General features: G+C 41.9%; 2 protein-coding genes across 5 annotated transcripts; both read left to right on the top strand.

Moving 5' to 3' along the window:
• Positions 1 to 40,232: 40,232 nt before the first annotated feature.
• Positions 40,233 to 71,190, top strand: csrnp1b (cysteine-serine-rich nuclear protein 1b). Of its 4 annotated transcripts, none has more exons than XM_063057513.1 (5): positions 40,233 to 40,389; positions 57,752 to 57,990; positions 60,321 to 60,580; positions 61,165 to 61,461; positions 65,840 to 71,190. In XM_063057513.1, the coding sequence occupies exons 2-5, from the start codon at positions 57,777 to 57,779 to the stop codon at positions 66,869 to 66,871; spliced, it is 1,803 nt and encodes a 600-aa protein (XP_062913583.1). In that variant the 5' UTR covers positions 40,233 to 40,389; positions 57,752 to 57,776; the 3' UTR covers positions 66,872 to 71,190. The 4 variants fall into 4 exon arrangements, with proteins under 4 accessions (XP_062913583.1, XP_062913576.1, XP_062913589.1 ...); XM_063057506.1 differs by lacking the exon at positions 40,233 to 40,389 and adding an exon at positions 40,779 to 41,232; XM_063057519.1 differs by lacking the exon at positions 40,233 to 40,389 and adding an exon at positions 40,779 to 41,232 and having other exon boundaries at positions 57,749 to 57,990.
• A 9,469-nt stretch (positions 71,191 to 80,659) lies between these two features.
• LOC134346134 (chymotrypsin-like elastase family member 2A) lies at positions 80,660 to 142,834 on the top strand. The gene is made up of 10 exons (XM_063047472.1): positions 80,660 to 80,725; positions 83,479 to 83,568; positions 85,058 to 85,187; positions 115,739 to 115,815; positions 116,550 to 116,659; positions 119,928 to 120,053; positions 125,357 to 125,493; positions 133,577 to 133,722; positions 137,938 to 138,087; positions 142,713 to 142,834. Exons 1-10 carry the CDS (start codon positions 80,660 to 80,662, stop codon positions 142,737 to 142,739), a joined length of 1,059 nt encoding a protein of 352 aa, XP_062903542.1. The 3' UTR covers positions 142,740 to 142,834.
• Positions 142,835 to 144,179: the final 1,345 nt, after the last annotated feature.

Below are 144,179 nucleotides of genomic sequence, written 5' to 3'. Positions count from 1 at the left end.
CGACTGCCTTCCACTACGCAGACAACTATACCTGGTATACCATATCAGAGATAGGGTCAGGCACCTTTCCCAGCCCTTTCCAGCAGCTTCCAATCTTGGGGGGTAGTCCCATCTTCCGGGAGGGGCAGTAGATCCTTACTGGTGCCCCCGCCAGGTACTGCTGCATTGGTGCCCTCAACTGGTGGCCCAGTTCCTTCTGGGACAAGCGTCATAGCAGTGCACGAACAGCTCCACGTCCTGCCAGTACCCAGGCTAATAGAAGCCTTCAACGTCTTTGTGAACCCAAAATGGCTGGCCCCCACCAGCCCTTGCACCGACCGCAGCACCGTGGAGTGGAGCCCCCGGGGGGACCACCAGCTGCAGCAGATGTCTGTCATTGCCAGAAAACAGCCAGCACAAGAACAGCAACCTGCCTCGTATCTCCAGTGTGCCCCACTGAGAGTATAGGCCTTTGGTGTATGGATCCAGGGCGGAGACCTCTGCCCACTCCAGTCGCTATCTCACGCTACCTCACCTGGGCCAGCACTGGATCGCTCACCTGCTCACTCGATAGCTGCTGCTCATTGGTGGGGGAGTCTGCCCTGCCGCCGATCGCCTCCGATACCCCTCGCCCCTGGTTCTGCTGTGTTGCATTGGGCCACTGCGGGGTGTGCCACACTGCAGCAGCCTGCTGTGACCCCAGTAGTCATTGTCACTGCCCCCACCGGATCCACTTTCTGGAGCTGTCCTGCCGGAGAGCCACAGCCTCAGTTGCCCCCAGCACATCCCACAGGCCCCCAAGCGGGATAGCAGGTCCAGGCCAAGGATGCAGCCGTCCCAGATGTCGGCTAGCCACAGCCGTGTTTATCCCCAATGCCATGCACGGCCACGTCTTTGCTCTCATTCACACATGGTCGCCAGTGACCATAGCCAGTGCCAGAGCATGGTGCACCGCCATCTCACTGTGCTGTACAGCAAGTTTAACTTGAGCAACGTAAGGCTGCAAGCAGCAGGTACCAGTGTATCTGGGGAGCTTCAGGGTGAACCCTGTGCCGTTAACTGCTGAGGCCTGTTGTTATTCCTCTCGCTCTGGTGGTGTCGGTGGTGCCTGCCATGTTAACTGTACTCCCATGGCTGCTGTATCTTGGGTTCCCCAGAACAGTCCATGAGGGAGGTGGGTGATGCGCTCCACCATGTCCCCCGGGTTGGGGAGCCTGGGTATGCCCATCCCATCGAGGTTCCCTGGGAAGGCATGATGCTCGGCTCGGTTCCCAGGTTCTCCCTTTGGGTCAGCTTCCCATAGTTGGGATCCCAGCCCTGGGATGCAGGGGAGGCACACTGCTCAGTCCCTTGACTTATTCTGCGGGTTTTCAGGCGCTCCATCTGACGTCGTAGCTCTTCAATCTCACCGTCAATTCCTAATCCTGCTCCTGACACCAATGTGAGGAGCATTCGGTCCATGATGACAGACAAGAAAAGCACGTTTATCTCAACTGACGTCTTTATTAAGACAAGCACAAAAACAGACCGTGTGCAATGGTCCGGGGAGAGAACCCACTCAGTCACATACAGACGGGGTAAGTGATTATTACACACCCCAGTTGCAGTGAGAGTGACCTACAAACACACAAGCAGGTGACTGTATAACCCAAGCTAAAATGTATCAATAAATGAACTTGAACAACCTACCATAATCCCACGAATGCATTTTAAAATAAGAACAATAAATAGCGCTGGCTACTAGGAATGCTGGATGGGCTGTCGACCACGCCCCTACTACCCCTCCCCAGAGCACCGCAGTATATTTGGATGGAACAAACGAGGGAAAATCTGCCAATGCTGGAATCCAAGCAACACACACAAAATGCTGGAGAACTCAGCAGGCCAGGAGGCATCTATGGAAAAGAGTAAGCACTCGATGTTTCAGGCTGAGACCCTTCATCAGGACTCACGAAGGGTCTCAGCCCAAAATATCGACAGTCCTGATGAAGGGTCTCGGCCCGAAACGCCAACTGTTTACTCTTTTCCATAGTTGCTGCCTGGCCTGCTGAGTCCCTCAAGCATTTTGTGTGTGATACATGGAACAGGCAGCTTTAGAACTATCAACACCAATGATGTTTACAAGTGAAGAATTTGCTTGTCCAGTTCCTCGATGAATTGCTAGAAAGAGATTAGCATGATTGATCAACACTCTATGAACTGAAAATCAACAACAAACAGGATTGCCAATTTAAACTATTGGCATGTTGGTCTCTTATCCAACAATGTCTGCCTCAAAGTGAAACAGCTAAAAAAACATTGCAGAAGCTGGAGATGTGAATCATAAATTAAGAAAGTGAGAACTAGCACATTGAGCAGAATCATTGGAGACAAGAATAGAACAAATTTTTCTGGTCAAATATTTGATATTGTAACTGAGAAAAATGAAAATTGAACATGTTTTAAGTTGTAGTGGAAGGGGTGGGGGGGGGGGGGAAGAACTTGTCCAAAAGGTTAGAGCCCCTGGGTTGCATGGCAAGTTGGCAAATCATATCCACTGTCGGCATGGCAATAAGAGGCAGGCGATGATGGTGGAGGGTTTTCAGTGGCCAGCGGTGTTGTTTATTTACTTTAATGATTTGCATGTCACTATAGAAGGCAAGGTTGGTAAATTCTTAAATGATATAAAGATTGGTCGCGTGGTTGAACATGAGGAGAGTATTCTTAAGCTGCAGTACTTAAATTTCCAAGGATACATTGAATCTCCAAACCATAGAAGGGTGGGTTGGCAAGTTTGCAGACAACACAAGGGTTGGTGGTGTTGTAGATAGTGCAGAGGATTGTCAAAGATTGCAGAGAGACATTGATAGGATGCAGAAGTGGGCTGAGAAGTGGCAGATGGATTTCAACCCGGAGAAGTGTGAGGTGGTACACTTTGGAAGGACAAACTCCAAGGCAGAGTACAAAGTAAATGGCAGGATACTTGGTAGTGTGGAGGAGCAGAGGGATCTTGGGGTACATGTCCACAGATCCCTGAAAGTTGCCTCACAGGTGGATAGGGTAGTTAAGAAAGCTTATGGGGTGTTAGCTTTCATAAGTTGAGGGATAGAGTAAGAGTCGCAATGTAATGATGCATCTCTATAAAACTCTGGTTAGGCCACACTTGGAGCACTGTGTCCAGTTCTGGTCGCCTCACTATAGGAAGGATATGGAAGCATTGGAAAGGGTACAGAGGAGATTTACCAGGATGCTGCCTGGTTTAGAGAGTATGCATTATGATCAGAGATTAAGGGAGCTAGGGCTTTACTCTTTGGAGAGAAGGAGGATGAGAGGAGACATGATAGAGGTGTACAAGATAATAAGAGGAACAGATAGAGTGGATAGCCAGCGCCTCTTCCCCAGGGCACCACTGCTCAATTCAAGAGGACATGGCTTTAAGGTAAGGGGTGGGAAGTTCAAGGGGGATATTAGAGGAAGGTTTTTTACTCAGAGAGTGGTTCATGCGTGGAATGCACTGCCTGAGTCAGTGGTGGAGGCAGATACACTAGTGAAGTTTAAGAGACTACTAGACAGGTATACGGAGGAATTTAAGGTGGGGGCTTATATGGGAGGCAGGGTTTGAGGGTCGGCACAACATTGTGGGCCGAAGGGCCTGTACTGTGTCTATGTCTATAGAAGTCAATGTACCAGGTGCTGTTAAATAGGATGTTATGTAGAGAGGTATTGATTGATCAATAATTAATTAATAGATGACACAGTGGGCCAAAACGTCTGTACTGCACAGCTTTATTACTCTATGACAGGGGTTCCAACCCTTTTTATGTCATGAACCCCGATCATTAACCGAGAGGTCTATGGACCCCTGTTTGGGAACCCCTGCTCTGAGATGATATCAATGATTTGCTAGAATAGGCAGATTAATGGCAGGCAAAATTTAAACCTGATAACTGTGAGAGAGGACTAATAAGTAAGGCCAGGTAGGATCTTACTATTGCTGTTTCCTCTAGGACCCTTCTATGATGAATAGCATAGACGGAAGAAGCTGCAGAAGATCGTGAACACGGCGCAGCACATCACACAAACCAATCTTTCGTCCTTGGACTCACTTTACACTGCACATTGTCAGAGCAGTGCTGCCAGGATAATCAAGGACACGACCCACCCAGCCAACACACTTTTCGTCCCTCTTCCCTCCTGGAGAAGGCACAGGAGCTTGAAGACTCATACGGCCAGATTTGGGAACAGCTTCTTTCCAACTGTGATAAGACTGCTGAACGGATCCTGACCCGGATCTGGGCCGTACCCTCCAAATATCCGGACCTGCCTTTCGGGGTTTTTTTGCACTACCTTATTTTCCATTTTTCTATTTTCTATTTATGATTTATAATTTAAATTTTTAATATTTACTATTGATTTGTAATACAGGGAGCAGGAAGCATAGAGTCAAATATCGCTGTGATGATTGTAGGTTCTAGTATCAATTGTTTGGCGACAATAAAGTATAAAGTATATTGTGGATATAATAGATTGAGGAGCAGATGGACCACTGTCAAAGGATGCCTCAAGGTGACAACACAATTGGATAATGTGGTTCAGAATATACATAGGACACCTGCCTTGATTAATCAAAGCACAGAATAAAAGACTAGGGAGATCATGCTCGAATTTTAGAAAATGCTGTATAAACCACAGCTGGAAATCTGTGTGCAGTTTTGTTCACTACAGCTTAGGAAAAAAACATAACTGCACTCAAGAGAGTGCAGAGGAGATTCCATCAGGATATTCCCTGGAATAAAGCATTTCAATAGGGAGAAGAGACTGGACAGGTTGGATTTGTTTTCCTTTGAGCAATGGAGGCTGAGTGAGCACCTGACTGAATACGTAAAATCATAAAAGGAATAAATTAGATTATGAAGACACGTAGTCCTCTTTTATTGTCATTTAGTAATGCATACATTAAGAAATGATATAATATTTCCTCCGGTGTGATATCACAAAACACAGGACAGACCAAGACTGAAAAACTAAACGACATAATTGTAACATATAGTTACAACAGTGCAACAATACCATAACTTGATGAAGAAGTCCATGAGCACAATAAAAGGTTCAAAGTCTCTCAAATGTCCCACATCTCATGCAGACATGAGAAGGAAGAAAAACTCTCCCTGCCATACCGACCACAATCCGACTCTGAGTCATCCGAAAACTTTGAGCCTCCGATCAGCTCTCCGACACCGAGTACTGAGCGCCATCTCTGTCCAAACGATTCGACCTCAATCTCGGTCGCCAACAGCAGGCAAAGCCGGGGATTTTGAGGCTTACCCTCCGAAAGATTCCTGACCACGCAGTAACGACAGCAGTGAATGAGCGTTTCAGAAATTTCTCCAGATGTTTCTCTGTGCTTTCACGTCCGTCTCCATCAAATCAGAGTTGTCCGTGGCCCCTATTTAACGGATACGATATCATTTTTCACCAGAGGGCTGCGCACGCGTGGCACGCTGCTCTCTCTCCTCCCGCCATTTGCATTTTGGATCAATAGGAAGAAATTTTCCCCCTGGCAGAGCTATATAAACCGATTGGATATGGGTTTAATAATATAGGACTAAAATATTTAGAGGGAACCTTAGAAAGAACATTCTCACCAAAGGATAATTGAAATCTGCAACACAATGCCTAAGTAGATGATGGAAGGAGCTACACACATTTAAAAAGTATGCAGGTAAAATTTTGAATTGCAAAGCATGGAAGTCTACAGGTTGAGTAATGGAAAATGGAATTAGCATCAATAAGTTCTCAAAGATCAGCATGGACATGGTGAGCTGAAAGATCTGTTTCTCCACTGCATGGCTCGATGAGCCGATGATTCTGTGAGTGGTGAAAGTAATGGGAATGTTTCTAATAAAGTGAACACCAAAATAAATTTCATGACACAAGTCATGGCAGAATGCCCGAGAGCGAGTGCTGAAGGCTTATTTATCTCAAAAGTTCTGATGGAAAATAATTAGAAAAACACTGAGCTCAAAATGTCGACTATACTCTTTTCCATAGATACTGTCTGGCCTGCTGAGTTCCTCCAGCTTTTTGTGAATGTTGCTTAGAAAGTACTGCTTGTGTTCTTCAACTTACAACTTACCTAGGGAAATTGTATGTGAGAGACAGAGGTGCTTCCATGATCCACTGTCTGCTACAATCAACATTGCTTACGTCAGTCACACTTCCTTGATTTTCATTCTGTTACAAACATTCCTGTTTTCTTTCCACGCCCTCCCACTTCTTTCCACCTTAATATATGCTTGATTTCTAGTTTTCCTAAATTTAGAGCACAGGTCATTTACCTGGAATTTTAACTCTGTGTCTGCCTCCACAGATGTAGCCTGACATGCTGAGTATTTCATGCAGTTTCTGGTTTTAGTCCTCAGATTTTGGGTTGAGAGTGGAGAAATTTCTATTGCCTTGATCATTTGCTCTCATAACTCTGCCCTCTCTCTACCCTTCTCTTCTTTATCATTTCGATGTTTCTGCTGTCACTCCCACCCTATTCCATTTCTCTCTTTTCTGTCATTCTAATTGTTTCCCAATCTCTCTATCCCTCTCCCTCCCTCACTCTCTTTCTCTCCCTCTCTCCCTCCCCTCACTCCCTCCCTCCCTCCCTCCCTCTTGCACCCTTTCTGGGGCTGCTCAGTTTCCAAAAATATCCTCGTTAAACAGCAAGTTCTGTTGATCTCATCAAATTGGCACGGGGAGAAATCCTGAGCCTGACAGTGTGAGTGCAAGAACTGAATGATTACATACAGATGGAATGATGAGATCAGCTTGGCTAATGACTTCAACTGTGGTGATATTAAGTTAATTCCATCATTGCATGTTTCAGTAAATCTTCCTAACCAGGTGTCAGGAATGCATACAATGTAGACAGAATTCATTGTCAGTACATAGAAAATATCAAACTACTAATTATCAGCCTAATAATTTTGTGAATAACCTATTCTTCTTCTCCTTGACCTAAGGCCAACAATAGTGGATCAATTAGTAATATAGCTGGAAGTGACCACGTCAAGATCAATTAGGATTAAAAGAGCAGAATATTGCACCAATATACTATTATCCTAAAGCCTTCATAGTTTATTCAATATTCCTGAAATGCACTTGCTCCTGTACAGGAAGATGCAGTTAATACATACCTGGACCTCACAAACAACAATTGATATAATTACTTAAAAACAAACTGCTGGAAGAATACAACAGGTCAGGCAGCATCTGTGCAGGTGAAATGACGGTCAATGTCTCAAATCAAGACCCTTCGTCAGGAGTGAGTGTGTGGGGGTTAGATATCCATGATATGGAAGTGAAGGGGAGTTAGTAATAGGCTCAAAAGTTCAAGATTCAGAGAAAATTTATTATTGAAATACATTTATGTTCTACATACCACTTCGAGCTTCATTTTCTCACAGGTATTTACTGGGAAAAATGAGAGCTACAATAGAGTTAAAATATACATAAACACACAAAGGCTGACAAACAACCAATGTACAAAAGAAGACAAACTATGCAAATAAAAATACACTGAGAACATGAATCCTAAAGAGTCTTTGAAGGCGAGCCTGTAGGTCATAGAATTAGTTCAGAACAATGGTCATTGAAGTTATCAATGCCTGTTCAGGAACCTGATGGTTTCGGGCAACAACTGCTGCTGAACCGGTGGTGTGGGCCGTAAAGCTTTTGTACCTCTTTCCCAACTGAGAAGAGAACATAGTGATGATAGGGTCCTTGATGATGGATGCTGCACGCCAGGTAAATGTACTCAAAGGCAGGGAGATCTTTGCCTGTGATGGACTGGGCATAGCCATCGCTTTCCTGTAGCCTTTTCCATTCTTGGGCATTGGCATTTCCATACCAGGCCATGATGTAACCAGTTAGGATACTCTTCATGTACATCTACAAAACTTTGTCAAAACTGGAAACAGATGTGGGAAAGACATTAGGCAGGTGGAGCTCGGAGGGGGAACGGTAGATGCAGAGACTGCTAGATGATGTGGAACCAGGTAAGGAGAGATGATAGACATATTAAATCAGGTGTGGGACGGGATAAGAAAGGTGAACCAAGGAAGGTGAAACCTACATAGATACACATGTGGATGGAGAATACACAGGTGGAAGTGTGATATTGCCATTGTATTGGGGCAGTGGGGAGTGGGGGTTGGTCTGGGAGTCCTGGGAGATGGAAAATGCCACCAGAATGATAGAGAACCTGGGTGATTGGTGAGAGTAATAAAGGACCACAGGAGGTGTGGGTTACGGCAAACTGGAAAATTCGATGCTCATATCATTGAGCTGTTGCCGGCCCAAACAGAATATGATGTGTTACTCTTCTAGTTGCAATACAATGGTGGAGAAGGTTGAGGACACATCACTGTGGAAATGGGAATGTGGGTTTTCAGTTTAGGTTCTTTGAAGCTAGAAGACCAGAGAGAATTCTTTGGCAACACACGCAAAATGCTGGACCAACTCCGCAGGCCAGGCAGCATCTATGGAAAAGAGTGAACAATCGATGTTTCGGGCCACGACCCTTCATCAGGACTGGAGGGGGGGTGGAGGAGTCAGACTAAGAAGGTGAGAGGACGGGAAGAAGAAGTACAAGGTGACAGGGGATAGGTGAAAGTGGGGGAGGGAGAGGGGGGTTGAAGTAAAGAGCTGGGAAGTTGATTGGGGAAAGAGATAAAGAGCCAGAGAAGCAGGAATCTGACAGGAGAGGACAGAAGACCATAAAAGAAAAGGAAGGGGAGGGAGCACCAGGTGATGGCTGCAAGAAGAGAAGGTATGAGAGGGAAACAAGAATGGGGATTGGCAAAGGGGGGGGGGGCGGTGCATTACCGGAAGTTTGAGAAATTGATGTTTATGCCATCGGGTTGGAGGCTACCTAGACAGGATATAAGGTGCTGCTCCTCCAGCCTGAGTGTGGCCTCATCGTGACTGTAGAGGAGGCCACGGACTGACATGTTGGAATGGAAATGGGAAGTGGAATTGAAATGGGTGGGCACTGGGAAATCCCACTTTTTCCGGCGGATGGATGAAGATGTTTGACAAAGCAGTGCCCCAATCTACATTGGGTCTCACCGATATACAGGAGGCCATACTGGGACCACAGTGTAGATGACCCCAATAGACTCAGAGGTGAAGTGTCGTCTCACCTGGAAGGACCCTGAATGGTAGTGAGGGAGGAAGTATAGGTGCAGCTGTGGAATTTGTTAAGTACAGGATGGAGATCAGTGGGGAGGGATGAGTGGACAAGGGAGTCGCATAGGGAGCAATCCCTGAGGAAAGCGGAAAGTTGGGGGGGGGAGAGGAAGATGTGCTTGGTGGTGGGATCCCATTGGAGATGCGGAAGTTATGGAGTATTATGTAGAGGCATGTGGGGTGGTAGGTGAAGACAAGAGGAATCCTATCCCTGGTGGGATTACAGGAGGATGGGGTGAGAGCAGATGTGAGCAAAATGGAAAAAATGAGGGTGAGGGCAGCATTGATAGTGGAGGAATGGAAACCCTTTTCTTTGAACAAAGAGAACATCTCAGTTGTTTTGGAATACAAAGTTTCATCCTGAGAGCATATGCGCCAGAGACAGAGGATCTGGGAGAAGGAATAGCATTTTAACAAGTAACAGGGTGGGAAGAGGTGTAGCCCAGATACCTGTGAGAGTCAATGGGTTTATAAATGATACCAGGATATAGACTGTCTCCAGACTTAGAGACAGAAAGATAAAGAAAGGGGAGAGAGTTGTCCGAAATGGACCTATTAAATTTAAGGGCAGAGTGGAAGAGAAAATGATTTTTAAAATGCAAACACTTTGATGTGTGTTGAGAGATTGATTTTGCTCTTTTGTTTTAAATGGTGCATTTGGGTTTTTATACTCATTTGTCAAGATCAACAGTCACCGAAAAGATGGCACCTTAGATACCATGGTCCATTTACAGCATGGATTCCATCTCAAGTCTCTGGAATGACATACAGATTCAGAAACATAAAACTCACTAGTGAATCCCAGCTGAAACTTTCCTGATCTGTGAGCATTACTTCCTAGCCAGGCGTCCTTCTAAAGTTCAATGTTATATCTGTATTAATGCAGTTGAAATATATCACACTAAAACAGTCTTGCTTTACTCTGGATTCTGAATGGCTTACCATCTTGTCATTAGGCATTTATGCTCATAAATCCAGGCTGCTTACTGTGAGCACCTGACAATGCACCCAACTTTATTGTGGTCTCACAATCAGGATAAGGCAGCTGAAGTTTATAACATAAACATCTGGAATCCAAATTAAAACAGTACCAACATAAAAGCAGCATAACTAAACACAGCTCAGGGGTTGAACCCGGCACCTGTTGCTCTGTACAAAGCTATCCTTTAATAAAGCACAATTCAGGTCTGCATCCATAGATTTGACTGGTGGTGTTTGCCCAGAGTCATTAAAAAATAATTTGGTTGCTTGAAAGTCTGTTCACTAAGAGCCTTCCTGGAATTATGCTGACATGTGCTGACCCGATTAGATTAAATTATTTGTTCACGCTTTGCAAGCAAAAGCTGCAAGAAGAAAGGAGGCTTTATCAAAAACTGAGCCAGTTTACAGAAGGCGATCAAACAGGAACAAGCCACATTATGTCAATGCCCTGAATAGTTTAAGGTAGTGTTGCTCGATATACAGATCACCAGCCACTTGTAGCTAATTGGAATTCCAGGTGAAGCTAATTGCATTTTTGATTTTGATGTAGTCAGTAGCTATGTGATCTAAATACCTATTTTTTGCACAGGTGACACATGTAAACTTTAACAAGAAGCAAGTGTAAGAATGCTTTTCAAATTGTGAGTGCTTTATTTCCTTAGTTATTGAAGGGTTTTAGATGTTAAATGAATATACAAATGTGAAATATATATATATACTTGAATAGTATAAATGTGGTAAAACGTTTTTCTAGTAAAATTGGAATGTGAAAGAAAGAGAAAAAAAAATCCTGTTTCTTGTTCCTTATATCATCACAATGATTCAGCCTGAAGTACGTAGAAATGAAATCAAACCTGAATAGCTTTTTCCCTTATTTTTCCTTTCTAGTTTAATTGGAGTATGCAATATTGGAGTCTTATTTGGCTGTATTCACGGGTACTCATGTATGGTTGAATGACAATTAAACTTGAATATGAACCTTGAAGCTTGCCACAGCCCACTCAATAACAGCATTAACCTGCTTAATAAAATTCATCATTGAGCTCACAGAATAACCATGCATTTTGGCACATTCAACCAAAGTGTGGTTGGCACCTAAGAAAACGAGTGACACAAGGAGACACTAAATAGAGCTGCTGCCTCATACCAATCTCCAGTGTTGTCTCTGTGGAATTTGCACAATCTCTTTGTTACCACTTGGGTTTCCTCTGGTTGCTCCAATTTTTTTTCCACATGCCAAAAGATAGCAGGTTGATTGTAAATTGCTCCTTACTTGAAGATAAATGGTGGAATCTGAGGGAGGGGGACACTCACGGGAATGTGGAGAGAATAAAAGAAGTTAGGTTGGAATTAGTGTAAATGCGTGCTTGGTGGTCAGTGTGTACTCACTGGACAATATGCATCAAATCCACGCTATATCTCTGTTTGACTCTGACTTTGGCAGGATCTGGTGTCATCAGTAGGAGCAAGGAGGAAAAGAACAGCCTCTCCCTTACATATAGACAGCCTAAACTATGTACAGAATTTCACAAATGGCTGTGATAACAGGAGTAACTCCCCTGTACAGATGAAACTCCTCACTTTTAACATCCTTTTTGAAAGACTTTCCACCCAACAGTACCTCAGGTTAAGAGATGTTAACCAGAAATCATAAAGTATTAGAGTCATAGAAAAGTACAGCACAGAAGTGGGCTCTTTGGCCCATCTAGTCCATGCCGACCTATTTAAAATGCCTACTCCCATCAACCTGCACCCAGACCATAGTGCTCCATACTACTACCGTCCATGTACCTATCCAAGCTTCTCTTAAACGTTGAAATCAAGCTCACATGCACCACTTGCACAGGCAGCTCATTCCACACTCTGCAACCTTCTGAGCGAAGAAGTTTCCCTCCATGATCTCCTTAAACTTTTCACATTTCATCCTTAACCCATGACTTCCAGTCACAGTCACACCCAACCTCAGTGGAAAAAGCCTGCTTGCATTTATCCTGTCTGTGTCCCTCATTATTTTGTATACCTCTATCAAATCTCCTCTCAGTCTTCTATGTTCCAAGGAATAAAGTCCTAATTCATTCAGTCTTTCCATGTAACTTAGGTCCTCCATACTGGCAACATTCTTGTAATTTTTCTCGGTACTCTTTCGATCTTATTTATATCTTTCCTGTATGTAGGTGACCAAAACTGCACATAATACTTCAAATTAAGCTACACCAATATCTTAAACAGGCCAGCTGGTGATGCTGAGGCATCAACACCAGACTTTGAGGTGACTGGTCCCAAGCTCAAATCCAGCTGGCTCCTTGACGCTTTCCATCCGTGCTGAGTTTAGCAGGGAGCTAGCAATTCAGCCTCTTAAGGAACAATCAAATGCTACGGAAACAGCAAAAATCCTGCCCAATGTGACACAAGGCATGAAAAGGAACAACAAAATGTCTTATACATCTTCAACATAATATTGAGATCGTTAAGAGCACCAAATATCTTGGTGTTCACCTGGCGGACAATCTCACCTGGTCCCTCAACACCAGCTCCATAGCCAAGGAAGCCCAGCAGTATCTCTACTCTCTGCAATGGCTGAGAAAAGACCATCTTCCACCCCACTCCCCCATCCTCACCACATTCTACAGAGGATGTATTGAGAGCATCCTGAGCAGCTGCATCACTGCCTGGTTCAGGAATTGCACCATCTCGAATCTCAAGACCCTGCAGCAGATAGTGAGGTCAGCTAAGATTATCGGGGTCTCTCTTCCTGCTATTATAGACATTTACACCACACGCTGCACCCGCAAAGCTAACAGTATTGTGAAGGACCCCACACACCCCTCACACAAACTCTTCTCCCTCCTGCCATCTGGCAAAAGGTACTGAAGTATTCAGGCTCTCACAACCAGACTGTGCAACAGTTTCTTCCCCCAAGCTATCAGATTCCTCAATACTCAGAGTCTAGACTGACATCTACATCATTTATTATTATATTGTAATTTGTCCTCTACTGTGCCTATTGTCTTGTTTATTAATTATTGTACTGCCCTGCACTGTTTTGTGCAGGTCTGTAGTCTAGTGCAGTTTTTATGTTGTTTTACGTAATCTAATGTAACCTTGTGCTGTCTCACATAGTCTAGTGTGGTTTTGTGTTGTTTCATGTAGTACCAGGGTCCTGGAGGAACGTTGTTTCATTTTTACTGTGTACTGTACCAGCAGCTTATGGTCAAAATGACAATAAACTTGACTTAACTTGATCCCATCTCTTATACTTTGATTTATGAAGGGAGACATACCAAAAGCTTTCTTTATGACCCTATCCACCTTTACGTCACTTTCAATGACTTATGGACCAGTATTCCCAGATCCCTTTGTTCTACCACACTCCTCAGTGCCCTACCGTTCACTGTGTTTAAACCTACCCTGCTTGGTCCTACTGAAGTGCAACATCTTGCAATTGTCTGCATTAAATTTCATCTGCCATTTTTTAGCCCATTTTTCCAGCTGGTCCTGATCTGGTTGCAAGCTCTGATAGTCTTCCTCACAGTCCACTACACCCCCACTCTTTGTGTCATCCACAAATTTGCTGATCCAGTTAACCACATTATCACTCAGATCATTGATATAGATAACAAACAACAATGGACCTAGTACCAATCCCTGAAGCTCATGACTAGTCATAGACATTTAGTCAGAGAGGCAACCATCTACTACCATACTTCGGCTTCTCCCATCAAGAAAATGTCTAATTCAAATTAACACCTCAACTTGAATGCCGAGCGACTGAACCTTCTTGACCAACCTCCCATGCAGGATCTTGTCAAAAGCCTTGCTGAAGTCCATGTAAACAACATTCATTGCCTTGCCTTCATCAACTTTCCTGTTAACTTGAAAGCTCAATAAGATTGGTTAGACAAGACTAACCACACACAAAGCCATGCTAACTATTGGTAATCAGTACATGTCTATCCAAATACTCATATATCCGGTCTCTTAGAATACCTTCCAATAACTTTCCCAACTGATGTCAGGCTCACCGGCCTATAGTTTCCTGCTTTTTTTTAAGTGCCCTTCTTAAAGCAGCTGAACAACTTTAGCTATCCTCCAATACTCCAGTATCTCAATGTCACTAAGGATGATTTAAATATCTCTGCTACGGCCCCTGCAATTTTTCCACTTGCCTCCCACAGATCTGAGGGAACACCTTGGCAGGCCCTGGGCTTTTATCCACCTTAATTTGCCTTTATGACAGCAAACACCTCCTCCTCAGTAATCTGTAGAGGGTCCATGACCTCACTGCTGCTTTACCTCACTTCTGTAGACTCTGTGTCCTTCTTGTGAGTAAACACTGATGCAAATAATCCATTTAAGATCTCCCCCTTCTCTTTTGGCTCCACGCATAGATTGCCATTCTGACGTTCCAGAGGTTCAATCCTTCTGCTCTTAACATATCTGCAGAATCCCTTCAGAATCTGCTTCACCTTGTCTGCTAGAGCAGCCTCATGCCTTCCTTTAGTCCTCCTGATTTATTTTTTAGGTGTTCTCTTGCATTTCTTGTACACTTCAGGCACCTCATTTGTTCCTACCTGCTATGCATCTCCTTTTTTTTTCTTAACCAAGGCCGCAATATCTCTTGCAAACCAAGGTTCCCTAAACCTGTTATGTTTACCTTTTATTCTGACAGGCACATACGTACAAGATTTGTCCTCTCAAAATTTCACTTTTGAAGGCCTCGCACTTACCAAGTACACCTTCGCCAGAAAACAGCCTGTCCCAGTCCACCCTTGCCAGATCTTTTCTGATACCATCAACACTGGCATTTTTCCAAATTAGAATTTCAACTCATGGATTTTTTTCCGTATTTACTGTGAAAGTAATGGTGTTATATGTGCTCAAGTCACAGGAACAGGACTCAAACACAGATTCCAACAGTACAGAGGTAGAACAGCTACCACTCTGTCATGGCAGAGAAACGGAGAATAAAGTAGCCAGACATAGCTTGTCAGGAAACAGGAGTTACGCCTGGGAATTTTCCCCTGTTGTGATGTTGTGAGGTTCCATTCTGATGACTTCATGAAATAGGAGTCCAACCCATAATGAGAATTACTTCCTTTTTTTCAGTAGTGGAACACACAGTGATAAAGAATACTGAAGGGCTATTATGCAAATCATTAGGATGAAGGATGTGACTGGGGTGATTTCTCTGATTGCTAAGTGTTAATGGTCTCAGAAACATGAAGGGAAAACACAAAAGATTTCCAGTGCCGACCTTTTCTAGAGAAATAGTGGGTGTAATTTTTTTAAAAGTACCCAAATGGGAATTTTTAAGACTAGCCACTTTCCTTCCTGAATGAAATTCTACTAATGAATTACGTTTAAAAAAATATTCGTACACTATCCCGCAAAGAGCAATGAAATGATGAACAGTTAATTCATTTTAGTGACCAAAAGATAAATATTGGCAGGGTGCTATGAAGAAAGCCTTTTCCTCACAGCAGAGCCTTGGCATATTTTTCCCAGTCATAGTTTGATGCTGCATGTGAAAGTATAGTGGAAGAATAACAGACAAAAATATGGATTTTGAGGAGGTTTTCACCACTGAGCCAAGTAGAAATTGGGAAACTTATGAAAGAAGTTCCCAAAAAAAGCACCCACAACACTGGATTTTCAACATAAGTAAAAATTAGTGGAAAGTAATGAGATCAAATATGGAAACACCTCCACTCTGAGGAGATTTGGCAGGGGATGAGAACCAGAGTACTAGGCCTGAGGATGGGGCAGTTGGTGTACAAGTAGAGGCAGTGAGCTGTGACACTGTGAGGAAGGACAAGTTGATAATGGGACAAAATTGCAGTCAGTGGGAGGAGGTGAAATGTAACATGGGGACAACCCGAAAAGGGTGATGAACACAGGACTGAAGGTGCTATATTTGAATGCACGCAGGACACTGAATAAGATAGATAATCTTATAGCACAGTTAGGGATTGGCAGGTCTGATATGATGGGCATATCTGCCAGCACTTTTCTCCAGTGACTTCATTCACACAATAACAGAGACGCTAGCAGAGATGATGGCAGGACAGCAATGTCTGGGTATCAGCAAGCAATTCAGAAGGTGCAGGATAGATACATCCCAAAGATGAAGAAGTATTCCAAAGGGAGGATGTCATAACCATGGGTACGAAGGGAAGTCAAAAACAACATAAAAGCAAAAGAGAGGGCATATAATATTGCAAAACATTGTGGGAAGTTAGAGAATTGGGAAGCTTTTAAAAAGCAACAGAAGGCAACTAAAAAGCCATGAGGAAAGAAAAGATGAAATATGAAGATAAGCTAACCAATAATATAAAAGAGGATAGAAAAAGTTTTTTCAGATATATAAAGGGTAAAAAAGGAGAGTGTCAATATCAGACCACTGGAAATGATGCTGGAGAGGTAGTAATAGGGGACAAAGAAATGGCAGACGAACTTAATAAGTATTTTGTGTCAGTCTCCTCTGTAGAAGAAACTAGCAGTATCCCAAAAATTTGAGAATATCAGGACAGAAGTGAGTATAGTTGCTATTACTAAGGAGAAGGTGATTGGGAAGTCGAAAGGTCTGAAGGTAGATAAGTCACCTGGACCAGATGGACTGCAGCCCAGGGTTCAGAAGGAGGTAGCTGTGGGTGTTATAGAGGCATCAGTAATAATCATTTATGATTCACTAGATTCTGGAATGGTTCTGGCAGACTGGAAAATTGCAAATGTCACTCCACTCTTTAAAAAGGGAGGGATGCAGAAGAAAGGAAATTATAGAACAGTTAGCCTGACCTCAGTGGCTGGGAAGGTGTTGGAGGCATATGATAAAATAGACCAAAGTCAGCATAGTTTCTTTAGGGGGAAATCTTGCCTGACAGATCTGTTAGAATATTTTGAGGAAATAACAAGCGGGATCAACACAGGAGAATCAGTGGATGTTTTTTACTTGAATTTTCAGAAGACCGTTGACAAGGCGCCACACATGAGGCTGCCTAACAAGAAAAGAGTGTGGTATTACAGGAAAGATTCTAGCATGGATAGACAATTGACTGCCTGACAGGAGACAAAGAAATAAAGGGGACTTTTTCTGTTTGGTTCCTGGTGACTAGTGGTGTTCCACAGGAATCAGTGTTGAGACTGCTTCTACTCACGTTATATGTCAATGACTTGGATGACAGAATTGATGGTTTTGTGGCCAGGTTTGCAGACAATACGAAGACAGATGGAGGAGCAACTGGTGTTGAGGAAGCAGGCAGTACAGATTGGGAGAATGGGCAAAAAGGTGAAAAATACAATATAGTTTAGGGGTGTATGATTATACATTTGGATGGAAGGTATAAAGGTGTGGACCATCTTCTAAATGGGGAGTAAGTTCAAAAATCAGAGGTGCAAAGGGACTTGGAGTGCTCGTGCAGGACTTTCCAAAGGTTAACTTACAGGTTGAGTCAGTGGTAAGGAAGGCAAAAGCATTCATTTCAAGAGGACTGGAATATAAAAGTGAGGATATAATGCTGAGGTTTTATAAGGCACTGGTCAGACTGCACTTTTTACCGTGAACAGTTCTAGACTCCTCATCTAAGAAAAAATGTTCTGGCATTGAGAGGGTCCAGAGGTGAACGACAGGGTGAATATATGAGGGGTGTTTCATGGCTCTGGGCCTGTACTCACTGGAGTTTAGAAGAATGAGGGGGATCTCATTGAAAGCTATCAAATATTGACAGGCCTAGATATAATGGAAGTGGAGAGATTGTTTCCTGTAGTGGGGGATTCTAAAACCAGAGAGCACAGCCTCAGAATAGAGGAAAATCTATTTAGAAAGAGATGAGGAGGAATTTCTTTAGCCAGAAGGAGGTAATCTATGGAATTCATTGCCACAGATGGCAGTGGAGGCTATGTCTTTGGATATACTTAAAGCAGAGGTTGATAAGGTTTTGATTAATCAGGGTGTTAAAGGTTACAGGGAGAAGGCAGGTGAATGGAATTGAGAGGGATAATAAATCAGCCACGACAGAATGGCGGGATAGACTCCATTGGCTGAATGGACTAATTTTGCTCTTTTGTCATATGGTCTTATGGAGATTGAGACAAGCAAGGCTCCCCACCTGCATTCTAGTCCCATTCTACCGGAGCACCATTGAGCATGTTCAGACCAGCTGTATCATTATCTGGTGTGGGAATTGCAAGGCATCTGACCACAACTACCTGCAACAGATTGTGAGGACTGCTGAGAGAATCATTGTGGTCTCTCTTTCCTCCCCAGTCCAGGACATATACCAGAAGTGCAGTGTTCACAGAGCCCTCCGCATTGTCATGGACCTCTCCCATCTGTCCCACAATCTCTTTGACCTCTTAGGTCAGGCAGAAGGCATCATAGTATAAGACAAGGGCTGTTAATCTGGGTAATAGCATCTTCCCTCAGGCTGTGAGACACTGAACACCCTGCTACCATCCAGTACACATTGTTTACGGCAGCACCAGTAGCAGTATACTGTTGTATATTTAACTACACTCAGTGGCTACCACATTAAGTACACCTGCACACCTGCTCATTAATGCAAATATCTAATGAGGCAATCATGTAGCAGTAGCTCAAAAGGTCCAGTTGTTGAACAGACCAAACATCAGAATGGGAAAGAAATGTCATCTAAGTGGCATTGACCGTGGAATAATTGTTGTTGCCAGGCGGATTGGTCTTAGTATCTCAGAAACTGCTGATCTCCTGGGATTTTCAGGCTCAACCGTTTCTAGAGTTTACAGAGAATAGTGCGAAAGACAAAAAGCATCCAGTGAGCAGCAGTTCTGTGGACAAAAACACTTTGTTAATGACAGAGGTCAGAGAAAAATGTCCAGACTGGTTCCAGTTGACAGGAAGGCCACAGTAACTCAAGTAACCACATATTACAACAGTGCTGTGAAGAACAGCACCTCTGAACACACAACTTGTTGAAACTTGAAGTGGATGGGTCACACAGCAGAAAACCACAAACATGCACTCACTGGCCACTTTATTAGGAGATACCTGAGTAAGTTACTACTGAGTGTATATTTTCTGTGCTGTATGTGATATAGATACTGTGGTTTGCACTTTGGCCCTTGAGGAAAGTTGTTTTGTTTAACTGTATATATGTGTACAGAGAATGAGAATAAACTTTAATGTAAACTTGAAAAAAAGTTCATCATGTATCCCAACATTTTATATGACCCTGACTTCCAGAGATTTGGGGATTAAGTATGATTCCAAACATGAGAACAGCTCAGTTTAGTTCCAAGTAATTACCAGACCACTGGCTGGAGAACTGTATGTCATTTGGTATTAATGAAACTTTTCCTCAGGATGAGTTATTGCTTTCAGGATTAGAAGGTAGGGAATTAGAGCTTATTTACTCTACACTGCTTCTGTCACACCACCAAAACTTTTCTAGAAAACACGTGTGATTTGGCCAAGTCATAGCACAGCTCCGAGAAACTGCATTAAGTGATTAAATCCATACAGAAAGTATGAAGTCCAAAAGTAGCGTATGATCCTCAGTGTTACCATTTCAGAGGACCTAGCATGACATCTAAAACTTTGACAAACTTCTACAGATGTGTGGCAGAGAGTATATTGCCTGATTGCATCATGGCCTGGTCTGAAAACACCAATGCTCTTGAATAGAAAATCCCACAAAAAGCAGTGGATACAGCCAGTCCATCATCCTTAAAGCCCTCGCCACCATTAAGCATATCTACATGAAGTGCTGTTGCAGGAAAGCAGCATCTATCATCAGGGACTCCCACCTCCCATCTCTTCTCACTGCTGCCTTCAGGAAGAAAGTACAGGAGCCTCAAGACCAGCACCACCAGGTTCAGGAACAGTTATTACCCCTCAAGTTCTTGAACCGGTGGGACAACTTCACTCAACTTTACCTGCACCATCATTGACTGTTCCCACAAACTATGGACTCACTTTCAAGGACTCTTTATCTCATATTCTCGGTATTTATTGTTTATTTATTTATTGTTATTATTTCTTTTTTCCTTTTGTATTTGCATAGTCTGGTGTCTTTTGCACATTGGTTGCTTGTCTGTCCTTTGTGCGCGGTCTTTCATTGATTCTAATATAGTTCTTGGATTTACTGAGTATGCCCATAAGAAAATGAATCTCGGGGTTATATATGGTGATACATGTATGAGGGGTGATTGATAAGTTTGTGGCCTAAGGTAGAAGGAAATGAGTTATGCAGCTTTCATTACATGCACATGCAGTTCAACTCTGATTATGCAGAAAGTTTGAAGTTAATAACTCATCAGGGATGATTGATAAGTTCGTGGCCTAAGGTAGAAGGAGATGAGTTATTAACTTCAAACTTTCTGCATAATCACTCAAAGAGTTGACCTGCATGTGCATGTAACGAGAGTTGTATAACTCATCTCCTCCTATCTTAGGCCACAAACTTATCAATCATCCCTGCTGAAGGCACTTTCTGGAGGTCCAAGATCCGTATGCTCCATGACTGCTGGACTAACTGTGTAAATGTATGAGGGGACTATGTTGAAAAATAAATGTACTAAGTTTTCTAAAATTGACTCCTTCTACCTTAGGCCACGAACTTATCAATCACCCCTCGTACTTTGATAATAAATTTACTTTGAACATTGAACATTAGATGCTACCACTGCAGACATCATACACAAGGGATTCAGATTTTAAGAACTTCCAAATATGGTAATTTCACTAACTTGCTCCATCAACATGAGCAATCTTTCCACTGGCTATGTAATCCAAGTGCTTGACCCTCATTTGGGGAACATCGTCCTGGCACTTTTCCCTAGGAATGCAAACTTTGTGGCTCTGGAATAAAGACATTAGGGTGCTAAGTATGCAACTTTGAGATAATTCCTAAAATCACTGCCGAATGGCTTAGTTACAGCTTCATTACAAGTTCAAATGTTCTAGATCCATTCCCACCCTCAATTCAGAGATGCATTCTCTTTCTTACCTCATTACACTAACCAACGAGGTAAAAATGATAGACAGGCCCTTATTGATAACAGAAAATAGCCAACATTCCAGGCATAAGGTGCTATTAAAACAGCATATTCTGGTGACCTGAGCAAAAACATCTCCCTCCAGTGAGTCAATGACTCCACGGTGCTGTACTTATGAATACCAGACTGAAAAAGAATCGTACAGCCTCAAGTAACAGAAGGAGGTTATCTAGCCATGCTGCTTCTGTGAAAGAGATAACGAAATCATTTTCATCCTGTGCTATATTCTCCAGTATCCTGCAAATGTTTCTATTTTGAGTGTCTATCCAATTTCCACCCCCTTTTCAGGCAGTCTACTTCACAGCACAGAAATCATTATGAACTCAAGTCCTGAGGTGAACACATAAACCCATAATTTCTAGAAGCAAAAGTGCAAACAGCGCAGCACCCTGCACTAAACAGGCTGTTGAAATTCTGTACATGTAGCAGGAAATATTTGCCAGTGTGAAATGTATTCAGCCAGTAAATGATGTTGCGTTTAAACTCCTGTTATCAGCAAAGACTCTTGTCATCATTTCCTGAGGTTGTTCTTTCTGCTGGTGGCTCCACTTATGGGTATTTCTGAAATGTATGTTACACAGTCAGGGGAGGATGTATTTCAGGAGAGATAAGCAGCATAATGACACTCCCTGAGAAAATGCTTTAAAAAAAAGCTTTTTGTATGTCAGGGTGCATTAATTTATCTTTTACTTTCAGAGTCAAAGGTGCACATGGTGTGTGTGTGTGGGGGGGGGGGTGCAGATGGCTCTTGTAGCAACCAGTCAAACGGCAATCACCCACGCCCAAACTCACATTAGGATACATAAATAAGAGTTGACACAGTAGTGTAACTAGCAGAAATGCTGCCTCACAGCCCCAGTGGTATATGCTTAGCCCACTGCATTACTCCTTCTATACCCACGACTGTGTGGCTAGATACATCTCAAATACCATCTATAAATTTGCTGATGGTGCAGCCATTGTTGGTAGAATCTCAGACGGAGACGAGAGGGCCTACAGGAGCGAGGTAGACCAGCTAGCTGAGTGGTGTTTGCAGCAACAATCTTGCACTCAATGTCAATAAGACAAAAGAACTGATCGTGGACTTCAGGAAGGGTAAGATGAGGGAACATGAACCAATCGTCATAGAGGGATCAGAAGTGGAGAGTGTTGTGTCTGTGCACAACTATGTATCAATTAAATAAAACCATGCACATTGGGAGATGGCCTTAACTGATGCATTCACATTGTAATCAGTGAGAGAGAGAACAATATGCATGTGTAGACAGCAGCATATGCACAGACAACAGATCAATACATAGTGTTGGGGGGGGTGGTCATTGCTCTAAAAGTAATAGATCCATACATTACACTTCCTTCCCCTTTAGATTAATGCAACATAAAACTGTATATGTACAAAACATTCAATATCCCTTTCATGAACCTATAATCCAAATAAACATCCTTTCACAATAACAGTCCATAACTAACTTCACAGTTCTAAAGGTTCAGTCTTTTGGAGGGGGGTGCTCGGTTTCTTTCAAGATAGCACCTCGGGACCTGTAGAGTGGCATCAGGTGTTGCAGTCGGCTTGTCTATGATAACGTTCTCGTCATGCCTCTGGACCTGTAGAGTGACATCATAGTATCTTGTACAAGACAACATTCTCAGTTTCTGGTGAAACGTTGCTGTCAATTACATCATCACTGAGAGGTAAGTCCGGTGACTGTAATGTGTGTGTCTTGTTTGATGCAGTCGACTTTGTTTGAGCATCCGGTATCTGGTCCACACAATGTCTCCATGTCTAATCTCCAACATCCACTGTGTACATCAGTGGTCCAGTTCTTGTAGCTATCCTACTGGGTGTCCACTTGTCTTCTCGGCAATCACAGACTAGAACTTCCTGTCCAATCACGAAGCTCCTTCCTGCTCCACTTGGCAACTGGCTGAACTGTTTATTCTGCACTTCCCTCCGTAGATCTGGTTTCAGGAGGTCTATCCGAGATCTCAGATTCCTGTTCATGAACAGCATTGCAAGTGTCTGATCTGTCATTGCATAAACAGAGTTCTGATACACAAAAAGGAAGTTTTACACCTTATGCTATAGAGAAATATCCTCCTTGTCCATTGCTTTAATGGATTTCTTGAAGGTTTGGATAAACCTTTCAGCTAACCCATTCATTGCTTGGTGGTAAGGAGCTGACTTGAAATGTATGATGCCATTTTTCTTCATGAACAATCGGAATTCTTCTGGTGTGTATTGTGGTCCGTTGTCACTCATAATTTGTTCTGGTAAGCCATTTTTGGTGAGGATAGTCCTCAGGGCAGAGACAGTCTTTGTTGAGGTAGTTGACTTCATTGGTGTAACCTCTAGTCATTTTGAATGAACATCCACAGCAATCAGAAATATGGAGTCCATGAATGACCCAGCAAAGTCAATACGCACACTTTGCCATGGTAACAAGGGCCACTCCCACTGGTGTAACAGTGCCTGTGGGGGTATATTTTGAACTTTTTGCATCCCAAATACCTTTTGGCCAAGTCTTCAATCTGTCAATCTATTCCCGGTCACCACACATAGCTCCAGGCGAGACTCTTCACCTTGACTGCCCTGGTATCCTTCAAGCCGATTTTCTAACACTCTAATGCACAGTTTAGGGGGAACCACAACACAAGATCCACACATCAGCATTCTTTTTTTTATATAATTTTTATTACATTTTCAAAAGAATACATGAAAAGATAAAATCTACCCCCCCTCCCCTTAACCCTCCCCCCCCCATATATAGTCCTACCTAAAAGAAAGAAAGAAAAAAAAAAGAGCCGCCTGGGTATTGGAAGGTTTCCACATGCTCCATGGGATTCAAAATAAATTTGGTATAATTATTCGTTACTTTCCCCAAGTAACCAAATTCTTTGTCGGAGCACTTAAATATGACATCCTATCTTTTGTAAATAAGGGCGCCAAATATTCAAGAATGTTACATAATTATCTCTTAAATTATAAGTAATTTTTTCAAGTGGAATAGAACTAGCCATTTCATTATTCCAATGATCCATACTTAAATATGAATCAGATTTCCACATCAGCATTCTTTAACAAAGCAACAGTTGGTCTCATTTCAACGAGAACTCTGGGAACATAGGGTTGCCATCAGCAAGCCATAATTGCATCGTGATTTCACAGACTTTTGACAATGTTGGGTCATTCCTTGGTCTCCTTTGCATTTTGGAATTTGTTACTGGCAACTGGACCACCAATGCGGTGTGAAAATCTTCTGCTGCATCACAGTATGAAGACTTTTCTTCAGTTATCAATATTGGAAGACATGACAAGCATTCAGCATTGCTGTGTTGCTTGGTACCCTTGAACTCTACGTCCTAAGAGTGGGCTCCTAGAAAAAGTGCTTGACATTGTAATCGGGTAGCAGTCATCAGTGGAATTCCCTTCCTGGGATTGAAAATGGACACAAGGGGTTGGTGATCTGTCACTAGTGTAAACTTTTGTCCATAGAGGCAGTGGTAGAACTTCTTTATTCCCCGTACTAGACTAAGGACCTCTTAGTCAATCTGTGCGTAGTTGCGTTCTGCGCTCCTCAGTGATCTCAAAGCAAGGCAAGACAGTGACTATACTTCATTAGTAGTTTGAAGAGATTTGGTTTGTCACCTAAAATATTCAAAAACTTCTACAGATGTACTGTGGAGAGTATTCTGACAGGCTGCGTCACTGGAGGGAGGGAGGGGGGAGCTACTACATAGGATCGGAAGAAGCTACAGAAAGTTGTAAAATTAATCAGCCCCATCTTTGAGTACTCGCCTCTGTAGTATCAAAGACATCTTCAAGGAGTGATGCCTCAGAAAGCCGGTGTCCATCACTAAGGACCCCCACTGCCCAAGACATGCCCTCTTCTCATTGCTACTGTCAGGAAGGAGATACAGGAGACTGAAGGCACACACTCAGCGATTCAGGAACAGCTTCTTCCCCTCTGCCATACGATTCCTAAATGGACATTGAACCCATAAACACTACCTCACTTTTTTTTAATATATATCATTTCTGTTTTTACACTATTTTTAATCTATTCAAAATACATATATTTACTGTAATTTATTTACTTACTTCTTTTCTTTCTTTATTATCATGTATTGTATTGAACTGCTGCCGCTAAGTTAACAAATTTCACGATGCATTATTAGTGATAATAAACCTGATTCTGATTCTTATTGAGAGATCTGACCTCTGGTACTGTATATGTGGATCTTGTACACTATCTCTTTGAGTGCCTCTGGGTGCTCTGGTTTCCTCCCACATCTCAAACACTTGCAGGTTAGTTGATCCTGCTGTGGGTGTATGAAACAGTAGTGGTAGAATCTGAGAGCAGTATCTAAGAATGTGGGGAGAATACATTATTAGCAGAATGTAGTGTTTGATGGTTCTGCTTCTGCGTAGTATCACTCAAGGACAATAATGCACAATTCCGTTGTTTGCTGTAACCCACCGGCTGCTTGTCTCCTTATTTGTTCTTTAACACCCACCTTTAAAATAAATAAAATTTAATTCCTCTCTATCCCTGTGTGGAGTGAAAATAATCCATCCTTAAAATTATTCAATCTATTTGAAGGTTAGCAGCAAAAGGTCAAGATTATACCAATCTGCTGATTTATTCTAGGTGGAAGTATTCCTACCGCAAGGACTGTAAATTCAATTGCTTTGCCCCTATTGTTCCTTCACAACTTTAACTAACCTACACTTAGAATTCATTGTCATCATGCTGGATGGAGCATTTTCCAGATCAGTCTCAAGATGGTTTATTTCACCTCTAATTGTGCTTAAGAGCCCCAACCCCTTGCCTTCTATAGATTATTGCTACCTAATTGCTTTTTATTCCCAAGGATGTGAGTATCAGCAGGTGGCTCAGTTTCAGGAGCATGAGAAAAAGAGGTGGGACAAGACTAAGCAGCCCCTTAGGCCTGCTCCATCAGTCAACAGGATCACAGCAGACACGATCTCGTTTTCAATACCGCTTTCCCACTTTCTCCTCATGCAGTCTGACTACCTCATTGTTGAAATTATAATCAATCATCTTCATGAATTGCATCAGTGATTCTGCCTCTGTGGAGCAGAGAATTCCAAAAAGTCAAAACCCTTTGACAGAATAAATTCCTGTTCTAAATTGTCAGTTTATTATTCTGAATTGATTCTCTCTTGTATTGCTCAATGAGGAACATCTTCTCAACATCCAGCTTGTAAATCCCCTTCAGAATTTTATACAAGATTACCTCTTTATTCTCATGAATTTCAACAGGTATTGGCTCAGCCTTCTTTCATTATCGAACCCTTTATCGCTGTAGTCAATCCAATAATCACTTTTTTAACACTGCCTCTGATAAACATGTATACTTCTTTAAGAAGTCCAAAATTTTATGTGACCCATCTTATTTGCTGTGTGCCAACATAACAATAGTTCATTATGTTGGCCTTTTCTCCTCAGAGCAACGGAGGATGAAAGGTGGCTGAGAGAGGTGTATAAGATGACGAGAGGCATTGACCATGTGGATAGCCAGTGGCTTTTTACCAGGGCTGAAATGTCTAACACGAGAGGGCACAGTTTTAAGGTGCTTGGAATTAGGTACAGAGGGGTTGTTAGGGGTAGGTTTTTCACACAGAGAGTGGTGGGTGTGTGGAACGTACTGCCAGTGAGAGTGGTAGAGGCAGATACAATATGGTCTTTTAAGACCATAGGTAGGTAGTAGATTTCTATGTTCTATGTTCTATGTTGGGCTTCATCCTGGCACAGACTGGAGGAATATCACTTCATATTCCAATAAAAAAAATTCAAATGAATTTATCACACCTACGTCGAAACAAACAGTGAAATGTGTCCTTTTCATTATCACTAACACACCCGAGAGTGTGCTGGGGACAGCCCGCAGCATTTCAGCATCAACATAGCATGCTCACTGTATTGTATGGATCAATTTCTTTTAGAGCAATGACTCTCCCCCCACCCCCCCTTAGCACTACGTATTGATCCATTGTCTGCGCATGCACTGTTGTCTACACATGCGCATTGTTCTCTCTCTTGCTGCATTGTGAGTACACCAGTTAAAGCCATCTCCCCTGTGTGTGCTTTTATTTAATTAATAGTAGTTGTGCTCCGACACAAAAAATTGGTGACGAGTATGAACCTGAACGTCAGAGAACAGCACCGACAGTTACGGGACGAAACAACGAGAGTTAAACAGTACAGAGAAGGCCATCACGAACACTTGAATAACCGCGAAAGATGTGCTAAATTTAAAGTGAAAATAACGTGGTGATGGCTTCAGTCGGGAAAGTTGATGAATTTGATAGCGCTAATGAGGGCTGGGAGTCATATGTCAAGAGGGTTGAACTGTACTGTAACATGAACAACGTGGAGGAGTGAAAGAAAGTTTAATGGATGCAAGGATATACAGTATCTTACGCAACATAGTAACCCCTGAAAAGCCAGCAAGCAAGACCTTCGATTAAATTGATACTATTTTACAAAATCACTTGAGTCCTAAACCACAGGTAATAGCTGAGAGATTTAGATTTTACAGAAGGAACCAGTCAAAAGACCAAAGCCTTTCTGAATACATTGCAGAACTGCGCAAACTTTCCCAGTACTGTGACTTTAGAGATGGACATTGCGATCCATTAAGGAACAGGTTTGTATGTGGCATGCATGGTCAAACCACTCAAAAGAGGCTACTGTCCAAAAGAGGCCTAACCTTAGAACAGACACTGAGCATTGCAATATCTTAGAGACTGCAGCAAAGGATGCAGCAGAACTGCAGAAAAGGAGGTAAGAATGTGAAATGGGAAAAAATGTCCCTGATTGGTGCAAATATATCATCAATGTGTGAAATTCTCTCATGATGCAAATAACTGTTGGTTCAAAGAAAATGTCTGCAGAAAGTGTCACAAACAAGGTCACATAGAGCAAGTGTGCAATGCAACAAAAAACACAGCCAAGTGAAATGTCTCAAACACAAAACTAAGAAAATGCATAAGATTACTGAATGTAAAACAGAATCAGACATCATGGGGTCTGACAAAGGTGAATTATCATGCCTAGAACCACATAGTGTAACTGAAGCAGATCACGAAGTCATCTGGATCACAATGGATTTACAAGGAGGACATTTCTCTGCTGCACAAGGTGGATATTTTCCTTTTTGTGTATCAGATCTCTGTTCATGCAACAACAAAACAAACACCTGCAATGCTGATCATGAACAGGAGTCTGAGATCTCGCATAGACCTCCTGAAACCAGAAGTGCAGAATAAACAGTTCAGCCAGTTGCCAAGTGAAGCAGCAGGGAGCTTCGAGATTGGACAGGAAGTTCTAGGGCGTGATTATTGTGAAGACAAGTGGACACCTGGTCAGATAGTTTCAAGAACTGGACCACTGATGTACACAGTGGATGTTGGAGATGAGACATGGAGACGTCATGTGGATCAGATACTGGATGCTCAGCCGAAGAACACGCCTAAATCAACCGTATCCAACAAGGCAGACACACTGTAGTCACCGGACTTACCCCTCAGTGAGGATGTCACAGACAGCAAAGTGACACCAGAAACCAAGAATGTTGTCTTAGACAAGACACCCTCCAAACCTGATACCACTCCACAGGTCCAGAGGCGCTATCCCAAAAGAAACAGAGCACCACCCAAAAAAAATGATCCTTTAGAACTGTGAAGTTAGTTATGGATTGTTTTTGTGAAAGCATGTTTATTTGGAATTAAGGTTTATGAAAGGAAAATGTAATGCTTTGTACATGTACAGTTTTATGTTATATTAATCTAAAGGGGGAGGAAGTGTAATGTAAGGATCTTTTTTTTAGAGAAATGACCCCCCCCCCTTAGCACTACATATTGATCTGTTGTCTGCACGTGCGCTGTTGTCTATGCACGCTCATTCTTCACTCTCTTTCTTGCTGCAATGTGAATACACCAGTTAAAGCCATCTCCCGTGTGCGTGCTTTTATTTACTTGATATGTAACCGTGCACAGACTCAACACCCAAAGTGCTCAGCAGAATATAACACAGCAACAAGCAACAAAACAACAACAGCAAAATAAGCCCTGTACGTCCCTCCCACCCAAATAGATACACAGTTATCCAATCCCCAGACAGGGTGCCTTCAGCCTCCAGCCTCCAGCCTCCAGTGGACTCAAGAGTGGGACTAGCAGAAATTGGACTTTCATCCTCACCAGTGGACTTGAAGAGATTTGCAGATTTAGGCTCTAGCCAATGGGCCTCAACTTCTGAACTTCTGATTTGACCTTCAATCCTCAGTCCTTGGCATTGACCCATAGGCTTCAAAGTCTGGACTTGCCAATGACAGGACCCTGTACACTAGGCCTCGAGCTTTGGTCTCACCAATTTGTGAACCCAGGGGGTCATTGGACCTTGTTCCTCCTACCCACATGGATCTTCAACTCCTGAAGCTGCCAATGATTCACTGACCTGTGGGGGGGGGTGTGGGGGGGCACCAGCCCATATCCTTTCTGGGTTGCCAGCCTGACATCCAATCACAGATACACAATATCCACATCACTGGCCCTTAAAAACAGAGTGGAAGCTTAGACTCCAGTCTGACCTGTAATGCCCCACATATTCCTGAACCTAAACGCTAAACTGACCCCTAACTCACCACTCCATTCCCAAAATACAACTAAAAAAACTAAATCTGAGCCACAACCATGATGGAGACTGTAGCATGGCATTACGGGAGAGAAGGTCCAACTTGGAAGTTTACAATCCAATAGCATGAATATTATGTTTTTCAATTTTAGATAATCTCCTTTCTTTCCCACCTTCCATTCACCTTTCCCTCCCTCTCCCTCTCCAGATCCTCCTCCAGTCCTCCCATTTTTGCCCCCTTTCCAACACACCTCCCTGCCCCCATTTGACACCCCTCGCCCTCATGATTCTATCCACCCACTTGACGGGGCTCCATACCCATCCCCATACGGTTCAACTAACATTCCCTTCCACTCATATTGCTCCAATTCTCACCTCCTTTACTTATCAGGATCTAGCACAGGTGGTGCTTTGCATTCCTGTTTATCTCCCTTCAGTAGCTGTCTCCTATCTTCACACACCCCTCCCCACCCCCACCTTGCACCACCTATATTTTCCCTTTGTCCTCCTGTCCTGGGCCCAGCACATAAGTGAAGTTACGAAGAACAGCAACACCTCTACTTCCTTAGAAGTTTGCAAAGATTCGGCATGACATCTAAAACTTTGACAAACTTCTATAGAAACGGTGAAGAGCATATTGACTGCCTGCATCACAGCCTGGTATGGAAACACTAAAGCCTCTTAAGGGAAAATCTGACACAAAATATTGGATATGGCCCGGTCCATAATGGGTGAAGCCCTCCCAAACAACTGCACAAAATGTTGCTGCAGGAAAGTGGCATCCTTCATCAAGGACTCCCACCAACTAGGACATGCCCTCGTCTCTCTGCTGCCGTCAGGCTCTCAAACCAAAGAGGATAACTTCACTCATGTTCATCTGACCCATTGCTGAACTGTTCCCAAAACCAATGGATTCACTTTCAAGGACTCATGCTTTTGATATTTATTGCTTGCTTGTTTGTTTATTTATTTATTTCTGTCATTATTTCTTTTTTTCTCTTTCTTTATGTAATTGCATAGTTTGTTGTTTTTTGCATGTTCATTGTTCACCCTGTTGGTGAGGTCTTGCATTAATTCTATTATGATAATTGGATTTATTGAGGATGCCCACAAGAAAACAAATCTCAGGGTTATATATGGTGATATATATGTACTTTGATAATAAATTTACATTCAACTTTGAACTTTGTCTGCCTCCACCTATCACGTGCTTTGGTCTCTGAGCTGCATCCCTGCTCAATTTCCCTACCTGTCATTGCCTGCCTGTCATGTTACATCCCTCCTCACTCCACTAATTGCCTCAGTCCTTTCTCACCACTCCCCTTTTCCATAAGACTGTAAGATGTAAGACCATTCCATGCCCAGACCGCATTTCAGTAAATCAAATCACGTGACTGTCCTTTTACCCACATACAGGCAGAGACTAAAAGGCAAAGTTCCTGAGACTAGGACAGCAAAGAGGTAGTTGCAGGAGACAGAGAAGCGGCAATGGGAGATCTTCCTCCTCATCTCGGTTTTAAAAAGAAAACCATTTGTTCTGAGGCTATGACCTTGCATCTTAATGGAAACACTCCCTCCATGTCCATTCTATCCAAGCCTTTCAGTATCCATAGGTTTCAGTGAGATACCAGACCCGTCATTCTTCTGAACCCCATCAAGTACAGGCCCAGGGGCTCTTCATATGTTCCTGAGGTCATTCTTGTGAACCTCCTCAGAACCCTCTCCAGTGAGAGTACATCCTTCCTTAGTTACTGAGTCCAAAGTTGTTCACAATATTCCAAATGAGGACTGGCCAAGGCCTTATAAAACCTTTTAGTAGTATACATCTTTGCCTGCATATTCTCATCCTGTTGAACTGAATGCTAACATTGCATTGTCATCTTCTTACTGATGCAACCTGCAAGTTAACCTTGAAGGAATCCTGAATTTGAAGTTACTTTGCGTATCTGATTTCTAAATTTTTCCCCCATTTAGGAAATAGCTTATGCCTTTATTCCTTCACGAAGAGCATGCCACACTTCCCAACGCTGTTTCCCTATGGTGTCACTTTGTTGTCCAAGACCTTCTGCAGACTCCACTAACTTTTCCCCCACCTATCCTGGTATCTGCATATCTTGCCACAATGCCATCAATTTTGTCATCCAATTCATTAATGTGCAAAGTGAAATGTTGCAGTGCCCACACTGACCCCTGCAGAACTCTCCTAGTCACAGGTAACCATCTGGAGGACTCTTTACATCCAGTGAGTCTATTCCTTTAACCTTCCTACTTACTAACTATGTCTGCATTGCAAACTTACATGATTCCTAGATCTCTTTGTACCCAACACTGCACAGCCTTTGATAAGGCTGTTCTCCCTTGATCATCACATATATAGTTTCTGAAGGTACCACTGGCATGCAATCTGTAATCAGTGGGCTATGACCCTGAACCATAGACACACATATATGCAGCAGCCTTGTTGAGATTAACACATTCAACAAAGGTCCTAGATCAAATGTGATAGCTTCATATGTTGCATGCAGTGATATTCACCATTTAAAGCCACAGGATCACCATGTTATTTTTTTTATTTCAAAATATACTTTATTCAAAAATAAATACATATAATAAACCATTCAATAACTTTTCATCCTTTACATACGTTTCCATTATACACAGTACATATCCGTATTTATAGCCACCCACGTGGCACTCCAGTAGTTCAGCTTACCCTATCATTGTTGAGGGGTATACTCCTCGCCCTCCGACCTCTCCCACTCCCACGGGTGGAGAAACCTATACTGTGGTCCTTCCCCACCGGGCCCTTGCGGTGGCTGCACCAAGTTTCAGTGCGTCCCTCAGCACGTACTCCTGCAGCCGAGAATGTGCTAGTCGGCAGCATGCTGCTACGGACATCTCCATGTGCTGGTAGATCATCAAGTTTCGGGCCGACCAAAGAGCGTCTTTCACCGAGTTGATGATCTGCCAGCAGCACCGGATGTTGGTCTCCGTGTGCGTCCCCGGGAACAGCCCGTAGATCAGAGAGTCCTCTGTTACGCAGCTGCTAGGGATAAACCGTGACACTAGCCCGTCCATCCTCCTCCACACCCTCTTTGCAAACTGGCAGTGTGCAAAGAGGTGGGTCACAGACTCCTCACTGCAGTCCTCCCGTGGGCAGTGGGGTGCGGAGACGACGTTCCGGGCGTACAGGAGGGCTCTGACTGGGAGGGCCCCTCTCACCGCCAGCCAGGCGAGGTCTTGGTGCCTGTTGGTTAGATCTGGCGATGAGGCATGTTATAAGAAATGTACACTATAGACCTAGAGGAAAAGGAAAGCAGAAAATCTCCTCGCCAATTTCTCCTGGATCTATGTGGCTCAACTTTTTATTTGTTACAGAAACAATGTCACATTCCAATTAAATTTATATTGCCAATGCATTATAGTGTTTGCCAAATAATGCACTGAAATACAAACTTTTCTTCTTAAGCCAACATTCCTTTGATTATAAACATTGGGCACATCTAAGTTTTCTTTTAGAGTTAATAGTGCCAAGGAGACAAATGTTCTGATGAGTTTAGTGAAAAAGATCTTTTCATAAATGATAACATTCTTTTCCAAACATTGATTAAACATTTTGAAAAAATGTCCTCCTAAAGTTATTGGATTGAACCCAAGTTTGCATAAATAGTTTTTCCCTGCCTCTCCATTGGCCTCTCCTGCTGTGCCTGAGGCATTAGCAATATGACAGACTGGTAATGTGATACTGCCTGGCTGGTAAACTGCAGAGTGCTGTACATTGCAAACACTGAAGAGATTAAAGAAAAAACTTGTAAAATTGGCTTCAAATCCAAAGACAGCCAGAGGGTTCAGTGGGACAGGCCAATAGAACAATAGGGGCAGAGTGAATAGATAGGGGCATATCAAAATGAAAGCAATGCAAGCAGAACTGGAACAGTTATGGCAAGTAAGAAAATAGCAGGCAAGAGTGAGCAGGATGGAGCAGGTTGGGCTGAGAACTAATGTGACACGTCAGTGTGAGCAGGAGAGAAGCAGGTTAGAGCAGCCAGGATGGAGCCTGGCCAATGTGAGTTTGGAAGGAGCAGAACAGAGCAATGAGTTGGGTGGGCAATGAATAGAGGGAGCCTGAGTAAGTGGGATAGGTGAGGGCAAGAGTTAGGACTAGAGTGAAATGGGTGGGTAGGAATTGGGGATAAAACCAGAGGGAGCAGGATAGGTGAGGGCAAAGGGTAAGATCCCTGTGTGAGCAAGATAGGTGAGACATGTGTAAGTTACATGGAGCCAAGCCAGAAAGAGCAAATACCAGTTTGATATCCTCTGGCTCATCATATTTGCTGTGTGAAAACAAAGTAATAGTTATCATCAGTCAATGGGCTTATAAATCTTGGGAACATCAAATGGACTTTATCTTACTATCATAATACACAGAGATATCTGATGTAAAAATAGTTATTTTAATTAATACAGAATTATGATGAGCTAACTTATGAGTTTCACAATCAAAATTTGGATGCCCAGTTGAAAGGCAGTGAATAAGCCTAAAATCAAATACCAGCTCAGATGTGACTATTTTTTTTTGGGTTTAGGACACAGGACACATGACACAGAACATAGAATGGCACAGAACTGGCCCGTAAAACCCATAATGTTTGTGCAGAATATAATCCAAATTAAACTAATCCCTTCACAGTCAAAGTCTAATTTATTGTATGTATACATATGTATATGTTTCCATATACTTCCTTGTAGTTCACTTTCTTTTGGGTATTTACAGGAAAATAAGGAAATACAATAGAATTTATGAAAAACTATACATAAAACAGAAACTGACTAGCTACCAATGTGCAAAAGAAGACAAATTGTGCAAATAAAAAAAATACTGAGAACATGTCACCAAAAACCAATGGGCAAAGATGGAAAGTAATTGGCAGAAGAACTGAAAAGGGAAATGTTCTCACCCAAAGATTGGTAGAGGTCTGGAACTCTCTACCTGAAAGCATGGTAGAGACAGAACAAACATGTTTACAGTGCTTGCAAATGTACTTGAAGGCTGCGTATCCTGCTTTTGCAAGTTGCTGAAGTGCAGACCATAATACAAACCCCATTCTGAGACTGGAGTATGTAACCTTGGCTGACACTTAAAATGACTCTGCAGAACTGAGCGAATGTTGTGCTGTCATTGTCAAATGACAAGACCTAATTTGCCCATTCATGTAGATATGAAAGAGTTCTTGACACTATATAAAATAACAAGAGATTTCCCAATATCTGAACCAATACTCATCCATCATTTACTCAAACAATTTCCATGACACCAAACCTGTATGAAGAGAAGGGTCATTGCTGTGAAGCGACTTGGTACAAACTGATTGCTGCATTCTCTCCAATACAACAAAGGCTACACTTTGATTTTTTTATTGGCTCTGATTAAAAGAACATGCTCTGCAATTCAAGCAACATAGATGGCAAATGACAAATAATTAACATTTCAGGTTAATGCCCTTTTATTGGAGTAATGAGTAGATAGAGATAAAACAAGTTCAAACCGCAGTGATGTTGCAGGGTTTAGAAAGAACTCGCAGGTAAGAAAGTGAAAGTAAGGAAGAATAAATGACAAATGGGAAGAAACAAAGAAGCAAAAAGTCATTGGGGAAAGGTGTAAATGCAAATTGTTAACCTGCAATTGCCAAAGGAACATGAAGTGAGTGTAATAAATTTGAAACAGCATATCAAAAATACAACTTATCAAAGTTATTGAACTCAAGAGTTAAATCTAGAAGTTTGTAATGTTGCTGGGTTGAAAGATGGGGACCTGTTCCTCTGACTGCACTGAGTCATAATCCGTGATAATGGTAGTCCTAAAAGTTTGTTAAAGCATTATATATACACACACATAAGTTTCTTCTTTTTTAGACTGAAATGTACAAATTCTAGGAAAATATGTGACCTTTGCATATAAATCTATGAGATCTACATAATTAAGTGATCTTTGCCTCTGTGTTAGTTAATTTCAACAATGAACAACAGCTGTTCATATCCATATCCAGTTCCCTTCTGCTGTTACATTTCTGCATGGTGCAAGGGATTCTGAAACTGGATAATGAGGAAAACTGAATCATGGAGGAATAAAAGGGCATAATAGATCTTTATCATCAGAAGATGCACTGCCTGATTATGCAACATTACAATAGAAAATATTTGCTTAATATTTCTTACATGCAATCTATTAGCAGCTGTGTATTATGTAATAAGTAGAAGAATTTTACATATAGATTGTACCTATTACAGTTTTAAGACATCTGAAGTTGCTTTACATTCAATTAGATATTTTGCAGCGCAGTTAGTTTAAAAATGTATGAAAGACCGAAATAAATAAAAATGCAAGACAAAATGCCATTAATAGATATGAAACAAATGAGCTAGCCCACTGTTACTTCATTGATATTAGTTGAGGCACAGTATGAGGAAAACTCTTCTTCAAGCAATGTCTTTAGAACTTTTACGTTCATAAAAGAGAGAAGATAAAGCCTCAGTCTCACAAATGATCTAAAACTGGAACATCTAACATTGCACAGCTCCCTCATCACTGCACAAATCAGCCCAGCCTCAATTATGTACCACAATCTACTGAACCAAAAACATTAGTGCTACTAACTAATGTTCTGAACTTCTGAAACAGAACAGAGAATACTGAAAGTTGTAAGTCAGATAGCAGTAGTGCAGAAAGAGAAACAGAGAGCACATTTCAGGTTGAAGAGTTCATCAAAACTGGGAAAAAGTAGACATGCAGACCCTTCAAATGTGGCATTCCTAGAAGCGACAATGAAGTGGTACTAAACTTCCATTCTGCCAATAGTGGACATCATAGAACCAGCAACAGAACAGGACCTCAGAAAGCTCAGCCCTCCCTGATCATAAATTGTGCAGAAGACATAAAGTTTACTTTACCAATGTAATTGGCCATGCATTACCAATTTGCTAAAGGTTAGATCTATAAACCAGTTCTGCAAATATTCCCGAGAACATTAACCTCAAATGGCAAGTCCCTCTATGTTACAAAGTAAAAATACTCATTTAGTTATTTAATATTTATTGAGATACAGCACAGAATAGGCCCTTCCGTCCCTTTGAGCCATGCCATCAAGCAACCCCCCGATTCAATTCAAGCCTAATCACGGGACAGTTAACAATGACTACCAACTGGTATGCCTTTGGACTGTGAGAGGAAAGCCAGATATCTGGAGGAAACCCATGCAGTCACAGGGAGATCATACAAACTCCTCACAGGGAGTGGTGGGAACTAAACCCAAGTTGTCCGTACTGTAAAGTGTTGTGCTAACCACCACACCACCTAGCTGCCCCAAAGGGTTTTCATTATTCTAAATTACATTAGACCATAAACCTTAAAGCCAAGAATCTCGAATGTGCTTTCAAAAAGAACAGTAGCAACAAATTCAGAAAAAACATTCAAAGTTATACAGAGAAGTACAGATTGGGCAGTTATTTCACCGAGCACTTGGCTCAGTCTGCAGTGGTCATCCTGAACTCTTATTTACACAACTCCCCTTCTCATTCCAACACTGCCCTGTCCATCCTTGGCCTTGTCTACTGCCAAGATGAATTCAAACTGGTGGAATGGCATCTTTTATTCCACCTGCAACACACACAAAATGCTGGAAGAACTCAGCAAGTCAGCAGCATCTATGGAAATTAATAGACAGTTGATGTTTCAGGCTGAGTCTTGGCTAGAAACATCGACTATTCATTTCAATAGACAATAGACAATAGGTGCAGGAGTAGGCCATTCAGCCCTTCGAGCCAGCACCGCCATTCACTGAGATCATGGCTGATCATCCACAATCAGTATCCAGTTCCTGCCTTATCCCCATAACCTTTGATTCCGCTATCTTTAAGAGCTCTATCCATCTCTTTCTTGAAAGCACCCAGAGACTTGGCCTCCACAGCCTTCTGGGGCAGAGCATTCCATACATCCACCACTCTCTGGGTGAAAAAGTTTTTCCTCAACTCCATTCTAAATTGCCTACCCCTTATTCTTAAACTGTGGCCTTTGGTTCTGGACTCACCCATCAGCGGGAACATGCTTCCTGCCTCCAACGTGTCCAATCCCTTAATAATCTTATATGTTTTAATAAGATCCCCTCTCAGCCTTCTAAATTCCAGAGTATACAAACCCAGTCGCTCCAATCTTTCGACATATGACAGTCCTGCCATCCCTGGAATTAACCTTGTGAACCTACACTGCACTCCGTCAATAGCAAGAATGTCCTTCCTCAAATTTGGAGACCAAAACTGCACACAGTACTCCAGGTGTGGTCTGACCTGCTGAGTTCCTCCAGCATTTTGTGTGTGTTGTGCTGGATTTCCAGTATCTGCTGACTCTTTTCTGTTTATATTCCACCTGGATAGTTTACAACCCAATTTGCCAGTTTTAGATGACAACCCCTTTCTTCCCTTTACTTTCCTCCCCTACGTTCCTTTGTCTAAACCTCACGTCCTCTTAGTTTTGCCCCATTCCCCTTAGCCTGCCTTCATCCATCTTCCTTCCCTTCCCCCTTCTGGTCCCATTCACACACTTTACGCACAGATCTCCCTCCTCCCCTCCTCCCCTCCTCCCAGCAGAAAACAACTAATGTTCACTTCTCCACTCATAGTTCACACCTCGTTTACTTACAAAGTTACTGCTTACCTCCCTCCATCAGTTATCTCCTAGATTCACAGACCCCTCCCCCCCAAAATGCTCCATCTGGTTTGTTTTCCTTTTAGTCCTCTCTCTCATTGTCTGCCTCCATCTAGTCATTGCCTGTCACTATCTCTCACTCCATCCCTGAAGCCTGCCTTACCTGGCACGACCTGCCTGTCATCATATGCCCCTCTTCAGTGCATCAATTGCCTCAGAACCCTTTCTTGCCACTTTCCTTTGCTTCGTTACCTGTCATCGTGCTTCTCCACTCAGTCCTGATGCAACACTTTGCCCCAAAACATCGACAACTTCTTTCCTTCCACAGATGCTCGACTCACTGAGTTCTTCCAGCAGATTGTTTGTTGCTCCAGATTTCAGCATCTGCAGTCTCCTATGTCTCCAAAGTCCTATAGATGCTTGAAATGGATGAACTTTAAATAAACTGGGGAAGAGTAAATGACTGGAACTCATTTTAATTACTCTTTCAGAGACTAAGAGAGGTGAAGGGATTAGTTTCTCACACATTGTCTTCACTTGGATAAAGATCACTACTCTTTTATTGGCACAATCTCCAGGAAATCTGCAGATGCTGGAAATTCAAGCAACACACGCAAAATGCTGGTGAACGCAGCAGGCCAGGCAGCATCTATAGGAAGTAGCACAGTTGACGTTTAGGACCGAGACCCTTCATCAGGACTAACTGAAAGAAGAGATAGTAAGAGATTTGAAAGTGGGGGGGGGGTAATCCGAAATGATAGGAGATTCAGAAGATCAGAGCGGGGTGTCCATGAAGAGGAGGAGGGTTGAAGACGGGAGAAGGGGTCATCGGTGGGGGTCTTTCTGATCTCCCCCTCCCCCTCCCCCTCCCATCTTTGCCCATGTGATTCATATGCCTGAAGATTTTTTTAGTTGGATGGGCCAAATGACCACTCAGCAGGCTATAAAATTCTGAGTCATTTCCTGCTGTGTAAAAACTCGCGGAATTTGTCATAGGGTTATTGATACATCAAAATTTAACAATGAAAACACTTCAGCTAAATGGTTAGAATAAACGTGATTAATTGTCCATGCAGTAGAGCTGGATAATCTGTACATTAGAAGTACAAGGTTTATATATCAGGCACCGTTTCAGTTCTGTTACCTCAGCAGTGTGTAATTTGACACAAGAGATTAATAGACTCTGCATCATATTTCTTCAATGCGTTAGAGGAAAGAGAAACCTTCTTTTCCCTTGTACATTAGTGACGTCAGAGGAGACACGCATAAGAGTCAGTGTCTTTATTTGTTGGATATGAGCCAAATTCTGACGAACTTTTGGTTGTGTTTGTCAAATAAAAATTGTGGCAAAACGTGACAGGTGGCAGCGAAATTAATCTGAGCTTTTGTGACATGTTTTGTGTGAAGTGGAGGAATAAAGTGCTTTGTATACCCAAAATAATTTGATAATGCTTCTTTATTAATTTATGAGTGGGCTGGAGCATTGAAAAGACATTTATTGTCATTCCCCAATGGGAAATTGTTCCCCAGCCATTCCAGCCTGTATGGTGAAGGCAATTCCACAGATTGCAGCCAAGCAGTTTTGACGTGCGGTGATGAATGGTCGGGAATATAGTTCCAAGGCGGGATAATGTGTGACTTGGAAAGCAACTTGTAGGAGGGGTGACTATAAGATTACTGCTGCTGTCCGTCAAGGCAGTTAAGATCTTGGTCTTGAAAGGTACAGTCAAGGAAGGCTTTTTTTTCCCCTTTTCATCCTTGTGGATGCTACTCGCTGCAGTCAAGTAGTGCGGTACTGGAAGGAGTGTTCTGGCTGTTGGATGGCGTGTAAGTCAAATCTCAAGTTGATAGCTTTGTCGCGAATGGTGTGGGGCTTTTTCAGCGTTTGCCAGCTCCACTCACAGGCTTTAAAACTTCTAGGAAAAATCCTGTTAGGTTTGCCTCGGTTTCATTTTACAATAATTGGTTATTTTTACGCTACAGTTTCCCTGGTGAATTACTTTGAAATGTATAAGTATTGCACAATCATGCATTATTTAAAAATAAAATATGACTTGGTTGGAGACGGAAGAAAAAGGGTTTTACTGGAAACAGGAAGCAGTGGGCTGGAGGTTGTCAGAATGTGCGTCAATTTCGCAGTAAGGCTTTTTTTTCCGCTGGGTGGCGAAAGCAAGGAGTGCGAGCGGCGGGGGGGGGGGGGGAGAGACTGAGGACTGAGTCACTTCAGTCGGAGCCAGTCAGTGGCGAGGCTAGAGCTGTAACTCCATCCCCTCCAGTGTGCTCGTAGCCACAGCGGCAGCTCCTCCTCACTCGGTCCCCAGCAGGAGCAGCAGCGGTAGCGCTACCGCCTCGGCAGCGATTAGAACAACCGGCAGAAACTGCGGCTCCTCGGCGCCGCCAGCAGCTCCAGCCTCTTTCCCCCTCCCCATCTTCCCTTCCCTCTCAATCCCGTTAAGGTTCGGGGACCACCAACTCTCAGTAACCTTCTTCACCCTCCCCCGGTTACCCTTAAACCACAGCCACGGACACATCTACCCAAAATGAGAACATAAAGCCAATATTTATATAAAAAGCCTCAGTCTACCATTTTAAAATTATATTTTCAAAGTCCCTGTCTTCTAGTTCCCTTCAAATTACTGGTGGTTATCGAGCCCTGAAAATTCTCAAGAGGTAAGTTTTTTTTCGCTTATGTTATAAGATTTCATAGAATTTCTGGTATGCAATCTGACTGGCGGAGTTAGATAGTCCACTTGGATGGTATGTATGAGCACTACTTGTCAAATATGGTGTTACAGTTTGCTTTAATGTGAAATAGCTGTGGAATGAATGCATATTTATATCTTTAAATGTCTACATATCTGTTTCTAAAAAATAACATATTTATTTGTGTCTGGAACACAGTGAATGTAATTTTGTTCTTGTTCCAAAAAGTGCTTATTCAGTAGGTTCAGACTGTTCCTGCGAGTTGCTAGACAGAAAAAATATGTTGCCTTAGTAACCTGGAGTAGTAGGATGTCTGAGTTTATGCTGAGTGAAAGTGCTGCACAGTATAGCAGTACATTATATGCCCATACCCTCAATGCTACCAGCATTTCATTTCACACACGTTGGGAGTGGATTTAATTTTACACACATGAACTGTCCTGATTACATTTTACTGGAAAGATCAATGACTAACTGACTACTTTCTGCAATGCACATAATGTGGCCTCCTCAATTGGAAATGCATATTTTGAAGAATATATTGCATAAATTATATTGTTGTTAATATGCTGTATTTCAAGTGTACATTTTCTTGTCAATGAAAATGGGGCCTCTTGCCTCTCAAGTAATTAGTAAACAATAGTGATCATCTGATCTCTAACTCGGTACTCTGATCATTTTTCCAATAGTATCTTCACAGACATGCTTCTGATTGTGTAAGTTGTGTGTTTTTTGCCTGTGTAATGCAGAGGTATTTGAAAGGTTGACTTCAAAGGACGTTAATCAAGCCGCCTCAGTCAACAGTGATGGGAGATAATGATCAGTCTTGAAGAGACTAAGTTCCATGCTGTGTCTGCTCTTATGGCTGAATCAGTTCCACTGTGCAAATTAACAAATCACTGTGATTTTTTTTCTCCCTGTCTCTTGAGTTCTCTGTTGCAGGTTGGCTGGCTTGTTCTTTTTTTACTCTTACAAATTTTTCTTTCCCCAAATACCCTAATCCACATCCAATACCATTTTGTTGTCTCAATCCCACATCCTTTACAGATTTTTTTATATTGAGGTGAGTTTGTTGTTTATTGTTGAAGAGGGAGGTTTGATTGTCACAGCAAAGATGTAAGCTTCTGCACATCTTAAATTCACCTGCACAAAATTTTTTGGTTTTCTTGATTAGCACAGTCACAAGAAATAAAAGTAGGAAATAATTAATGCACTTTTCAGTTATAATTTTTTAAAAGAATAGCCCTTGATGCCTGGCTGAGGAAGTGAGGACTCTGAAATTAGAGGGAAACGAAAAGGAGGTTTACAGAGGCTTCAATAAAAAGGAGATTTTGAAGCAAAATAGAGATTCAGGAAGAGTTCCAGAATTTTGAAACAATTGCAATGGACTTTGTCACTAATGAACTGAGAAGTATGTAGCTGAAGAGTTGGATGTGGTCCATAGATTTCCAAAAAAAATTGGACACCTTTGGAGTTCATTTTGCCAAGTAGTTTTAAAGTTGCCTCTGATACTTTTATTGTGGAAGACTTTTGCTGCACAATTAGAAATCTTCGCTTGAATAGAATTGAAAATTACAGCAAACCTTCCAAGAGTTGAAGATCTCAGGAGGAAAGTTTGTGTTCTGAACTAACCTGACAAATCTTACCAAATCAGTTATCCATCTGATGGAGATTGCCTCAACTGGCCATGTTTAAGCTTATGAAGATGTGAATCTCAGCTGCATTCTTCCATTCCACCACCTCATCCTTCTTGGACTCTTTCCTGGATTGCCTCTTTGGAATCACCCCCACTTCGCTCTTCATTAATACCTAAACCCTGCCCCCACGAAGTGCTCTTGTTGACCCTTTGTAAAATGAAATCCTCCTCAGAATTAGTGGTCAGCCTTACCAATATTTCCTGTGTTGCTGATTCATATGTGTATGTGTCTTTCCTTCTGCCTGTGTGAAACATTTTCATTTTCAGGGTGCTGGACTTGGTGTGGTTTCTGCTAGTGCTCGGTGTCAGTAGCATTTCAGCAGAGTGACGGATGCACATTTATTGAGACTGACTTCAGATGTAGTCTGTTCTAAATATAGTAAAATAAATGAACTGGGAAAGTATTTGCTCTTAAATATAGGGTGGTGGGTAGAACTCATGGTAGTTTCTGAGATGTGTTTGTGGCACCTTCTGAGAAACAGCTGTAATTACAGTTTGGCCTGACTAAATAATTAATCAGCAGTAGAACATGATAGTTATTAATCCCAAGAGCACTGTTCAATCTGTTTCAGTAGAGATACTGTGCATTCCTCAACCACCCTCCCACTTCTTTACTCTCCACCCAGCTCCTCCTTGCTTCTTGAATACCCTCTTACAATCTCCATTGCACTTTTTCTTTTTTTTAGAAAAAGAAGCAATTTGGTTCCCTTCTAAATTTGGCCTTTTTCCTTCTCATTTGGCGCACTTAGCTGGAGCGGGGAGGGTAGAAAGGAACTGAAGTCTCGTGCTGGTTGGTTTGAAGCCAGCTGCCTTAACAAGAGAGTCGTTTTGTTGTGCAGTAGGAACGAAAGTGTGCAGATTTTTGGCAGAGATGGAGGGGAGGAAATCTGCTGACCATAACAATAGGAGGCGTAACATAAAGTTTCCTTTTAATTGCCTTTCACATTCTCTTCTGTGGCTATATGTGTTCATTTTTTTTGAAATTCACTAGAGTTTGGATCAAGCTATTGGCCGCTTATTCTGGAATCTCATCACATTCTCTTTTTCAGAGGTTGTATGACATTGTAGCATAACATTGTGTAACTTGTTACAATTTTCATGTTTAAGCTGTCCTTTTGAGGTAAGATGGTAAAGAAAATAGGAACTTTTTAATAAGTAGTATAGTGGTAATGTTCCAGTGAATGTAATTTATGGACATACTTTATCCATTTTATTTTAAATGCAAGTTATAAAGCCTGGAAATTAAAGTGACTGAGCGGAAGTTATCTGATAGTTTTGAAAACCTAAACATGGCTTAGTTAAAAGACATCTATTGTCCGAGCCCACCTGGACTGCATACAATTCCAGGACCTATACTAATGTTGACTCCAAACAGCTTTAAGAAACTGGCATTATGTGACAAGATTGACGTTGTATGAGAGCAGCCCACTAGTGATTAAAGATTACTTGCCAGTAGAAGAGAGCCATTATGAGCATAGTTTCTGAGGTACAAGAAAGCTTTATATAAAGTAAGCACTTCTGGCTTTGTGAAGCACTGTTTTTAATTTGCTTTATAAATAACATTAGGATGCATTTGGAAGGATCATGTCCCCTGATCCACTGGAATTCATCTGAGAGAGTTTGATTAACTTGAAAGCTGTGAGTCTAAAATATCTGTAGATGTACATTATTGTCGGTATAGCTTTTCAATTACTTTTATTTCAATATTTATTAATGCAATAAACTCAATGCCAGAAAAAACTATCCAAAGTATTTCTGCATTACTTTAAATTCTTAAGGGGCTGAATCCCAGTCCTCCCTACTTTGTGTGGCTCAGCATCTCACAGAAGTGTTCAGAGAATTCTTATTTTTTAAAAAATTGCAATGTAGTTCTTGTATTGTGCATTATTTGCAGTTTTATTAAAACCACAGCGAATTTCCCAACCACTTCAGGTTTATGGTTCTGTAAATACGTTTACAGTAATTGAACATTTTGCCCTTGGCATGGTATGTTTGCAAGCCACTATGTTTTTCCCATTGTGTTCTTTTGGATGAAAAATGTATGGTGGGTGCCATAAAGGCAGGTGATTTATGAAGCTATTTGAAGGTGGTAAACTATGAAGTTAATCATCTGACATACAGATTTTTTGTTCTTCTCTCTCCAGTAGTATCTTTTTCTACTACTTGAAAATCTTTTTGCAGATTGGCATTTATTTTTCTGACACACAGTGCAGGTGCATGATATAAAACCTATCAGTCCTTTTGACCAATTATTTCAGTTAGGAGACCTGACAGTAAATGTATCAATGTCTGGCTGTGAGCTTCCATATGCAGGGAGAAACAGGTTTATCTACTTATACAGCCACACCTTCAGAAAGCTTCTGCAGCTGATAGAGTTTCAAACGAGTGGAGCTGAGCCTTCTGGACACCATGTTCAAATAAGTACTTTGTAAGTTCCAATGTCCAGTTAGACACTTGGGACACTAAAATGCCTTTAGTAGATGAGAAATTTTATTCTCTGCCATTCTAGCATGATGTAATTGACTGTAATGTTGTAACCCTTTTACTGTCATACTGCCTTGTGCAATTAACAGACCAAGTATAATTCTAATGTTAAAAATGATAAAATCTGTAGATGCTGGAAATCCAAGCAATACACACAAATTGCTGGAGGAACTCAGCAGGCCAGGAAGCATCTATGGAAAAGAATCAACAGTTGCCGTTTTGGGCCGAGATCCTTCACCAGGACGAAGTTCCTCCAGCGTTTTCTGTGTGTTGCCATAATTCTAATGTTATACAGTTTGCAGGTTTCCTTTCTTGCTGTAAATGTAAAGGTTTGGTTTCACATTTACAAATACATCTAATGACAGGGGCAGGTCCTCATTAACTACTTCACTTTTCTACTCTTAAAAGTGCATTTGTTGGCAGTTTCTACCCCCTACTTGCATGCAGTTCATTTAAAGTGTATTCTTCTGATTAACGGCACTTCGTGGTTATGCTGTTTTCAGTGTAGTTTATCCTGAGGTGTCTCTTCATAGTAAGAACAAATTAAAGTGATAGAAATATTAAGACAGATGACCAAGTGCTGGTTAAAGAGAGAGGTTTTAATTGGAGGTTAGGCAGAGAAGAGAAACTCCAAATCATAGGAGCCAGGTAGATGATAGTTTAAGTGTGAAAAGGAGAGATGAATGGAATGTGTGTATTATGGATCAGTTTCTTAATCGCTTTTCAGGATCGTAACCTGACGACTTTATTGTCCGATTAAATGAGAATTCCCTTTTTTAAGATTCGTTGTTTTCCATTCTTCCCACTCTACTACCAATTCCCAACTCTAGCCTCTAGAAAATATAAACATCAGCAGAAGACAAATTAAAAGTTTCCATCAACCCGTTTCTAATGAAGTATGAAGGGAGAAATAAAGGGAAATGGTAAAGCTGTGCATTCTTATATAATATTTTCATAAGGATGTGAAATTCTCTAATTTGAGGGGAACAGATTTACTTTGGAGCAGACAGAATCGTTAAGTAAACAGCAGTTGATCTACTTACTGGATTTGGCCCTGTAGTCTAATGAATCCTGCTGTTTGAGGGTGCTACACAGGCAGGAATCTGTCATGGCAAATCGTGGCAAGGAAGGAAGGAAGGGATGTTTGCGAAAATGAGGGGGATGGAGAATCACATAAACTCAACTTGATTTATGCATAACCATACGAGCTAGCAATCTTGAACTGAGCTGCAGCTCATCTGAGGCACTACTCAAACAGAAGTAGCTTTTTGAATTCCAGTCATGATATTAATGCAAATTATCATCAAAACCAAACAAGTGTTGCCTGAGCATCGGATAGAATCAGGTGGGGGGAAATGCAGAAATGTACATTAGCAGCTATAAAAGATGGAAGTTTTAACTGTAGTAATGCTGTTTAAAGGCCTTGTGTTTATGGGGTGGTAGGGTATTGGAAGAGAAGGCAAAAAGAACTATTCTAAAGTATGCTTTCACTGAGATGGGGTGCAAGAGTGTTTGTTACAATGAATGGTTAGATCTGAAGAGCAGGGAGGGATTTCTTTAAGGGTTGCTCTTTACTGCTCTCCATACACCCTGCCCCAGTAGAGGCAGGATTTTCACTTATTTACTTCCAACGTAGTGGGCGTTTATGTTGGATAGCACAAGGTATGGAATGCGATTCAAACCTACAATGTATTTAAGAACTTGGTTAACTTCAGGCACTGACAATCAAATCCCAAGATTTTCATTACTCTTTTGGACACGTGTGCAAGCAGATTTTCTTGACACTTTCCCTTCACATTGGGTGAGAGTTGATCAATTTTCTTTCCAGTAAACTTCATAATCCAGTCATTTGTGAGGAAAGGTTTCTGTTGCAGCCAGATGTTCTGTCTGCACATATGTGATGCCCCTGAGCCGAATAGTTTCAAGAGCAGGTTTCTTCAGGCTTTTGTTACACCTGCCCATTTTCATGGATAAGCAGTCACAGTAAAAGTTGAGGGGTCCCGTAGAAAAGTGTACACTTCTAGTGTTATAAGAAGAAAGCAGGAGAAGCGACACGAAACTGCAGATACTGGAAATCCGAAGCAACGCACCAGAACAGAGTAATGAGTTCTGGATGATTGTGGTAGAGGTGACTCAGAGGCTGTATGGCCTTCTCCTAGTTTCCACCGTTTGATTCCTTGTAGGCTTGCTGCCTCAATCAGCAATGCTGTCAGTTTTCCACCACCACACTTGACTGAAAACATATTCCACACAGAGCTGTACCTTGCTTTTCACCAGAACTGGTGATACTCAATGCTGAAGTGGCTCCCTGAGCTAAAAAAAAAGTGGGACAATGATCTCATTGGTGGAGCTGCCCAGAGATGGTCTCTAAATCTTTTCTTCTTGATGAATTAATTTTTAAGGCCCGCCCCCATAGATCTAACTACATAATCAAGCTAATATTCAGTGCAGTGCTTGAGGTTTTGGCAGAGGAGTTGTCTGAAGCAACTTTACACCAAGACATTGTTTTGACTGTTGCTGTCAAATGTGCAGGGAGATTGCCACAAATTTTTGGTTTAACCATATAAAAAAATGATTTGTAGGTCATCTCTCTCATTGGTTGTATTTGGGATCTCTCTGTGCCATTTAGTGTTTGTTTACATAGTTAAGGATGGCTTCAAGACACTAATTGGTTGTGCTGTGAGATATCTTGAGGATGTGATGCAGTTCATTATAAAAGCCAGTGCTCTTGTTGGAGCAGGAGTAGATCCCAGTTGGCCATGGTTTTTTTAAAGCTGCACTGATTTGTAATCTTCTCCCTTGCTGGTGCCACCTCCCCCTCAATACAAAGGAAATTTCAAACCCATCTGGGTGCAATACTTGTAATACACTGTTCCAGGCTGAGTGGGAGTTGCAGAGCCAACAGAAAATTCCTGTGGGTTCTCTCTGTTCCACTGTTTATTTTTACTAAAACAGACAGTTTAAATGGAGCCAAGGAACAGAATGTTCTTTGGCAGTCGAGTCAGGATAGAAAGCAATTTTTTTGTCCAGTATTTGCTCTGTTAAAGATATTGCAATTTATTCCACCAGGGGGCAGTGCCTATGAAATAATTTATTCTGCTGATTTTTTGTAACTTGAGTCCTTGAATTTAAACTGTTAAAAGTTGGGAAACCTTCATTTTAAAAAAAAGATTTGGGGTTTGCACATAGAAAATATGTATTTAGTATTTCAGTAATTATTGAGTAATATTGTAAATGTATTGTTTCATTAAGTATTCTTTGTTTACATAATTCTTCACAGTGTATATGTAAAAGTGTGAATGGTATACCTCATTGTGCCACCATGCATCTCACTAAAGAAATGAAGTGTACATGTTTTCTCATGTTTTTTTTCTATTAATTAGTATTTTGTTTTGGAGTTACAAAACATAACAGAAAATTGTGTGTAGTTCTGGTAGTCCGTTATTTTCCTCAGTGAGGTATCTATATGCCACAAGCTATAGAATCTGAAGCAAGAGGCTCCATCTGTTTTGGATTAAAGCCAGGAAGGAAAAGACTGACTGCCAACATTACCAGAGGGAATTGCCGTATCCCAGTTGTAACTTCGTGTCAAATAAAACATGAAAATGTTAGCATTTCTTTGAGAGGGAAAGTGATACTCTTGGAAAAAAGAATCATGGATAGGTCTACATTTTACTTTGATGCTCTGTCTTGCCTCCTGGCTCCTAAGATATTCTCTGTATAGAACAAGAGCAATGATTTAAGTGCTTTTAGGTTATTAGATGGGTAGTGTCTTATACAACAATGGAGCAACAAATCCCATAGCAGGAAGCCTTGTGGTACAATTAGCATCGTAGTACCATCTTCCACTTATCTTCAGTGATGAAAGAAATAATCAGTGGTGTCATCAGCAACCATTCACCTAAATTCTGCTGACTGACAGTAATTTTGGTTTCCACCAAAATATTTGGATTGTTCTATTTTTCCATCATTGATTCTGACATAGAGTTGAAGAACAGGAAAGACTAACAGCACAAGTCAGTGTTTAACCAAGTACAGCACCAAGGGGCTTAATAGTAAAACTACTCTGGTGGTCAGTTTCAAAACGCTTGACTCACAATGCAGCAGTTGTAATCAAAGCCCATCATTAGCACTGGTATAGCTAGTGCACTTGCATCCTTACAAGTACAGCATCCTTGTTCCAAGCAGTGGTTCATTAACTTTCTCTGCATCATAAAGTTTGAAAATGGTGCTGCTTATTACTGATTTACAATTCTTTACTTAATTTGTAATTCCTCTGACAGTGAGCATTTTCATGTTTGACCTCCTTAAAATTCAGATTTGGGCTGACAAATGGCAGGCCGAGTTTCCACCAAATTAGCCAAGCAGTGAAGGTCTTTCAGCAAGAGAGCTCACGGCTGTTTCTACCTGTCCTTCACCAGTGCAGTCCCACACTGATGCTCCTGTACATTTTGTTGGCAGTTTTGAAGGAGCTCTCTTCCAATGAAGGACTGAAGTAAAGCTCAATCAGCTATATCAATGGGATGCAGCTTTCTTTAGCAGGTTGACGTATTTCCCCTGGTCATGACGAATGTTCATCCAACAACACAATCTTTCTTTAAGATAGAAAAAGACTGCTGTTTGGTCACTTTCTCACTGCATTGTGTGTCGAAATTATCTGCCGTGTCTTCAAGTTCAAGATTCGTGTTGGTTAAGGTAAAAAGGCTTTTCTGATAACAGTATTCAAAATATCAGTTTGATGTTGGCTCAGCATCCCACTGCCTATTGCTTTCCAACTTTTTTTTAAAAAGAGGTTGGTAGTATTGTCTTAGTGTGAGGTTATAATTCGGTTAATTAATCCTTGATGTTGTACATTAACTCATTCCAAATACATCTGTATCAGTTCTAAGAAATTAAAATGAAAACCATATCTTTTATAAAAGCAGTGGATTCCAGTTAATCGGGGCAGCTGCTTATTTGGGACAACTCTTAAAGAACAAAAACTAATCAAGAAAATTGCCAGGATTTCCTTCGTTTACTTAGGACACTATGTTGCTCAATTGGGGCAGGAGACTATTGCCGAACAGGTTCTAATTAGCGTCAGTAGCGTGCACTTGAGTGGCCGTTAGACGCTACACCGTGCTTAGAGTCACCAGTTTTTAATAGTGTTATTTGCGTGTAGTTTATTAAAAATAGTGAAAATAAAACAATTTCACTACTTCAAGTTAGAAGTTAGGATCTACGAGGAATTGGAAGACGTCAGCAGTCATCTTGAAAGTTACAATGAAATTAAAGATTTGGAGGATACAATCGTGATAGCATTGTATGAAGGCAGTCCAGATCTGCACTAGGTGTTTGTTCTGACTTTGTTAATTGTATATACTGGATGAATTCTTCCATCAATAACTATTAGGAACTAATACACTTTTTAGAATAATACTGTAGTACTATTGGTAGTGTTTTAATTTGTTCTGTATTTCAGATAAACACATAATTTGATACACAGTTTGTCTTTTTATGGTTTTTAAGGAACACCAATGCAGTAGACATGTAGTGCAGAAAGAGTTGGGGAGCATTACCAGGGAAGATTTGGAACATGGACTGTTCCAAGTACCCAACAAAAAGGCAGATATAGCTGGGGCCCATGTGCGTGCCCATGGCTACCCCTTGAGTTTGGAGAGAGTGGGAGGAGCCAAAAGAGGAATTGTTGAGGGTGAGTACCAGTTTGTTAAATGGAGGAGGAGGGTGGTGGTGGAAGGGAACCGGTTGGGTCTTGTCAAGAAAGGCAAAAAGCTTTCAAGGTCTTGGTGGGGAAATAAGTGTCTCAGAATTGGACATCCATGGTGAAAACGAAGCATTCAGGGCCAGGGAGTTGAAAGTTGTTGGGGAAATCAAGAGCATGAGAAGTGCGGATGTAGGTGGGAAGGGACTGAAGCCGGGGGGTGGGGTTGGTAGAATAGAGTTGAGGTATGAAGACACAAGTTCAGTTGGGCAGGAGCAGGTAGAGACAATAGGCCTACCAGCACAGTCAGGGTCGTGGATCTTGGTTAGGAGGTAGAAATGAGCATTGCAGGGTAAAGGAGCTGTGAGTTTGGTGGCGGTGGATGGAAAATCTCCAGAATCGATGAGGTTAGTGATAGTGCGGGAGGCAGTGGATTGATGGTCCAGAGTGGTGTCTGAGTTGCTGCCTGACCTTCACAAGGTAATGGTTGGTCTGCCACACTACAACAGTGCCCCCTTTTGTCTGCGGGTTTGATAGTAGGGTTGGGATTGGTACGAGAAATACAAAATCAAAACTGGTCAATCTCTATTCGTACATCTACATCTGGTGCACAGTCCTTGCATTTCATGTGGGAGAGAATTTCTGAGCTGACAGCAGATTTTGCAGTATCAGTTTTGCCCTGTAATTGCTTTTTTTTGAATAAAATATGGATGCCCCAAAAATTGCAGACTTGTTCATCCAGATTTTTATGGTTTAATATTCTGACGTTGTGTTTGCATTAAGGCATAACGATGAGGCAGATCACCCTGTTCAATCTAGTCCTGTCTTTGTGGCTGTGGAACCTGGACAGCTGTTTGAGTACAATTAACTTCCAGGTACTATTGTAAAACACCAAAGCTGCACTGTTCGGAGAATGCGAATCACGTGCTCATATCTTTAATGACTGATCAGTGACAGAGTGAATTTTCCCGGTTGTCCCAGCCCGTGCGTTGCCAGGCAACAGCAAAGGCGGCCAGTAGCTGCATGATAACACGTATTGGAATAGTTCTGAGTATTTTGTCTGGCATTCGTAAGTGGGACGTCTATAACCAGTCAAGCACAAAATGATTCTAGTGATTAACCATTCTCACTGCCAGTGACAAATCAACTACAATGGTGAAGGAAAAGAATTATATTTAAAAAGTGCCTTTCACTACCAGTACTTGACTGAATATTTTACCGTCAATAAGGTCCTTTTGAAAGAGGATCACTGTTGCAATGTTGGCTTTATAGGCAGCTAGTTGTGTACAGAGCGTTCCCATAAATAGAAATGTGATTTTAAAAAGTGGGTTATGTTCAGGTAGATGGAGCTCGTCAGCCTGGGAAGGCAGTCCATCTAAGAGAGGGAAAGCTCTGATTTCAAACCTCCGCTGCCTTGCGGCCATACCCACTCATGGGAAAGGCTTCGGGGGTAAACCCTGAGGACAAATCCGGAGCTGGAGTCCCTAAGGCAGTTCGACGTTGCCTTCAACCTTGTTCTGACAACTCCTGCGTCGACACTGGTGCCAAGCTGTATCGGCCTTTGACCTTCCCTTGGACAACATCGATGTTGTGGAGAGGGGAGACTCGCAGCATGGGCAACTGCCGGTCTTCCATACAACCTTGCCCAGGCCTGCGCCCTGGAGAACCTTTCCAGGCATAGATCCATGGTCTTGCGAGACTAAAGGATTGTCACCACAGTGTTCGATAGGATTGGTTTGGGGGTTAAATATTGTTCAGGACGCTTATCTAATGCTAAGTAGGCAAATGGGAGCTCAGTTTAATCTTGTTCCATATTTCTTCATGTTTTGGGAGGTTATTTTGACCTTTCCAGCTCACAGTGCACTCACATTTCCCAATAATACTCCCCGTAGCATCACAGATAATTTCCAGTCCCCACTTAACTCATACACAGGCAGGGTATGGAAGGATATCGACCATTACAGGCCAAAGGGCCTGTCCCTCTTGTTCAGTGAACCAACCCACATGCTTGTGAGAGGAAATGGGAGCGGCTGTGAGGGGAGGGCGTGTGTATGTATGTTGGAGGTTGAGGGTGGGGCACCCCACCCAGTCATGCTGAGGATGATGATTCAATCTGGGTTGCTGGACCTGTGAGGTTGCAGCGCTCCCTGCCAAGCCACTGCTGCTTGAACCCACATTTTAAGAGTGCTACTAGTTAGCCAAAGTATATTTTTGTATTACCGTACACATATTAAATAGGTGTGTAATAGTCTGCCCTATTTCCACCGGAACTGAACAAGACATTAACTTGAGTTTTCTTTTGCCTAACCAGATGGATTCTGTTCTGAACAATTACTGATATTGCACAATTTCCAGTGATGATTGTAATGGGTATAAGCGAAGGGTGTCTTAGTTTTTGCACTGTATTGTATCGATGCACTCATTGCTCCACAGAGCAGGCCAGTAATTTACACCATTGAGAACAGGCATCACTGTTGTCCAAAGTCGTGGGACTCCGAAGTCAAATTCCCCAAGTGTTCATGTCCCATAGTTTTATCAGGCGCACTTCCAAGATGCGTAAGCCACTGACCAAGTTTCATCAGGATCGCCTCTTAGGGCTTTGACTTGCCGCTTGCTCCGTAAGGAGGGAAACTGTCACTTGGCTTTGCCATAGCACAAGTACTCATTGGTATGAATTATCCTGAGATTAGTGTGTGCAAAGCATATGATACATTGGTGCATCATTGTCTCTTGACATTCTCACTCAATGAGCCACTTCAGAAGTCTATTAATAATCTTAAGATCATTAACTTTCAAAGGAATATCATGTGTTTCATGAATATTGTGACATTCATATCACACTTTTATCACAGCTCCCTCTGAACACTTGTGGAGCCCTTTTCTCTCAGCCGTGATCATCACATCATTAGTAGACTCGTGTTTAATTTTGCTCGAGTAAATGTTGCCACATATACAAGGCGTGAATCATAATGAGATCTTGCAGGAATAGCTTAGACGTGTTTCCATTGACAGGCATTTCCACCCACATACTTGCTGCAAAGTTTGCAGAATCACGCTGGTGGAGGGAATACAAATCATCTGGGTTACGAGTATACTCTACTGAGTCATGTGTAGTAAATTCCCGGTCCCACAGTGACTCTTGAGTAAGTTGTTGTTTATGTGTACTTATTCTCAGATTACTTTGTGCACATTCAAGTTCCCGTAAAGTCCAGTATATATTTCCATGATATGACTTTGTGTACTGCTGAACCTTTAACTTTGGATCAAATCCAAGACGTTCCTATCTAATGGCACTGAGAAAATTTTCAGCATAGACTACAATGTTTTAAGGAATTATCCCTTTCAGCTATTAAGTTACAGGTCTGTAACTTAGCTGAAATCGGTAAATCTGATCAAATGTGTGCTGATATCAAGAAGAAAAGGTGATTGTGGAAAGGCTGTAACCATTTGAGGTGAGGGAAGCTGCACGCCCACGTGGCTTGGCCGATAAAGGGGTCACCTGACTTCATTGCATAATTAACTGTTAATATGCTTTGAAGAAGGAAATGCATACAGCAAAAACTCAGTGCCTCAGACCTCCCACCCCTATCTTTGTGAAACACATCAATGCAACAACCTGATGCCAAGAGAAGTCATACCTGATTTATATGAAAATACCCATTTACCAATGATCTTCACAGACTCAGAAACACTGATGCCCGTAAACAGAAAAGCCTACAAAAACCAACGGATACGGCCCAGTCCATCACAGGTAAAACCCTGCCCACCACTGAGCACATCTCCAAGGAGCACTGTTGCAGGAATGCAACATCAATCATCAAGGACCCCCGACATCCAGGTCATGCACTCTATTCATTGCTGAGTCAGAAAGGAGGTGCAGAAGCCCCAGGTCCCACACCACTGGGTGCAGGAACAGTTAATGTTCCTCAACCATCAGGTTCTTGAACCAGAGAGGATAACTACACTCAACTTCTCTCACCCCCCACACTTATCTCACAAACTATAGACTCACTTTCAAGGACTCTTAAACTCGTGTTCTTGATAGTTATTCCTTATTTATTATTATTATTTTGTTTAGTTTTTTCCCTTTTTGCTCATTTGTTTTTTCCATTTATTCTATTGTGTTTCTTTGTATTTACTGTGAATGCCTGCAAGAAAATGAATCTCGGGGTCGTATATGGTGACATATGTTTCTTTGGGAATACATTTACTTTGAACTTTATCTGTTTTTACTCCCCAGCTAGAAGCTGATCTGCATTATTATCGATTGCTCTTGCTTGTTATCTGTACGTAAACCCTGGCCATTCGTTTACTGGGAGCAATCGCAGCCACATCTACTATGATTCCACTGAGCAGCAGAAACTGACCAGGATCTTCAGCTGGTTTTTGTTTTTATCCAAGTCATAGACAGTTATACCTGACGTGTTTCTGGCCATCAGTCCCTTCCCTCTTCTCCCGATGAGGGCTAATTCAGTGCACATCAGAAAATGACTCTAGGATCTTTTAGTCTGAATGACTTGGTGCCACATCCTGATTCTTTCCCTATCAGGCATGTAGCAGAGAATGAATAGATTTCAGATGTAAGAGATATTTTACTTCAGTTCTCAGAAAGCAGGCAGTTTAATTTTTGATTTACTTACTTGTATTCCCAGTCATTACTGAGAGCTGATGGTGTAATTAATATAGATTTTAACAGAAAGATTGTGTGTATCAGATGTTGAGTGGCATTGATCGTGTGGATAGTCAGAGGCTTTTTCCCAGGGCTGAAATAGCTAGCACGAGAGGGCACAGTTTTAAGGTGCTTGGAAGTAGGTACAGAGGAGATGTCAGGGGTAAGTTTTTTACGCAGAGAGTGGTGAGTGCATGGAATTGGCTGCTGGCAATGGTGGTGGAGGCAGATACGATAGGGACTTTTAAGAGACTCCTGGACAGGTACATGGAGCTCAGAAAAATAGAGGGCTATGGGTAACCGTAGGTAATTTCTAAGGTTTGGATATGTTCGGCGCAGCATTGTGGGCCGAAGGGCCTGTATTGTGCTGTAGGTTTTCTATGTTTCTATAAATATTGAGTAATATTGCAACTGGCTGGGAGCTGAAATGAGATTCTATTCCTATTTAGTAACGTCTTTACAATGGTGTTTTGCAAAGGTATCATCTGAACCTTTAGCCTGGCTGATATTTATCTGCCAAATGCATCATGTTATCTGGCTGTTCTTTATACGACATGCTGTGTGTAAATCAGATGCTGCATTCCATTGCTACAAAAATTTCAGAATACTTGGAGAGGAAAACACACTGCCACATCCAAAACCATTAAAAAAAACTAAAAAAACACACAAGTTCCCTGTGGCTTGTTGCCTGATAAGAGAACAAAAATCACAGCTGTGGCCCATGACTGATCTCCTCCATGATTAGAACACTGGAGTTGATTTCACCATTCTTTTGACTGATAGTCTTAAAATAAGTTCGAGAACATTTCCCATTCTTAACAAGGAGGGAACAGCTAGAACCAGCATCTTCCTCAATCAACGTCCCCCACCCATTGCTCCTCTAATTTCAGCTTCCCCATCTGACTCTAGGACATGGAACTTTGTGGCTGTACCTAAACTCTTTACTCAGCAATCAGGCAAATTAGGGGATATGAATGAAAAGGTTAGAATGTAATTTTTCTTATGTTAGGATTGAGGAATTTGAAATCTAACAGCATGTCCTCAATAGGAATTTTCTTTCGTCAAATAAATAGCATCTTGCCAGAATATATAGGCATTTTAAAATTAATTTTGGGTATAATATTACTGCTGGATTTTTGCTTTCTTCAGCCTTCAGATAAGTGGGCCTGTAAAAAGTCTGATCCTTTTGTCCCATGTCCATTCTAACCTGTGTAAAATACCTCAGTTCCCTCATGACAACACCTTTGTTTTATTCATTTGCGGTTGTGAACACTATTGGTGAAGCTGCAATTAGTGCCTGTGCCTTGCTTCCCTATCAGCTAATCATCTTTCAAAGTAGTGATTTGATAATCATTAAGTGGCTTGCTGTGATGAGATTTTCCAGGGTTGAAGTTGTGTGGACAGGACTAGGTGGAACTGGCACCTTTTGTTCCCTAAAAGTAATAGGTCAGTCAATCGATTGGATTATAATCAGTGCTGTAGCTTTGATTTCACTTTTTGAATGATACCATGTTTTCATCTCCAGGTATTTTATAAAATGCGCTTTATTAAACTGCCTTTTGTGGAACTTGAACAGACATTCTTTGGGTTATTAGTTCTGACCACTGGCATGACATAACCAATGACCTACTAGCCCCTTTGTTGAATGAGGAGGCTTATTCAACAGTGAAAGCAAAATGAGAACTTGCTTCCAGTGTTCAGTTCACTTCCCCACCCATTTTTCATTCACAATTTAAAGGCACAAATTGCTAAATGTCAAAGTGTCCCTCAAAGCTGTTATTAAATATACAGTAAATCATTGAAATCAGATCGTAAGTCTTAAGCTGCAAATGAGACACTTTGGAAAGGTTATTCTTAAATGAAAATTTTGCGGAAGCATGTGAATTGTGAAAATAATTTAAATGCATTTTTCTTTTCTTGATATTCTTTTAAGCAGAAGTGTGACCCAACCATATTTTGCCATGAGTGGACTTCTGAAACGAAAGTTTGAAGAAGTGGAGGGTGATCCTTGTTACTCCTCGTCATCTCCTTCATCAGCCTCCAACTCGCCCTCTTCTTCATCTTCCTCCACAACTTCTTGCTCTTTGTCCTCCTGGGACTCTGATGATGACAGCTGTTGTGATGAAACGTGGACATCTAGACATGCTACAGCTTTCCCTTCAACGCCTTTTACCCGTAAGTACCGAAATAAATTCTTAATCATTGTTAGGGAGCTCATTGCAAGATACTGTACAGTCCAGGATGCGACATGTTCTCTTTATCATGAGTTTAGCTATTCTTGGGATCCTTTAAAACTGAGCTGTTTACCTCTCTACTTTTCTCTTCTAGTGTCATAATATCACTAATTGTTCAAATTATTTCCTACCCATTTCAGCCATGATTTGTGGCATTAAATAATTTTAGAAAGTGTTAAAATTCATCAAGGGCCTAAACTGAATGAAGAGAAACTGCTCCTGTTGCTCAAAGGTCTGAGTACGAGAAGATGTAGATATATCATTCACAAAAGAACTAAGGATGACACGAAAATCATCTTTGTGAATATTTATGATCTAGAGTTTGTTGTCTGACAGAGTGAAGTAGATTAATCATGGCTTGCAAATTGGAAGTGGACAACTACCTTTAAAGGTGAATAAAATACAAAGCTATGAGGAAAGCCAGTAAATGGGACTGACTGTGATCTTGTACAACGTTCGGCAGAAGCTTCATCATTTTGTACAGTTAGATTCCCATTCTTTATTGTTCTTCACTGTTCACTGAGCATTGAGACCAAGGCCTGATGTGCTGATACAAGACTTTCAAGTATTATCATTTAAAACCCATGGTTTCTGACAAATACTGATAGTATCACTCTCACTTTAAATGGTGGGAATTTGTGCTGTGAATCATTCTTGCTTCCCTTCCCATTATGAAGGTGTATGCTATCATATTCAAGGTTAGACATTCATTATGGCAACTAATCCCTGAAACTAAATTGACAATTCGGCGGTCAATTAGTAGGGAATAGAAAAATCTGCATAGTTAGTTGATTTAAGCAGGAGAAACATGAGGTTTACTAAATGTGGGATTGTACAGGTCCTTCCCAACTTATAAACACCTGACTTGCACCCAGCCAGGACCTACAAAACGAGCTTCAGGAGAACACCGGGATGGATTTGCTGGCCTCTGTGAGGCTGCAGGAATCTCCTGCTACATGTGAACTATATTCATGGCCACATTTCCAATTGCAAACTAGGGTTATGAACAGTTCACGTGGTTGGAACTCTGTTGTAACTTGGTGGATCTGTACGTGCCATGTGTACTGGTGATCTGAGAATTCTCTGTATACTGTATTGTGCAGAATCAATAGTTAATGTAGTAATGTATAAAAGTAATAGACCATGTTGTGTTACTGCCACAGGAAAAAAAAGCATTCCTGCAATAACACAATGAGCCTTGAGCCTAATATTCTGCTTAAGATAGCACTGAGATGTGTAAATTTGTCTTCAAAAGACAGCATGGCATATGAGTGCCTCAAAAACAAGAAACCTGACAGGAAATATAATTGCAGTTAGCCATTTGTTCAGTATTATTTTATGTGCTGAGGCTCCACGTGTCCAGTTTCCCATTTTTCACATTGGTATTTTTTTTTGGGGGGAGAAAAATGTTGAAATCACTTTTTTATGTTGATCATTTTTGGTTTTCATTCATCCTTTTTTGTTTCTTGCCTTGGGTTTATATAGGAGATTTATTTATTCTGTATTATCCTGGTGAGCTACCATCATTTGTAGAGGATCAACAAGCACCGATTCTGAAAGTACAATCTCACAGCAGACAGTGAGCAGCTTCTGATATGAAGCACAGTTATAATATTAATTGGACACCCCTCCTCTTCTTCCCCCCCCCCCGCCCCCATACTGATGCTTAAGTTCATTGTCAAGTTAAGGAGACAGGAAAAACTTGCACATCTTTGAAGGAAATAATTTTTCAATTTGGCCTCAGCATTCTTGCCAATTGTCTGTCAGACACCAATTCAAGTACCCCTCCAGAGAAGAGCATGTTAATCAGGCTGATTGATGGATCAGAGCAGTACTGTGGATGGGTGATGCTATCAGAAATGGCAGCTTACACGAGACAGCAGACCCATTTCCCTTCAAGAGTTGACATAGGATGCTGCAGGTATTCTAGGGATTTCCTAACATTTGTCTTTTGGCCAGCAGCAAAAAAAAAAATCACCTAGCCCAGGGGTTCCCAACCTGGAGTCCACAGAGCCCTCAGCTAATGGTAGGGGTCGATGGCATAAAGAAAAGGCTGGGAAACTTCGGATCTAGCTAATTATTATGTAGTGATCTTACTAAGCAGAGATAGTCCAGTTTTTTCCCCTTGCATTGTACCAGGGATCATGATTCAATTGCAATTTGAGTTTATTTCTTCCCATACACTAAACAAGGGTACATTCCTTCTTGTATTGCAATCTGATGGGTGATAAAACTGTAATTAATGTGTCTTTTTCCACTTTTTTGTTGCAGCTATGCCCATCCTGAAGAAAGCTAAACGCACAAGAAAGAACCATGTCCAGTTTGATCGTGTCGTCGTGTTTTATTTTGCACGGTGTCAGGGGTTCACCAGTGTTCCAAGCCAAGGTGGCTGCACCCTGGGCATGGCCAGCAAGCACAGCTCGTGCCGGCAGTACACGTTGGCAGAGTTTGCCAAAGAACAGGAGCAAGTTCGCTCCGAGAAAATCAAGGAACTCTTGAAAGAACAGAAGCTGAATTCACTAAAGCTACAGGTACAAAAAGCTTAGACTTTCTAAGAGGGTTAGCAATGGATAAGTTTGGAACTACTATCGAGAGGTTGTGTGCTTTCAGTTCCCGACGGCACATATCACTTTCACTTTCCTCCATCTTGTGTTTAGAAATTCTGATAGGAATTACTTCAGAGCTGAAACTAGTCACAAGGTGCTGAGTGGAAGCAAAGTGTGGAGCTTTGGAATTTGACTCCATGACTCCATGCACAAGCAAGCCCCATGCTACTGGGGTCAGGGTCACCATTTCGCAATTGAATTCCTCGAAAAATGGTCCATATCTTTTTTTTAAAAAACCCTAAATCCATAACATCTGAGCATGCATTTCAGTTGAAGTAAAATAAATCTTTATTTTTTCACACAAGTTCTGCAAAAGGAAATTTTGTGCTGTATCTCATTATTTTTTCTGGGTTTATGATCCTTTAAAGTGCAAATTTCCTTAATCTAAAGGGCCACAATGAAGTTTGTGGCATGTACTCCCCTGCACTGTATTGGTCATAACGTAGCACGATAAGAGCACTGTTTAAGTGTTGTAAAATAACAGAAGTTTTCTTTCTTGCACGTACCAGTTGACTAAGAATGGTACCGCTGACTCTGAAGAGGCTGACCGGCTCACCGTTGACGACATTTCGGATGATGATATCGATGTTGGCGAGGTGGAGCTCGACAGTAGCTTCTTTCCACAGCCGTACCCAGCCAAGAAACGGCATTCAATGCTAAAAGCAGCTGGAGTAAAGAAGATTGACCGTGAGGAAAAGCGGGAGTTGAATGCAATCAGGATGTCACGTGAGGACTGTGGTTGTGACTGCAAGGGCTTCTGTGAGCCAGAGGCTTGCAGCTGTAGCCTGGCTGGAATTAAGTGCCAAGTAAGTTAGTGGCAGATTGTAATTGCTCAGCTTGTACTAGAGAATCCTGTATGTTTACTTGTGTGGCATTACTGTTTGGTTACCTTCAGTAGAATTACCGATCTTCAACAGCTGTTTTAAGTCTTCCTTTCCATGTTTCATTTATTTTTAAATCAAAGCTGAAAACTATTGACTCTGGCTGTGATGGCAACCAAATCGCTTGTTCTGACTCGGTGTCTGCCTCTTGGCCTGTCAAAATGTTTCTCTTGTATGTCGATCTCTGACTGTCTGCATCTTTGAAAAGAAGCTCAACTACGTAGCTCAACTCTAATTTAACATGGGGGGGGGGGGGTATTAGCATTACATCCCTAGAATTATTTTTGTTGAATGCATCTATCAATATTTGGCCTTCAAGAAAGAATGGTATTGTTTTTCTCTTTCATTCCCAGTAGATTCAGACTGCTTGCTCAGCAAGCTTGTTGGCTCCAGAGGGGGGAAAGAAACCTATTTGAGCTTTCCTACCCTTGCTATGAAGCTAGAATCTTAATTACACAGTTGTAAATGGGAATCAGTGCTTGTAAAACAGGCACTGATTTCACAGTAACTCTTACAAATTGTAAATCCTAAATTGCAGGCTAGGGTTAGCTTCACTTCCAACGATTAAGTCATAAATAAAATCAAAAGGCTGTGATACTGTAGATTTATCAACATACAGCACATAGTCTCCCCTGTTGATGTCTGGCATATTTTATCGAACTGCAGATCAGTCTCTCTGTTCCAGATCTGAAATGTTTAATTTTGTGGAGACAGATTTTAAAAAATAGACGTCTCTGGTGTTTGCTGAATAATATGACTTGCAATAACAGCTCTTTATTTTAACAGGTAGTTTAAAAAAATCTGTTTTACAATATGTGGCTTAAGGATTTTTTAAATTATCACTGTAAGTAGCAAATGTGTCCGTTGGTTTGAACTTAAACTGCGTAGCAATTATAGCTGTGCAAAAGACTACACCTATGTGTACCTCATCGTGCCCCTGAAATACTTTCAGACTCTTTACACAATGACCTGAAGATTGATTACCTGAGTAAATTTGTACACAGCAAATACCTACAAGATGTAGTAAGGTACAGTTGCCCTTGAGATGCATTAGATTTGCTGTAGATCTAATAAATTGTTGGGATGCACAAAAGAGATTTGCTGCTTTACTTCTATTTCTATGCACTTAATTTGGCCAGATCAATCTAAGTGAATATTGTTCAGTAAGTGCAACTCCTATGGAGCCATAAGATCTTTTAAAGACACATTAAATTTTAAGGTCTACTGCAAAGTGCTCATTGCCTCACAATACAGTAGTAAATTGTCAGCTTTGATCTCATTCAATCCTTATATAATGTTTTGATTTTTGAAATGGAAATGAGTGCTGCAAAGCAAGCTAAAGTGACACAAATCCTGAGATTGAAAATTGGATTTTAAAAAAACTTTCTGGCCCTCTGCAGTTCAAAATCCATTTTGACAAACAAACAAAGCCGTGATATTGGCTATTCTAACTTCATTGAGGGCAATGAAAAGCTTATCAAATTAGACAGTTCTTTATTAAGTAAAGTATTTACAGCATACTCAGAATGCAGGTAGCAACCGAAGGCAGAAACAGGAGCTTTGCTGTAGTTCAAAGTCCATTTAGTGTCTTGCCTGAGTAAGAGCACTATTTATGATGTGGAGTTTTGTATTTTGACTCACTAATCCAGATACCCAAGGATAACCCAGTACAGAGTTGATAATAGTGTATAGTACTTAATGGATGTGTTGCCTACGTGTTTAACAGTGAAACAGTGCTCCTCCTGTTTGGATGAGTCTGCTAAAAGACTTTGTGACACTATTTTTGAAAGAGTAAAGAATTTTGCTTTGGCCAACATGGTACAGCAAAAACAAATTAGCTGGTTTGAAACAGAAAATGCTGGAAACATTCAGCAGGTCTGGCATTGTCTATAAAGAAAGAAAAAGAGTCAGCATTTTAGGATCATGACCTTCAATTAACTCTGCTTCTTTCTTCAAAGATGCAAAATGGTTCACTGAAAGTTTTTGTTTCAAATTTCAAACACTGCAGTCTAGATTAACTATTCATTTTTTATCTTATGATTGTGTGGATTTTCTCATTGCAAACAAATTTCACTTCCTTGCAAAATAACTGACAGTCATGCTGGGGTAGAAGTTATGCACATGCTTTCATTGGTAAGACGAATGTAAAAGCTTTCCCTGTTACTTTAAGTGAAATAGTTCTCCTAAAAGATTGATAGCTTTAGAGTAATACGATATAGCTGAGTGTCTGACTTGGTTACTCAAAAGACCAGTAAGTAATCAAATAGGTTGGAGGGAAACTGATGCACAGGCTAGACACTGTAAAGATGGGAACTTTTCTTCCCTAATGGACATTAAATCAACAGTTGGAGTTGTACAGTATGATTTTGCTCATTTTTACTGATGCCATTCTTTCACAATTTGTTTTAAACTGAGTCCAGATTATTAAATTACCATTTGAACTTCGTCTCCCCATGTTATTGATCCGGTAGATAATCACTACACTACCATTACTGCAGTAATATGTAATAGTTTTGTATGGACTAAAGTTTTTTCAGAATTTGAAGTCACCACGGATTCTGGATTGTGAACCTCTGCCCTGTTGTTATGAATGAACAAATCAATTGTCCACAGTAAGGGGGATAGCCAGAATTTCCTTACCATCTGCATTTTAAGAGGGCAAAGTAATGAGTTTATTTTGTGCACTATGCTATATTTTCATTCCCTACAATTCGCTGCTTCAAATCATAAATTGTAACAAATGTCTTAGAGTCATTGAAAATGATTATTTCAAACTCCAATTTTTACTCCAGGTATCCCAAAAAAAACTGTTGCTATATTTTTGTGTGTCATACAGAGAAGTAGTGGCAGCATTTTTCCTTGCTTTTTCTTTACAGATTCAACTTTTTCCTTCCTTACCTTCCAGCAGCATGAATATAAACATAGAGCTAGTAGTAGGAGTGTGAATAGGTTATCCATCTCATGAGCCTGCTGTGCTATTTACATGATCATGGTTGGTTTGATCTTGGTGTTGGTTCCCCTTGCCTGATTTCCCCCAATCATTTATTCCTCTGTAGTCCAGAAATGTTTTAACTATTCCCTCCCTCCTCCACCCCACCCCCACCACTGAATTGCTCCAACAGATATTTGTCGTTTCAGATTCCAGCATCAGAAGTTTCTTGTGTGTCCAGAAATAATATTATCTTGAATATTGCAGAGATCTCTGGGATAGAGAATCCCAAAAAGTTAAAATCCTCAAAAATGGGGTTTGGGGGTATAGCCTCTTCACCTCTGTGACAATGATCTAATTTCTCCCACCAGAGGAAACTTCCTCAGCACAAACTCTGGTCAAGCACTCATCAAAATCTTTTGTGTTTCAATGAGATCACTCTTCTAACCGAGGCGCATAGTTTCAATCTACCTCAGTTTTTTCCATAAAGGACACTCTTTCAGCCCAGGAATCAAATCTCTAGCAAACATTGTCTGCACCATCTACAAAGAGATTTGTCCTTCCTTATTTAAGTGTTCCAAAATTCCGTGTTCAAGGTATGTTTTCACCAAGGATGTAGCAAGAACCTCCTAACTTTAGTTAGATCCTAGTTAGGACCTAACTTTATACTGCACCCTTCTTGAAATAAAGACCAATATTTATATTCCAAATTGTTTTCATTACCTCTTTGTTGCCTTCCTATGTAACACCAGATTTCTGTAAAATTACTGGTTTTATTGAGAAAACATTTCCTAGTCCCATCAAATGTCTCCTCCACTGTACAATTCACAAAGTAAGAAAAGGATACATTTCACTGGGGAGAATAGACAGGAAGCAAGGCATAGTAAGGTTGCTAGTTGTACCCTTTTTCCTAGGGTAGAAATATCAAGACTAGAGAGCGTAGCTTTGAAGTGAGAGGGGGAGAAGTTTTAAAGAGTACCTATGAAACAAACTTCTCCCTGCCCCACACTAGGTGTCTGGAACCAGAGGTGGTGAAAGCAGTTACAATAGCAGCTGTTAGACAGATACCTGACCAGTGAAGGTGAATGTTCAGGTTTAAATTATCATCACATTTGGCACAGGCATCATGGACTGAAGGGCTTGTTGTTGTGCTGCACTCTTCCATGAAGACATCTCATTCGACAGCACCTTTAGAATTTAAATTACCCATTTATAACTTTGTCCAACATGAATCCAGATGGAACCATTAAGATATACTATAGATAAGTAATGGTTTCTGAATGTCCCCCCAGCTTGGGCTTGAATGGCCTACTCTTGTTTTATCTTAGTGGATGTTTCTAAATAATAATTCTGTGTTCTTTTGTGTTGTGACAGATGGATCGTATGTCCTTTCCCTGTGGATGTACGAAGGATGGTTGTGGTAATACCATGGGCAGGATAGAGTTCAACTCTGCTAGAGTACAGACGCACTTCATCCATACCATCATGAAGCTGGACTTGGAGACACGGCAAGTAGACAGTGTGAATAAGAATGGAGAGTTGGAGACGCCACTCTTGGAGAACTCACAACATTGTGGTTACTCAGCAGACAAAAACATGTTTCAAGACAGAAGTGCCTCTGTAACACCAGCCTTTCAGTACAGTGAGGAGTCTGATGACAGCGAGGAAAACAGCTGTAGCAGTGACATGACAGACTCCACTTCATCGAGTTACAGTGAGGAGGCAGATGAGGGAGCTGATGACCACTTCTTGGATAATGGACCGCAGTCTCGTCAGACTGCGGGCATAGATGATGATGGCCTAGCTCGGATACTTCACTTTAATGATTCTGACAATGAGTGTGGTAATGATACCGACAACCGGGATGGATTTCCTTACTTCAGCCCTTCTGATTTTTTCTGCGAGACTGGTGATCAACACAGTGGCATGGGAAGCTCAAAGTTCAGTGCTGAGTTTTACACTAATCACTTGTCCAGTTTGGATGAGAATGCCAATCAAGAGGGGAGTTTCCCCTTGGGTGATACAGCTCCAATGCAAGGCAACAACCAAGCATGTCCTGCTTCTCACTGCCCAGAACAGAGCTCAAAAAGCTATACTGACCTCAGCTTATCAACTGACTCTTTTGAGTTTTTCCAGTCATTCTCAGAATTCAACTACGGATCATTTCACAACTCTCAGAAAGACTATGAAAGTATAGATAATTGTCCAACACTCCAATTTCAGTTTCCTGGGTTTCCTAGTTTCTCCCAAGCTACTGACTCTGGTAGTTGTTTCCTAGAGTCTCTTATTGGTTTAACAGAGCCAATCACAGCAGACTCGTTCCCAGAGCCTCCCACACCTTTCCCTGACAGTCAACATCTTGAAGAAGCCATCAAAACCTCCATCATGGAAACTGTGAAGGTTTGACTTTGGGTTATTGAAACGACTGGTTCCAAGATCCTTCAATTCTTCTAGAAGTATAAAAGATACCTTAATGAAATAACTGATGTATTTTTGGGGGACGGGGTGGTAACTCAATTGATTAAAATGTCAGGGAATTTTTCTCCACTAATTAGCCCTCAATTATATTCACCTCAGAATCTGTGAGACCACAAATGGCAAAAAAAAAATCATCTTGGACAATGGGAGAGAGACTCCTGACCATCAGGTGATGTTTTTTTTTTGAGAAAACTAGATATTGTTGAAACCAGAAAGGTATTTGGCTGTTCTAATAATGATTCATCAATGCCAAGTATCTGTGGTACTTTAGTGAGGAGTGAGGCAGGTAGCAATTAAAGCAAAAATGGAAGAAGTTTGCTTGTTTGGCTTCTTTATCAATGGATATCTGACAGATAAAATGATTCGGCCAATGATAACTTGATGTCTTTGTGACCAGCCCTGTTCAAAGTGTCACCATTGTGATAATCACCATTCCTGAACTATGTGCCATCTTCTGTTACTTCTGCATCCCACTTTCAATTCTGAAGTCAGTAGCCCATTCTAGACATCGGTTCCATGTTGCTGCTTGATCTTTTTAATCTCATTCCAATACTTATTTCATGAAATTATGTTTTAGCTAGACAAGCCTGGCACACAATTGTTCTCTCCAGTGAAGGTACTGGCATTGAAAGTGGATGCCTTGGCTGATTTCATACCAGCCACTATATCTGAAGCCCAGAGAAGCAGCTTAGTGGCTACCCGTATCGTGGCTGAGATTAATTAAAACAGACTTAAACTTTGTTATTTCCAGTGTGACTGGTTTAGCAACAATATATTGATACACTATCCTGTTGGGAGCCCCCATCGTACTATTTACACATATAGGTTGAAGCATATGAATTGGTTCACACCTGCTTTAGTGGGTGGGGTAGAAAAAGTTTTCTAAGTGGAAAAAGTATTCCCTTTAGCTCATGGTGAGAGCTGTAACAGAGCACCACAGCAGTACAGATTGAGGCGATTTCAGTGACACAATTTGCATTTATATAGTGCCTTCAACATTGAAAACATCTTGGGTATTTCACAGGTGCATTATCAGGTGAAATTTGACAGATTGAGAAAAATTAATCAGATAACTACATCTTGGCGAAAAAGCTTGTGTGTGATTTTTAAGCTCTAAACTGGTGAAAGGGTTGCAGAATTAAGGAGGAAATTAATCGGGTAGATGAGCTGGCATGGTTGGAAATGAACTAAGAAATTCATGGTTCACTACAGTACTAGTAGAGGATACACTAGTGCAAGGTCAAAGCAGATTCTGATTTCCCTTCAGGGCTATAATTCCCAACCTTACACGTTTGAACCCAGATTGTAAAAGGTAAAGACTGCAATTTGACTTCAAGATGGTTAGAGGCCATTACCAAAAAAATAGGGTTGGCAACTTCTCGCCCTTAATCAAACAGTGCTGGTTGCATCAAGTGCTGAGAGCACTGATACTGTGCCAACCTTCCAATGTATTGTTTTAGACAACTTCTCTTTGTCCAGCAGTCTGTTGGCTGCTCATTTCCTGTCTCATTCACTGGATCAATAGAACATGGAAATTTTAAAAAATAAAAATTTTATAATTACTGGATTCTTTTCGTGTTTCACGATGGAATAGGATTGGCCCTCCGCATTCTCAGACAAGAAGAGACCAGCAGACAATAAATTTGTATATTTTAGATCAAGCACTCTAAAACAGAAAATGCTGAAAGTGCACTGGAGATCTATTGGTATGAATGTTAAATGTAAGCCTTCAATGAAGGATTTCACAATTTAACAATCACTTTAACAATGCTGTTTTGCATTTTTTTTTAGCATTTTGTGTTTTTTTTAAAGGTGGGATTTCTAATATTCACAGCCTCTAAGACACTTTGAATAATAAAGGGTTAATTCACAAATGAACTGACTTACTATGCAAAGTTTTAACTACAGCTGAGCCCAACAAATCATGATTTGTAAGTACAAAGTACATTGATAAAGCCAACCTGAGACAAGGTATTAACAGGAGGTTAATGAGTAACTTTTTTGTAATACTGTACCTAGAGTATTACATGTGCAGTTTTTATTTATTTTGTACTTCTGTATTTATTTATTTTTGTACATGCAGTACTGCAAGAAGCACTGTGGTTTAATAATGAAACAATGGAAGTGCAATACAGCCTTTCCGTAGCACTGATCCCTCTGATCACACACTGTTATAATTGCTAAGTGTTTGCTTGAGCAACACTGTCACTAGTCTGAGCCCCACAATGCAAAGGAGAACAAAACAGCATATCCAGCTGCCTGTTGTAATTGTCACCATGCACTCCACCCCCAAACACCTTTAACTTCATCACCTGAAAATGGTCCTGCAGCCACCAGGATTGTTGAAGAAGAAATCACCAATCTTCTTTCTAACGTTTTCTACAGCCCTGTGATGTCCACACACAAGCTAAATTCATAAAAGCAAAACTGTTGATGCTGCTTGAGTGCCATCTGATGCAAATATTTCCTACCAAATCCTAGTGACAGTATTGCTCCAGCCTGAGTTTGTGGCTTTTCTCCAAGATCTCCACAAAAGATTTGAGAAGTACCTTCTGGTAGGAAATAATATTTTTAAAGAAAAAAATGTGGATTGCATTCAAACATTTAATGTTTTTGGGCTGTATTTTTGGCTTGAAGTTTGTAGCTCTAAAGGTGCTAGCGATTTAAAATCTTGCGTTATTTAAAAAAAATCTGCGAAGTAGCTAATTTTTTGTTAAGCTTTACAGTATATAATTTATTGAAATTCTGTGAGGAAGTGGCATACATGGGTTCAGCCCTGTGCAACTATGCAGAGGAACTATAAATGTTTTATTAGCAGAGGGGCAAATTAGAATATTAACAATAAGAGCCAAAAGTTGGAATAACCAAACTGGCAATTTTTTTAAAAAATTAAATTAATGTTATTGACTTATATTTCCAAAGAGCTCTCCTGATGATTTTTAAATGTCTATTTTTTTCCTTTTTTTTCTATGCTCCATCTCCCTGGTATTTTGCACTAGTCAGTTTTAGAAAATAACTGGTGTGTGCAATAGCCCTTCTCTCAAGTTTTGAAAGTGACAGGAGTTAATTTTTACATGAGGGACAACAATTGGCACGTTCCCAGTGCTTTATGAATACCCACAAAGTCACCCTGTGTTCTTTTGCAAGCAAGGTAGCAGGAATAAATTCAATAGCGTTAAACACAAAACATGTGTCATTTCTACCTTACTTCAATTAAAATCAGTAATGTTAATAATACTTCAGGTTTCTTTCCTTTTTGTTTCTCTTAGTTTTACTTTGTTATATATAAAAAAAATAAACTTGCATTGTCAACTTAAAAGTTCACAAATATCCCCTTTAAAGAGATGATGATGAGGAAAAGAGAGAAATAGACCCAGGGAATAAATCTCTGCATTGAGTACTGTCCTAGTAGCTCTACTAGCCAAGTCACCAACAGCACAAGCTTATCTTTGTGAATGAAAGTGGCTAAACATTGAGCAGATTCAATCTTTGAATTATATGTATATTCAAATTTGAAGTTGCAAACTTAAGACTTGAAAAGCTAATTTAAAAAGGTTGTCGGTGAGTTGGAATCATCTGAACATTTCTGTAAAGTATTTGCATCCAAGTTAAATTTCACTTAATGTTGCTTTGAGCTTGTTACGATAAATTTTTCATTTATCCCTTTTCCGTTGTCATTTCAGTTCATCTAGGAGAAGGGAGTTTTTTTTTGTAATGTGGGAAAAGGGCTTTGTGGCCAATTCAAAACTTATTTTCCTCTTCCGTGCCCCCCCACCAGTGAAGTTTCTCTGCATAAGAATTCTGGACCACGCAACATGCAGCTGTACTGTCCTTTCAAAATATATATATATATATTTATTTTTGTTTCCCTTTTCAGTTGCATGTGTCTAACAAATTCATTTCCTTTTTCAAAGGCACTAGAAGTCTGTAAATACGTTAAATGTCACTCCATTGTATGATTCATTTTTTGCTTGTTTGTACATAGAAAAATATGAAAATTGGTATTTATTACAAGACTGAGATAATGTTATGTATTGATTTGATTTGTCTGTACATCTCCCATTTGCCTTCGATATGTAAATTATATATTAGACTTCAATAATTTTGCAGAATGGTACAATGATTATTTTTAAATGAACACATGCATTTAGCTTAATCTGTAAAATATGTTGTTGAATTCCATGCTATTCGTCCAAGCCGTTTGAAGCCATTTTCATCATACTTTTAAATAATAAAAGAATTATATATGCAAGAAAAAGATTCTTCCTTCCAGTTATCTTCTCTTCTGAAATCATTGGGTTAGAGATGGGCAAACACGAAGAAATCTGCAGATGCTGGAAATTCAAGCAACACACGAAAAATGCTGGTGAACGCAGCCGGCCAGGCAGCGTCTATAGGAAGAGGTACAGTCGGCGTTTCAGGCCGAGAGTCCTGACAAAGGGTCTCGGCCCGAAACATTGACTGTACCTCTTCCTATAGATGCTGCCTGGCCTGCTGCATTCACCAGCACTTTTTGTGTGGGTTAGAGATGGGGTTGACTTTTGTAGATCTTCGTGGGGCATTAATTGGGAGAGGTAGATGCAGTCTAATCCAACCCTATTTCATGACGGGTTCCAAAAAGACCAAGGGGTAGACTTGCTTGATTTTTGCAGAGTTGCAACCACAATCCTGGTGCTGCCTGTAAGGAGTTTTTATGTTCTCCCCGTAAGCGTGTGGGTTTTCACCAGGTGTCCGGGTTTCTTCCCACAGTCCAAGCATACTGGTTGGTAGGTTACTTGGTTATTGTAAATTGTCCTGTGATTAAGCTAGGGTTAAATTGGGAGGTTGCTGGCTGCAACACATAAGTTTGAGACTGCCAGACACAGGCTAGAGTGCAGCTTCTCATTTCATTGCTGGAGCGCATGTGACCAGGGGTATAATACAGAGTCCAGCTGGGCAGTATGAATTTTCTGGTTTTTCCCAGCTCTGAGACTGGTAGGTCTAACCTTTGAAGCTGAGCCAAGTTTCAGTGCTGTATCTCCCTTTTGATACTGACTCAGCTTACTTTGGAACGGCAGCTGTTGAGCCTGAACGACTTACTGGTCTGGACACTTTGCGTCTATCTGTTTATAATGCACACCATCACTTTCAAATCAGTGCTCCTGTATAGCAACAAAATGGAATCTTTTTGGCCAGCTTTGACCATATCTCAGACAGTTTCAAACAATGTCTTGGAATGTTAATGTCCATCTGTAGGGCCTTTGTTTGATTGTTCAACACTTTGGAGATCAGCACGGAAAACAGAACCTATGGGATGAGATATATGTATCCAAGTGCTATGATGGCATGTTTCCCTACTCACATTAGTTGTTGAAGCCTACTGTAAAGGATTATCCATTATCAGCTTGTTTAATAATGATTAATGCCATTATTGAAATTGCAAACTAATCAGCTGGAAACCCACTGAAGGAAGATTGTGTGAAGATGTGCAAACATGAGGCTGAGTGGGCCATACAATAAGGAAAAAAAAGCTCCCTTTTCCAAGTTTATCAGGGAATGCTTGGTGAGCTGCAGAAAGTTACAGGACAGGATTTCTCCAATAATGCAATAGTTTCCATGTTGTCTTTCAGTACCTGGGAACATAGCAAAATGCTGAAAAAGCATTGAAGGATCAATCTTTAATAACATAGAGAAATAGAATAGCAAATCTGCTCACCGAATTAGAATAGCTCTAGCACATAGAAGGAAACTTGGCCCATCATGGTAACTCCTGGTCTGCTTCTTTACCAGAGCAATGTATTAGTAACACTTCAGTGCTTCTCGGTTTTGTATTTTTTTTCCTTGATCTGTATATTTATCCACCTTCTCTTTGAAAACTACAACGGAAACTGGCAGTTCATTACAGCCAGTGTAAAGCAGCGTAAGAATCACTCCTTTTTGACAGTGCCACGAGAGCAAAAGACAATGCTTTGATTGTTTACAATACATGCTTACCGAATAACAGTTCCTCTGCCTTTTTTAAAATTAAATCTACATTAGGGAAACACTAGATATATCACCAAATATGGGCAGGTTAAGTAATATTTTGAAAGATGATCCATTAATCTCTAGCGGTCAGGAACAGTGACAAATACAGAATATATTTGATAAATTGATAAATGCAGAGCACATTATTTTGAGAAGAAAAGTAAAAAAAATTTTAAAAATTGTTAAAACTACAAATACTTTTACCTAAGTTTGTAAAGGATGAAATTGAATAAGCTGCATTTCTTGAGAGTTGCTTTAGAGAAAGAAATAGCAACTTTTTTTTGCAGAGACTGCATGCAGCTCTATGTTGATGTCCCTTGATGACTTCTCAAACGGCTCAGCGAACCACTCAATCATCATTCTTGGGGGGAGGAGTGGTTATGACGAAGCCAAGTATTTTATCAGGGAAGGACCTGGATGATTTCAGCATTGATCCTTCTTTATTTTGCCTTCATACCATCTGGGATCTGGGGACGGTGGCCCTGGCTGGCAAGATAAATTGGAATAGTTGGCACTTTGTGAAGACCCCTCATACTTAGCTGCTTATGTAAACAATATTACCAGTTTCACTGTTACTACTTTATTAAGAATCATTTTAACAGTGGATATGGTTGTAATCCAAGTCCACAAATGTTTGAGACTGCAACTCTACACTAAGATGGTTAACTTTTAATAAACTATTGAACTGTGGGTAAACACCAAACAATAGCCTGTAATGGTAAGTCACAGATGTGAAACTTCTCTCTTCATGGATCCTGACTGACCCAAGTATTTAAATGATTTTCTTTTCCTGAAAAAAAATACTGACGTAACAGGCTGATAGACCTCGCTGACTAAGTTTCTATAATTTGAAATGATTAAGCACAATTCAGTTATACCAGATCCTTCACACTGTTGCCATGAGGAAGAAGGGACAGGAGCCTGAGGACCCACACCACTAGATTCAGTAACAGTTACCACCCCTCAACCATCAGTCTCCTGAGCCAGAGGGGATAACTACACTCAACTTCATTCACCCCTTCACTGAACTAGACTCAATTTCCAGGACTCTTCATCTCAATTACTCAATATTTAATCCTTATTTATTTTTATTATTATTTCATTTTTTCACTTTTTGCATTTGCAGAGTTTTTCTCATATATTGGTTGTTGTCTATTGTGTTTCATGTATTTACCGTGAATGCCCAGAAGGAAATGAATAATGACATGTATGTACTTTGTTAATAAATTTACTTTGAACTGTCAACTTTGGGAGACCCACCCTAACACTTTCAGAACAGCTGGAAACAGGAATGAATTCTGAGAGGGAATAAAGAGGAAACTGCTGCTTTTTGAATATGGCTTCAGCAGCACCAGGGTGGGTTGGTGTTGGTGCATTGGCATCCCCCTCTCTCTGTGGGGTCTGGTTAATAAAACAGGACATTGTATTGTAATACACAAGTCTGAGATGTTGGCAGCAACGCACACAGCTGTAAATACAATAATTGCTCAAGTAGGCCATGGGTTGTGGAAACAATTTTATCCCCATTCCAGGTCAGCTATTGGTGAAGCAAACTGAGTTCTGCCATATCTGCAAGAAAGTACTTGAGTCAATGATGAACGGCAGGTGTTGCGTCTGGTTTCATATTATTGATTTACAATTGAATGGGCTGCCAAACAAGCCATTTGTTTTTCTTCTAATGGCTAACGAAGTTTTTTAATTTTCGTTTTGTGATTGGATTGTAAATTAACTTGCTGTAAACCTCCCATTGTACCACGGCATCAATATCCAGTGACCCGGGTTCAATCTTGACCTCTGGTATTGTATTGTCTCCCATTGACAGTGAGAGATCCCCCCTGGTTCTCCAACTTCCATCTGCATTCCAAAGTAATACACTAATAGGCCTCTAAGTTACCTCTGGTGTCGAGGTGAGTAGTAAAATCTGGATAGGTTAATGGGAATGTGGTGGACAGAGAGAATAAAATAGCATTAGTGTAAAGAGGTGCTTTATGGTTACAAACTCGGGCTGTTCCTACAGTGGGACTTGAACTCACACGTACCTTGATCTCCGGGTAAATTATGCATGAAATCCAGGCTTGATGGGAGGGACATGTTCACTTCCCTGAAGGACATCAGTGAGTTATTAACAGCAATCATGTAGAAAATGACCATAATATCTGGTGCCAGCCTGTTATTATTCAAGTTTATTGAATTCAGTTTTACTACCATGATAATTCTTAATCTCTCAGCTTCTGGGCCCTGAGTATTATCATGGCCAACAGTTATCATATGTTTATGTACATAACCAACTGGAACAGGTTAAAATAATTATGCAAAATACCAACAAGGGAAAAATGTGGCATTCAACTTTTAACCTTCCATCTTATAACGGATCCTGATAAAAACAGAACATCCTAGGTATATATTTAATTCACATTTGTTCCACCAAGTTTCAACCAAGAGGAGGTGGCCACACATTTTAATTCCATGCCCCATTCACATTCTGACATGTCTATCCACGGCCTCCTCTACTGTCAAGATGAAGCCACACTCAGGTTGGAGGAACAACACCTTATATTCCGTCTGGGTAGCCTCCAACCTGATGGCATTAACATTGACTTCTCTAACTTCCATTAATACCCCACCTCCCCTTTCTACCCCATCCCTTATTTATTTATTTATTTTTCTTTTTTTTCTTTTCCCCTTTTTTCTTTTTTTCTCCCTCTGTCCCTCTCACTATAACACCTTACCCATCGTCTGGGCTCTCCTCCCCCTTTCTTTCTCCCTAGGCCTCCCATCCCATGGTCCTCTCCCTTCTCCAGCCTCGTATCCCTTTTGCCAATCACCTGTCCAGCTCTTGGCTCCATCCTTCCCCCTCCTGTCTTCTCCTATCATTTCGGATCTCCCCCTCCCCATCCCCCTCCCTCTTTCAAATCTCTTACTATCTCTTCTTTCAGTTAGTCCTGACGAAGGGTCTGGGCCCGAAACGTCGACTGTACCTCTTCCTATAGATGCTGCCAGACCTGCTGCATTCACCAGCACTTTTTGTATGTGTTGTATGAATCTCCAGCATCTGCAGATTTCCTCGTGTTTACGGGAAGAAAACATAATTGAGTTAGTTGTAGCATGATATAGATCTGCAGAAAAAGTTTACAAAAATGTTAGGACTAGATAGCCTGAGTTACTGAGAGAGCTTGGTCCAGCTAGGTCTTTAATCCTTGGAATGTAGGAGAATGGAGGATGATCTTGTATAGTGTACAAGATGATAAGAAGCATAGGTAGAGTGGACAACCGGACTTTACCCCAGGGCAGAGATGGCTAATACATGGGGATATTGTGTTAGGGTGAACAGAGGACAGCTTAGGGGGAATGCTAGAGGTAGTTTATGTTACACAGTGATGGGTGCGTGGAACGTGCTGCCAGGCTGGTGGTAGAGGCTGGTACATTAGGGACATTTAAGAAACTATTAAAAGGCACATGGATGAAAGTAAAATGGGGGATTATTTGGGAGGCCCGTGACCATGAGAAAACCTTTCATGCTGGAAATCCAAAGCAACACACACAAAATGCCAGAGGAACTCAGCAGGCCAGGCAGCATCTACGGGGAAGTGTAGACAGTTGATGTTTTGAGCCGAGACCCTTCATCAGGACTGGAAAGAAAGAGAAGTCAGAGTAAGAAGGTGAGAGGAGGGGAAGAAGCAGTAGAAGGTGGCAGGTGATAGGTGAAACTGGGAGAGGAGGGGTGGGGTGTGAAGTAAAGAGCTGGGAAGTTGGATTGGTGAAAGATTAAGGGCTGGAGAAGGGGGAATCTGATGGGAGAGGACAGAAAACCATGGAAGAAAGAGAAGGAGGAGGAGCACCAGGGGGAGGTAACAGGTAAGGAGACGAGGTGAGAGAGGGAAACAAGAATGGGGAATGGTGAAGGGGGAGGGTGCAATTACCAGAAGTTCAAGAAATCAGTGTTCATGCCATCAGGTTAAAGGCTACCCAAATGGAATATAAGGAGTTCCTGCTCCAACCCAAGTGTGGCCTCATCGCGGCAGTAGAGGAGGCCATGGACTGGCATGTTGGAATGGGAATAGGAAGCAGAATTAAAATGGGTGGACCCAGGTGACTCATCTACCATCTCACTAGCCTCTGCATCCAGCACATAATTCTTTGTAACTTCCATTATCTTCCCCAGGATCCCACCACCAAGCACATATTTCCCCCCACCCTCCACCACCCCCACTTTCTGCTTTCCACAGTGACTCCCTTGTCCATTCATCCCTTCCCACTGACCTCCATCCTGTTACTTATCTTTGCAAGCAGAACAAGTACCACACCTCCGCTTCCACCTCCTCCCTCATTGTCATTCAGAGCCCCTTCAAGGTGAGGCAACCTTCAGCTTCAAATCTGTTGGGGTCATCTACTGTATCTGATGCTCCTGGTGTGGCCTCCTGTATACCAGAGAGACCCAACGTAGATTGGGAGTGTGCTGAGCTGAGCACCTTTGCTCTGTCCACCAGAAAAAGCGGGGTATCCCAGTAACCACCCATTTCAATTTTCCCATTTTTCTCCAACTTCCTCAAATATTTCTCAGTACTTGGTCAAACAAGGTATACATCCTGAAATATTAACTCTTTCTCTTACCACAGCTGCTGCCAGACCTGCTGAGTATGTCCAACATCTTGTTTTTAGTTCTCCATCTACCCAAGTTACAAACACCCAATTCATGGATATCACATAGGTATGAACAAATGTTTGGGAGACCAGCAGCGAGGCTAGGGTGGATTTTCCAGCTGCTGTGTGAGCTCAGGCAGCATTTCAACGTGACTTCATCCTATCCTTCATCTCTCCCCACCATTCCCTACTCCCCCTGTCACCACAAGCCCATGATGCACGAGTTGCTGGGTCAGGCTGAGCAGAGCAGAGCAGAGCCGAGAATGTTGAGCAGACTCACTTGCTGATGACTTCTTCCCACAACAGTTCAGGTTCAGAATCAGGTTTAATATCACCAGCATATGTCGTGAAATTTGTTCACATTGCATCAGCAGATACGTTGCAATACAGAATAATAGAAAAAAACTGTGAATGAGTGCCTATATGTATGTGAGTGTAAATAGTTAAATTAAATGAGTAGTGCAAAAATAGAAATAAAAAAGTAGTGAAGTCGTGTTCATGAGTTTAATGCCTGTTCAGAAATCAGATGGCAGTCAGGAAGAAACCATTCCTGAATCCTTGAGTGTTTGCCTTCGTGCTTCTGTACCGCCTCCTGCTGGCAACAATGAGAACAAGGCATAACCTCGGTGATGGGGGTCCTTAATGATGGATGCCGCCTTTTTGAGGCGTCACTCTTTGAAGGTGTCCTTGATGCAGGGAAGGCTAGTGCGCATGATGGAGCTGAATTGAGTTTACAACTTTCTGCAGTTTACTTCGATCCTGTGCAGTGCATCTCCAACCCCTCCCATATCAGACAGTGATGCCGCCAATTAGAGTGCTCTCCATGTATTTGCTAGCTAGCCTCTATCCATAGTATCCCCTTAATTTGTACATTGCAAATTCAACTGGAACTATCGGCATCCAGTTCTGGACAGTGCACACATGAAAGATGTGAGGGTTTTGGAGAGACTACTGTAGGATTCAGCTAGAAAGGTTCCATGATTGAGAAATTAGAATTACATGAATAGATTTGAGAAGCCAAGATTGTCAGAGGCATGCAAAATATAGGAATCAGAGACGGGAATAGTCAAACAGCCATTAAGACCGCCTCAGCTGGAATCTGCAACACACTGCCTAAGGGGGTGGCTAATAAGATTGTGGCTGATCTGATTACCAACTCAATGCTGCATTGACTTAGCTCTGCATTGTTCACCTTGGAGCAGAAGCTCAGGGGAGATTTGATGAAGGTGTTTAAAATCATCAAGGCTTTTGATAAAATAGTAAAGAAAAACGGTTTCCATTGGTGGCAGTCAGTACCAAGAAGAAACAAACACTATGATGAGTAGCAAAAGAATTGGGATAAATATTACATCATGAATGGTACAATTTGCATTGCATCACCTGAAATGGAGATTGAACAATATGTTTCAAAAAGGTATTAAAGAAATACTCAGTAGAGAGCAATGTGTGGTGATTTGATAGAAGAGCAGGTTAATGTGACTAATTGTGAAAACATGATAGGAAAAATGGCCTTGCTAATGACTTATAACAGAAATCACCACATGACTACAGATTGGAATGTTTCAGTGTTATCTACATTGTGAGACAGTAGTGCACGTAAAGTAAGTGATAATTGTTCATTTTAAACTTGTTTGGTTTTCAAAGAATGTCAGACTATCACATTACATATGTAATGGCCTCCCTATGTTTTTATTTTGGATGCAAAACTTAATTATGCATTTATCTAAAGTGAATTAACAAAGGGATTGCTGCAGTTTTTTGCTGTATTTGTAATGACAAAGACAGAACAGAGTAGTAAAAGTAAATCTATAATCAGAATTTAAATTAAAGGACAATAGGAACATAATTTTTAAACAGGCAATACACCAACCAGAACTGAAATGAGAAAGGATTTCTTCACAGAAAAGAGTAACAAGATTCTGGAATTCATGCTCTAAAAGTTGGTAGATGCTGTTTCATGTAGAAGTTTTAAGAGTTTGACTGTTTAAGTTAAGAGTGTCAAGAGAAATGAAACAAAGTCAGTTAAACACAGCTGAGGCACATTTCAACCAAAATCTAATCAGGATCAGAATCACATTATTGTCAGTATGTCAACCATACCAGAACTGATTGTGGTTTGGTGCCAAACATAAAACACTGAACAATAACATAATAAACAACACAATAGTAACCTACAATTTACAAGACAATAATGCAAACAGCCATGAACAATTAACAATTAGCAGAAGGGTCACGTGCTAATGTCAATAATCAAACTTAAATAAATGTGAGCAAATTCAATAGTTCCACAAAACAAAGTGAGCAGAGAAGGCCATTTAAAGGATCGTAAACACAAAATAATCTGCAGATGCTGGGGTCAAAGCAACACTCACAACACGCTGGAGGAATTCAGCATGTCAGGCAGCATCCATGGAAAAGATCGGTCGACATTCCGGCCTGAAACATCGACCGATTTTTTCCATGGATTCTGCCCGACCTGCTGAGTTCCCCCAGCGTGTTGTGAGTGTTGCCATTTAAAGGATGTTGTACCGGGACAATCAGATGATAGAATGGGTTTGAGGGGCTGAATGGCCTTCAGTTGCTGTGCATCAACAAATTTGAGGTTCGCCCAGCTCTGCTCCAATTCCCACTGGTAGATGAAGTTCAGAGTTTCCTGCTAGATATTTGGGCCTGCAAACATTTGGGGAAATGATAATATAGACTGCATTCATTGCTTGCCGAGTACTTTGAGCTGTGAAGTTGTAGAAGCTGCTATAGGAATGCAAGTCTTAAATATTTTTTTTGAACAACACATACAAATTAGAAATCAGAGAAAATCTACAGCTGCTGGGAGTCCGAGCAACACACACAAAATATTCCTGTTTATCAGCTTCAGTTCAGTGTTTAATATGATCTTTTCTCACAAGCTGGTGGGTAAATTGTCCTCATTAGATCCTAACACGTTTCTCTGTAACTGGATCCTGGACAGAAAGGCCACAGTTCATCCGTGTTCGCAGAAAATTCTTTGGCTGCATCACGCTGAGCACCTGCGTTTCCCAGGAGTGTGTCCTCAGCCCAATGTTGTTCATGATGCTGACATACAACTGCACTACTAGATCTACTTGTGTCATCAAGTTCACTGATGATACAACTGTGGTTAGTCTCGTCAACAACAACCATGAGATTACATACAGAAAGGGCAGCTGGTAGAATGGTGTGAGCAAACAACTTGAGTCTCAACAGGGACAAGGCCAAAGAGATGATTATGGCTTTTAGGAAGGTGCGGTCTTACCATTCCCAACAGCACATACCTGGTTCCTTGGGGAGAGAGCTGGGAGAACCAAGTTTTTGGAAATGCATATAATGGATGATTTCACCTGGTCTCTGAACACCACCTCTTTGGTCAAGAAAGCATAGCAGCATCTCCACTTCCTGAGGAGACTGAGGCAAATGAGACTCCACTGCCTCATTCTAACCGATTTCCACAGGAGCACCATTGAGTGTGTCCTGACCAGCTGCATGACAGTCTGGTAAGGGTATTGCAAAGCACCTCGCCACGTCCCTAAAAAGGGTTATAAGGACTCCTGAGGGGATCGTTGGAGTCTGTCTTCCAACCATCAGAGATATTTATCGGGAGCCTGCATATGCAGGGCTCTTTAGCATTGTCAATGATCCATCCCATCCATCCAACAATCTCTTTGACCCCCTACCATCAGGCAGGAGATACTGCAGCATTAAAACAAGAACTGTTAGGATGGGAAACAGCTTCTTCCTCCAGGCCGTAAGGCTACTGAGCTCCCCACCACCACCCAGGTCTCATAATGTATGAGGTGTCAGTGGCATTATACAGTTTGTGTCGTAAATGCACCTTATTACTTGTTAGTTTATTTGTGGTGATGTTACTTTATGGGCGATGTGTGCAAGTTTTAAGTACTATGTTGCGCACCTTGTTCCGGAGGAACATTGTTTTCTTTGGGGAGTATACATGTGTATGGTTGAATGACAGTAAACTCAGTTTGAACTTGATGTAGAATGCTACAATGAAAATGAAAATTTGGAGGATGAAGTACTTGAATACATTGTATGTCACATGCAGGTGATAATAATAAATCTGATTCTGATCCTGATGAAGGCAGTCTACTATCTGCAACAGGTATCTGCCCTGAATTTGTTCTTTTGCAGCCAATCAAAAGAACACGACAGCATACACAGGATGAATTCCTGTCAGTAACTAATATTAATGCACAATTTTATCGTACTGTTGTGGTATTGGTAGAGTTCTAATTTGTTCTGTATATTATTTAAAATACATAGTTTGTTACTCAGTTAAACGGTAGGTTGGCAAATCCTGTTCGTAAGGTGCTGCTGTGAATTTGTGCGTTTAATATGCCAAATTCCTGTACTTTCTTAATGTAGCATTAAAACGTTCACTGGCACCAGATAAAATTTGTATACCAGTTCAGTACTTTTCCGGCCGTCACCGTCAATCAGATGCCTTTTCAAGTACTGAAATTATTGGCGAGTTTTTTTTTAACTAATCTCAAAAGCTCCTATATATGCCAATTACTCTCCTACTTCAGAACAGGAAGAATCAGAATCAGGTTTATTATCCCTGACATATATAATGAAACTTGTTGTTTGGTGGCAGCAGCTCAGCGCAAGATGCAAAAAAATTAGCATAAGTTACAATAAAAAACAAGCAGTGCAAAAGTAGAAAGACAACATCCTGTGGAAATGGAAAACCTGGCAATTTCAAACAAAGGTCTTCTGCATAACAATTGTCACATTATTTCAAATCATATGCAAAGCATATTGAGGTTGCTCATTAAAGTCTGTTGAAATGGCACGTGTTGTGACCAGATATAAATCTAAGTCTTTTTTATATATCTGGAAGGCTAATATAAACAATGAGGACAGAATAATATCTTCTATTCCTTTTTGCCTTTTGGAACATTTTGTCTTTTAGAGGTTATTTCATTACTAGTTCCTCAGCTAGATTAGTAATCAGTAAGATCATAGGATCCTACAGCACAGGCAGAGCCCATTTGACTTTATAGAAGTGCTCTGCAAATTGCCCCTCTCCCCTCCTCTATCTTCCTTGATCTTAGGAGGCTTTCTGTGTGCAGATTTGTGCTTATGTATAATTTTGTGCCATGTGTATATGTGCACATCTGTAGGCACATGAATTGTCGTTTTCTGTGTACGATTTTGTGAGGGGCTCTGCATACATGCAAAAAACTGAAAGACCTAAGGGTACATAAGTAGCCCAGACCAGATAAACTGCACCCCAGGTTCCTGAAAGAGGTAGTGATAGAGAGTGTCGAGGCATTAGTAATAATCTTCCAAAAAAAATCATTGGACTCTGGCATGGTGCCAGAGGACTGGAAAATTGTGAATGTCACTCCACTCTTTAGGAAAGGAGGAGAGCAGTAGAGAGGAAATTATAGACCAGTTAGCCTGACCTCAGTGTTGGGAAGATGTTGGAGTCAATTGTTAAGGATGAGGTTATGGAGTACTTGGTGACCAAGGACATGATAGGACAAAGTCAGCGTGGTTTCTTTAAGGGAAAATCTTGCCTGATGAACCTGTTGGGATTCTTGGAGGAGATTACAAGTAGGACAGATAAAGGTGATGCTGTGAATGTTGTATATTTGGACTTTCAGAAGACCTTTGACAAGCTGCCACACATGGGGCTGCTTATCAAGTTAAGAGCAGATGATATTACAGAAAGTTACTGGCATGGTTAGAGCATTGGCTGATTGGTAGGAGACAGCAAGTGGGAATAAAATGATTCATGTCTGGTTGGCTGCCAGTGACTAGTGGTGCTCTGCAGGGATCGGTTTTGGGACTGCTTTTTTATGCTGTATATCAATGATTTAGATGATGAAACAGATGGCTTTGTTGCCAAGTTTGCAGATGATATAAAGAATGGTGGGGGGTCAGGTAGTATTGATGAAACAGGAAAGTTGCAGAAGGGCTTTGACAGATTAGGAGAACAGGTAAGAAAGTGGCAAATGAAGTTCAATGTTGGAAATGTGCAGACTATATTCTAAATGGGGAGAGAAACCAAAAATCGGAGATGTAAAGGGACTTGGGACTCTTTGTGCAGAACATCCTAAAGGTTAACTTGCAGGTTGACTCGTTGGTGAGGAAGGCATATGCAGGTGAGACCACACCTGGAGTATTGTGTGCAGTTTCGGTCTCCAAATTTGAGGAAGGATATTCTTGCTATTAAGGGAGTGCAGCGTAGGTTCACAAGGTTAATTTCCAGGATGGCGGGACTGTCATATGTTGAAAGATTGGAGTGACTGGGCTTGTATACACTGGAATTTAGAAGGTTGAAAGGGGATCTGATTGAAACATGTAAGATTATTAATGGATTGGACACGCTAGAGGCAGGAAACATGTTCCCGATGTTGGGGGAGTCCAGAACCAGAGGCCACAATTTGAGAATAAGCGGTAGGCCATTTAGAACAGAGTTGAGGAAAAACTTTTTCACCCAGAGAGTTGTGGATCTGTGGAATGCTCTGCCTCAGAAGGCAGTGGAGGCCAATTTTCTGGATACTTTCAAGAAAGAGTTAGATAGAGCTCCTAATGATAGAAGAGTCAAGGGATATGGGGAGAAGGCAGGAACGGGGTACCGATTGTGGATAATTAGCCATGATCACAGTGAATGGTGGTGCTGGCTCGAAGGGCCGAATGGCCTACTCCTGCACCTATTGTCTATTGTCAATGATAGCATTCATTTCAAGAGGCCTAGAATCCAAGAACAAGGATGTGAAGCTGAGGCTTTATAAGGCAGTGGTGAGTATTGTGAACAGTTTTGGGCTCCTCATCTAAGAGAAGATATGCTGGCATTGGAGATGGTACAGAGGAATTTCACAAGGATGATTCTGGGAATGAAAAGGTTATCATATGAGGAACGTTTAATAGCTCTAGGTCTGTACTCATTGGAATTTAGAAGAGGGGCGTCCACTTAAAACGGAGATGCGGAGTAATTTCTTTAGCCAGAGAGTGGTGAATTTGTAGAATTTGTTACCACAGGCAGCTGTGGAGGCCAGACCATTGGGTGTATTTAAGGCAGAGATTGATAAATTCTTGATTGGACACAGCATCAAAGATTACGGGGGAAGGCCTGGGAGTGGGGCTGAGGAGGGGAGAAAAGGATCTGCCGTGATTGAATGGCAGAGCAGACTCCATGGGCCAAATGTCCCAAACTCTGTCCCTATGTCTTATGGTCTAAATTCTAGGTTGGAATTTTGAAACACTACCAAGGAAATGTGGCAGGTATTGTCTTTCAGATAAGACTATGAATAATGTCTTGCCCGTTCTTTTATGTGGATTTTAAGATATCTCTGCATTTTTTAAAATTTATTTTTAAAGTGTGTCATACCAGACATTCAGCCATTCTTGTCCGGCACGTGATGTCAGGATTAACCGGGTCACATTATGAACGTTCCTGACTCGACCCTTGTATTTTTTTATGAGGCCGAGTGGCTAGTTCGACACTCAACCCGGCACGGATGGAAAGCATGCTCGGGGTGGCCCGACCTGGATTCGAACTCGGGAACCTTCGCTCTGGAGTCAGGCGCTGATCTCACTGCGCCACCAGCCCGAGGTAGATCATTAGATTTCTACCCTCTTCCCTGGTCAATATGTATTTATCAGTGAACATGATAAACACATAATCTGTTTTTATAATCTCATTGTAGTTTGTTGAAGCTTGCTTTATGCAAGTTAATATATTGTATAAATTCTTCAAACTGGGGCATTCTTAAATCATGCATGACAGACTTTATAAATTGAAGAATTTCTGATTTTTAAGTCTTGCAACAGATTGAATATGATGTCCTGATGAAGGGCCTCAGCTTGAAATGTAAGCTTCGCCAGTGCTTTTTTGTGTGTTACTCTGGACTGCCAGCATCTGCAGAATCTTGATGAAGGGTAAAAGAACTCGACTTCAATTTCTGTGGATTTAGCGCCCCCCAGTGGAATACAACTGTAAATTCTACGCAAACACGAGAAAATCTGCAGATGCTGGAAATTCAAGCAACACACACAAAATGCTGGTGAGCACAGCAGGCTAGGCAGCATCTATCGGAAGAGGTACAGTCGACGTGAGAAAGACACCCGCATGGTTTGTTGCCTCCCAGGAGCCAGGGTCCGGGATGTCTCTGACCGGGTACGAGAGGGAAAGCAACCAGAAGTCGTGATACATGTTGGGACCAACGACATAGGCAGGAAGAGGGATGAGGTCCTGAAGTGTGAGTTTCGGGAATTAGGCAGAAGGCTGAAGAACAGGACCTCAAGGGTGACGTTCTCAGGATTGCTGCCAGTGCTACGTGACAGAGGTGGTAAGAATTGGAGGAGATGGCAGTTGAATGCGTGGCTGGGGAGTTGGTGCAGGGAGTAGGGTTTTAGATTTTTAGATCATTGGGATCTCTTTTGGGGAAGGTGGGACCTGTACAGATTGGATGGGTTGCACCTGAACTCGAAGGGGAGCAATATCCTTGCAGGTAGGTTTGCTAGCATGGTTCGGGAGGGTTTAAACTAATTTGCGAGGGGGATGGGACCCAGAGCGATAGAGCAGTGAAAGAAGTGCATGGAGTAAAGCCAGATCTAACATACAGAGAGGCTTTGAGGAAAGAGAAGCAGAATAAACGGTGTAAAGACAGTAAGGTAGAAGGGCTGAAGTGTGTGTACCTCAATGCAAGAAGCATCAGGAGCAAAGGTGATGAACTGAGAGCTTGGATACATACATGGAATTATGATGTAGTGGCCATTACAGAGACTTGGCTGGCACCAGTGCAGGAATGGATTCTCAATATTCCTGGATTTCAGTGCTTTAAAAGGGATAGAGAGGGCGGAAAAAGGGGAGGAAGGGTGGTCAGGGATACTATTACAAATACAGAAAGGGTTGGTAATGTAGCAGGATCCTCTTTTGAGTCAATATGGGTGGAAATCAGGAACAGGAAGGGAGCAGTTACTCTACTGGGGGTATTCTATAGGCCCCCTGGTAGCAGCAGAGATACAGAGGAGCAGATTGGGAGGCAGATTTTGGAAAGGTGCAAAAATAACAGAGTGGTTATCATGGGTGTCTTTAACTTCCCTAATATTGATTTGCACCTGATTAGTTCCAAAGGTTTAGATGGGGCAGAATTTGTTAAGTGTGTCCAGGATGGATTCCTGTCACAGTATGTGGACAGGCCGACCAGGGGGAATGCCATACTAGATCTAGTACTAGGTAATGAACCGGTTCAGGTCACAGATCTCTCAGTGGGTGAGCATCTGGCAGACAGTGACCACCGCTCCCTGGCCTTTATAATTATCATGGGAAAGGATAGAATCAAAGAGGACAGGAAAATCTTTAATTGGGGAAAGGCAAATTATGAGGCTATAAGGCTAGAACTTGCGGGTGTGAATTGGGATGATGTTTTTGCAGGGAAATGTACTATGGACATGTGGTTGATGTTTAGAGATCTCTTGTGGGATGTAAGGGATAAATTTGTCCCGGTGAGGAAGATAAAGAATGGTAGGGTGAAGGAACCATGGGTGACAAGTGAGGTGGAAAATCTAGTCAGGAGGAAGAAGGCAGCATACATGAGGTTTAGGAAGCAAGGATCAGATGGGTCTATTGAGGAATATAGGGAAGCAAGAAAGGAGCTTAAGAAGGGGCTGAGAAGAGCAAGAAGGGGGCATGAGAAGGCCTTGGCGAGTAGGGTAAAGGAAAACCCCAAAGTATTCTTCAATTATGTGAAGAAAAAAAGGATGACAGGAGTGAAGGTAGGACCGATTAGAGATAAAGGTGGGAAGATGTACCTGGAGGCTGTGGAAGTGAGCGAGGTCCTCAATGAATACTTCTCTTCAGTATTCACCAATGAGAGGGAACTTGATGATGGTGAGGACAATATGAGTGAGGCTGATGTTCTGGAACATGTTGATATTAAGGGAGAGGAGGTGTTGGAGTTGTTAAAATACATTAGGACAGATGAGTCCCCAGGGCCTGATGGAATATTCCCCAGGCTGCTCCACGACGCGAGAGAAGAGATTGCTGAGCCTCTGGCTAGGATCTTTATGTCCTCGTTGTCCACGGGAATGGTACCGGAGGATTGGAGGGAGGCGAATATTGTTCCCCTGTTCAAAAAAGGTAGTAGGGATAGTCCGGGTAATTATAGACCAGTGAGCCTTACGTCTGTGGTGGGAAAGCTGTTGGAAAAGATTCTTAGAGATAGGATCTATAGGCATTTAGAGAATCATGGTCTGATCAGGGACAGTCAGCATGGCTTTGTGAAGGGCAGATCTTGTCTAACAAGCCTGATAGGGTTCTTTGAGGAGGTGACCAGGCATATAGATGAGGGTAGTGCAGTGGATGTGATCTATATGGATTTTAGTAAGACATTTGAAAAGGTTCCACACGGTAGGCTTATTCAGAAAGTTAGAAGGCATGGGATCCAGGGAAGTTTGGCCAGGTGGATTCAGAATTGGCTTGCCTGCAGAAGGCAGAGGGTGGTGGTGGAGGGAGTACATTCAGATTGGAGGATTGTGACTAGTGGTGTCCCACAAGGATCTATTCTGGGACCTTTACTTTTCGTGATTTTTATTAACGACCTGGATGTCGGGGTAGAAGGGTGGGTTGGCAAGTTTGCAGACGACACAAAGGTTGGTGGTGCTGTAGGTAGTGTAGAGGATTGTCAAAGATTGCAGAGAGGCATTGATAGGATGCAGAAGTGGGCTGAGAAGTGGCAGATGGAGTTCAACCCAGAGAAGTATGAGGTGTTACACTTTGGAAGGACAAACTCCAAGGCTGAGTACAAAGTAAATGGCAGGATACTTGGTAGTGTGGAGGAGCAGAGGGATCTCAGGGTACATGTCCACAGATCCCTGAAAGTTGCCTCACAGGTGGATAGGGTAGTTAAGAAAGCTTATGGGGTGTTAGCTTTCATAAGTCAAGGGATAGAGTTTAAGAGTAGCGATGTAATGATGCAGCTCTATAAAACTCTGGTTAGGCCACACGTGGAGTATTGTGTCCAGTTCTGGTCACCTCACTATAGGAAGGATGTGGAAGCATTGGAAAGGGTACAGAGGAGATTTACCAGGATGATGCCTGGTTTAGAAAGTATGCATTATGATCAGAGATTAAGGGAGCTAGGGCTTTACTCTTTGGAGAGAAGGAGGATGAGAGGAGACATGATAGAGGTGTACAAGATAATAAGAGGAATAGATAGAGTGGACAGCCAGCACCTCTTCCCCAGGGCACCACTGCTCAATACAAGAGGACATGGCTTTAAGGTAAGGGGTGGGAAGTTCAAGGGGGATATTAGAGGAAGGTTTTTTGCTTAGAGAGTGGTTGGTGTGTGGAATACACTGCCTGAGTCAGTGGTGGAGGCCGATACACTGGTGAAGTTTAAGAGACTACTGGACAGATATATGGAGGAATCTAAGGTGGGGGCTTACTTATATGGGAGGCAGGGTTTGAGGGTCGGCACAACATTGTGGGCTGAAGGGCCTGTACTGTGCTGTACTATTCTATGTTCTATGTTCTATAAGGTTTCGGGTTGAGACCCTTCATCAGGACTAATAGAAAAAAGAGATAGTAAGAGATTTGAAAGTGGGGCGGGGAGGGGGAGACCCAAAATGATAGGAGAAGACAGGAGGGGGAGGGATGAAGCCAAGAGCTGGGAAGTTGATTGACAAAAGGGATACAAGGCTGGAGAAGGGAGAGTATCATGGGATGGAAGGCCTTGGAAGAAGGAAAGGGGGATGGGGAGCACCAGAGGAAGTTGCAGAACAGGCAAGGAGTTATTGTGAAAGGGAAAGGGAGAAGGAAAAAAAATTAGGGATGTGGTAAGAAGGGGGGGGAGGGGCATTAACGGAAGTTAAAGAAATCAATGTCCATGCCATCAGTTTGGAGGCTACCCAGATGGTATATAAGGTGTTGTTCCTCCAACCTGAGTGTGGCTTCATCTTGACAGTAGAGGAGGCCATGGATTGACATATCGGAACGGGAATGCATTATGGAATTGAAATTAAAATGAATTAAAATGTTCCTTGTAAGTGGAACAAGTGCTACACCTGCCCTTACGCTTCCTTCCTCACCAACATTCAGGGCCCCAGACAGTCCTTCCAGGTGAAGTGACACTTCACCTGTGAGTATGCTGGTGCGATATACTGAGTCCGGTGCTCCCAGTGTGGCCTTCGAAATATTGGTGAGACCCGACGCAGACTGGGAGACCACTTCGCTGAACACCTACACTCTGTCCGCCAGAGGAAGCAGAATCTCCCAGTGGCTACACATTTTAATTCCATGTCCCATTCCCATTCCGATTTGTTAATCCATGCCCTCCTCTACTGTAAAGATGAAGCCACACTCAGGTTGGAGGAACAACACTTTATATTCAATCTGGGTAGCCTCCAACCTGATGGCATGAACATTGATTTCTCTAACTTCCGTAAATGCCCCTCCTCCCCTTCTTACCCCATCCCTAATTTTTATTTTTTATTTTTATTTTTTCTTCTCTCTTTCCCTCTCACAATATCTCCTTGCCTGTTCTTCATCATCCTCTGGTGCTCCCCATCCCCCTTTCTTTCTTCCAAGGCCTTCCGTCCTATGATACTCCCCCTTCTCCAGCCTTGTATCCCTTTTGTCAATCACCTTCCCAGCTCTTGGCTTCATCCCTCCCCTCCTGTCTTCTCCTATCATTTCAGGTCTCCCCCTCCCCCTCCCACTTTCAAATCTCTTAAAATCTCCTTTTTCCATTAGGCCTGACAAAGGGTCTTGACCCGAAACGTCAACTGTACTTCTTCCTATAGATGCTGCCTGGCCTGCTGTGTTCCACCAGCATTTTGTGTGTGTTTTTTGTAAATTCTTTGTACTGCAACACATTCAAAATGCTGGAGGAACTCACCAGGCCAGGCAGCGTCTATGGAAAAGAGTAAACAGTCGACATTTCAAGCAGAGACCCTTCATCAGGACTGAAAAAAAAGAAAGTTCTTTTTCCAGTCAGCATTCCTGCAGCATTTTATGTATGTGGCTTTGGATTTCCAGCATCTGCAGATTTTCTTGTCATAATTCTATGTACTGTATGTGTTGTTTCTTCCCATGTCTTAAAGGCAATAAGTTAATGGACTTAACAGTTCTGTGTCTTCAATTGTTGTCCTTCATCAAACTGCTTCATAAAAGAAACGTGGCAACTGATAGTGTTCCACAAATATTCACTCAGTATATTTTGGAGATACCAATTAATAGCTCATTTGTAATTCGCAATTGTAGCTCATCCACTTCAACATTCGACATGTTGTGCATTCAGAGATGCTCTTCTGCACACAATTCTTGTGATTATTTGAGTTGCTGTTATCTTCCTGTCACATGGAAACAGTTTGTCATTCTCTTCTGCCATCTCTCATTTTTGTGTGCGCATCTATCGTAAGCAATAAGGACCACTGACATCCTTGGGTCGATGTGTTTGCGGGATGTTGTGACTTGCACACGGGTTTGATTAAAGTGAGGGAGAGTTATGCAGGTCGTCAACCTCGCTCTCTCCTCCTAGTCTATCTGGACCTAGTGGCAAGATGAGAGTCAAGATGACTAGAGGTAGGTCAGGATGCAGTGGACAACCAGGGCTATCTACGTGTCTTGCCGTGTGCTTCATGCTCCACAGTGCATGCTGGGAAATGCCTTCCCGCCCGTTGAACCAGCTGGTGGTTTCCTCCATGCAGTCCGCTGAATCCAGTCTTCACATGCTTTGGGCAGGCAAGCCCAAAGGTTCCAAAAAACGCCAATGGCTACTCTCACCTGGTTTGGCCGGCCTGTCGAAGCCATTGCCTGGGGAATGGCTGCTTACTTGAAGCCACAAGTGAGAACTGAGTGCCAAGTAAGGACCAAAGGTGGAGGACCTACCTCGGAAGGTACAACAGGTCTTCACACCAGAGATGCTACTCCTCCCCAGTACCCCAATACATCTCACAATAATATAGTGTTTGCACTCAAATAGCTGCCATAGTCTCACAGCTCCATCTCCTATTTCTCTGCCCAAGTTTCCAAATTACCTACTGTCTATCCTGCTGTACTCTTTGACAGTCTTCCTTGTTACTCACAACTCCACCAAACTTTGTGTCATCTGAAAATTTAGCAACTACAGCACCTACGTCTTCAGGTAATACAGAATCTTAAGTTAGTAGCAAATTCGCCAACTGGGTTAACACATGGTCCAAGAGCTAACATACACAAGAGCATTTTTGTTTTAAAATCTTTGAAATCAGTCTCAGAATCATTAGTGTCCAGTCCCTTGAATTGCTTGTTATGTTACTCTGTGTGTGTGTGTGTGTCAACATGGAGTGGTGATGGGGGAGACACCGTGATTGTTAATGGTGGAGCGAAAAGTGCAGGGAAAGTGTGTGATTTATTGCAATCTGAACCCTATCTGAAAGATCTTGTGAAACCTAATGGGTTGCACTTTCTCACACAATGTTTTGTGTGATTGACGCAACATCTTACAACATGGATACACTACAAGCTTATTACTTGCAGCCACATAATTTAGACTCTTACATGTCACTAATGATTTACCTGATATAAAGCATTTCTTTGACTGAAAATAGGATTGCTCACCTAGGGAATAGTCCTTTTAAGCTGAAGCCAAAGCAAGGGAATTCATTAACATGTAGACCTTGTTGTAATGTGGGAAATAGCAGAAAATAGTAGCCCATAATCACCGATGAGATGAAGATCAAATAATCTTTTGGAGAACATTGGCCAGAGCACAAGGGAGAACTCTTCTGTTCTTCCTCATATAGTGCCGCAAAATAATTTCAGAGCTAACGCTAATTATATAACCATTTTTCCAGACCACCCACAATCCTCAATGTCAGTGGTGAGTTTTACAACCAATGAATAAAAGCTGAGACTTGACTCATATGATTTAGGTTTCAAGACCAATATCACAGAGTAGGCGAGTACTACAACATAGAAACAGGCCCTTTAGCCCATCTGGTCTAAGTTGCATTTGTTCTTGAGGGATAGTGCAGAACACACATGAGGACACCAGCATTGCAGGATATTCAACTGAACTTTATTGATAACCCTGCTTGTACAGGATGTGAACTCCTCCCATGTGGGGGTGGCTAACTGAGTGGAATAGGAATACCACTATCAAATACCACAACGTCTTGGAAAAAAAAAGCCAGTTATGTACTACTTAAACATAGAATTACATTGAAATTATAGTTACTGAAATTCAGCGAATCAGTTCACTTTACCCATTGCACATAACCTAAGCCTCTTACATAAATACAAAAAAGAATTTGAGAAGTCAATGTTACGAGGGGGAGGTGGGGCATTGACTTCTCAAACTTCTGCTAATGAGCACCTCCCCTCATACCCATTCCGTTATTTATTTATATACACACATTCTTTTTCTCTCTGTCTTTTTTCTCCCTCTGTCCCGCTCACTATACCCCTTGCCCATCCTCTGGGTCCCCCTCCCCACTTTTCCTTCTCCCTGGGCCTCCTGTCCCATGATCCTGTCATATCCCTTTTGCCAATCAACTGTCCAGCTCTTGGCTCCATCCCTCCCCCTCCTGTCTTCTCCTATCATTCTGGATCTCCCCCTCCCCCTCCCACTTTCAAATCTCTTACTAGCTCTTCCTTCAGTTAGTACTGACGAAGGGTCTTGGCCCGAAACGTCGACTGTACCTCTTCCTAGAGATGCTGCCTGGCCTGCTGCGTTCACCAGCAACTTTGATGTGTGTTGCTTGAAATTCCAGCATCTGCAGATTTCCTTGTGTTTGCCAACATTATAACTGTCTTTCTCTTAGCTTTTAAAGGTCTCTCACTTTCTTTGTGTTCCTCCTTTTTTTCACCAATTCCTTTTTTTTACGAACAGTCTCATTTTGTGAAATGTTTTCAACATTGGAACTCTTTAAAAAAAACACAATCTAAAATCTAATGGAGGTCAGTGTGGACTACCTGAACACTCTGGCAAAGTGGGAGGATATTCTGACTCTTGCCCTAAGCTACTAGGCTATGAAGTATATCTCTGGTGGGATAGATAATCTGGTATAGGTTCCTGGAAGTGTTGGAGCCGATGGAAGTGTGTCCACCTGGGGTAAGTGGTCCTCGTCATAAGGATTGAGCCACTCTATTTCTTCCACTACCTTTCGTGGCACTTGCAGGTGCACGAGCGCAGATCTGTTCCACCGGATTTCATCTCTTGATGATCTGATCACAAACAATTGTGGCTCATGTTGCTGGACTATTCTTCCTTTGGTGCATTGGTCTGAAACCCAAGCGGTTTCACCACTCCTGAGCGGTAACAAAGATTCTGCTCTGTGTCTGAGATCATGCATGCTTTTCATTTTCTCATGCTGTGTTGTCTTAAAATTCCTCTCTATGACTAAGTCTGGTAAGTAAGGTTGGAGCAGGGAAGGAAGAACAGGCAGGCTTGGTCTCAGTCTCTGGCATTGACAGCTCCGGACTGTAGCTATTTGCAAGAGATGTGTAGTGATAAGCTAACTGTTCTTTGTAGGGGCCTTTTGCCTTCTGTGCGGATCTCTTGGCAGTTCACACTGCTCTTTCTGCATCTCCATTTGTCTGTGGGTACTGTGGACTGGCCGTCAGGTGCTTGAACTCAATCCCTGGCAAAGCCTTTGAATTCTGAACAGCTGAATTGTGGCCCGTTGTCTGACACAAGTGTCTCTGGTATTCCATGACGAGTGAGTACAGCCTTCAGGTGCTGTGCAAGTGCCACTGAGGATGTAGAGGACAGCATGAACACCTCAGCACTCTGTTGGCGGCAATCCACAGTGAGGTGACACCTGTCTCCCCTCACCTCAAAAATGTCTGTGCCTGCAGTTTGCCATGGAAGGTCTAGGGATTCCATGGATCCGAGAGGTTCAGCATGATTTTTGTGCAGTCTTCTGCATGCTTCATATTGCTTTACATAATCTCCCTGCTGTGTGCTCAGACCAGGCCACGACACAGATTGCTCTGGTTTAAGTGATGAGGATTATTTCTCCTGTGGTGCGACCCAGATCCAAATGTTTCTCTGAGAGACACAGAGAAAGAAGCTGAAGAAGGTTGTAAATCTAGTCAGCTCCATCTTGGGCACTAGTCTACAAAGTACCCAGGACACCTTCAGGGAACGGTGTCTCAGAAAGACAGCGTCCATTATTAAGGACCTCCAGCACCAAGGGCATGCCCTTTTCTCACTGTTACCATCAGGTAGGAGGTACAGAAGCCTGGAAAATACACTCAGTGATTCAGGAACAGCTTCTTCCCCTCTGCCATCCGATTCCTAAATGGACATTGAAGATTTGGACACTACCTCACTTTTTTAATATACAGTATTTATGTTTTTGCACATTAAAAAAAATCTATTCAATATACGTAATTGATTTACTTGATTATTTATTATGTTTTATTTTATTTATTATTATTATTTTTCTTCTCTCTCCAAGTGGTCAAGGTGTTCGCCTAGTTACCTCAAGGTTGCTAGTTCGAGCCTCAGCTGTGGCAGCATGTTTGTGCCCTTGAGCAAGGTACTTAATCACACATTGCTCTAGTCTGTGCGAGGAGTGGCGCCCCACACAGACTTCCAATCTGCGCCTTGTAAGGCATGAAAATGCCCGATGCAGGCCTCTCATGGTCTGAGTCGACGTTCCCTCCCTTCTCTCTCTCTCTGCTGTATTATGTATTGCACTGAACTGCTGCAGATCAAATTTCACATCACATGCCGGTGATAATAAACCTGATTCTGAGAGGAGGTCCTGTAGTAGCCTTGTTTTCTCCGCAACATCCAGAATGAACTTTTCCAGCTGGTTTACCATGCCAAGGAAACTGCAGATTTCTAATACATTCACAGACTGTTCCATGTTCCAAACTCCTGCCATTTTGTCTGAATCTGGTTAAACTTCGCCTGAGGGCAGTTGGTAGCCTAAGAACTTCACCTCCAACTTTGCAAATTCACGTTTCTTTTTGTTTGGGGGTAATTCCAGCCTGTTTCATTTTCTCCAAGGCAGCTTCCACTCTTTTGTCATGTTCCTCACTTGAACCTCTTAAGATGAGGACATTATCCTTGTGGCAGACTACTCCCTCCAATCCTTCCGAAATGTGCTTCAACCTCATCTGAAAGAATTCAGGGTCTGATGAGATGCTCTCAAGTTCAGCTTTGACTTTGTTCATCAATGGGACTGGTATATGTCTGGTTTGGTCAGAGAGTGGAGCATCATCCTGGCTTCAGCTGGATAAGGTAGTCTTCTTTCAGTTCCCCCAGGCCTGTGAACAACTCCAGGTAATTCTCCTGCCACTGAAGATTGTTTAGCGGATCCAACTTTGCAAAGAGATTCAGCTTCTTGATGGCATGTCTTCTCAGTAATGGTTAGAAGAGATTCTGAACAACATAGCCATCGTTTTTTAGCTGTTTCTCAACTTTAGGGATGAAAGCAGTAAATGTTCTTTTTTCACTGAGCTTATATTTCCCTGGTCCAGTGAGCACTTTCTTTGTTGGGTTTAGCATAATGCCTGTTTTCTTTGCCAGTTTTTTGAACAGTCATTTATTGATGGCTGTGACATCTGCCCCAGTGTCTATTTTGAACATCACTGCCTCATTTTGCAATTGAACCGTAATACACCAGCCTCATCTATTTGAATCTAGAACCCCAAGGAAAGTTCTCTCTTCTTCTGATTCATGTCTTTCTTTGACCTTTTTAATTTGAACTACAAAAGTCTTTTTTCCTCTCTCTCCCTGAGACTTTGACTGACTTCTTTGACTTATCTGCTGTATCTGTGTCACAGGGCAGTGGCCCACAGATTATTACAATGTATCCACTTTTGGGCGTAGCTATAAGGCATTAGCTAGCAACCCTGGGCCAGTTCTCAGCTCTGCCTCATGGTACATACAATTAGTAACTACCATAGGCAGTTTTGATTGTTATCTCCAGATATTTTTCATTGATACTTGCGAACAAGGACGGACTTACTGTAAGTTTTTTCTTGATGGGGATCTCTCTTGATCTGTAGCAATGCAGAGAGCACCGTGACACCAGGTTTGCTGAATATTCAACCAACCTTTATTAATAACTCTGCTTGTACAGTATGTGAACTCCTCCCATATGGGAGTGGCTAACTGAGTGGTATAGGAATACTGCTATCAACTACCATAACAGTCCATACTGATCTGATCTTCTGCCTATTTTCGTATACCTGAACCTGGATCATATCCTTCCAATACCCTTCCATCCAGGTACAGTGGTGCTAGAAAGTTTGTGAACCCTGTAGAATTTTCTCTATATCTGCATAAATATGACCTAAAATGTGATCGGAACTTCATGTAAATCCTAAAACTAGATAAAGAGAACACAATTAAATAACACAAAAAAATTACACTTGTTCATTTATTGAGAAAAATGATTCAATATTATATGTATTTGCTGGAAAAAGTATGTGAACCTTTGCTTTCAGTAACTGGTGTGACCCCCTTGTACAGCAATAACTTCAACCAAACGTTTCTGGTAACTGTTGATCAGTCCTACACATCGGCTTGGAGGAATTTTAGGTCATTCCTCCTTACAAAACTGTTTCAACTCTGGGATGTTAGTGGGTTTCTTTACATGAACTGCTTGCTTCAAGTCCTTGCACAACATTTCTATAGGATTAAGGTCAGGTCGTTGACTTACCCATTCCAAAATGTAAATTTTCTTTTTTAAAAAACTATTCTGTTGTTGATTTACTCTCATCTTTCAGATCATTGCCTTGTTGCATTATTCAACTTCTATTAAGCTTCAGGTGACGGACTGCTGCCCTGACATTCTCCTGTAAAATGTCTTGATACAATTTTGAATTCATTGTTCCCTCAGTGATTGTATGCTTCACAGTTGGGATGAAGTTTTGGTGTTGGTGTGCAGTGCCCTTTTTCTTCCAAACATAGCAATGTGCATTTCTGCCAAAAATGTCAACTTTTGTCTCATCTGTCCACAGAACTTTGTCCCAGAAGTATTGTAGACCATCCAGGTGGTCTTTTGCAAACTTGGGACATGCAGCAATGTTTTTTTGGAGAGTAGTGGTTTCCTCCGTGGTGTCCCTCCATGAACACCATTCTTGTTCAGTGTTTTTCTTGTAGTGGATACATGAACAGAGACTTTAGCAAGTTCTAGAGATTTCTGCATGTATTTTGCTGTTACCCTTGGGTTCTTTATCACCCCACCCCCCCCCCCAGCATTGCACATTGTGCTCTTGGTGTGATCTTTGCAGGATACCTACTCCGCAGGAGAGTAGCAATGTACTGAGTTTTCTCCATTTGTAGACAAGTTCTGTTACTGTGGACTGATGAACACTCAGGTCTTTAGAAATGCTTTTGTAGCCTTTTCCAGCTTCATGCATCTCTACAATTCTTCTTCTAAGGTCTGCTGAAAATTGTTTTAATCGAGGCATTATGCACATAAACAGATCTTTCTTGAGGAGAGCAGGCTCTGTCAGTAACCTGACTTTGTGTGTCTTTTTTATAGGGCAGGGCACCTTTACAACCCACACCACCAATCTCATCTCATTGATTGAAACACCTAACTCCAAATAACTTTTGTAGGAAGCATTACCCCAGAAGTTCACAACAAACACATGTAATGTTGGATCATTTTTCTCAATAAATAAATGAACAAGTATAATGTTTTTTGTGTTATTTATTTAATTGGATTCTCTTTATCTAGCTTCTACTGTATCTAGCTCCACTGTACCTATCTAAAATACTCTTAAATTTTACAATTGAACCTGCATTTATCACTTCTGCTGGCAACTCATTCCACATTCACACCACACTCTGAGTGATAAATTTTCCCCTCAGATTCTCTATGAATAAGCCTGCATCTTTTTCCTTCATAATTTTGTACAACTCTTTAAGGTTATCACAACATGACTGGGTTCACACCAGATTTTGTACAATCAGATTCATAGAAAAGTACAGCACAGAAACAGGCCCTTTGGCCGTCTAGTCCATGCTGAATCTTTAAACTGTCTACTCCTATCGACCTGCAAGGCACCATATCCCTCCATATCCCATCCAAACTTCTCTTAAACGTTGAAATTGAGCTCGCATGCACCACCTGTGGGGGCAGCTCATTCCATGATCTCACAACCCTCTCAGTGAAGAGACGCAAGAGAAGCTGTAGCTGCTGGAGACCTTGAGCACCACTAAGAGACTGGAGGAATTCAGCAGGTTGGGCAGCATGTATGCAGGGAAATAAGCAATTGATGTTTCGGGCCTGATCATCAGTCCTGATGAAGCGTCTTAGCTCAAGATTAGTTTAGCTCATGGGGGAGCTGCGGAGTAGACTCGATGGGCCGAATGGCCTACTTCTGCTCCTTTGTCTTGTGATCTTGTGATCTCGTGAAGGTGGACTGTTAATTTCCCTCTATAGACATTGTCTAATCTGCTGAGGTCCTCCAGCATTTTGTATGTGTTGCATGACCAGAAACTTATCCTTGATAACAATTCTTGGGGTCATCTACTGTAATATCTATATGTGTATTATCAGATGCCAAAACTTGAGAAGTATTTTAAATGTTATTCAAAATGCTTGAAACCAAATGAACTGGAGAACCTTGCTCATTCAAACAGATCCTATAATCTGGTGCTTATTTTAAGCTGCTTCCTAATTTCCTAATACATGTAAATACACATGGCAAATAAAGTTGATGTTTAATCTTTGAGTTGCAACTTTTTCAGAGATCCCACTGTGAGAACTGTGAGCTGCCGAAACAGAGGGAGAGATCGGAAAAGAAACAAAAAAAATATTTATTTATTAATCATTGCAGGGATATCTAATCATAAACATTGTAGACCAGCCTTCCAATACATCCAGGTGCAATTTTTCCCATTTTGCAAGGGGAAGGTATTGTAGGTTGACATTGATAAACCTGGCATGTTTCAAATACTGAGTGGAAATGTACCAAAGTAATGGAAAACCATTAGTTCCACACAGGCAAATAAACACCTGAGAATCAGGTACAATCCTTGAGTTAGGCTATAAGAACAAAATCTATGTCCTTGACAGGTGAAGATTGGATTCTATTACCTTGTAATTTGCTTTCACTTATTTTTGAATTATTTTGAAGTTGCTCTGGATTTCCAGCATCTGCAGAATTTCTTGTTTTTTTGAAGTACTAAAGGATTTATCACTAGTCACCTCAAGAATTTTGAGACTTGGTCATAACCGATTTGAGACAGCATTACGGCAATTTACACTCAGGAAGAAATTTGAAAATGGGGTTTGTTTGGCTCTTGACAGGACCACAAACAATTCAACATAGCTCCTGACACCTAATTGCACAGCATTCAGAGAAGGGCATCTGCCACTAAAGAAACACCAATTAAAATCTAACAGCTGGAGTCGCTCAGTGGGTCACAGCAGTCAGTCATATGACAAGTTTATTGTCACATCACAAATACCTGTACACACAGGGTTCAATGGAAAACTTATCTGATGCTTCATCCCTCATCCCAGGAATCAATTTGGTGAACTTTTGTTGTACTCCCTCAATTGCAAGTAGATTCTTAATAGCCATAGAATTATGGAGTCATACAGCATGTCTAAACTGGTCCAAACTGACCAGGTTGTCTACCTGAGTTAATTCCGCCACATCTGTTCTCAGGATGAGGCTTTTCATTCAAGAACAACTGAGATGTCCTCCTTCTTCAAAGAAAGGGGCTTCCCTTCCTCCACCATCAATACTGCCCCCTCCTGCATCTCTTCCATTTTGTGCACATCTGCCCTCATCCCATCCACCCACTGCCACACCAGGGATAGGGTTCCTCTTGTCCTCGCCTACCACCCTATCAGCCCCTGCATCCAGCACATAATTCTCCGTAACTTCTGCCATCTCCAACAGGATCCCACCACCAAACACATCTTTCCCACCCTCGCACTTTCCACTTTCCGCTCCCTACGCAATTCCTTTGTCCACTCGTCCCTCCCACCCCCCGATCTCCCTCCCAGTACTTATCCTTGCAAGTGGAACACATACCACACCTGACCCTACACCTCCTCCCTCACTACTATTCAGGGCCCCAATCAGTCCTCTCAGGTGAGGTGACACTTCATCTGTGAGCCTGTTGGGATCATCTACTGTATCTGGTGCTCCCAGTGTAGCCTCCTGTATCTTGGAGAGACCCTACATAGACTGGGAGACTGCTTCGCCAAGCACCTTCACTCTATCTGTCAGTAAAAGCAGGATCTCCTGGTGGCCACCCACTTTAGTTCCACTTCCCATTCCCATTCCAACAGGTCAGTCATTGGCCTCCTCTACTGCCATGATGAGACCTCACTCAGGTGGAAATGCAACACCTTATATTCTGTCTGGGTAGCCTCCAACCTGATGGCATAAACATCGATTTCTCGAACTTCAGGTAATCGCTGCTCTGTCCTCTTCTTCAGCATTCCCCGTTCTTGTTTCCCTCTCACACATTCTCTTCCTACCTGCCCATCATGTCCCTCTGGTGCTCCTCCCACTTCCCTTCCTTCCATGGTTTCTGTCCTCTCCTGTCAGATTCTCCCTTCCCCAGCCGTTTATCTCTTCCAGCAATCAACCTTCCAGCTCTTTACTTTACCCCCTTCCCCTCTCTCGATTTCACCTATCACCTGCCTCCTTGTACTTCTTCCTCCTCTCCCCCACCTCCTTTTTCTGATTTCTTCCCCCTCCGTCTCGGGTCCTGATGAAAGGTCTCAGCCTGAAACGCCAACTGTTTATTCCCATCCGTAGATGCTGCCTGACCTGCTGAGCTCCTCCAGCACATTGTGTGTATTGCTCTAGATTTCCAGCATCTGCAGTACCCCTTGTGTCTTTGAGATAATTCCCTGTTTTTGGCCGATATTCCATAAACACTTGTTATCCATGTAGCTGTCAAAGTATATTTTAAACATAATTGTACTTGCTTCTGCAACTTCCTCTGGCAGCTCCTTCCATATTACCTCCACTCCCATCACCTGTGTGAAAAGATTGATCCTCAGGTACCCTTGAAATCCTTCCTTCTCACCTTAAAACTATACCCAGTAGATTTAATCTTCCTTACCCTGGGTAAAAGATTGTGACCATTCATATTATGCATGCATCTCAAGACCTTATAAATCTCTATAGTCCCTCAACCTCCTATGTGCCAGGGAAAAACGGCACAGCCTTTTTCACAGTATCTCTTTGCATCTCACACCTTCAGTACTGGTAACTGCTTTGTAAGATTTTTCTGCATCAAGTCCAGTTTACAGACGTCCTTCCTATAACTGAAGTGACCAGAACTGCAAGGTGTAAATTGGTAAATTAGTGAATTAGCTTACTGTTCTCACATGCACAGAGATACAATGAAAAGCTCTGCATGCCATCCATACAGTTTGTTTTATTACAACTGTGCTTTGACAGAGTACAAGGGAAAACAATAAAGAATGTAGAATCAGATGTTACAGTTACAGAGAAGGTGCAGAGCAGGCAGATCTTAAGGTGCAAGGCCATACCGAGAGAGATTGTGAGGTGAAGAGTCCATTTAATCATACTAGGCAATGAACAATAATCGTAAAACAGTGGGATAGAAACTGCCTTGAGCCTAGTAGATACGCTTTGAGGCTTTTGTATTTTGTATCGATGGTGGGGAGCAGATGGGGGATAAAGAGAGAATGTCTGGGGTGGGTGGGGGGGTCTCTGATTATGGCTGGCTGCTTTACTGAGGCAGAGGGAAGTGTCGACAGAGTCCATGGAAGGGAGGTTGGTTTCTGTAATGTACTGTGCTATATGCACAACCCTCTGCCGTTCCTTGTGGTCTTGGGAAATGCAGTTGCCATATCAAGCCATCCCAACTCTTGTACTCAATGCCCTGACCGATGTAGGCAAGCACACTGAATACTTTTTCCTCAGCTAGAGAGACCAGACTTACACTCAATACTCCAGGTGCACTCTTACCAGGGTCCTAACCACTGTTCCCTGTAAGCTGTGCGGGTGTGTGGCCGCGCAGTCACTGAAATGCTCCATCACATCAAGCCTTTGCTCCTGTGCAGCTGGAATCTCCTTTTAGATAATGTTTTGCTAAAGTGGCACATAGTTTTCAGGCCATGAACAAATTTCTTGCTTTGAGCAATGGTTGGTCTGCGCGGCTGTAAAAAAAAATCAGCGGGAATGTTGGAATTGCAGTAAGACATCTTTACTTCTGAACTCAAAACACTTAAAATTAAGATCAATATATTGTTTGCCTCTCTAATTCTTTCTAATTGTTTGCTCAACCTGCAGGCTGGCATTTGGTGATTTATGTACAAGGACGCTTAGGCCCTCCTGAACAAGACCTTTCCATCTCTCACCACCAATAAAAATACTCTGCCTTCCAGTTTTTTTATCTTCATCATTGTCCGTATTAGTTTCCATCTGCCATGTCCTCACCCATTCACATAGACTGACTTTACCCTTTGCTTATGAGGCATCCACCTTACAAACCTTAGTGCCACGAGCTTCAAATAATCTGAAAACATGGATATATTACACCTGTTTCCAAATCAATAATACTTGTAACAGGTGCAGACTTGGCTTTAGTACTCAAACATCACAGCCTCCCAGCTGAAAATCATCCCATTTACTCCAACTTTCTAGTTACTGTCTGTTAACCTACAGGGCAGTATACGACACCAAATATCTTACAAAGCCCTTCTGAGAGTCCAGATACACCAAATCCACTGGTATCCATTAGCTGCAATGTCAAAAAAAAACAACCAGATTTCATCAATCCATGTTGACTCTGTCCAATCCTACTTTTATTTTCTACATGCCATAATAACAATTATGATAGACTCTAACACTTCCTTACAACTGAACTGTAATTTCTCTTTTTGCCTCCCTCTTCTTTCTTGAGTGGTCTTTCAAAATCTTCAGATACAGGTCCTCCTCACAAACTACAATACCGCAGCCTTCAAATTATCTGCAGGTGCTGGATACTTATTAACTTTCAGCCACTTTCATTTCTCCATCTTTCTAATGTCCATTGTCTAATTTGATATTCTCCACCATTTTACTATATCTTAGTGTCATAGAGCATGGGAATGGACCATTCACCCACTCCTCCATGTCAACCATCAGGCAATAAGCCCACCTCTCAACATGATGATGTTATCAATCTGGAAATATGGCTACTGATCTGCATGAACATTCCTCTGTGAAGATGGCCACAAAGTATTTATTTAATTTCTCTGTCTTTCCTTGTTCTTCATACGTTCTATTTAAAAGACCCATATTAATTTTGTTAGAAGGAAAAACCCAAAGGATCCAAAAGTGGAAGACACATTGGATGCAAAATCTAAGTGACAGAAAGCAAAGGATTAATGGCTTAAATGTTTTGTTGTGACAGGAGGTTTGTTGCCAGTGGGATTTCTCAGGACAGAGACACAGTCTGCTTTCTGTTCATAAATTATACAGAAGTTTACAGAGATTGTCCAAATAGTTGACAGTGAATGGGAAAGCATTGGACTGAAAGAACAAAGAGGCAAATTGAGACTGAGCGGTAAGCCAAGGCAATATACAGTAAATGGGAAGATATTGAGAGGTGGGGAGGAACAAACATACCTTAAACTTCAGGTTAACTTATTCTTAAAGGAGGCAGGATAGTAAAATGGTTTAAAAAAGCATGCTAGATGCTTCCCTGTATTAATTGAGGCATAGCATCCAAGGTGCAGGGAAGTTATCCTAACACGGTATACACCATTAGTGAGGCCACATCTTGAGTACTATTTAGAATTCTGGTCAACAGACATTAGAGAAAGATGCAATCACACTGGATATGTACAGCGGAGTCTTATGAGGATGCAGCTCAGTTGGAAAGTTGTAGCTGTGAGGGAAAATTTGGTTGGCTGTTTTTAGAGTAATTTTTGGGTTTAGGTCATTCACACGTAGCAAATGACTTTGGACACCAGTCTTCTGTAACAATGCATTTCCTAAAAGCTGTGAATATCAGAATCCAAGTCCAATTGTAACAATGCATTTCCTAAAAACTGTGAATACCAGCCCAGACCTGCTGGCGCCTGTCGGATGAACGAATTCAGGTGTTAAGTTTTGTATGTAGCTTCAAAAGAAAGCATTCTCTATACTTTGTAAATATGATTGCCCTTTGTGTGTAGCAAATAAATATCGAGCCCCACGTTGGGCAGCAGACCTTTCCACAGAAAGTGTCTCCATCCGTATGATGCCTGCTGAACTTTGTTTTGTTGAATAAAGAAGCTGCTTTGTATCTACCAGTAACTCTCTCTCCAGTGATTTCAATCACGCCACAATAGCTGTGATCGCTCACATGAGTTAGGGAATTGTATAAGGGGTCTGGACAAAGTAAGTAGGAAGGATTAGTTTCTATTAGGTTGTCATGATTTAGGATTTAAAATGTCTGAAATGCCCAGGAGACCAGGCAATGTCGATGGAAGGAGACGAGCAGAGTAAATAATACAATGGATACCACAGTTATGCCCAGTGATCATACAAACAAAAAAAACAATGTTATATGCAATTGTCCAACTTGATATTGAGTCCTGAAGTTTCCAATTGTGCATATATGGAAGATTAAATACTGTTCCTCAAACTTATGCTGGCCATTGCTGGAACAGAAGGCGGCAGATGGATATTTCAGAGTGGGGGTGTAATGCAGAGCTAAAATGACAGACAGAAAGAAGATTAGGTTATCCTTGTGAACCAAACAGAGATGTTCTGCAGTGTTTTCGCCTTATAAGACCATAAGACCATAAGTTATAGGAGAAGAAGTGGGCCACTCGGCCCATCAAGTCTGCTCCGCCATTCAATCATGGGCTGATCCAATTCTTCCAATCATCCCAACTCCCCTGCCTTCTCCCCATACCCTCTGATGTCCTGGCTAATCAAGAACCTATTTATCTCTGCCTAAATGCACCCAATGATTTGGCCTCCAACGCTGCTCATGGCAACAAATTCCACAGATTTACCACCCTCTGACTACAGTAATAAGACCATAAGACCATAAGACAAAAGAGCAGAATTCGGCCATTTGACCCATCAAGTTTGCTCCACCATTTGTCATGAGCTGATCCATTCTCCCATTTCTTCCCACTCCCCCGCCTTCTCACCATAACCTTTGATGCCCTGGCTACTCAGATACCTATCAATCTCTGCCTTAAATACACCCAATGACTTAGCCTCCACTGCCGCCCATGGCAACAAATTCCATAAATTCACCACCCTCTGGCTAAAAAAAAATTCTTCGCGTCTCTGTTCTGAGTGGGCGCCCTTCAATCCTTAAGTCGTGCCCTCTCGTACTAGACTCCCCCATCATGAGAAACAACTTTGCCACGTCCACTCTGTCCATGCCTTTCAACAATTGAAATGTTTCTATGAGATCCCCCCTCATTCTTCTAAACTCCAAGGAATATAGTCCAAGAGCGGACAAATGTTCCTCATATGTTAACCCTCTCATTCCCAGAATCATTCTAGTGAATCTCTCTGTACCCTCTCCAACGTCAGCACATCCTTTCTTAAATAAGGAGACCAAAACTGCCCACAGTACTCCAAGTGAGGTCTCACCAGCGCCTTATAGAGCCTCAACATCACATCCCTGCTCCTATACTCTGTTCCTCTAGAAATGAATGCCAACATTGCATTCGCCTTCTTCACCACCAACTCAGCCTGGAGGTTAACCTTAAGGGTATCCTGCATGAGGACTCCCAAGTCCCGTTGCATCTCAGAACTTTGAATTCTCTCCCTATTTAAATAATGGTCTGCCCATTAGTTTCTTCTGCCAAAGTGCATAACCACACACTTTCCAACGTTGTATTTCATTTGCCACTTCTTTGCCCATTCTTCCAATCTATCCAAGTCTCTCTGCAGACTCTCTGTTTCCTCAGCACTACCAGCCCCTCCACCAATCTTTGTATCATCAGCAAACTTAGCCACAAAGCCATCTATTCCATAATCCAAATTGTTGATGTACAACGTAAAAAGAAGCAGCCCCAACACGGACCCTTGTGGAACACCACTGGTAACTGGCAGCCAATCAGAATAGGATCCCTGCTTCCTGCCAATCAGCCAATGCCCTATCCACGTATGTAACTTTCCTGTAATTCCATGGGCTCCTATTTTATTAAACAGCCTCATGTGTGGCACCTTGTCAAAGGCCTTCTGAAAATCCAAATATACAACATCCACTGCATCTCCCTTGACTAGCCTACTTGTAATTTCCTCAAAAAATTGTATTAGGTTTGTCAGGCAGGATTTTCCTTTAAGGAAACCATGCTGAGTTCTGCCTATCTTATCATATGCCTCCAGGTACTCCGTAACCTCATACTTGACAATCAACTCCAACAACTTCCCAACCACCGATGTCAAGCTAACAGGTCTATAATTTCCTTTTTGCTTCCTTGCCTCCTTCTTAAATAGCGGAGTGACACTTGCAATCTTCCAGTCCTCCAGAACCATGCTATAATCTATCAACTTTTGAAAGATCATCGCTAATGCTTCCGCAATCTCCACAGCTACTTCCTTCAGAACATGAGGGTGCATTCCATCTGATCCGGGAGATTTATCTACCTTTAGACTATTCAGCTTCCTGAGTACTTTCTCTGTCGGAATTGTGACTGCACACACTTCTCTTCCCTGCCACCCTTGAGTGTCCGGTATACTGCTGATGTCTTCCTCAGTGAAGACTGATGCAAAATACTCGTTCAGTTCCTCCACCATCTCCTTATCTCCCATTACAATTTCTCCAGCATCATCTTCTATCGGTTCTATATACCCTCACCTGTCCTTTACTCTTTATATACTTGAAAAAACTTTTAGTATCCTCTTTGATATTATTTGCTAGCTTCCTTTCATAGTTTATCTTTTCCCTCTTAATGACCTTCTTAGTTTCCTTTTAAGCAACACACATCAAAATTGCTGGTGAATGCAGCAGGCCAGGCAGCATCTCTAGGAAGAGGTACAGTCGACGTTTCAGGCTGAGACCCTTCGTCAGGACTAATTGAAGGAAAAGTTAGTAAGAGATTTGAAAGTGGGAGGGGGAGGGGGAGATCCAAAATGATAGGAGAAGACAGGAGGGGGAGGGATGGAGCCAAGAGCTGGACAGTTGATTGGCAAAAGGGATATGACAGGATCATGGGACAGGAGGCCCAGGGAGAAGGAAAAGGGGGAGGGGGGGAAACCCAGAGGATGGGCAAGGGGTATAGTCAGAGGGAAAGAAGGAAAAGGGGGAGGAAAAACCCCCAGAGAATGAGCAAGGGGTATAGTCAGAGGGACAGAGGGAGAAAAAGGAGAGAGAGAGAGAGAAAGAACCTTTGTCCCCCTTTGCCCACACATCAGTGAGTTCCGCGATCGCCATGATGCGGAACTCTTCTTCCGCCGTCTCCGTCTCCGAACCCACTTCTTCGGCAAGGACTCTTCCACCCGCACTGATGACCCCCTCTCCTGTCTTCAACCCTCCTCTTCTTCATGGACACCCCGCTCTGGTCTTCTGCTTGCTCTGGATCTCTTTATTGCTAACTGCCAACGGGACATCAACCGTCTTGACTTCACCGCACCTTGTTCCCATTCCAACCTTACGCCTTCCGAACATTCTGCTCTCCACTCCCACCGCACTAATGCTAGCCTTATTATTAAACCCGCCGATAAGGGGGGTGCTGTTGTAGTCTGGCGTACTGACCTCTACCTTGCTGAGGCATAGCGACAACTCACAGATACCTCCTCTTATTTACCACTCGATCATGACCCCACTAAGGAGCACCAGGCCATTGTCTCCCACACCATCACCGACTTTATTCGCTCAGGGGATCTCCCATCCACTGCTACCAACCTTATAGTTCCTACACCTCGCACTTCCCGTTTCTACCTCCTACCCAAGATCCACAAACCTGCCTGTCCTGGCCGACCTATTGTCTCAGCTTGCTCCTGCCCCACGGAACTCGTTTCTGCATACCTCGACATGGTTTTATCCCCCCTTGTTCAATCCCTTCCTACCTATGTTCGTGACATTTCTCATGCTCTTAAACTTTTCGATGATTTTAAGTTCCCTGGCCCCCACCGCTTTATTTTCACCATGGATGTCCAGTCCTTATATACTTCCATCCCCCATCAGGAAGGTCTCAAAGCTCTCCGCTTCTTTTTGGATTCCAGACCTAATCAGTTCCCCTCTACCACCACTCTGCTCCGTCTAGCGGAATTAGTCCTTACTCTTAATAATCTCTCCCTTAGCTCCTCCCACTTCCTCCAAACTAAAGGTGTAGCTATGGGCACCCGTATGGGTCCTAGCTATGCCTGCCTTTTTGTTGGCTTTGTGGAACAATCTATGTTCCATACCTATTCTGGTATCTGTCCCCCACTTTTCCTTCGCTACATCGACAACTGCATTGGCGCTGCTTCCTGCACGCATACTGAGCTCGTTGACTTCATTAACTTTGCCTCCAACTTTCACCCTGCCCTCAAGTTTACCTGGTCCATTTCTGACACCTCCCTCCCCTTTCTAGATCTTTCTGTCTCTATCTCTGGAGAAAGCTTATCTACTGATGTCTACTATAAACCTACTGACTCTCACAGCTATCTGGACTATTCCTCTTCTCACCCTGTCTCTTGCAAAAATGCCATCCCCTTCTTGCAATTGCTCCATCTCCGCCGCATCTGCTCTCAGGATGAGGCTTTTCATTCCAGGACGAGGGAGATGTCCTCCTTTTTTAAAGAAAGGGGCTTCCCTTCCTCCACCATCAACTCTGCTTTCAAACGCATCTCCCCCATTTCACACACATCTGCTCTCACTCCATCCTCCTGTCATCCCACTAGGAATAGGGTTTCCCTGGTCCTCACCTACCACCCCACCAGCCTCCGGGTTCAACATATAATTCTCCGTAACTTCCGCCACCTCCAATGGGATCCCACCACTAAGCACATCTTTCCCTCCTCCCCCTCTGCTTTCCGCAGGGATCGCTCCCTACACGACTCCCTTGTCCATTCGTCCCCCGCATCCCTCCCCACTGATCTCCCTCCTGGCACTTATCCTTGTAAGCGGAACAAGTGCTACACATGCCCTTAAACTTCCTCCCTTACCACCATTCAGGACCCCAGACAGTCCTTCCAGGTGAGGCGACACTTCACCTGTGAGTCGGCTGGGGTGATATACTGCGTCTGGTGCTCCCGATGTGGCCTTTTATATATTGGTGAGACCCGACGCAGACTGGGAGATCGTTTTGCTGAACATCTACACTCTGTCCGCCAGAGAAAGCAGGATCTCTCAGTGGCCACACATTTTAATTCCACATCCCATTCCCATTCTGATATGTCTATCCACGGCCTCCTCTACTGTAAAGATGAAGTCACACTCAGGTTGGAGGAACAACACCTTATATTCCGTCTGGGTAGCCTCCAACCTGATGGCATGAACACTGACTTCTCTAACTTCCGCTAATGCCCCACCTCCCCCTCGTACCCTATCCGTTATTTATTTATATACACACATTCTTTCTCTCACTCTCCTTTTTCTCCCTCTGTCCCTCTGACTATACCCCTTGCCCATCCTCTGAGTTCCCCCCCACTTTCCTTTTCCCTGGGCCTCCTGTCCCATGATCCTCTCATATCCCTTTTGCCAATCACCTGTCCAGCTCTTGGCTCCATCCCTCCCCCTCCTGTCTTCTCCTATCATTTTGGATCACCCTTCCCCCTCCCACTTTCAAATCTCTTACGAGCTCTTCCTTCAGTTAGTCCCGACGAAAGGTCTCGGCCCGAAATGTCGACAGTACCTCTTCCTAGAGATGCTGCCTAGCCTGCTGTGTTCACCATCAACTTTGATGTGTGTTGCTTGAATTTCCAACATCTGCAGAATTCCTCGTGTTAGTTTCCTTTTGTAAGCTTTTAAAAACTACACAATCTTCTGTCTTCCCACTAGTTTTGGTTTGTTTGTATGCCCTCTCCTTTGCTTTAACTTTGGCTTTGACTTCTCTTGTCAGCCACGGTTGCATCTTTCTTCCATTCGAAAATTTCTTCTTTTTTGGAATATACCTGTCTTGCACCTTCCTCACTTCTCGCATAAACTCCAGCCACTGCTGCTCTGCCGTCCTTCCTACCAGTGTTCCTTTCCAGTCAACTTTGGCCAGTTCCTCTCTCATGCCACTGTAATTTCCTTTACTCCACTAAAATACCGACACATCGGATTTTGGCTTCTCTTTTTCAAATTTCACAGTGAACTCAATCATGTTATGATTATTGTCTCCTAAAGGTTCCTTCACCTCAATCTCTCTAATCACCTCCAGTTCATTACACAATACCCAATCCAGTACAGCCGATCCCCTAGTGGGCTCAACAACAAGCTGTTCTAAAATGCCACCTTGTAAACATTCTACAGATTCTCTCTCTTGAGATCCAGTGCTGACCTAATTTTCCCAATCCACTCACATGTTAAAATCCCCCACAATTATCATAACACTGCCCTTCTGACAAGCCTTTTCTATTTCCCATTGTAATTTGTAGTCCACATCACTGCAGCTGTTTGGAGGCCTGTATATAACTGCCATCAGAGTCCTTTTACCCCTGCGATTTCTTAGCTCAATCCATAAAGGTTCTGCACCTTCCGATCCTATATCACCTCTTTCTAATGATTTAATATCATTTCTTACCGATAAAGCCACGCCTCCCCCTCTGCCTACCTTCCTATCCTTCCAATACACCGTGTATCCTTGGACGTTCAGCTCCCAGAGACATGCATCCTTTAGCCAAGTCTCAGTGATGGCCACAATATCATACCTGCCAATCTGTAGCTGTACGACAAGATCATCCACCTTATTCCTTATGCTGCGTGCACTTAAGTATAACACCTTAAGACCAATGTTTGGTACTTTTCGCTTCGATTGCACTGCAACTCATCCCAATGGCTATAAATTTGCCCCATCACCTGCCTGTCTTTCCTGACATCTTTACTGCTCACTATCTTAGATTTACTTCTGTTTTCCCCTTCCTCCGCTCTATCATTCCGGTTCCCATCCCCCTGCCAAATTTAGTTTAAACCCTCCCTAACAGCTCTATTAAACGTTCCCGCCAGGATATTGGTCCCCTTCGGGTTCAAGGGTAACCTGTCCATTTTGAACAGGTCATACTTCCCCCAGAAGAGATCCCAATGATCCAAGAATCTGAAGCCCTGCCCCCTGCACCAGTCTCTCAGCCACGCATTCATCTGCCTGATCCTGCTATTCTTGCCCTCGCTAGCACGTGGCACAGGTAGCAATCCCGAGATTACTACCCTGGAGGTCCTGCTTTTCAGCTTCCTTCCTAACTCCCAGAAATCTCTCTTCAGGACCTCCTCCCTTCTCCTATCTATGTCATTGGTACCAACATGTACCAAGACAACTGGCTGCTCACCCTCTCCCTTCAGATTATTCTGGACCCGATCCGAGACATCCCGTACCCTGGCACCTGGAAGGCAACACGCCATGTGGGTATCTCTATCAGGCTCACAGAATCTCCTGTCCGTTCCACTGACTATGGAATCCCCTATGACTACCGCATTTCTCTTATCCCTCCTTCCCTCCTGCACAACAGCGCCAGAGACCCGGTCACCATGGGCATCTCCCGTCAGGCTATCCCCCTCAACAGCATCCAGGACAAGATACTTGTTGCTGAGGGGGGCAGCCACATCTCAGATTTCTCCACATCTCTGTTCTAAATGGACATCCTTCAATCCTGAAATCGTGCCCTCTTGTCCTGGACTCCCCTACCATGAGAAATAACCTTGCCATATCTAATCTGTTCAGGCCTTTTAACATTTGGAATAGTTCTATGAGATCCCCCCTCATTCTCCTGAACTCCAGGGAATACAGCCCAAGAATTGCCAGGCGTTCCTCATACAGTAACCCTTTCATTCCTGGAATCATTCTCATGAATCTTCTCTGAACCCTCTCAAATGTCAGTATATCCTTTTTAAAATAGGGAGCCCAAAACTGCACACAATACTCCAAGTGTGGTTTCACGAGTGCCTTGTAGAGCCCCAACATCACATCCCTGCTCTTATATTCTGTACCTCTAGAAATGAATGCCAACATTGCATTTGCCTTCTTCACCACCAACTCAACCTGGAGGTTAACCTTTAGGGTATCCTGCACAAGGACTCCCAAGTTCCTTTGCATCTCTGCAATTTGAATTCTCTCCCCATCTAAATAATAGTCTGCTCATTTATTTCTCCCACCAAAGTGCATGACCATACACTTTCCAACATTGTATTTCATTTGCCACTTCTTTGCCCATTCCCCTAAACCATCTAAGTCTCTCTGCAGGCACTCTGTTTCCTCAACACTATGCACTCCTCCATCTTTGTATCATTTGGAAATTTAGCCACAAATCCATTAATCCCTTTGTCCAAATCATTCACATACATCGTAAAAAGCAGTGGTCCCAACACCGACCCCTGTGGAACTCCACTGGTAACCGGCAGCCAGCCAGAATAGGATCCATTTATTCCCACTCTCTGTTTTCTGCCAAACACCCAATGCTCCACGTAACTCCCCTGTAACTCCATGGGCTATTATCTTGCTAAGCAGCCTCATGTGCGGCACCTTGTCAAAGGCCTTCTGAAAATCCAAGTACACCACATCTACTGCATCTCCTTTGTAATTACCTCAAAAAACTGCAGTAGGTTAGTCAGGCAGGATTTTCCTTTCAGAAAACCATGCTGACTCTGGCCTTTCTTGTCATGAGCCTCCAGGTACTCCATAATCTCATCCCTAACTATCGATTCCACAAGTTCCCAACCACTGATATCAGGCTAACAGATCTATAGTTTCCTTCCTGCTGCCCCTTACCTTCTTAAATAGCAGAACAACATTTGCAATTTTCCAGTCATCCAGTACAATGCCAGATTCTTCAAAGATCATTGTTAGTGCTTCCGCAATCTCTCCAGTTACTTCCTTCAGAACCTCAGCGTGCATTCCATCAGGTCCAGGAGATTTATCCACCCTCAGACCATTAAACTTCCTGAGTACCATCTCAATCGTAATTTTCACTGCACATACTTCACTTCCCTGACACTCTTGAATGCCTGGTGTACTGTAGATGTCTTCCACTGTGAAGACTGATATAAAATACATATTCAGTTCCTCTGCCATCTCTGCGTCTCTCATTACAATATCTCCTGCGTCATTTTCTATTGGTCCTATATCTACCCTCAACTCTTTTTTACCCTTTATATACTTAAAAAAGCTTTTACTATCTTCTTTGATATTAGTCACCAGCTTCCTTTCATAATTCATCGTTTCCTTTCTAATGACCTTCTTAATTTCTTTCTGCAAGTTTTTAAAAGCTTCGCAATCCTCTATCTTCCCCACTAGCTTTGGATTCTTTGTATGCCCTCTCTTGTATGCTCTCTCTCTCTTTTGCTTTTACTTTGGCTCTGACTTCACTTGACAGCCACGTTAGTGTCCTTCTTCGATTTGAAAACTTCTTCTTATTTGGAATATATCTGTCTTGCATTTCCCTCATTTTTCGCAGGAACCTCCAACCATTGCTGCTCTGCTGTCCTTCCTGCTAGTGCCCCTTTCCGGTCAACCTTGGCCAGTTCCCCTCTCATGCCATTGTAATTTCTTTTGTTCCACTGAAATACCAGCACATTGGAATTTACTTTTTCCCTCTCAAATTTCAAAGTGAGCTCAATCATATTGTGATCACTGTTTCCTAAAGGTTCCTTAACCATAAGCTCGCCTCTGGATCCTTGCACAACACCCAATCCAGCACAGCCGATCCCCTATTGGGCTCAACAACAAGCTGTTCTAAAAAGCCTTCCCTTAGACATGTTACAAATTCTCTCTCTTGAGGTCCAGTACAGTACCGGCTTGGTTTTCCCAATCCACTTTCATTTTAAAATCCCCAATGATTATCATGACATTGCCCTTCTGACATGCCTTTTCTATCTCCTACTGTAATTTGTAATCCACATCCTAGCTGCTGTTTGGAGGCCTGTATACAACTGCCATTTGGGTCATTTTACCCTTGCCATTTCTTAACTCAACCCATAGAGACTCTACACCTTCCGATCCTATGTCATCCCTTTCTAATGATTTAATATTATTTCTTATACACAGGGCCACACCACCCCCTCTGCCTACTAACCTATCTTTCCAATACACCGTATCTCCTTGGACATTCAACTCCCTATGGCAGCCATCTTTTAGCCAAGTTTCAGAGTTGGCCACAACATCATACTTGCCAATCTATAGCTGAATTTCAAGATCGTCCATTTTATTTTTTATGCTGTGTGCATTCAAATACAACACTTTCAGTCCAATATCTGCAACTGTTTTCCCCAAAGGAGACCACAACTTGAAAATTGAATACAATAACCTAGATTAAAAGAAGTCCAAGTGAACCACTGCTCCTCCTGGAAGAACTGTTTGTGCCTATGTGACTAAAGGTGTAATATCTACTGTAGTTCTATAGAAAGTGCCATAAAACGCGTGGTTGCTATGGATGAAAAAGCAGACCAGGAAGACACAAAGGGATTGCTGAAAGGGAAGGGATGGAACCACATTGAAGATGGCAGAACTTGCAAAGGACAATCCACTGTATCTTCTACAGTCGGGTAGAAGATGAAAACCAAAGGAACCTCATAGTACTGGGAGAATAAGGGATGAGAGTAAAGTTTCTGGACTCTGACAACTACTGAACAAGAAAGCATGGTAACGTTAAAAATCCCAGAGATATCTGTCAACAAAATCTTTGGACTAGTCCTTACGACAAACAGCAGAGGAGAAAGTATGAACTGAGATAACCAATTGATGTAAATAATTTCTTTTACTGATGATTTTCACTGGGTCTGGTCAGTTTCACAGGCATATTTGGCACAGTCTTCTAATAACATAATGGTCTTTGAACGGCTGTTATCTTATACAGTAGATTTGAATGGACAATATCTTGTGACGCACTTGGAAGTGTGTGTGTATATATGTATACATGCATGCATATATTTACATAAGAAATTGGGTGACAAGTATACTTGAACAACATGTTCCAGTACTTGCTCTTCACTCTTTGCCTCAGTAAGATTTAACCGTGACTTAAAGTTGTTTTTACTTCATTGCCAGTTTGGAAAGCAAAGGAATTAAAAACAACAACTACTCTTAAGACAACTTCTTCCCATGTTAAATTGCTTTTACTTAATTTGTATTTTTTCCCTTTTTACATTGTAGGGGCTATAGCTGCAAACCCGCTCACAGGGCGTGTTATTGGTGGACACGAGGCAGTGCCACACAGCTGGCCATGGCAGGTAAGCAAATGTTATTAATTCTAGCTCACTGAATATGCACAACAGGATATTTGTAAGAAAACGTCAACCTGACAACTTTAAAATGAGTTCATCAAGTATATAAAGTTTGCATATGACTTCACGGATGTGCTCATCTTAATGATATATAGACTTTTCTATTACATATAATATATGCACTGTTTCTGTTGACTGTAGTTCATTTACTGTTAAATATAGGCACAAAAGGGCAAAGTTGGCCACATGAACTAAATTAATTATTTAATTGTCTCATCAAATGTATTTAAAGAAAGGGAATTTTTAGTCTTCTTTTCTGTATCTGCATGAATTCATTACATATGCATTCAAGATGGTTCTTAGAACTCCCTTTTTTCCTCCCTTAACCCTCCTCGGGCCTGACAACCCTCTTAAAATTGTGATCAGCACAGGATACCCATTTTGTATCCACAGATCAGCAGGCACATTTAATTTGAAGGTTTAATGCACAACACATTTTTCCTTGAATTTTTGTTTGATGTGAGGATATATTCTTCCTAGATTTTTCCCTTTATGTCTACTAATGATATTCCAAAACTACATTTCCATAATCCAGTGAACCTTGTTAATGTTCTGATCTCAAGTTTCAAAGGCGACTGCACAAGTACATCCATGCTATTCAGTTTTTCCAACCTGAGTTTATTTTGTATGAAAAGGAAAAAAAATTGTAATGCCTTTTTTCTGTCTTCTTTTTATTTTAGGTCTCTCTGCAGTTTGCTTATGACTTTGATCCTAACTACTTCCAACATATGTGTGGTGGAACCATAATTGCTGGATCCTGGGTTATGACTGCTGCACATTGCATTCTTTCGTAAGTCAGTTATATTTAAGATGAGCATTGTATCTTTGTTTTGTACCAATATTCAGCATGAAATTATGCCCAAGTGGTCCTGTCTTGCAAGTATTATTTAGAGAAAGTAATGCAGATGATAAATGAAAGTAGGATAGCGGATGTTGTCTACATGGACTTCAGAAAAGCCTTTTGCAACATCCTTCATGGTAGGCTGGTCCGGAGATTAAGCAATATGAGATCCACAATGAGCTGGGAGACCGGGAAATTGGACACAACATTGCCTTGGTCGTAAAAGAAAGAAATTAGTAATAGAAGGTTGTTACTCTGGCTAGATATCTGTGACAAGTGTTATTCTGCTAGGATGAGTGCTGGGACCACTGTTGTTTGTAATATACTATATATTAATGACTTGGAAGAAAATACAGATAGTTTGATTCAGAAAATTGGTAGAATTCTAGAAAGCAGGAAGGTTGTCAAAGGATACAGCAGCATATGAACTAGTTGTAAACTTGGGCAGAGAAATAGCAGATGGAATTTAATCTAAACAAATGCATTTTTAAAAAATTTTAGGACGTCAACTGTAAGAGGTAAGTATACGACAGAGCTCTTGAAGCCCTCCATTGGTCGGGATCAACAATGGGTATTGTGTCTTAGCTGCCTACATGATCTATAGGCCAATACACCAAGCCAGGGCAGTACAGTATGGAGAGCAAGCTGTTGCCCATGTAGCAAGCTCCCGCTCTCCGTGCTGGTAATGAATCCAAAGGAAGGCAGACACTAATACAGTCTGGTATCAGTAGTGTTGCAGGAGTTGCCAATCAGCTTTGAACTCACATAGGACTGTTATAGGGACTCCAGCTCCAGATTTTTCCACAGAGTTTACTCTCAAAGTTTTCCCCATGAATGGTATTGCAACAAAGCAGTGGGGGTTTGATATCAGAATTTTCCTTCTCCTAGATGAGCGATCAGTGCTGGCTGACTAGCCCCTTCTGCCCGAAGCAACTGGTTTTAAGACACCAGTGACCCACATTGGCCCCTCTCCTGTCAGTAGCAATGGTTCCACTGGGCTTAGTAGGTAAGCCACACATGAAGGCCAGGAGCAGCACTTGGTTGTCAGAGGCTATTTGAGACACACACATTGGGATTTTATCCCCACTATCTCCCCCGGCTATGACAAAGTTAAGGAACTTAAGAGCGGTGTTCTTAGGACCAGTGATAAACACAGGGATTTTGGGTTACAAGTCCACAGCTCCTTGAAAGTGCTGATACAGGAAGATAGGGTGATAAGGAGGCACATGGCATGCTTGTCTTTCTCAGTCAGGATATTGAGTATAAAAGTTGGGAAATTATATTTCAATGACAAAGTTTTGATTTGGCTGCATTTGGAGTATAGTGTACAACTCTAGTTACTGCATTACAGGAAGGATGTGGAGACTTTGGAGAAGGTGGTTAAATGGTTTAGCAAGAGGTTTCACAAACTTGGATTGTTTCCTCTGGTGTACTGGGGACTGAGAAATAACCCGATAGATGTTTATAGAATTAGGAGAGGTGTAGGTAGGGTAGACAATCTGAGTCTTTTTCCCAGGGTGGAAATGTCAAATACTGGAGGACATATGTTAATAACAAGAAGAAAAAAGTTTAAAGGAGAATTGTGAGACCAGTTTTTTACACAGAGAGTAGTTGGTGACTGATGCATGTTGCTAGGGTGGAAAGTAGGAGCAGATACTGTTCTCTGTTCTGTTCTGTGATGACAAAGCTTTGCAATTTCAAATTTAGACTATAACCACTGTATTGTAACTTATTAAACCGATGTAGGAATTAATGTTTTGACAAATAATGTGCAAAATCAGTTTGGTTTCCTACTTCCTACAGTGATACGATATAACACAATTAGAATTATTACTTCATCATAATAATTAATTTCCATCCATGAATCTGCAACAGATACAGATGTCAAGTAAGAAAAACTCTTAGTGGTGAAGAGTTGTGGGTGCACACTTACTCGTTGCAACCATGTGTTTTTGTTTAAAGGAATAAGCTTATTTGGTATATATTGAACTTTATATTAATCACTGGCCTAGGATTCAGTTGCATAACTCATTCAGTGAACTATATTTAACTTTGAATGCATTCCTTTCTAAACACTGGCCACATCCTTTGGATCATGCGAAGAATAGTGCAATAAGCTATCTGCTGGAGGATCTCAGTAAATCAAGCAGCATCTGCTGTGGGAAAGGACTTGTTGATGTTATAGTTGGAACCCTAAATCAGTACTCAAATGATCAGAATGATGGAGGGCATGAGAAGTATCTAGAGTGTAGGGGAATTAGTATGGAGTTGAGGTATGAGGAGATCAGTGGTGCAGGAGCAGCCAGAAACAAAGGGTCTACCAGGACAGCCCAGTTTATTGTTTTTGGATAACAGATAGCAGCAGGAAATGCAGGGTTGATATTTGTCACAGAGATGTATTTGTAGTCGTTTCTTTTCAGACCCTGTATATTTGTCGAACAGTGTAACGTTTGAGAATTTACATCATTTTTTAGCTTTAAATTCCTTTAAATTCTGAATTCCCATCTTTGGATAATCAGTTGCAGTTTCACCATAGGAAGCTTCCACTTTGATGGGATTCTCACTTGCTGATGCCTTAGCCCACTGGAGTAATTCCTGGGTGCCAAATGAGTGTCTATCCAATGAAAAGATGCAGGTAGCTGGGACAGCCGAGGTGGTTTGGACAATGTCCCCCCTTTTTGTTCCACTTAAAAGTGAGACTCTTCCCATGCATATTTTTGTACTTAATTATGGATAGTTATTTCTTATTCCCTGTGTGATGTTATCCTAACCAATATTTATCCCTCAATCTATATTAGTAAAGCAGACTAAATCTGGCTAGTTTTCCCCCTGCACCATGAAGGACAGTTACATGCAAACTGATGACGTGATAGTGCAGTGGTTAGCACAATCTCTTGTAGGATTTGGGTTACTGAGTTGTCTGCATGCCACATTGGTGTTGGAAATGTGGCGACACTTGTAGGCTGTCCAGACAATCTTCCCTGATTTCATTTGCATGTTTCAATGTAGATGTGAGAAATAAAGCTGAACTTTAACTGCATTTTCTACTTTGGAACATCACATAGGAAATAGAAAGTAACAATCCACAATTAAAAGCAGCATTGCAGAAAAAATACAGCATTGCAGAACTCCTTAATTAACTGGTAAGATGCTTTAAGGTTTCCTGTGATTGTGAAAGGTGTTATATTGAAGGAAATCTTTCCTGCTTTCCCTTCAGCTACCCAGGAAGATATGCTGTTGTCCTCGGAGAGCATGATCTGCAACAAAAAGGCAATGAATATTTGAGACATGTTGATTTAATCATCCGTCATGAGAGATGGAACCCAATGTCGCTCACAAATGGGTAATTGAGAATTTTAAGACCTAGAACTTTCAACTATTGAGATCTCTTCCATAGCTGTACAGTTGGTATCTTTGCCTGCTTAATATCTATCAGCTCACTTCAAGAATAACCAATTATGCACGAAGTTTCTGGAAGATACAAGCTGTAGCAATTATACAAGAAACTCTTAAAATTTGTTTACATGTCTTAGGGATAAAGGTGTCACATTGCTTTACCCTTGGGAAGAAAATCCACTGTACACCACCCTAGAGTGTCCAGTGTTACATTATTCAAGACATTCTGAAATAATTTAGCAGAATTAATTTCACAAGAACTTTGAACGCTGGCTAAGCCATTTAGCTCATGATGTTTTGCTGATCTTGATGCCCATCTATACTAAGTGTCCTCGTTATGGATATTATCCATATCCCTTGATTCCTTTTATATTCATGTATCTCTCCTGAACTCCACCAAACTGCCTGCTTCTACTACTAACCCTAGTAACCTATTCCAAGGACCTATCACTTTGCATAAAAACCTGCCCCTCAAATCACCTTTAAACTTTCCTCTTCTAACCTTAAAAACATGTCATCTGATGTTTAACATTTCTACCCTGGGGAAGAATTCTGACTATCCACCCTATCTATAGCTCTTGTAATTTTAAATAACTTCTTAGCCCCTGATGCTCTAAGGAGAACAGCCTGAGTTTATCCAAACTTTCCTTATTGTTCATAGCACTAATCCAGACAGCATTCTGGTAAACCTCTTCTGTGCTCTCACCACATCCTTCTTATAATCAGCTGACAAGAACTGCATGTATAATTCAAGTGCAGTCTGACTAAAGTTTTACAGAGCTGCAGTATGATTTACTTACTCTTATTCTCAGCTACCCGCCAGTGAAGGCAAGCATGCCACACATTCTTTACTACCTTATCCACTTGCGTAGCTTCTTTCAGTGAACTATGGACCTGGACCCACAAGATCACTCTCTACCTCTATGCTATTAGCCAATCCATTATTAATTTTATATTTTCTCTTTCATTTGACCTCCCAAAGTGCAGCACCTATCACTTGCTTGGATTCAATTCCATCTCCTACTTCTTGGCCCATGTATGCAACTGATCTATATCCTATTATCTCCTTCGATAATCCTTTACACTGTCCACATTTCCCCCAATCACAATGACATCCACAAACTTTCTAATCCACCCATCTACATTTTCATTCATGTCATTGACATATATCATAAATAACAGAGAACCAGCATAGCTCCTTCTGTGATTGGTTTTTATATTATCGACTTTTCAATTCAATTCAAGTTTAATCGTTATTTAACCATACACGCATACTGCTGAATACAGTCAAAAGAGGCAGCATTACTCCAGGATCAAGGTGTAAAACACAGTACCAACAGTCACGCACAGCACAAAGCACATATAGCACGTATAAAACAGGAATACAGCCACTCAATAGAAGAGATCAAACTCAAGACATCCAGTGCCGCCAAAACCTGCAGTCGACCACAATAGAGCTTGTCTATTGCCAAGTGAATACTGGTTGTGGGGAGGGGGGGGTGGTGGGCAACGCCAACTCCAGCCTGGATGCCATGCCACACTGTCCCCAACGCCTCCCCCAGCAGCAGTAAACAGACAACACCACAGCTCGAGACCTAGTCCTCATACATACAAGATAGCAAACACATATAAGCCCATAAGACCATAAGACAAAGGAGCAGAAGTCGGCCATTCGGCCCATAGAGTCTGCTCCGCCATTTTATCATGAGCTGATCCACTCTCCCATTTAGTCCCACTCCCCTGCCTTCTCACCATAACCTTTGATGCCCTGGCTACTCAGATACCTATCAATCTCTGCCTTAAATACACTCAATGACTTGGCCTCCACTGCTGCCAGTGGCAACAAATTCCATAGATTCACCACCTTCTGGCTAAAAAAATTTCTTCGCATTTCTGTTCTGAATGGGCACCCTTCAATCCTTAAGTCATGCCCTCTCGTACTGGACTCCCTCATCATGGGAAACAACTTTGCCACATCCACTCTGTCCATGCCTTTCAACATTTGAAATGTTTCTATGAGGTCCCCCCTCATTCTTCTAAACTCCAAGGAATACAATCCAAGAGTGGACAAACGTTCCTCATATGTTAACCCTCTCATTCCTGGAATTATTCTAGTGAATCTTCTCTGTACCCTCTCCAACGTCAGCACATCCTTTCTTAAATAAGGAGACCAAAACTGCCCACAGTACTCCAAGTGAGGTCTTACCAGCGCCTTATAGAGCCTCAACATCACATCCCTGCTCCTATACTCTATTCCTCTAGAAATGAATGCCAACATTGCATTCGCCTTCTTCACCACCGACTCAACTTGGAGGTTAACCTTAAGGGTATCCTGCCCGAGGACTCCCAAGTCCCGTTGCATCTCAGAACTTCGAATTCTCTCCCCATTTAAATAATGGTCTGCCCATCTATTTCTTCTGCCAAAGAGCATAACCATACACTTATCAACATTGTACTTCATTTGCCACTTCTTTGCCCATTCTTCCAATCTATCCAAGTCTCTCTGCAGACTCTCTGTTTCCTCAGCACTACCAGCCCCTCCACTAATCTTTGTATCATCAGCAAACTTAGCCACAAAGCCATCTATTCCATAATCCAAATTGTTGAAGTACAATGTATAAAGAAGTGGCCCCAACACGGACCCCTGTGGAACACCACTGGTAACCGGCAGCCAACCAGAATAGGATCCCTTTATTCCCACTCTCTGTTTCCTGCCAAACAGCCAACGCTCTATCCACGTATGTAACTTTCCCATAATTCCATGGGCTCTTATCTTGTTAAGTAGCCTCATGTGTGGCACCTTGTCAAAGGCCTTCTGAAAATCCAAATATACAACATCCACTGCATCTCCCTTGTCTAGCCTACTGGTAATTTCCTCAAAAAATTGTAATACGTTTGTCAGGCAGGATTTTCCTTTAAGGAAACCATGCTGAGTTCTGCCTATCTTGTCATATGCCTCCAGGTACTCTGTAACCTCATCCTTGACAATCGATTCCAACAACTTCCCAACCACTGACGTCAAGCTAACAGGTCTATAATTTTCTTTTGCTTCCTTGCCCCCTTCTTAAATAGCGGAGTGACATTGGCAATCGTTCAGTCCTCCGGAACCCTGCTAGAATCTATCGACTTTTGAAAGATCATCGCTAATGCCTCCGCAATCTCCAAAGCTGCTTCCTTCAGAACACAAGGGTGCATTCCATCTGGTCCGGGAGGTTTATCGACCTTTAGACTATTCAGCTTCCTGAGTACTTTCTCTGTCTTAATTGTGACTGCACACACTCCTGTTCCCTGCCACCCTTGAGTGTCCGGTATACTGCTGATGTCTTCCTCAGTGAAAACTGATGCAAAATACTCGTTCAGTTCCTCTGCCATCTCCTTATCTCCCATTACAATTTCTCCAGTACCATTTTCTATCGGTCCTATATCTACTCGCACCTGTCTTTTACTCTTTATATACATGAATAAGCTTTTAGTTTCCTCTTTGATATTATTTGCTAGCTTCCTTTCATAGTTAATCTTTTCCTTCTTAATGACCTTCTTAGTTTCCTTTTGTAAGCTTTTAAAAACTTCCCAATCCTCTGTAGGATATCAGTAAAATGAAATCACGCAAAATATATATGTATATAGTCCAGACCCTGAGTCCTTTGTCTTGCTAAGTGAACACAGGTGTGGGGCAGCACCAACTCCATTCTTCTATCTTTGATTCTTTGCTCTCAATAGGCCCTTGGTTCTTTCATATTTCTGGTACTTATTTAGAGATGATCCAGGAAAGACTGACCAAAATGACTGCAAGGATGAGGGAGTTGCAGTTTGTGAATAGAGAAGAGATGCTGGAACCTCGGATGGCAGTATTTAATATAAGGAAAGGCATAGATTAGGTAGATACCTACCATGGGGCTAAGTGCCAAGAGAAGTTAATGATACTAAAGACCAATCATTTTCCACGGCTTGATGACCGAGATTTCAGAATGGGGTTATGGTACTTGGACCCAAGCAATTTATAGGGGGAAGGACTAAGAACATGACTAAGTGTTTTTATTTTCCTCAGATAAAGGTTTGTTACTTGGAGTCCATAGTCAAGAGTAGTGTGGAGACAGATTCAATTGTAGCACTTAAAAGGGAGTGGATAGTACCTGAGAAGAAAGAGTCTCTAGGGCTATAGGAAAAGGCTGAACTGCTGTTAGTAGAACCAGTGTGGCCACGCAGACAGATTGGCTTCCTTCTTCGCTGTAACCATTCAGTGATTTTGTGAAAACAATAATTATTGTACTTTCAAAGTACTTCATTGTCTGTTAAGTACTTTGGGATAGTTTAATATCAGAAAAGGCATAATGTAAATAAAAGTTATACTGGTTTCAGTAAATATTTATCCACTGTAAATTTTCTGTAGAAAGCAACCAAGTAATGCTCAGCCATGAGAATGATGGCTGATTTTATTTCTCCTCCCTTACCTCATGGAGGTTAAAGAAAGGAGGCTAATTCGGTGCCATGGAGCCAGCACACAAGGTTGCCTTACAAGCTATAAGGAGAGATTGGGCAGATTTGTATTGTTTTCTCTGGAGCTGCAGAAGCTAATTTCCCTCCCGGGATCAATAAAGTATGGCTATGACTATGAACATATAGAAACATGCCAAATTATGATAGGGTAGGTAGTCAGAGTCTTGTTACAAGAGTGGATGTGTCAAATAGCAGAGGCCACAGCTTTAGGGTGAAATACAACACGGAACCAGAACCTCTGGCCCAACTCATCCATGCCAACCATCACACCTATCTAAGCTAGTTCCATTTGCCTTCATTTGGTGCATATACAGTACCTCCATACATTTCCGTTCCATGAACCTGTCCAAGTGCCTTTTAAATGTTGTTGTTGTATCGACTACTTCTCTGGCAACTCATTCAATATTTCTTCTCTGCATGAAGAAATTGCTACTCAGGTCCTGCTTAAATCTTTCCACCTTAAACCTATGCCCTCTATTTTTTGACTCCCTTTCCCAGGAAAAAGATTCCATGCATTCATCCTATTCATGCTCCACATGATTGCATATACTTTTCTAAGTTCTCCTTTTCATCTCCTACATGCTAAGGAATAAAGTGCTCGCCTGCCCAACCTTTCCCTATAACTCGAGCTCTCAGGTCTTGGCAACATTGTAGTACTGATTTGGTGATATGTTAATTCAGGGGCAAATGGGAATTGTTTATCAATGTAAGGCATATAGGAATTGCTTTTTACCTCAATCCTCTGACTTTTAGATATGACATTGCCCTACTCCATCTGGAGCAGCCTGCGTATTCAACTCCTGATGTAGAAATAGCTCACTTACCAGCTGCTGGAGATATCGTTCCTGATGGGTATCCCTGTTACATCACAGGATGGGGATTAACCAGACGTAAGTACAAAACAATGTACAAGGCTACCACAAAACAAATCAAATAAATAATTTATACAAGTAATGATGAGAAAGTGGAGATTACTGCCACAGATGTCTAAAGAAAGGAAACTAGATCAACATCAAAGACAGGATGGGAATCAGTAAGGTAAGTGAAGTGAAGTGAATTTATTACAGCTTTATCCAAGATGTCTAAGTATACAGGGTATCATTTCCAGTCCAAGTAATCACACTAAAGATGTTCATGTTATTCAGGGTGGATGGCTTGAGATTTGTTTTAATGAACAAATGATATATTTGCTAATTGCCATGCTTAACTGATAATGTGTGAACACAGTTTTCTTCTTGATGGCGATTGCCATAACTTGAACATGACAGGAAGTGCTCAAGCAGATATAACTGTCTAATAGTCTTGATAGTGTAGCACTCGTAGGTGTTTTACCCACCTATTGTTACTAAGGGAGAGAAATGTGCTAGATGGAATAAAGTAGCAGGTTTAAGAACATAAAATTCAGGACCAGGAGTAAGGTCTCCTGCTTGCTCTGTCATTCAGTAAAATCATTCCTCATCTTTTTCTTCAGTTCTACTCCCAACATTACCCCCATTTTCATTCATTCCCTTAATAACAAAAATCTCTAGACTCCATCTTGAATATATTTAGTGATTGAGCCTCCACAGCCCTCCTGGGTTGGGAATTCAGAGAATTTACTACCTCATGTGTGAAAGCAAATTCTTTTCTCTGTCCTGGATTGTTAACTGCTTTGTGTGAACAGTGACCCCTGCTGCTGGTGGAAAAGACAGGGTCTGACCTCAGTTGTCAAGTTCCGTAAGGAATTTGAATGCTTCAATGAGATCACCTCCTAAACTCAGAGTATATAGCACAGTCTGCCTCATCGCTTCTCATATTGCAAACCAATAGACAATTCATTGACAGAGTGAGGGTAACACATTTTCTGAAATCATCCTGGAGATCCAGGTAAAGGAGCTCCAGAGTAAAACAGGTTCTCTGTCCATAAAGTGCTACAGGTGAAGTGAAGTCTTACCCTACTGCCCATTCCTGAATCAGCAGTTGGCATATCATTGCTGGCCTCTTGACCTCCTATTCCTTTCTTTCAAAAGGACTTCCAGATGCAAGTGAATAGTGAAATGTGACAGAGGTTTCCCCAAATCCTCTGCAAGGACATATTTACACACCATCAACTTCCTGTTGGTAGAAGAAAATGGTCTACAACTTCCCAAATGTTCATTAATTTTCATCAAACCTTTCTCAAAGGAAGGCATTCCCAGCCCAGACTCCAATCCTACAGTAAGGTGGATTGTTTTGTGACATGCAAGGTAAACTGCATTTCAGTTTAAACTTTTTTTGGTGAAATGATGAGGTCATTTACTGCCTAAAGTATCTGGGAAAATTGCACCCTTTATCAATGGTAAAGCTGAAAGAAAATTGCAGCATGGACATTTTGCCAATAGGTGTCACTATATCCTATTTTACTTCTTGAAAAGATTCCCTTGCTGCTGTTAATAATTAATTTAAACAACCATGTCAAAAAGTTAGACGATCCAAAAACTGGTCACATTGTTGACAAAGAAAAGAAAAGCTCTCAAAGTTCAAAGTTCAAAGTAAATTTATTATCGAAGTACATAATGGTCACCATATACAATCCTGAGTTTTCTTGCTGGCATTCACAGTACAAACAAAAAACAACAGAATCAGTGAAAGACTACAACCAACAGGGTGGACACATAACCAATGTGCAAAAGACATCAACATTGCAAATACAAAAATAACAAATAGAAATAATAATAATAATAATAATAAATAAGCAATATATATTGAGAACATGAAATGAAGAGTCCTTGAAAGTGAGTCCATAGGTATGGGAACAGTTCAGTGCTGGGGTGAGTGAAGTTGAGTGAAGTTACCCTCACGGGTTAAGAGCCTGGGTGAATGACAGGAGGGGGAAAGGGATAGGCAGCCTGTGCAGGGTACCCCTGTGGCCATCTACCCTAACAAGTATACCACTTTGGATACTGTTGGGGAAATGATCTTGCAGAAGAAAGCCACCTTGATCAGGTCTCTGGCTCTGGCTCAGGAGGGAAATGGGGAGAAGGGTCGAGCTGGAGATACAGGGGATTTGTTGGTTAGGGGAAAAGAAAAGAGCGTGATGGCAGCTGTGAGAAGAGAGCAGGGACTGAATGGTGGGGCAGAGGGTCTTTGATGATGGATGCTGCATTCCTGCAACAGTGCTCCATGTAAGTTTTCACAATGGTAGTGAGGGCTTTCTCCGTGATGGACCGGGCCCTATCCATTACTTTTCATAGGCTTTCTTTTCAAGGGCATTAGCGTTTCCATACCAGGCCATGATGCAACCAGCCAATAAACTCTCCACCATACATCTATAGAAGTCTGACAAATTTTTAGATGACATGCCACATGTTCAAAAATTCTAAGACAGTAGAGGTGCTGCTGTGCTTTTCTCATAATGGTACTTCCATGCTGAACCCAGGACAAATCCTCTGAAATGACAACACTGAGGAAGTTAAAGTTGCTGACCCTCTCCACCCCTGATCCCCTGATGACTACAGACTCAAGACCTTTGTTTTCTTCCCTCCTCAAGTTAATAATCAGCTCTTTGGTTTTGCTGACATTAAGTGTGAGGTTGTTGTTATGGCACCACTCAGCCAGATTTTCAATTTCCCTCCTGCATACTGATACAGCACCACCTTTGATTTGGTCAACATCGATGGTTACATCAGCAAACTTAAATATGGCATTGGAGCTGTGCTTAGCCTCACAGTCGTAAGTATGAAGGGAGTAGAGCAGGGAGCTAAGTATATATCCTTGTGCGGATTGTGGTTTACCTGTGCCGATTGTGGAAGAGCTGTTGTTGCCAATCTGAACTAACTGGGATCTGCAAGTGAGGAAATTGAGAATCCAGTTGTATAAGGAGGTATTGAGGCCAAGCTGTTGTAGCTTATTGATTAGTTTTGAGGGGATGGTAGTAAAGACATATATGGTTTGGCCAATTGGGCAGAAAGCTGGCACATTGAATTTACTGCAGTAAAGTATAAGGGAATAAATTTAGTGAAGTACAACAAAGTAAAGAAGTGCATAGTAAATGGGAGGATATTGAGTGATGTAGATGAACTAAGTTATTTCTTCAGCAATTTGAACGGGGCACAACTGAGCAAGCGCGTGCAGGTTGGCCAGTGAGAACAACGGGAAGAGTTTAAAAACAAGCAGAGCTTAAAAGGTGACGGTTATTTCTTCAGCGGTTTGAACAGGGCACGACTGTGCAAGCGTGTGTAGGTCGGCCAGTGAGAACAGCGAGAAGAGTTTAAAAAGAGGACAGCTTTATACAGTGGGTGTCAGAGTAGAGGGAGACAGAGCAGGAAGGCTTTGGCTCAATGCGGCTTCAGTGATGAGGGATCGAGGCGAGGTAGGTTATCAGTTTAGAATACAGACAGAAAATATGTGTGTGAGGCCAGCTTTCTGTGCTCAGTGTCAGATGTGCGAAGTCCTGGAGATTTCCAGCCTCCCAGATGGCCATATCTGCACTTGGTGCATCAAGCTGCAGCTCCTCAGAGACCGTGTTAGGGAACCAAAGCTGCAGCTCAATGACCTTTGTCTGGTCAGGGAGAGTGAGGAGGTCATAGAGAAGAGCTATAGGCAGGTAGTTACTCCAGGGTCTCGGGAGACAGATAAGTCAGGAGAGGGAAGGAAGTACTCCTGTTTGAGTACCCTTGGGGGAGACGGCCTACCTGGGGGAAACAACAGTGGTCGTGCCTCCGGCACAGAGCTTGGCGCTGTGGCTCAGAAGGGTAGGGAAATGAAGAGGATGGCAGCAGTAATAGGGTACTCTATAGTTAGGGGGTCAGACAGGCAATTCTGTGGACACAGGAAAGAAATGAAGATGGTAGTTTGCCTCCCAGGTGCCAGAGTCCGGGATGTTTATGATCGCATCTACGATATCTTGAAGTGGGAAGGAGAATAGCCAGAGGTCGTGGTACATATTGGTACCAACGACATAGGTAGGAAAAAGGAGGAGGTCTTGAAAACAGACTACAGGGAGTTAGGAAGGAAGTTGAGAAGCAGGACCTCAAAGATAGTAATCTTGGGATTACCGCCTGTGCCACATGACAGTGAGTATAGGAATAGAATGAGGTGGAGGATAGATGCGTGTCTGAGGGATTGGAACAGGGGGCAGGGATTCAGATTTCTGGATCATTGGGACCTCTTCTGGGGCAGGTGTGACCTGTACAAAAAGGATGGGTTGCACTTGAATCCCAAGGGGACCAATATCCTGGTGGGGAGGTTTACAAAAGCTATTGAGGAGAGTTTAAACCAGGATTGCTGGGGTCGGAACTGAACTGAAGTGACGGAGGAAAGGGAGGTTGGTTCACAAATAGTGACAGCTTGGCGACAGTGTGTGAGGGAGGATAGACAGATGATAGAGAAGGGACGCACTCAGACCGATGATTTGAGATGTGTCTATTTTAATGCAAGGAGCATTATGAATAAAGTGGATGAGTTTAGAGCGTGGATCAGCACTTGGAGCTATGATGTTGTGGCCATTACAGAGGCTTGAATAGTGCAGGGGCAGGAATGGCTACTTCGAGTGCCAGGCTTTAGATGTTTCAGAAACGACAGGGAGGGAGGCAAAAGAGCTGGGGGCATGGCACTGTTGATCAGAGATAGTGTCACAGCTGCAGAAAAGGAAGAGGTCATGGAGGGGTTGTCTACGGAGTCTCTGTGGGTGAAAGTTAGGAATAGGAGGGGGTCAATAACTCTACTGGGTATTTTTTATAGACCACCCAATAGTAACAGGGACATCGAGGAGCAGATAGGGAGACAGATTCAGGAAAGGAATAATAATAACAGCGTTGTTGTGGTGGGAGATTTTAATTTCCAAAATATTGATTGGCATCTCCCTAGACTGAGGGGTTTAGATGGGGTAGAGTTTGTTAGGTGTCTTCAGGAAGGTTTATTGACAAAATATGTAGATAAGCCTACAAGAGGAGAGGCTGGTATTGGCAAATGAACCTGGTCAGGTGTCACATCTTTCAGTGGGAGAGCATTTTGGGGATAGTGATCACAACTCTATCTCCCTTACCATAGCATTGGAGAGGGAAAGGAACGGACAGGTTACGGAAACGTTTAATTGGAGTAAGGGGAAATATGAGGCTATCAGGCAGGAACTAGGAAGCATAAATTGGAAACAGATGTTCTCAGGGAAGCGTACGGAAGAAATGTGGCATATGTTCAGGGGATATTTGTGTGGCATTCTGTATAGGTACGTTCCAATGGGACGGGGAAAGGATGGTAGGGTACAGGAACCGTGGTGTACAAATGCTGATGTAAATCTAGTTAAGAAGAAAAGAAGAGCTTACAAAAGGTTCAAAAAACTAGGTAATGGTAGACATATAGAAGTTTATAAGGCTAGCAGGAAGGAGCTTAAGAATGAAATTAGGAGAGCCAGAAGCGGTCATGAGAAGGCCTTGGCAGACAGGATTAAGGAAAACCCCAAGGCATTCTACAAGTAAGTGAAGAGCAAGAGATGTGAGAGAATAGGACCAATCAAATGTGACAGTGGAAAAGTGTGTATGGAACTGGAGGAGATAGCAGAGATACTTAATGAATACTTTGCTTCAGTATTCACTACGGAAAAGCGTCTTGGCAATTGTAGGGATGACTTGCAGCGGACTGAAAAGATTGAGGATGTAGATATTAAGGAAGAGGATGTGCTGGAGCTTTTGGAAAGCATCAAGTTGGATAAGTCACTGGGACTGGACGGGACGTCCCTCAGGCTACTGTGTGAAGGAAGGGAGGAGATTGCTGAGCCTCCTGCGATGATCTTTCCATCATCAATGGGGACGGGAGAGGTTCCAGAGGATTGGAGGGTTGCTGATGTTGTTCCCTTATTCAAGAAAAGGAGTGGGGATAGCCCAGGAAATTATAGACCAGTGAGCCTTACTTCAGTGTTTAGCAAGTTGATGGAGAAAATCCTGACAGGCAGGATTTATGAACATTTGGAGAAGCATAATATGATTAGGAATAGTCAGCATGACAGGTCATGCCTTACAAGGCTGATAGAATTTTTTGAGGATGTGACTAAACACATTGATGAAGGTAGAGCCGTAGATGTAGAGTAAATGGATTTTAGCAAGGCATTTGATAAGGTACCCCCTGCAGGGCTTATTGAGAAAGTAAGGAGGCATGGGATCCAAGGGGACATTGCTTTGTGGATCCAGAACTGGCTTGCCCACAGAAAGCAAAGAGTGGTTGTAGACGAGTCATATTATGTATGGAGGTCGGTCACCAGTGGTGAGCCTCAAGGATCTGTTCTGGGACCCTCACTCTTCGTGATTTTTATAAATGACCTGAATGAGGAAGTGGAGGGATGGGTTAGTAAATTTGCTAATGACACAAAGGTTGGGGTGTTGCGGCCAGTGTGAAGGGCTGTCAGAGGTTACAGCGGGACATTGATAGGATGCAAAACTGGGCTGAGAAGTGGCAAATGGAGTTCAATCCAGATAAGTGTGAGGTGGTTTATTTTAGTAGGTCAAATACGATGGTGGAATATAGCATTAATGGTAAGACTTTTGGCAGTGTGGGGGATCAGAGGGATCTTGGGGTCCGAGTCCATAGGACACACAAATCTGCTGTGCAGGTTGACTCTGTGGTTAAGAAGGCATATGGTGCATTGGCCTTCATCAATCGTGGGATTGAGTTTAGGAGCCGAGAGGTAATGTTACAGCTATATAGGACTCTGGTCAGACCCCACTTGGAGTACTGTGCTCAATTCTGGTTGCCTCACTACAGGAAGGATGTGGAAACCAGAGAAAGGGTGCAGAAGAGATTTACAAGGATGTTGCCTGGATCGGGGAGCATGCCTTATGAGTATAGTTTGAGTGAATTTGGCCTTTTCCCCTTGGAGCGATGGAGGATGAGAGGTGACCTGATAGAGATGTACAAGATAATGAGAGGCATTGATTGTGTGGATAGTCAGAGGCTTTTTCCCAGGGCTGAAACGGCTAGAACAAGAGGGCATAGTTTTAAGGTGCTTGGAAGCAGGTACAGAGGAGATGTCAAAGGTACGTTTTTTAAGCAGAGAGTGGTGAGTGCATGGAATGGGCTGCCGGCGGCAATGGTGGAGGCGGAAACGACAGGGTCTTTTAAGAGGCCTATGTGTAAGCCTACGCAGTTCTAAGGTAAGGACAGGTTCGGCGTAGCTTTGTGGGCCGAAGAGCCTGTGTTGTGCTGTAGGTTTTCTATGTTTCTGTGTTTCTATGAAGAGATCTTGGAGATCCCTAGAGATGGCAAGTCACATCAATAACGAAGTTAAAAGGGCATAGGACGACTTTCTTGTATTAGCCAAGAATAGCAGACAGTTTTGCCAGAACTGTGAATTATACTAGCTAGGTCTCAGCTTAGGAATTACGTGTTTGCACTGGAGAGGATTCAGAGGAGATTTACAAGGATGTTGCAAAGACTGGAAGATTTAGCTACCAGAGAAGCTGGGGATTTTTTTTTTGAACAAGGAAGGCTGATGGGAAATTGAATTGAGACTAAATTATGAAGAGGCTAGATAGACTAAATAGGAAGGACTTGTTTCCATTAGCAGAGGGGTTACAAATCATGGGACAATGTAGCTCATCAGCTACTAGAGTTTAAAAATCGCCGTTTTAAAGAGCAGTAGAGACAGAACCCCTCAGCAAATTGAGAAGTAGTTAATATGTTCTTAAAGAGCTGTAACTTGCAGAGCTTCAACCTACTGCTAGTAGGAGGGATTAGACTAGTTAGCTATTTTACAACCTGCATAGCCAAAATAGATTGAATTGTCTCCTAGTGCATAGAGTTGTATTTTTCTCTGATTTACTGCTTAAGGCGTTTGTCTGAATTTATCTGGAGTTTAGCATAATCACACACATGTTATAGTGCAAAACAAAGGAAATAATGGCATAAGTGACTAATGCCATCATACACCAGTAGGCTGCAAAACAAAGTCTGGCAAGAGCATTGCAATTTAAAATATATTAAAAAGTAATTTAATTACACTTATTTGCTCTCTCAATCTTTCAGCTTACGGTGATATTTCTTCCAAACTACAAGAAGCCTTGCTCCCAGTGGTGAGCTATGATAAATGCTCATCACCATACTCGTGGTCAACCGCGGTCACCAAAGACATGATCTGTGCAGGGGGTGATGGTTATACAGCTGGTTGTCAGGTAATGAACTCCAGTTTTATAATGCAAAAGTGCAGTCTTCGCAACTACTCCACATGAATATCTGAAGTCTAGTGGCCCATGGGGTAAGATCAGCATGGGTTTATACCTTAAATTGATAGCTCATGTTTCACTTGCCAAAACATCTGTTCAGTTAGTTATCAATTTGATTTGGATTGAATTGCCCAATACCTCAGCAGGTTAACCTAGGAAGGCAATTGATAAACCAAAGCAGCAGATGCTATAAATCTGAAACAAACCAAAACATGTTAGAAATGCTCAACAAGTCAGACAGCATCTGTGGAGAGTGAATCAGAATTAAGATTTCAGGTCAGAGACCTTTTATCAATGAAACATTGTCAACCTAAAAGAATAGCTTTTGTTTACGTCTCGACCGACTCTGCCTATCCTTGAATATTTCTAGTATTTTCAATTTTTATCCTTAGATGGAAATATACTGCAAAATGAAAAGATGTAGATCTGTGCTAATATTTTTTTTTCACTGTTTGACTTACCAACGACATCCTAAAGAAAGGAAAATGTTAATTGAAGACTGACGGATTGGGTTTTCAAAGATGACTGAGTAAAAAATAATATAGGTTGTAGCAGATAGAGAATAATCCAGGTTGCATATCCACAGAATACTAAGAAATATAATAGATCAACTTGTTCCCCTATGTCCTGTCACTGTGTACATACATCTATTGATGCTTCCGGACACATCCTCAGTGATGTTCCTGGAATCATCGGGTGTTTCGGGTCTTTCAACATCATACAACCTCCTCCAGGTGACCCAGCCGGGGCTGATCAGACCCCAGTTTGTGTCCAGATGGCTAGCTACTTATGACTCCATGGCTCCCCTCTTTTGAGCCACAGCCATCTTGAGGCCCTCTCTGCCGCATCAGTGGTACTGCGGATGGCTCTCCTCTTCCTCTCTCCCTCGATGCCCAAAATGCTGAAGGCTCTAACTAAAGAACGGGCTACGAATCCCCTACAACCAGCCTCCACTGGGATACTGACAATAACTGTTGTCATGGTTTGCAACTTCCTATCAACCCCTCCCTTCGCCGTTGCCTCCAGAATTTGGTTAACATCTTCATCAAACTGCTTCCAGAGTGAAGTCATATTAGCTGCTGGCCATTTGATCCGCCTCCTGTTAGACTTCATGTTCAAGGGATTAGTTTGCAACACTTGGAGGTTCTGGGCACTATGGGGTGACTCCGGGCCTGGCCCCTCCTTCATCTCACCAGGTTAGACACCTGCGCGTTGTGCTGCTCCTGCTCCCACCAAACACTTCATCCTCGCTTGGTGGATCTTCAAGCCACGATCATTCTTGCAGATTCCAATATACATTCCTCATCCAACCTCTGATTATAAATCTCACTGCAATTAGGTGGAAGTTACTGTAAACCGATTAGCTGCTGCACTTTCACTGCTACAACAGCAACTGCATCACAAAAGCAACTAATCAAATCTAAAGCCCTCCTGAGCATGAATCCTTGTCTAAAAACTCAATTGCTTTATCAATTCCCTATCTTGTTCCATAGTTTAAACAAAATAGGAACTGCTTGTGCAAACTGTGCATTTGCTAAACCAAGAAGCAGTTCAAGCCAAATGTGAAATATAAGGTGTATAATGACCATGAAGATTTGATGTACTGCACTGTAACATTTTTTTCCATCTACACAAGCACCACAGAAAGCCAAAGCATCCTATTGAAAGCCAATGTAAAAGCTGACTGGATATATAACTGCAGAGGGGCACACTCTCCAGACTAAACCCACAGATGATAGGATAAATTACAGGAGAATAATAACAAAGCAGCTCCTTATAAGGTTATGGTTAATTAAAAATTCAGAACATAAATTAATATAAGATACTTTAAATGTTTTTGACAGCCTATGTCCAAACAATTTTTTTTAGATTAGGTTATGAGGACACGCAGTCCTCTTTTATTGTCATTTAGTAATGCATGCATTAAGAAATGATACATTGCTCCAGAATGGTATCACAGAAACACAAGACAAACTGACTGAAAAACTGACAAAAACCACATAATTATAACATATAGTTACAACAGTGCAAAGCAATACTGTAATTTGATGAAGAACAGACCATGGGCATGGTAAAAAGTCTCAAAGTCTCTCGAAAGTCCCATCATCTCACGCAGACGGTAGAAGGAAGAAAAAAAACTCTTCCTGCCATGAGCTTCCAGCGCTGCAAACTTGCCGATGCAGCACCCTGGAAGCACCCGACCACAGCCGACTCTTGAGTCCGTCCGAAAACTCTGAGCCTCCGACCAGCCCTCTGACACCGAGCATCGAGCACTATCTCTGCCGAGCGCTTCGACCCCGGCCCCGGCAACAGGCAATAGGCAAAGTCGAGGATTTGGGGCCTTCGTCTCCGGAGATTCTCGATCGCACAGTAGCAGCGGCAGCGAAGCGGGCATTTCAGAAGTTTCTCCAGGTGTTCCTCCGTGCTTCTCACGGCTGTCTCCATCAAATCAGGATTGTGCACAGCCCCTAGTTAACACATACGATATCATTCGGTACGGCCGCGTGTGCTGTGTCACGCCGCCATATTTTCCTCCCATCTAAACTTGAAGATTTAATTTGGTCTTTTTTCAGACCTACCAGCAAAATCCTTGCTAAAGTCAGATATAAAATATCAGATGAACTATCAGCTGTAAACAAAAACAAGCGACTCATTCAATTATGAATTCTCCATTGTGTTTAGAAGAATAAAAACAAAATTTGAATTCAAACAATACTTTACACAACCACCACTGAAGTACTTATCATATTAGAAATGCCCTAAATGATCTGTACACAGAAAGCTTCAATATGTGTTATAACAAAGACCAGGTAATCAGGTTAGTGAGGTTCACCATGGAGAAAGCTATTGCCCATGATATCATAAATAACTTCGTCGCCTTTAGTTGCAAAGTGCCGGATGATTTCCTAAGTCTATCTTCAAGGTTTGGTTTTTACCAGCTGTACCAAAGGACTCCTCTGGCAGCGTCAAAATCTAAATTAGTTCACTAGCACAGTGTAGTGTCCAATTTGCAATCTATACCATATGAATTTAGATGTCAAGTCACGATGGTAGGAATTAGTGCCACACTTTTTTGACAAAGAGGCAAGCCTGCAACAATCAATAATCATTAAAAATTTTGTCCTTCCTGAGCCCATATTACCCGTTTTATGGAGAAACAATGTTAAAAATATGCTGGGCAGCACCAATTGCTTTCTTTTATATTGAACAAGATGCCTCATTAAATGTGTCACTTTTACTTCTGAATTGAGGTATTGTTTAACAAAGGAAGTTGAAAATATATGATTAAGAATAAAATCAGAATATGTGCAGGAAAAATACTAAATTAAGTCCATACCTGCATTAATCATAAGATAAGAGAATGCTTGTCTGGAGCTTTGGTTGTATTACATTATGGAAATAGAAATTGTTATATTGTAGAGTAGAGTGCTGAATCATACTGCTTCAGAAATCTGACCAGCTATAGCCCACTGCAAATCATGCAAGCCCAGATGAGTCATTTTCCATGTTGGTCACAGACTTAATTGCTGATGCAATATTCATGTAAAGTGTTGCTAGGAGAAGTTAGATTGTATGGTTAAAAGCATTACCTTTCATTGAGTTCTCACAATCAACTAGGTCTGGGTGTGCTGTTTGCAATGTACTTTAAAGGGAATTCCCTGGCCCCTAGAGTACTGACTCCATACTATCCAAGGTCCATACTGTCCAAGCCCAAGATCCTTCCATTCCATGGGATAAGTAACCCAATCACTGCGAAGCATCAGTTACTTGACTGAATCTCCTTCAGCCATTGATCACGTCATCCAGCCAATCATCCACCAAACAGCAACAAATGATCTGCTGGAAGAACGGATGGGCTGAGCAGCACATGTGGGTGGGGGGGGGGGGGAGGAAATGCTTACTGTGCATGAGTGTTATGTGCAAAGAACTGTCCTTTCTGTGCATAAGTCAGATTTAGTAGACAGCAATGGGCTTTAGGTGCTCCTGAATTTCAAGCAGAAAACTGTACACTGATGGATCAACACAGCTCTGCAGGCACAAGAAATCCTGAACTGCTGCCACTTAAATTTTAGTGATATTAAAATGGATGAATAATCTGCCATATTTTTATTGCATTTGAGACACAAATTTCTCTCACATTATTGTCTACTCTTTGTTTGACAGGGAGATTCTGGTGGCCCTTTGAATTGTGCAAATGAAGCTGGAATCTGGGTTGTCCAGGGTATTGTAAGCTTTGGGCCAGTTTCCTGTATAGAAGAAAGGTATCCGACTGTTTTCACTCGTGTATCATCTTTTACTGAATGGATTTTCAAGGTAAGCCCTCTTGATCTAAAGCTTTATCCAATATAAAATATAAAGCTGGGTATATGAAATAGAAACAAAATTGCTGGAAATACTCAGCAAGTCAGGTGGCATCTGCAGGAAGACTGAATCAATGTTTCAAAGCAATTACTTCACTTTAATTAGAATCAAGAGAAGTTAAAAATAAAAAGAAAATATTTTGCAGATGCTAGAAATCTTGAAGAACTCAGCAAGTCCGGCAGCATCTATGGAGGGGAATAAACTATTGACCTTTCAGGCCAAGACCTTTCATCAGGTCTCAAGAAAGGGTCAATGAGGGGTCTCAGGCCAAAACTGTTGACTGTTTATATTCCTTTGCAGATGCTGCCTGACTCACTGACTTCCTCCAGCATTTCGTGTGTGTTGCTTAAGTTGGAAATGAAACAGAAAGGCAGGAGACTGCACATATGGTGGTGATGTTGGCTAAAAGCGTAGCAATGGTGTGTCTGGACAATGTAGAAGAAGAGAGATAAAAACAAAGAACTGAATGCTGTAATTGTTAGCAAGAAGACTAGGATGGTTGATCATTTGATATTGTTAAAGTCAGTGTTGAGTTCAAAAAACTAGCATCTCAGAACAGAAGCAGAGGTGCAATTTCTTGGGCTTACTCTGAACTTATCTAGAATAGTGTGTGAGTACAAAGACAGAGGTCAGACTGCGAATGCATTTTAAAATTAAAGTGATAGGCAAATAAAAGCTCTGGGTCACCCTTGCAGATTGAATAGATACTCAATTTGCATTCAATTATTTTCAGATAGCTTATTTTAATCAGTTCTCCTCTCAAGTCATACTTCATCTGTAATGCTAATTAATTTTTTCTCTCTCACAGATACTGCTTAATCTGCTCAACATTCTCCTTTCAGTTTTAAGATTCCGCAATAACTCTGTTATTTGTTTTCACTCTCCCTCAAATTCTCCTCATTAATTTATTAACAAGAAGGCTCCATCAACACTGTGATTACCAGGGCAACCCTGGCATCACACTATCAAAACTCTGTTTCGCACAGCAACTTGTGGAAAAGGGGCACACAATATTCTGGTCAGACTTGGAAAATATTCCAAGTAACACAGACTTCTATTTCCCTTTCTCATTCTGATAGGTGTTTTTACTCCAGTTCATCCCAATTCACACACTTGCCGTTAAGGAATACCAGTACAATTACTGCTCCCAGCTGCATCATTGTCAAGAACTTGCAATTGAATAATTCCCTACTCAAATTAGGTCTTGCTATGAAAATTGATGCTTAGAGAAATTCAGATTCAGATTCATTTTAGCTTATTGTTATATACACCAGGGTGCAATGAAATTCCTTGCTTGTGTGAAGCTGGCGGAGTAAACAGTATATGCGGTAATCATAAATAGAGCAACACGTGCTAAACAATGGAATGGTGAAAAATATAGTTGTGCAACTGGATGTAGCGCAAGAAGAAATACCGAAGTGGTTATAATTGGAGAGGTAGAATTAAGTGTTCAGGAATGTGACTGCACCACTGGGAGGAGAATGTGAAAGATTACCAGTAAGGGGCTACTTCAAGATGCGGGACCTTTTGGACCATTCTGGTTGTCATGACAGGATAGGCCATGTTTGCATTCATGCAGCAGCCATTATCAGAATAGACAACTTGGGTCCAAAGATTGCCATCAGCTATTTATGGTCCATGACCAGGGGCAAATGCTTGCTAACAAGGTACTTCTGAACTTGAATCCTCCCCAAAAAATACATTTTGGACAATTGGTAATTAGTTTTTTATGTAGGGCAATACAGTGAAAAGCTGTGTTTTGCATGTTATCTGGGTAGATCATGTCATATATGATTACATCAAGGTAGTAAAAAGAATACACTGCGGAATATATTGTTGCAGTTACTGGGGAAATTCAATGTCAGTAGACAAACAAAGTGCAAAGGGCGTGGCAATTTAGATTGGGAGATTGAGAGTTCATCTTTTTTCTCTTCTTCTTCTTAAACTACTGTGATGAAGGTTCTCCCACAGCGTTGTTGGGAGGGGGTTCCTGGTCTTACATAAAGAGGTGATGAAGGGACTGTGACATATTTCAATGATATTGAGTTAATTTTTATGCACACTAGCACATGCATGCACATGTGCAATGAAAAACTTACTAGCAGCAACATCACAGGCACATAGTGTCATACAAGCAGCATAAAGCGTACATTAAACATAAATTGGGGTGGCATAGTAGCATTGTGGTTATTACAGTACCAGTGACCTGGGTTCAATTTCACCGCTGTCTGTCGGAGTTTGTATGTTCTCCAAGTGACCGCATGGACTTCCTCCAGGTACTCTGGTCTTCTCCCACATTCCGAAGATGTACTGGTTAGTAGGCTAATTGGTCACATGGGTGTAATTGGATTTTGCATGCTTGTTGGGCCGGAAGGATCTGTTACCATATTGTATCTCTAAATAAAAGAAACATAAATCATACGCAGTTTTTTTTTACAAGAAAGCACAATCAAAGGAAAAAAGTCCATTGTTAGTGCAAAGAGGTCAAAGTATTCACAGAGTTACTAAACTGCAGTGATTAAGGTTTTACCAGTTTGTTCAAGAACCAAATGGTTGAAGGCAGGTAGCTGTTCTTGAACTTGGCGGCGTGGGATTTCATTCTTCTGTACCTCTGCCCAATGGGAGCAGCCAGAAAGTTGTATGATTTGGATCTTTGATGATAGTTGTTGCCTTCTTGAGGTAATGTTTCCTGTATACTAACAGGGTGGGGAGGATGTGCCTGTGATGTATTGAGTTGAGTCAGTCCACTGCCCTCTGCAGCTTCTTACATACTTGCACATTCAATTTAAAGCAGCAGACCGTATTCCAGTTTTGCCTAATTTGTCTCTGCTAAGGCAATTGCCAGTCAGGGCCTGATTCCTCAACATGGCAGCCACTCAGTAGCTGTAGACAGTGATGGTTCCCGTAACGGACTGCACATTGCATCACTGCTATTGCTCTTCATTGTTTTTAACAACTTGCGGAATTGAGGCAAAATGTACTTTTCAATTCAGCAAAAATTCCAGGTAATGTGAGCACTTCTAGGAAGAAACATTTGTCAGCTCTCTGGCATTCAAACATGCTTTCTATCTTCTCTTGGACAAGTCTTTGACTATTCTTGTCGATGCTCAGATAGACAATTTCTGGACATTTAAATCCCCAGATGTTGCATTTCAGATGGAGGTGGTAATTCAGTAACCTACCAAGTATTTTCCTCAGAAACTTCAAGGTCCTTGTTCAGACTGAGAGGATGGAATCCTGGTGGCATAAAGATCTTGGTATACTTATGCTGTATAAACATTTTGCAATACTTTGTCCGTTATAGATCGAAGGAAATTTGGGGCTGACTTAATCTGGTATGGTAAAGTGATCTAAGTTTACATCCTGCCTTGTGCACATTCATGGACATGTAGATCGATGTCTTGAATCTACATTACGTTGTACATCAGCATGAGAGAAAAGTCTCTCGTTAAAATCTCTAAAATCTGATAATTCTGCAAATAAATCTTATGAAGTAGGTGGCAGATACTGCTCATCCTCAATAGTGCTGACCTGTATGACTTCCTTTATAAACATACATTTATGTCTGCTTTAGAATCAGCACTAATGGGGTAGCCCAAATACTTTGGTGTACCATTGTGAATGGCTTATTTTTTCCATATCCCAGAGCTCCTTCCTCAACAATGATTTAAGGGTATAAATTGTGACAGACATTAAATAGGCCACACCCATCTCAACTGGTGCTGTAGAAGAGAAGATTTTCATATTGTGCCAAGAGCTTCTGCAGACCCATCGGATAATAATGCAATACAATGGATTACCATGCAGCTAATAGATTGTGTCTCTTGTGGATTATGTAAAAGCATCACAGCCTTTTCCCATCAATATTATCCTTCTCATATAATTGACCATATCACTTAAAGCTTTCTCGTTGTGTCCTTGTATTATGGTTGATCTGCCTCAGGCCACACCTCCTCTTCTGTACCAAATAGCCTTCAATTCCCTGATCTTTCCAAAATGTACCTACTTCTTAAAATCCTCCAGTGATATAACCTCTACATTCCTCTGGACATACAATTCCAAAAATTCTTCACCACTTAGAATAGGAATTTCTCTTCACATCAGCTTTAAATGATCTCTCCCTTATCTTCCATCTATGACCTCTCATTGGAATCTCTCCCACAAACAAAAATATCCCAGATTGATACTTGTCATCTCGTATGCTTCAACAAGAACCTTGCAGGATGACTACGTCTTAATGTCTTCCTAAACTCTTGAAAACTTAACTCCTTCAGCCAGCTATGATCACCCACTCCAAAGTTTCTTTACCTAGGTTACATGTTTTTTATCTGATTGTACTTTGATGTGGCTTGATGTGACTGTGTTATAAGTGCAACGTGAAAATAAGGTAAGTTTTTGTTTAAAAAGTCTGAACCTTCAAGGTGCTCATCCTGATTCCACACCCGAGAATTCGATAACAGTGAAACAGAAGGACTGTTTTACAATTTTGTTTTATTTTTCACTATAGCTTTTGCCATTTTTAGCACTCAACTGCAAACCTGACATCAAATTCTAATATATTTTTTCTTTCCTTTCAGATTGTGCAACAATATGGTGGCCGTTAAGACAATTCCTACATGCTATTAACTGTGACGTCAAGCAGAAATGTGAAATATACACTTGTATATTTTAATCTGAACCTGTCAATAAAGTGGTATTAGCAGATTCACTCTGATTTTAGTTTCTCTGTTAATGCTTTGCTTTTGCGATATCAATTGGCTGAAAAAAACAGCTCATGTGAATTCTGTTATAACTATGTGGCAACGCTGTCTTAAGAAACTGCCTTCCATATGACTCAGTTCAGGGTTAAATTACAAGCAAGGGTCATTCATTCAATTATGACATTGCCTACTGACACCAGCTGCATTAAGCTGATGCAGTACAGAGTGTACTTCGAGCAAAAGGACTTTTGTAAGGATCTGTCACACTGCACAGTAATATATCCATTAAACAGAGGTTCTTGCTATTGGCTGCTATCAACACCTTCAATTCCACATTTGACGGTCTAGGTCTCCACTGTCCTTTAGTAGCTTAGGTCACCAAAAAAATGGTAAATCTGATCCTGAGAGAAACTTGTGCAATGCCTATGCTCCCAATTAAGGATTCCTCAAAAGAGAAATAATAATCATTATTGCTCTAAATGCCCAGCTTTGATTATTTTCCTTTTACTTATTCCTGGTATGTGGGTGTCACAGACTGACATTTATGACACATTATTATTTGCCCTGGGCCTTTTCCTCAAACCACTAATGGTTGTAAAATTTAGATGACCTTATATGCTCTGTGAAATAGTCTAGTGAGCCATTCAGTTCTGCTAATACAGCCAAGATGAAAAACAATAAGAAAAAAACAAAGTAATGAGCTGGGTACCAGATCCGCATCTGACATTGTTGCACCCAAAGCCACCAATCTCACAAAATAAACATCAAGAGGCCAACATTTAAATGGAGAGAACTGTTTCACAGATTGCTTCGACAGTCTACCTCTATGCACTCATAGAATCATTTTTTTAGGCATCCGTTAGACTCGTGAGACCATGGATTTGAGCCTTGGAAGGTTTCCAGGGTGCAGGCCTGGGCAAGGTTGTAAGGAAGACCAGCAGTTGCCCATACTGCAAGTCTTCCCTCTCCACGCAACTGATGTTGTCCAAGGGAAGGCCACTAGGGCCGATACAGCTTGGCACCGGTGTCGTCGCAGAGCAATGTGTGGTTAAGTACACAAGGACACAACATGCTGCCTCAGCTGAGGCTCGGACTAGCAACCTTCAGTTCACTAGACTGACGCCTTAACCATTTGGCCAAGCGCCAACACTCATAGAGTCTTCAGCACAATCTTTGGGTTCATCTTACTCCACTGACTGAAAACTCATCATTATCGTTATGTTCGCCATGATGCGGAACTTTTCTTCCGCCGTCTCCGTCTCCGAGCCTACATCTTCGGCAAGGACTCTTCCACCCCCACAGATGACCCCTTCTCCCGTCTTCGACCCTCCTCTTCTTCATGGA

The sequence above is a fragment of the Mobula hypostoma genome, chromosome 1 (genome assembly GCF_963921235.1).
Source record: "Mobula hypostoma chromosome 1, sMobHyp1.1, whole genome shotgun sequence".
NCBI lineage: Eukaryota > Metazoa > Chordata > Chondrichthyes > Myliobatiformes > Myliobatidae > Mobula > Mobula hypostoma.
The sequence above is the reverse complement of the archived record's forward strand: the minus strand, read 5'-3'. Positions and strand labels throughout refer to the sequence as shown.

Excerpts from the sequence above, each read along its gene's own strand:
- csrnp1b (XM_063057497.1), top strand. The coding sequence starts at position 43,924 with ATGTGTTCATTTTTTTTGAAATTCACTAGAGTTTGGATCAAGCTATTG. Across the intron at positions 44,013-57,751 it reads TCACATTCTCTTTTTCAGAG|AAGTGTGACCCAACCATATT; the intron begins GTTGTATGACAT and ends TCTTTTAAGCAG. Across the intron at positions 61,462-65,839 it reads TGGCTGGAATTAAGTGCCAA|ATGGATCGTATGTCCTTTCC; the intron begins GTAAGTTAGTGG and ends GTGTTGTGACAG.
- LOC134346134 (XM_063047472.1), top strand. The coding sequence starts at position 80,660 with ATGCTGACATACAACTGCACTACTAGATCTACTTGTGTCATCAAGTTC. Across the intron at positions 85,188-115,738 it reads CACTGCGCCACCAGCCCGAG|GGGCTATAGCTGCAAACCCG; the intron begins GTAGATCATTAG and ends TTTACATTGTAG. Across the intron at positions 120,054-125,356 it reads CCAATGTCGCTCACAAATGG|ATATGACATTGCCCTACTCC; the intron begins GTAATTGAGAAT and ends TCTGACTTTTAG.